The following is a 139,389-nucleotide window of genomic DNA, read 5'->3' on the forward strand; positions in this document are numbered from 1 at the left end:
ATATACCCTTAGGTGGGGGGTGATGGTCAAAAAATCCACATTCTCATATCACCACCAAACCTATACCAAGGTTTTGTGCTGAATAGGAGTGAGTGAGTATGTTGCCACTGGTACACTCTTCACTTCCATATTTAATTAACAACCTATGATAGCTCCATTTGTAGATTGTTAGTGTGACGTCCAAACCCAGACACTCTGGATTCTTTATGACTTAAACAACCCAGAATTAATCCAACAACTCTTGAGTTGTTCAACACCTAAAACAACCCAAAGTATTTGGGTTTGGACGTCACGCCATCAACCTACAAATGGAGAGGTCATAGGTTGTTCATTGAAAGCAGTAGTGAGGAGTGTGTGTTGAAGACAGTGCACTTGAACTGGCTCACTGAAATCACTCAATGGGACTTAAGTTGATCACAATTAACTTCTGCATGTCTGCTCAGAAGAACTGGACCTATTCTGAAGAATTGAGTTAAATAGGACTTGCCCCCAGGTAAGTATGTATAGGATTTCAGCCTAAGCATAACTAATTCTATCTGTATTGGGACTTATCTGTCCAGAGGACTCATGTCTTGATTTATTTTAATTTTTGTCCTATCATAATTGACATACCTAATCCAGATATTCCCACCCACTGATTTGTATTGAAAGTTAAGCCAATGAATTTGTCTAGGCATATTAATATTATCATTTATATGAACACACACACACATTTCAACTTTTGTTTTTGACTTATTGTTTAAAATTCCCTGATGCCTATTTAAAGGGAATTTAGAAGTACTATATACTTCCAGGTCAGACTAATGAAGCAACAAGGCAGTAGTGACTATTTAAAAATCCCTTTGTTTTTTCATTTTTCTTTTTTTCCCTTTGATCAGTTGTAGATAAAATAACTACCTAAATAATATGACACTCCATCTTGTCATTTCAACTGATAAAATTATAAAGATATTCAAATAAGATATTAATTTCTTATCCCAATGTAGTCACAGGTTGCTTGAGAAACTCAAACTGCTACTCTGAAACAGCAAAGAAAACCTCCAATTTTGACTTAGTTTTGATTTGAAATTTTCCAGCCATCTCGCAAGACAAAATCCTTGAACTATTTACTTAAATGAATGGATATATTCCTTTTTGAAACAGTGGATATGGAAGATTGAGCCATTAAAGTGTTGGGGTAAAATTAAAATCCCCTCCAGTAATAACTAAAGATAGAGAAAATCTTTCAAGAAAATTAAACACTTCATCAAAAAGAGAGGAGGGTTATTGTCAAGATTACAAAGATTATATTGGAGGGTTTTCTCTGACAATAAGCCACCAGCTATAAATAGAAGACCCCTAGTATTATCTACTCAGGGAATCTTCTTTTACTTACAAAATTATTTATTTCTTTAACACAAATATACAATTATATTTCCTTCATTTGAAGTATGAAATAGCTCTGGCTACATCGACAGGAGAAATAAACCTGGAAAAATTAAATTATTGTATTCTAATGTGAAAGGAAGGGCTGATACAATAAAAAGAGCAAACAAAAAATGATGTGGTATGGGGGAAAACCTCATTCATATATAAATATATAGATCTCCTATTCCCTGTTTTATATGCCCATCTTTTTTGACTTTTCATTTCTATAGGTAGGGTTAAATGGATGATACTCTGAAGAGTGTTTAAACAGAAAAAAAGTCCTACAACTCCCTGCATTCTCCAGACAGCTTGGCTAGCTGGGGCATGCTGAGTTGTAGGATTCCCCCCCACCCCCCGTCTTAATATGCATAGGATTGCACACTTAATCACTAATGCTGCCATTTGTAGTTGTTATAGTTTGATGCTCAAAGGAGTTGAAGCAAAATTGTCACTGGAGGTTAGTAAAGACATTCTGTAGGCATGCCCACTAATGTTTGGGAACCACAGTGAATATTCCAGAGCAAAAGATGTTCACACATTAGGACTGGGCACTATAGTGTGTGTGCACAAATTATCATTTATTTATTTATTTAAAACATTTATATCACGCCCTATATCAATAAGATCTCGGGGCGGCGTACAGATAAAAGCATACAGTATAAAACAGTAAATATACACAGCTAAAAACAAATTAAACCATAAACTAAGTTAAATTGATATATAATTTAAAAGCAGTAAAACTATTAAAGCAGTTAAAACAATGTGCCTAGTGAATTTAACCATTAAAAGCTTTGTTAAAAAGGCATGTTTTCACTTGGCGCAGGAATAAAATGAGCGTTGGCGCCAGTTGGGCCTCCAAGGGGAGGGCATTCCACAGTCGGGGTGCCACAACAGAGAAAGCCCTCTCCCTTGTCCCAACATAGCGAATGCGTTGTGCTGGTGGGATGCGGAGAAGGGCTCCTCCAACAGACCTCAAGTCTCGGGCAGGCATATATAAGGAGAGGCACTCCCTCAAGTGGTTCTCTCATGGTGGTGTGGGCTGCCCTTGTGGGACACATCTTTAGAAGGGCACATTTATTTCTATGGAATGATGGGGTCCTGAGATAAATGTAGCCTTCATTCCTCCATCAACCAAGATCTGGGTGAGTTGAATGTTCCCTGTTAACAGACTCTCACAGATTCACACTGGATTTGTGTAACTGTACACTCATTGCCCCATCATCCCAAAGAGATTTAGGAAGAAAGGAGCTTCAGAGGTCCACCAACCAGAACCAAGTGCAAAATAGTGCTTCAGATGAATGCACATAAACTAGGAATTAAGGAACAGGGTGGCTCTAAGTGTATACACTTGCAGAATGCTTTGTTCTACATTCTTGGGTCTAGGGCTGTTGGAGAAATCCACAACAAATTCAAATGACTTCAGATTTCTATGAATCTGAGTTGTGGATTCTGCAGTGGATTTTGAGTTGTGGATTTTGGTGTTTTTATATCCGCGTAAGCTGTATGGATTTTTATCTGCCATCTCTGCTTTTCATTATCAGCTGCTTTAATGGTTTTATTGCCTTGTTTTGTGATGAATTGTTTTATTGATCTGTTGCAAGCTGCCTTGAGTGCCTCTTATGAGACAAGGGATGTAGGATAAAAATTGGCTAAATAAATACATAACGATACTTGCAGAAACTCAGTGTCTGAATTAGCCTTGGTTCCAGTCAGCTGAAGAAGGTGTCCAGGTAATTAAGGCTGGAATTCACTCGCATGACACTCCTTCTCATGCCTCTGTGGTAACATGAATAGCCCAGGACCACTGTGAGGAGCCCACTCTGTGGTTCCTGCTCATACCAGTGTCATCCCAGTTTTTTTGAGGGTTGATGGCATGGGGAGAAGCCATGGCCCATTAACTTGAGTTATGCCATTATCTAGGAGGTATGGGAAGAAGCAATGCTGCTATATTCATACTTAGAAATTTTGGTTGTTTACAAGAGTACATTTCCAACAATAGGTTCTTCACCCCCTGCATGACATCAGTAGAACATCATTATCAGAACTGTACAGAATTATGCATGATGTGGAGAACGTGGACAGAGAAGCATTCTCAGTATTGAATCTGGGGTTATCCATGAAACTGATTGGTTGGTGATTCAGGACAGATAAAAGAAAGTACTTCTTTAGGCAAAACACAGTTAAATTATGGAATTCACTACCATAAGATGTAGTGATGGCCACTAATTTAATTTAATTTAGATGGGTTGGATAAATTCTTGGAGATGGCTATCAATGGCTACTAGTTCCATTCTCTGTTATCTTCACCACACCATTCCTATGCCAAACACCTATTTGCACAAACATGCACATTACATCTCTTTGTGAAGGAAAATTGTGTACTTTCTAAAAACACACAAATAGACTCATTCACACAATGGTTGCCACACTCCTTATAACCCAACAACCATACCAAGAGAGGATTGATTAGTTGCTTAATTAGATTTAAACCAATGCATATTTTACCAATACCTCATAGGTATTTTGAATGGATATGGAAGGAAGTATGAGATAATTCAATAAGCTAAAACTACCTCTCATTGATAGGTCATACTTACTTTCTTTTCCATTCATTGTTAGAGCAGCACACCAGAATCAAAATAGGTTCCAAACAAGTGACCTTCAATTTCAGCATCCATCAATCAAAATTCTCCCTGCTGTTTAATGTATTAATTCACAGCACAACCCTATATATCAGGGGAAGGCAGACAGTTGTTCTCCAGATGTTTTAGACTTCAACTCTCAGCATTCCTGATCATTGGCAATGCAGGAAGTGGCTTTATTACAATTAAATGTACCAAATAAATAAATAAATAAATAAAAATACCTTCTGCCCTCTCTGCTGTACATGTCTACTCAGAACCAGGTCCCATGGGCCATACTCCTAGGTAAGTAGGTTGCAGCCTAAAACAGTTAAAACTTACACTCCATCCTAATATAATGTGCACATATAGATCCAGTGAAGGGGAAAACAAACTTTTATAAGGAAAAATTAAAATATACAAGAAGAAATCTCATATCCTAATAAATAATAGTCAAGGAAACATCTTGATTCACACCCTTTAAGGTATGTGCTACATGAGTCTGTGGGTTATCTTCTGTTCTTCTATTATTAATTTCTATAAGAGTTTGATTTACATACACAATTATTTATCACTGCAACCCTGGGAGTTAAGATAGGCCACAATCCTAGACAGACTTACCTAGGAGTATGTCCCATTGAACTCCATGGGACCTTCCCAGTAGTTGTTCATAGGCTTGCACTGTTGAGATGCAGTCTGTAAAAGGAAATAAGTCCCATGGAACTCAATGAATTGCCTGTAACATATTGAGGACCATGATGCATGGCTAAAAGAGATAGTGACTAGCCCAAAGCAAACTTCACAATTGATACACTGCCTGATATTGATTCATCACTTATCTGTTGTAACAATTTCAAGAGGATAGCTGTGTTAAAGCTCCATCACACCAGGGGTTAACACACTCCCCACCGCACTTCTCCACCCGTGTTTTCCATCCTCAAGTTACTTCCTCTTTCAAGAAGAGGAAGTACACAACGAGCATGAGGCCCATTGAATCTGCTGTGGCACACAGCAGGAGAGAGCAGCAATTCAGAGTTTAAAAAAACATCGGACTTAATGAGGCTTTTTTTGTTGCGTAAAGAAGGCCAAGAGGGACCTAAGCAAACTTTGTGAGTGCCCAGTAATGATTGTGCAATAAAACGTTCGTCGGATGGAGCTTTCAGTCTAAAACAATAGAGTGTTGTGGCACCTTACAGTATATATGAAAGATTGTTGTTGTTGTTGTTATTGTTGTTGTTATTATTATTATTTATTTATTTATATAGCACCATCAATGTACATGGTGCTGTACAGATTACACAGTAAATAGCAAGACCCTGCCGCATAGGCTTACAATCTAATAAAGTTGTAGTAAACAATAAGGAGGGAAAGAGAATGCAAACAGGCACAGGGTAGGGTAAACAGGCACTGGGTAGGGTGAAGCTAACAGTATAGAGTCAGAACAAACTCAATATTTAAAAGCTATAGGGAAAAGAAAAGTTTTTAGCTGAGTTTTAAAAGCTGTGATTGAGTTTGTAGTTCTCAAGTGTTCTGGAAGAGCGTTCCAGACATAAGGGGCAGCAGAAGAAAAAGGACGAAGCCAAGTAAGGGAAGTGGAGGTCCTGGGGCAGGCGAGAAGCATGGCATCAGAGGAGCGGAGAGCACGAGCGGGGCAATAGTGTGAGATGAGAGAGGAGAGATAGGCAGGAACTAGACCGTGAAAAGCTTTGAAGGTCAACAGGAGAAGTTTATATTGGATTCTGGAGTGAATTGGAAGCCAATGAAGAGATTTCAGAAGTGGAGTGACATGGTCAGAGTGGCGGGCCAAGATGATCTTTGCGGCAGAGTGGTGGACAGAGACCAGCGGACTGATGTGAGACGAAGGAAGGCCAGAGAGAAGAAGGTTGCAGTAGTCCAACCGAGAGATAACCAGTGCGTGAACGAGAGTCTTGGCAGAAGAGACAGACAAAAATGGTCGAATCCTGGCAATATTATACAGGAAGAAACGACAGGATTTAGCTACTGCCTCGATATGAGGAATAAAGGAGAGCGAGGAATCAAATATAAAACCAAGACTACGAGCTTCGTTGTTGTTGTTGTTGTTGTTGTTGTTGTTGTTGTTATTATTATTATTATTATTATTTATATTTATATACCACCCCATAGCTGAAGTTCTCTGGGCAGTTTACAAAGATTAAAAACATTGAACGTTAAAAACAGATATACAAAAATTAAAACCATAAAAAGCATAAAAACAGATTACATACCAACTCAATGCCTGGGAGAAGAGAAGAGTCTTAACCTGGTGCCGAAAAGATAACAATGTTGGCGTTGGGGAGATTGTTCCATAATTGGGGTGCCACCACTCTTGTTGCCATCGTCCAAGCTTCGCTCAGAGTAGGTACCTGGAGGAGGACCTTCGATGCTGAGTGTAGTGTATGGGTAGATTCATGCCAAGAGAGGTGTTCCGTCAGGTAATGTGGTCCCAATCCATGTAAGGCTTTATAGGTTAAAACCAGCACCTTGAATTGGGCTCGGAAACGTACAAGCAGCCAATGCAATTGGGCCAGAGTTTGTCTTATATGTTCGAACCTTCTGGTTCCAGTTATCAATCTGGCTGCTGTGTTTTGCACAAGCTGCAGCTTCTGAACCATCTTCAAAGGCAGCCCCACATTGCAGTAAACCCCCCCCCCATTGCAGTAATCTAACTTGGAGATTACCAGAGCATAGACAACTGAAGCCAGGTTATCCCTGTCCAGATAGGGGCATAGCTGGGCCATCAACCAAAGTTGGTAAAAGGCACCCCATGCCACTGAGGCCACCTGAGTGTCAAGTGACAGAGATGGTTCTAGGAGACCCCCCAAGCTATGAACCTGCTCCTTCAGGGGGAGTGCAGCCCCATCCAGAACATGTTGAACACCCCCTATCCAGTCAAAAGAACCACCCACTAACAGCATCTCAGTCTTGTCTGGATTGAGTTTCAGTTTATTAGCCCTCGTCCAGTCCATTCTCACAGCCAGGCACCAGTTCAACACATCCACAGCCTCACCTGATGAATATGAAAAGGAGAAATAGAGTTGAATGTCATCAGCATACTGACAACACCACACTCCAAAACTCAGGATGACCGCACCCAGTGGTTTCATGTAGATGTTGAACAGCACAGGAGACAAGACTGACCCATGCAAACCCCCATAGTGGAGATTCCATGGGGCCGAGCAAAGTTCCTAGAGCAACACCTTCTGGAGCTGACAAGCCAAGTAGGAGCGGAACCACTGCAATGTAGTACCTCCCACTCCCAACTCAGCCAGTCGTCCCAGAAGGATACCATGGTTGATGGTATCAAAAGCTGCTGAGAGATCAAGGAGAATCAACAGAGTCATACTCCCCCTGTCTTTCTCCCGACATAGATCATCTTACAGGGCGACCAAGGCTGTTTCTGTGCCAAAAGCAGGCTTGAAACCTGGATCTGGATAATCAGTCTCATCCAAGAGTGTCTAGAGCTGCCCCACAACCACTCACTCAAGAACCTTGCCCAGGAATGGAACATTTGCCACCAGCCTATAGTTATTAAGATTTTCTGGGTCCAGGGACTACCACCACTTGCAGACGGCCCAGGACCACTTTCTCTGACAGAGAGGAATTAATCACTTCCCTGGCCCAGTGCACTGGGTCACTTTTTGCTGTTAATGTCCTTGTAATGTCACTGTTCACAGTTCTCTCCCCACACCTCTACATACAATCTAGAAACCTCAAACTCTCCACAATGCTTCATGCATCTGATGAAGAGGGCCATATAGTCGGCAAAAGTTTATGCCAGAATAGTTGTTAGTCTTTCAGGTGCCACAGGACTCTTCTATCATTGATCCAATGAAGTGAGGGGTATAAGGATTGCATGTGTGTTTTGGGATGGGGGTTGCATGACATCTACTTGAACTGAAAGGAGGGGGGAGGAATTTGGCAGCCAAGAAAGGAGAGCAAAGGCAGATTAGAAGGCTACGCACATGCGTCTTAGGCGCCGAACTGGGCGGAGGGTGTGTTTGTGTGTGAGAGTGGGGATCCGAGCGAGAGGTGGCGTGATGTCGTCATGACGCCTCACGCAGCCCCCTCGGTATGACGCACGCCCTGCCGAGCCCGTGAGTTTTCCGTTATGGTTATTATTATTATTTGGGGGCGCGCGCGCGCGACTGACAGTGGGGGAGGGGAAGGAGAATCCCGCGCGGCCTCGAGCGCGAGGACGGCCGAAAAGAGGCTGGGACGGAGCGCGCGCGCGAAAGGGAGGAGGCAGAGCAGGGAGGGGGGGGTCTTTGCTCCATCCTGTCGCATCAGGGAACATGGCGGCTGCCGCTGGTGCGGCAAAGGGGCTCGACCAGGCCGGGCCGCGTCCGCCGGGGGTGAGTGGCGAAGCCGGGGCTGCGCGGGGGAAAAGATGGGCTTCGCAGCCGGGCAGAGCTCGTTTTCCTCAGGCTTCGGCTCGGGGGAGCCACCGGCCTCGTTGTCCTCCTTCTCCAAACCGACCGCAGGTCCGACTGGGCCGGGCACAAAGAGCTGCTGCGCTGAGGAGGGTTTTGTTCGGTCACATGAATCGGCCTAGCCAGTGAACGCGGAGCGGGGAGACGCCGCTAAGGAGGAACTTCGGGTGGAGGACGAGGGGGAAGCCCGGAGGAGGAATAGTCGGGGCGACCCCGGCAAGGCCGCGGAGTGAATGAGGTCACCCTGGCAGCGGGTGGGGGGACGGACGGGACCACTACTCCTGTGAAGTAGCGCAGGGAGCGAAGTACGGGCTAGTTTGCGAGGTCTGTCCTCTCCTTTATTTTTAAAGCCCCGGTGAAAGTATTTGGGTTTTGTTCGCTTGTGTATCGTTGTGTACCCATCCTTCGCAAACCACCCCGAATATTGCCATCAAGGCTCTAGTTCTCTGTACGCTTTAGGATCGCGCTGCACGATTGTCAGTTCTGTGGCATCTTGTGGAGTCCCAAGTACTTCTTAGATAATGTAGCTCAACTTCTTCGATAATGTGATGGAATACTCGTCTCTGTCTGCCTCTCTTTTGCAGTTCCTAAACTTTCCATTCTGGTCACTGTTGATCAGCAAGCCAGGCCTTGTGTATCTTCTGTTAGCCTTTCCAACTTTCAAAAATGTGGCAGTGAGGTTCTTTCTAGTGCATGCAAAATGCAAGAAGAAAAACAAAATATGGTAATTGGTGGCAGGAATAAGTAGTAGTAGGGGTTACTTTGCCTCCAGATTGCCTAGGGAAGCATGTTGTGTTGTTAGGTACTGAAGTGTTTTTAAGCTCTTACATATACACACCTGTTGCCATTCTCTTTGTCCAGTACTTTACTTTCACAGTAAGAGGAGAATTAAAATACTTTGGCACACACATCTTATACAGGCTTTTGTAGGAATTTAACTACGTACATTACATTTGAATGGGTGAACTAATGTTTGGCATTCCTTTATGTTTTTCCTAGATAGATGAATGATTCAAGATGTGAAAAAATTGGGACAGAAGAATTTTGCTGCTATAAGCATAGGTAAGACTTCAGGAGACTATATAAGTTCATTGTATTGTTTGTTACAGAAATAAAGAGCATTTGAACAAACTTGACATAGCAAAATATTATTGAATATAAGAAATAATCTGTCAGCTCACCAAAACAATGCAGTATTTTTCTTATAGAATAACAGCACAAAGAAAAGTTGTGACAACCCTTTTATACCAGCAGAGATGGTATTAGTGGCTCAGTAAAGAATTTTGGAATCAATAGTTCATGTCCAGATCTCTTCATGAACTTGGGGGTGTAGTGCAAGTCACTATCCTCTTCAGATGTTACTTCTGTGTGTGTGTGTGTAAGGTGCAGGCTGAAAAGTATAGAGGAAAAAGAGTGCTGAGAATGTGAGCCTGCATCATGTCGTAATAGTCAGATGTGACTTTGATACCTGAAATTTGCCTGTCTTTTGAAGCTTGGAAAAGGAAAAAAATAAGTTTCTGGTCTTCAGTTCTCTGTTGGTAAAAAGTAATGATTATTTCTCCTAATTGTATTTGAAGGACAAATCTAATTATTAATGTAAGGCAACTAAGAGCAGTCCTGTGGCTTCTAGATAGTGTCGTAGACAGAGCTACGAGCATGGAAGAGGATATCCGATTAGATTTCGTTGTGACCATACTACGAGGTTACAGTCTGAGAGAGAGAAAAAGGGGTATGCTAGTGGGTGGCCTGCAATAAGCAATATCCTATGGACTTTCCAGTCCCCTCCCCATCCATCGAAAGGTCAGTCACCTAGACAGGCTCAGATTTTAAACAGAGGAGTGGATGTTGGATTTAAACTAGTCCAACATAGTGAGGCCTGGATTTGAAACCCCACTTGGCCACTTAGCTCAGTGGATCAGTCATTCTCTCAGCTTAAACTACCTCAAATGGTTGTTTGAGAATGAACTGGGATAAGCCTTGTATGCCCTGGGCTCCTTGATGAAGCAAATTGGAAGAAGTAAATACCTTTAAAATGTGATAGATTCAGAAAAAAATCAAACTAGTGAAGGCAATGGTCAGATGGGACTTGTTACTGACAACATTAATGTTGTCTCTGGAAGGTAACTGAAGCTGTTTAAAAATTGTAGAGGTATGGCACAAATTCTCAGACATGTGGTTTATTATTATGAATAATAATAATAATATAATTATTTCTTATCTGCCTCTTCCTTTGGTTCAAGGCGGGGAACAATATTAGTACTACTAAAACGTAAATCAAATACATAAAATTAATTAAAAGAGCATATAAAACCAATACAATATCAAAATAACAAGGCATCTTAAAATTCTTGGTTTAAAATTCATCTGGGTAGGCCTGCCAGAAGAGGCTAGTCTTTATAGCTATATTTTATTTTTATAGTAGTGCATATTTGAAGTACTAAATAATTCAGTTGATGAGTAAAACTTTTCTCCTGTAGCATACTGCTTGCTAACTAGAACGGCCTTTAAAGGACCCCAAATTCCATGTAATGGCAGTAGAAAAGTAACTATTATGCCTTGAGATGTAAGGGCAAATCATTTAAGGTTTAGCACTATTTAAGTATTTTTACACTTATGTGCCCTATGTGATGCTCAAAATACAAAACATAAATGCTTGCTTTTGTCATACAGAAATTATCAATATTTATCAATAATATTTAGGAACACTGAAACAGTTTATACATTTACATTATTTACATTTAAGAAACTTGAATCAAGAGCTTCTATATCAATAATTTAGGTTTTGGTTAAATTCATATATGGTGGTTTCCAAAGATCAGTTGTTTAGGATACACTTTCATATTATTAGCATGTCTTTTTAAAAAGAAAATCTAAATTTTTAACACAAGAATTATTGTGGTTTTGGTATAACACTGGTGCATATGTGCTTCACTTGAAAACTGATAGTACACAAGTTTAAATATTCCATTACTTTGAAATACAAATATAATTGCTTTTGTTGACTATTTGATTTTAGAGAAGGGTTATTAAAAAATACTTTTAAGTCGTGGTATATACGTTTTGACCATGTTAAATTGTGGCAGTGCAGTTAAATTTTCCTTTGATGAAATTAAGATAGTACTTTACAAGTTTATTTATTTATTATTTATTTACAAGTTGACATAGCTAGAAAATCAGTGGGAGCTCTTCTGAGCTCCATTCAAAAACTCTATCTAGAAATCGTTGTCACAGATATTTATTGCATATTATTGGATGACTAGTTTTGTTCAATATGGTCAGGTTGGGTAAACAGTGGGGCTAGAAGACAAAGTTGTGGAGGAGAGTAGCAAGAACTGTTTTTCCAGGGAAGTGCTGCAGCAGCTTGGCCCCTCTGCAGCCATCTGAATTCCTTGTTGTGCAGTCTATAGCTAGCCTTTTCCTTTATCTATTGACGGGGAAAGTTGGGCTGTGTAGGTTGGGAAAGGATGGCTCTGAAGTTCACTCCAGACATTTGCACTCGCCATATTTTCATGTTAAGGTTAGAAGGCATAGAGAGGCGAAAATGTTAGCTGTAGAACATATACAGCAGGGCATCTACCACCAAGTTTCTCTACCAGAAGGATATAGAGAGGAAGAGGTGCCAGGAAGATGCCCAAGCACCTTTCATGTTTTCTAGCTCAGAATCTGTATATGATGCTGCTTTTTACTTCCAGGCTTACATTTGTAGTTTTAAGTCTGGAAGGAAGAGTGAAGGTCTGTAAAAGGCTCCAGAATGTATTTACCTTTAGTACAAGGGTGCATTCTGGAGGAGGGGCCCAAGTTAATTTCTCTTTTCCAGGAAGAGAGAATGCAGTCTTATGGTGTTGGAGAATCATTGGCTCTTCAGAGGTAGAGGGAAGAATGAGGACTCAGCTGATTGCCTGGGGGGAATTCTTACTCACCATTGGTAAGTGGTTATTTGCAAAGCTGTGATAAGGTAGTGGCATCCAGAGTATCTTTGACAAATCTGCAAAGTATCCATGTAATCAGAGCAGATCAGAGTTTGATAAAGAAAGGTCCATTCACTTTTGGGTATGGGGATTCATCAGCTTTCCCCTTCCAACAGCAACTCCCTGCACTTTCTGACAAGTGCTCTCTAATGAAGGTCACTCTGGAGGATGCCCCCTGAAGGGCTATTATCAGAAGGGAAAATAGGTAACCTGACTCTGTGCACTTGGAAGTTTGTATCTTTTGTACACAAGCTTCTAAATCTGTGCTACAGACTTTAAAGTGCAATGTTGGTTCAGCTGCTGAGCATTTAACTAGTTCATCAAAAAACTTAGTATTAAAGCTTGTTTGTTTTAAAAGGTTTGGCTGTTTATATTAAATTAATTGTTCAGGAACATCCACTGTCAGTGGTAAACTTCTTTACATTGCTAGGATTTCCTTCTAGGAAATGGGAAGCTTTATTAGATTGAAGAGCTGGTCTCCAAACTTACTTTGTTTCTGCTGTAGAGTTGTTGAAGCTTCAATTTTTTTCTGTCTGGGGACTGGGAGAAACTTCTTTAATCCTTTTTTTGTTTCCCAGCTGCTGCTAATGGATAGCAAGTGAATTTACATAAATCTCTCAATTTGCAGATGACTGGTGGAAGGAGATTGAATCTTTCTTATCCCACTTTCTGTCTTGTTTTATGTAAATATCTGTCCTCTGAATAGCTCTTATGTCAGCGGATGTTTCTCATAGTACTTGTAGTGGTTGTCTGACTGTGTCTAGATTCTTGAAAGTTTCAGACTGTGGTTGTGTGTAACAAAAATAAGGCCTAACAGGTGCTTCCAGGCTAGAGGAAGGCTTGGGAAAAAAATTGGGAAAACTTTTTCCTCCAGTTTCCCCCAAATTTTCTGTATTCCAGACAAAGCTTGGTAACCATGGATTATTCACAGAATTTTACAGGTGGTCCTGATGTTGCCTTCAGTTTGTAACCCTCCTGTGTTTTCCCACTGGGTCTCCCAACTTTTTTCTTACCAGAAAAAAATCAGTTAAGGAAAAGACAGAATAGCTGCACAGTACCTTTTGATAGGTAGTGCTAGGAACCCTCCATCTGGAAGCATGCATACAAAGTCCATCTTTGTGTACTACTACAACCAGTTGTAGTGATGCCTGATTTATTTATTTATTACAATTATATATATCCTGCCTTTCATGATAAAATCCTATCAAGTCAGTTTACAAGTAAAACAACAATACATTAATAAAAGCAATTTAAATCAATATGAAAAATAATTCATAAAGGCCTGTCCTACAGAGCAGTTGGTTGTAGAAAGCCCTGTGGGTAAAGGCAGGGACAGTCTAGTTGGAGCAGGGGTCTGAGATGGTCTTTACCTGTCTGCCTTCCTTTCTTTCTGCGATTGCAGTAATCCAGTTTTGAGATTAGCACTCCATGGGCCACAGTGGTCAAGCTAGGAATGACCCTAACAGTCTTATCTGCTGGAAAAAGGCACTCCTGGCCATTGAAGATACTCTGCCTCCAGTGGCAATGCTTGATCAATTGAGCACTTCCAGACTATGCACCTGCTCCTTCAGGGGAAGTTAACCCCATCCAGAGCATGCAACCACTCACTCACAGTGCCTCTGTCTTGCCAGAATCTAAGCTCTGTTTATTGGCCCTCATCCAGGCACCAGTCCTAAGTTTGCATAGACTCCCCTTGATCCAGATGTTACAGATAAATAGAGCATGGTATCCCCTGATGTCCACTTCCAATAGCTTCATAGCGATATTAAGTAGTATTGGAACAAACAGTGCCCTGCAGCATGCCATGGAGCCAAGAAGCACCCCTGCCAAAAATATTTTCTGAGACTGATCCTGCAGATAGGAAACACCTGAGAATAGTGCCTCTGGTATTCATCTCACAGAGTCGGTCCAGGAGGACACTATGATCAATGGTATCAAAAGCTGCTGAAAGTAAGAGCAGCATTCCCCCTCTTTTTCTCCTGTTAAGCATCATCCATCAGGGAGACCAAAGTTGATTCATTCTCAAACCAGGCCTGAACCCAGACTGGAATGGGTCAAGTTAATTGTTACCTTCCAACAATGTCTGCAGTTGCCCCACGATGAGTCTTTCTTGAACCAAAAAGGGGTATTTGTAACAGGCTGGTAGTAGTCAAGTACCATAGGGTCAAGTACACTTAATGCGTAGTAACAGTGCCTCTTCCAAGGCAACAGATACCAATCCCTCTCTTAAGGATATGTTCACCTTATGCAGGATCCACCCGGTCAAACCTGTGTCTCCAGTGACAATGTTGGATCAATGAGCATCCAGCATAATCAGCTAGTTTTGATCAGCCACCATTATAATGATTTCTGGAAGAAAGGAGGGAGCTTCCTTTCAGTTGTGGCCAATATAGGTGGCAATGGCTTACCCATCATCTTTTTCTGTGTGAGGTTCTCCCATTTTTGCCACTGCATACACAGCCTGCCCCTAGCCTTTAGCAGCAGGAGTTCTGTACCTGATCTGATGGAAATGGCTCTTCCTGAATGGATGAGTGAATTCCATTATTCCCCTGCTTTTCTGAAGCTTCTCTCACTCCATTGGGAGAAGAGGCATCTACTTGAAGGAGAGCTGCTACTGCCAGAGTAAGCATGGGACACAGCTGGTGTAGAATGGGTATATGGCAGAAGCAGAGTTGAAGTATTTGTCTTTGCCAGGAGTGCTGGAGATGGTGATGGATAGGTGAGTGCTGGATGTGTATCCATTTTTGGCCACTAATGGGAGGGAGCTTTCTTTCTTCCAAAGGCCAAACTATACATACTCTCAGTTGGGTAGTGAGTGAACCTTTCATAAGCTGCAGTTGAGTTTATTCTTTTACCATAGACAGCTCTGGGTAATTCTTTATATTGAAAGTCAATATGAAAAATCTGATGGATAAATAATTGTACTTCAGTGATTCAGTAAATTTGAGCGCTGTTGAATTTGCATTAGCAGTATGGATGACTAAATATGCTTCCTCCACCCCAATTCATTTTCTGTTGATTGTTAGCAGCCAGAGATAAATGACACTTTAAAAAGGAATTATTAATTTCAGAATTTAGATTATGATTGCAAAATTTCAGCATCAGAATGAGTGAAATGTTAATGTGCTCAACTTGGGGTAAAGGTGAAATCAATCCCTTTCTAATATGTTTCAGAAGATATTTATTTAACACAGAAACTAGTACTTGGCTTCATGATGTATTAATTATGACACAATACTTGAAGTCTGGTTCTTTGAAGTGGGTTGATTTATTTTACCTTTTCCACTCATAGAAGTTACTCATATGGATTGATGAAACTTATACACGGTTTTCTCTGAGTTAAATGTTGGGTTTTGGAAATAACAGAAATTACTGTAGTGGATATCAGAGTATCATATGAGGGATTACAGTGCTTCAGAGTAATGTAATTGTAAACTGATTAACTACACTTTAATGTTACATTCAGCATGGTCATACTAAAATGCAAGTGAAATATTACAAACTCTTTGCAGCTATGGTAGAGGAGGTGGGAGGTGCATCCGAGTCCAAGCTTTGAGTCCAGTTCCTTTCTTATGGACTTTCCTGCCTCTGGAGGCCAGGCAGGTGTCAACATTGTATTGTTTTTGGCACCTCCTGAAAACAGCTCTTTTCCTTCCTTGGTTGACCAGCCTCGATTTTATTCGCACTCTGTTTTTTAAAGAATAATTTTTCTTTTTCTTTTTTTCTTTTAATGTTTGGTTCATTTTATCTCTTGTTGTTCACCACTCCGTAATTTGTCTAGATGTGGAGTGGTATAATAATAATAATAATAATAATAATAATAATAATAATAATAATAATAATATTTTTTATTTCTTACCCGCCTCGCTGATTGGATCGAGGCGGGGAACAACAATAAGCATAAAATACATAAAATACTGATTAAAACATGATATACACTGTTTAAAAACATCCTAAAAGCATGAATGCTAAAAGACTGTCAAGCTGACGAGTCTTCTCCAGCAGGCTATTCCACAGTCTGGGAGTAGCAGAAGAGAAGGTCCTCTGAGTTATGGTTGTCAGCCTAGTTTTTGCTGACTGAAGTAGATTCTTCCCAGAGGACCTAAGTGTGCAGGGCAGATTGTACGGGAGAAGGCGATCCTGCAGGTAGCCTGGACCCAACTCATGTAGGGCTTTACAGGTGATAACCAACACTTCGCCTGGAAACTAATTAGCAGCCAGTGAAGAGATTTTAGGACTGGTGTGATGTGGTCACCCCTAGATGTTCCAGTGACCAACTTGGCTGCCATATTTTGAACTACCGTAGTTGAAGTTTCCAGACTAGGCACAAAGCTATGTAGAGCGCATTGCAGAAGTCAAACTTCAAAGTTACCAGCGTGTGCACTACCATCTTTAGGTCTTCTAACTCTAGGAAGGGGCACAGCTGACGTATCAGCCAAAGCTGATAGTAGGCACTCCTGGCCATCACATCTAACTGGGCTGTCATACAAATGTTGTAAATAAAATAATAAATAAGCTCATTCTCATCGTATTATATTATGGTTTAGCAGGACATCAGAATGTGACCACTGAATGGTATTTGTTTCGTGGATGAATATCTAGTTTTGGATCCTTCAGTCTTGTATCATAGCCTCCAGCCAATATAATAAGTGCTTGAGAAGTACGGAATTTCCTTTTGCATTGATAATATGGCTCAGTTTATGTTAAACTAACAGTGTTGTAGTCCTGTGGCGTGATGGGGGTCATTAAAAGGAAGTGCCTGTTTGTTTTGGCTGCACAAAAAAGCACAACATGTGTACATGCACATGTGTGTGGCACTGTGGCACACATGTTTTTCTTTTTTTCAAGTAGCTATCACAAAACTAGTGTAATGTATCAGTCCTTTTGGGTTTTTTTTTCATTGGGAGAGAGTGCAATAGGCAAGATTTGAACTAGATCAACAGAGCTGTAGCTCTGCTCAGACTGTCATGTAACCTACATGTGATTTTTAGCTAAAGTAGACAAACCTGCCTTCCCACTTCAGGTAGCAAGAAGCACCAGGAACCTTGATACCTCTTATCTTTCCATGTGGTTTTAGTTTTATGGCAGAAATGGATGAAGCTATGGGTTGTATTCAGTTTTTAAGTCCCGTTTATTTCAGTGGGTCTGTTCAAAGTAGGAGTAATATTGGATACAACCCTATGGCCTTGGCTAGACCAGGCCTATATCCCAGGATCGTCCCTGTACATCCAAATGACACACAGGGGATACTGGGAGCAGGCACGGACGACTGCTCCATTAGCCTGGGATAATCCTTAGGTCTAGCTAAGGCCAAAATGTACAAACGTAGCTCTGTGGAGTTGTGGCAGAAAATGCCACCTGCATTATGTGATTGCCATTCTACAACCATGGGGTTGTTCCCAATATATATTATATAAGTCATGTTTTTATAAGTCATGTTCTGCCTTGAGCTTTGGTAAGATGATGGGAGAATGTTTTAAATAAATATTGTGTGTTTCTTCCTATGGCCCTAGTTTCTCCTTTCAAAATGCCTAACTTTATAGAAGTAGCAAGGTACACTTCCTCTCTTTAGCTCTAGTTATAAAGAAATGATTATTTGTTATGAAAATTCCAAGATTATTTGTTTTCTGACTGAAATTGTTTGTAAGAGGAATTTTGGGTATTTTACTAAAGTGGTAAGACCAAGCCATTGAGCAGCTCACTGATGTGATATTTTTTTCTAAACATGAGAGTTAATATGAAAATATTGAACATTCAGACATAAGGTGAGCCATGCTGGATCAGAATGGAGGCCTTTCTAGTCCAATATTATGTTCATACAGTGGCCAACAAGATACCTATGGGAAGCCCACAAGTCCAAAAGCACCCTCCTGCTTGTATTCCCCAGCAATTGGTATTCAGAGGTATACTGCCTTCCATACTGGAGTTATCATATAGCCAACATGATTAGTAGCCATTGATAGCCTTATCTTTCATGAGTTTGTCTAATCTGCTTTTAAAGTTGGGGAGATGTAGGCCATTGCTACATCTTGCAAAGCAAATTCCATAGTTTTAACTTTTTGCTGTGTGAGGAAGTACATCCTCTTTTTTGCCCCCAATCTCTCCCCATACAGCTTCATTGACTGACTCTCAGTTTTAGCTTTATGAAAGAGGTCTTCAACCTGTACATTTTCCCATCATGCATAATTTAAAATACCCCTGCATTTTATTTAAGCTAAAAAGCCTCAAACATAACCTTTAATCACAGGGAAATGTTTGCAATATGTGTAAGTTACAATAGTTATATACCTGGCAGAAAATACATTTTTCTCCAGCCTAGCATTTTTCCTAATTTAAAATGTGGTATTATATTCATAAAGCTAATTGGCTTAGTCTGAGAATTACTAAATTTATGGGCAAAATATACTCCCCCTTCCCCGATCAAGTATCATTTTTTTTAATGACTGGGTCTGCACGTCACCATAAACCACAATGGTTTATTTTTCTGAATACACCATGATGGTTTATTGTGCATCTGTAGGTGGTTTTCCCCAACCACGGTAGCTTATTTATTCATTATTTATTTATTTATTGCATTTATATCCTGCCCTTTTCCTCCCAAGGAACCCAAGGTGGTATACATAATCCTCCTCCTCTCCATTTTATCCTCACAACAACAACCTTGTGAGGTAGGTTGGGTTGAGACTGGCCCAAAGCCACCCAGTGGGTTTTCATGGCCAAGTGGGGACTAGAACCCAGATCTCCTGACTCCCAGTCCGACACTGTCAGTGCTCAATTGAAGAAGCCGACGGACCGCGGACGGAGGCAGGTAAGGCCCCTCTCCCCCTTGGTCCCTTACCAGGCTCTGCCGCCGTCGCCGCACGGGCACGACGGCGGCAGGGCCCGGTAACCCCCCCCCCGCCCTCCTCTCCCAGCCTTACCTGGCACCACTCCCCTCCACTGCGGAGCTCCGATTTGGAGCCGGAGCTCCGCGGCAAAGAGGAGCGGAGTATGGGCGGAGCGGAGCGGGCCGATCCGAAATTTTCGGATCGGCCCGCGGGGCGGAGCGGGGGGTCCGTGCACACCCCAACTAATTTCCAAAGGTTTAGTTCCGCACTCCACCCACCCTCCCCTTTGGAGCAAAGCTCTTTTTGTGCACACATCTCTGTGATCATGCAGGGTTTTGGTGGTGCACCGGTTGCCTTCCTATTGGGGAAAGTTGTGTATGAAGTTTTGTCTCCTTACTGCAACCTTCCAAAGATTTAGAGCTGCTGCCCCTTTTTTTGGTGCGGAGGCATAGCAGTGCAGGGTTTTCGTTGTGCATTAGGTGCATCCCCATGAAAGGCACCTGTTTATGAAATTTGGCTCCAGTTCTGCAAACTTTCAAGTGTTTAGAGTCCCAGCTTCTTTTTGGTTCAGGCAGGCAGGGGGAAAGTATGGATTCCTAACTTAAATGGAAAACAGCCTGGCCTACTCTTATCCTCCAAAGAGCAGCATGGCATGAGCTCCCATCCAGAATTGCTGGATGCTGAGAGAAAATTGTAGTTCTACAGACTCTAGTGACCCCCAAGGCAGTTTGAGGAGAGCTGTGGATGCATGCAGGCAGGATGAAGGGGAGAAGTCTGGAAATCCAGATGGGGACTGGGGCACTGAGGAGTGGTGTTGTGTGGTTTGTGTGAGGTGCTGGCGGTGGGGGTGCTGGGAAGCGGGTAAGGGTTGACTCTGGGGTGCCAAGGCAGAGACAGAAAAGGAGCCCCCTAGTGCGCAGTTGGCATTCAGACAGAGGAACGTGATGTAGTTGCATCTCAAAGGTTGGTGTCTTCTTCTGTCTCTGCCTTGTTACTGCTGATCTCACCCCTTCCTTGGTGGTGCACTTTACAAACTCCCTAAGTGTCAAACACCTTTTTGAGCATGAGGTGGCAGCTCATCAGGGTTTTTGCCATGCAACAGGTGCATCCCTATGAGGGACACCTTTTATTATTATTTTTTAGCGCTTTTATCCCACCCTTTAGCCATAGAAGGCTCTCAAGGCAGCTTACAAAAATAATTCGTAAGACAGTCCCAGCCGATGGCTTCATAATTCTTAAGATAGTCCCTGCTTATGGCTTCAGCAGTGACAGCAGGAGGGAGGGAGGCTCTCAGCTGGAGCTGGATCCAGGCATTATTATTATTATTATTATTTATTTATATAGCACCATCAATGTACATGGTGCTGTACAGAGTAAAACAGTAAATAGCAAGACTCTGCCGCATAGGCTTACAATCTAATAAAATCATAGTAAAACAATAAGGAGGGGAAGAGAATGCCAACAGGTACAGGGAAGGGTAAGCAGGCACAGGGTAGGGAAAAACTAACAGTAGAAAGTAACAGTAGAAGTCTGCACAACATCAAGTTTTAAAAGCTTTAGGAAAAAGAAAAGTTTTTAGTTGAGCTTTAAAAGCTGTGGTTGAACTTGTAGTTCTCAAATGTTCTGGAAGAGCATTCCAGGCGTAAGGGGCAGCAGACGAAAATGGACGAAGCCGAGCAAGGGAAGTAGAGGCCCTTGGGCAGGCGAGAAACATGGCATCAGAGGAGCGAAGAGCACGAGCGGGGCAATAGTGTGAGATGAGAGAGGAGAGATAGGAAGGAGCTAGACCGTGAAAAGCTTTGAAGGTTAACAGGAGAAGTTTATATTGGATTCTGAAGTGAATTGGAAGCCAATGAAGAGATTTCAGAAGCGGAGTAACATGGTCGGAGCGGCGTGCTAAGAAGATGATCTTTGCGGCAGAGTGGTGAACAGAAACCAACGGGCTGATGTGAGAAGAAGGAAGGCCAGAGAGAAGAAGGTTGCAGTAGTCCAACCGTGAAATAACCAGTGCATGAACAAGCGTCTTGGCAGAAGAGACAGACAAAAATGATCGAATCCTGGCAATATTATACAGGAAAAATCGACAAGATTTAGCTACTGCCTCAATATGAGGAATAAAGGAGAGCGAGGAGTCGAAGATAAAGCCAAGGCTACGAGCTTCCTTGACCGGAGTAAGCGTAACATCATTGACAGTAAGAGAGAATGAGAGATGAGGAGAAGGTTTAGGAGGAAAAACAAGCAATTCAGTCTTTGCCATGTTAAGCTTCAAGCGACGATGAAGCAGCCAAGCTGAGATATCTGAAAGACATGCCGAGATACGATCGTGAACATCAGGAGAAAGTTCCGGAGATGACAGATATAGTTGTGTATCATCGGCGTACAGATGATATTGGAGACCATGAGATTGAATAAGCTTGCCCAAGGGCAACATGTATAAGGAAAACAACAACGGGCCAAGCACCGAGCCTTGCGGAACCCCTACTGAAAGGGGAAAGGAGGAAGACGAGCTGCCATTAGTCAACACGCTGAAAGAGCGACCCGCTAGATAGGAGGCAAACCAGTTATAGACAGAGCCACAAAATCCAAGGTCATGAAGGGAATCTAAGAGAAGATCATGATCAACCGTGTCAAAGGCTGCAGTTAGATCAAGGAGAATAAGAACGGAATAATGGCCTTTAGACTTGGCAGTAAGGAGATCATTGGTGATCTTAGTAAGGGCTGTTTCGGTGGAATGCAGAGGACGGAATCCAGATTGAAATGGATCCAAAGCAGAGTTACTAGAGAGAAAGTCAAGACAGCGAGAGTAGACCGCACGCTCCAGGATCTTTGAAACAAACGGCAACAAAGAGACAGGTCGGTAGTTAGACAGAGATAGCCTATCAAGAGTAGGTTTCTTGAGAATGGGAGAGACTGTAGCATGTTTAAAAGCAGAAGGAAATGAACCAGAGGACAGAGAAAGATTAATAATATGTAGCAAGGAAGGGAGGATAGCAGGAATAAGATTAATAAAGACGCGAGAAGGAATCGGATCACGAGAACAAGTGGAAGGCTTCGAAGAGCGCATGATAGAGAGGTGTCTGGCTGCTGCTTCCTTTCCCTCTGATGGCCTCAGTGGTTACAGTTGGTAGCAGGAGGGAGAGGGGGCTCTCTAGTCCTGCAAAGTTCTGTTGAGTTACAGCCCACATCCTTTTTTTTCTTCTTTTCTGATCATTTTTCTGTGAAAAAAAGCCACACAGTTAACCAGTACAGCATTTGAATGCTCCCCATGAGGAGACCCCATGAATATTTTTCTTCCCCATTCCAGCAAACGGACAAGGAGTTAGAGTCCCCACCCCCCTTTGGGTGCACACGGGCATAGCTAAGGGAATGACTTTCAAAGCCATATAGATTATGGTATCGGAAGGGACTTAAGATGTCAGAACACTCTGTAGTATGGCATTTTTCTTAGGATAGTTGAATTGTTTGGGATAGTTATTCTGCTTCCTTCTCTTCATCCTAGTTTGTAGCATCTTTTATGGGTTTTGTATTATGTACACTATACATATGCTAGGAAAACTTTTCTCTTGCATAATGTAGTTTAATACCTCATTGATTAGGATTAGGTATTTACCTCAAGAATACAAACTGATAGTTTGGGCGAAAGGAGCAATCATAACCCTTATTGAAAGAGGTGCAGAATCTATTTTTTTGAGATGTAATGTCATTTAGTAACTGACCGTGATTACATTTTGGGAGTGCAGAATGGCTTCTACTACTGCAGGATAGTATTTTGCATTGCAAAATTTGGAACTACTTTTGCAATGTCTTCTGGACAGTGAACTCTCAGTGATTGTGATATAAGATGATATAATTATTGAAAAATAAATGAGTATTTCTTTAATTAGATATTGCATGCAAGGTAAATAAGTTTAAAAGACTGTTAAAATAGTACACATTTGGGAAGGGATAAACATCAAAGTGGGGCAAGATTTAATAGAACACAAATACTAGAGATTTATTTATTTAAAACATTCCTTGGCTGCCTTTCAGGGCAGAATTCCTCACAAGGCGGCTTACAACAATAAAATACATAAAACAGTTAAAATATTAAAAGCAATAAAACATGATCACAATAAAATTGCAAAAAACAATAAAACCAACAATAAAACCAGCAAGAACAATAGTAGCAATAACTGGACTTATCATGGGAAAACCACAGTAAAATAAAATGTTTTTAAGACTTTCTTAAAAGCCTGCAAAGATAGCGCATGGCAGACCCCCAATGGGAGTTTCTTCCAGAGGTTTGGGGCCACTGAAGAGAAGACCCTGTCCCATGTGGACACCCAACCTAATTGCTCTCATAGGTGGGCAAATGAGAAGGCCCTCTTTTCCTGATCATAAGTGTGGGCATGTTGATATGGGTGAAGGAGATCCTTCAAATAACTAGGTCTCAAACTGTTTAGAGCTTTAAAGGTCAAAACTAGCACTTTGAATTGGCTCAGAAGCACATCAGTAACCAGGGCAGCTGTCACAGTATAGGTATTATATGATCAAATCGCCTCGCCCCATTGGGCAGCCGCATTCTGCACCAGTTGAAGTTTCCGAACTGTCTTCAAAGGCAGCCCCACATACAGCGCATTACAGTAGTCTAGCCCGGACGTGCCATGGATAACTAAGGCAAGGTCTGTCCTCTCCAGATAGGGTTGCAGCTAGCATACTAGCCTAAGTTGGTAGAATGCACTCCTGGACACGGCAGCCACCTGAACTTTCCCAATTAGCTCAGAATCCAGGAGAACTCCCAAACTGTGTACTTGGTCTTTTAGGGGGAGTGCAACCCCATATAAGACCACTTGTAAACCTCCATCTGAAGTAGCTGGTTTCCCAATCCACAGTACTTCCGTCTTGTCTGGATTAAGTTTCAGCTTGTTTACCCTCATCAATCTCAAAACAGCCTCCAGACACTGGTTCAAGAGTTTCACAGCCTCCCTGGGATGTGCAGATGGAAACTGTTTTTAAATGGCTCGAGTCCATAATTTAAGTCAGAGAAGCTGGACTTTTAATTTTGTGATGATACTACTTAATATTTTGAACAAAATAAATTATATAGGTATAAATGCTTTTTCTTATTATAATTAGTACATTAGTTATTTTCAGGCTTTTCCTTCCCAGTCATCTCCTCCTCTAGTCTACTTCCCTTTCCTAATTTCTGTTTGTTTTAGATTTTGAGTCTACAGGCAAGATCTGCCTGGCTTTTGTTTTGTTTTCTCCCTGAAGTACTATCCAAATAATAACATTATTAATAATTTTATTATTTATTATTGCTGTACTTTATAGAGTACTTAAAGCACTCCAGATACATTACTTTGAAATTTGGGCAGATTTCTATATTGTGTTAATTATCTGATAATACAAAATTCAGGATTTTTGTGCTCTTTTAGGGCACATTGTAACATGTATTATGGATGTAAGGCAATGACTGAGCTAACAAAAAAGATTGTATTGACTTTCAAAAAACTGCTTGTTCCTGTCCACATTATTGTGCTGAAATTTCCTCCCCAGCTTAGAACTAGGAAGGAGGAGTCTGGACCTGGATCTTGCAGTTATGCTGGGACACATAGGCACTTTAAGCCCAGTGTAATTTCTGATATAAGATCCCTCCTGAAAGAGGAGAGGGAGAGGCAGGGTTTTCCGTGAATATAACATATAAGTGGCTTCTGAGGTTAGATGAAATTTGTATATCCTTGTTTTTAATGATTTCCTTAAAGCCAAAGAAACATGAAAAAATATAGTACTTGAGGTAAATCCCTCAGTTTGTCAGGCCTTTTTAGCAATTGGCTAAACTGAAATGATCTCACGGTAGCCTGGAAGAGGAGGGAAATGAAGGTGTAGGTTGGAGGGTTGTGGGGACTGGATGGCAGAAAGAGACTGACTGTAACTCTTACGAGGGTCAAGAGAAAGATAAACACAGGAAATAGGATGTTGTGAGAAGTAGGGAGGGCAGGATGAGACTCAAGGTAGTATGGGTACTGGAGATGTCTAGAAAATGTCTGACTGTAGAACCCTCCCCCTACCTTCAAGACATTGGTTAAACTGAACATTTGGAGGTGACCTCCCAAACTTGTTAGAGATTGGTGGGGCAGTTTGTTGCTGGTGGAAAGGTATTTAGAAAAGCAAGGAGGCCTGAACTTAGAAGAAAATGTCCAGGCTTTCTCTTGAAACATGTTAAGACTTTTTTTTTTTGTACTATGTATTTGTGGGGACATACTGTAGCCTGCCCTAATATGTGGAGATGGATAAGGTAAATGGTTACCACCATTTTTTTTTCATTTGCTAGGAGGAAGAAAGCTGATTTAATTTAAAAGCTCGAATAATCTCTTTCTGTGTAGTAGTGTGTAATTGAAATGCGGATGGAAGTTACACTAGACAGCAATCTTTTTCAGTGTAAGCTATAGAAAAATGGGAAAGAGCATAAGTTAATCATTGCCACCTTCAGGTTTAAAGAGAGAGTGCAGTAAGAAATGCAGAATTGTCAGCGTTTGATACAAAAAAGAAAATGGCTACCAGAAATCAGTGCTAGTACGGCAACAATGCTTGCTGCAGTGTTTTTTTGTGCTACATTTCCATCTTTCTTATGGTTCTGTTGTAAATATTGAAAGAATTCAAAATGCATCACATATTCTTATTTCAGTGATATATTGTAATAAAAATACTTTGATTCTCTTGGTCTAGAAATATTTATGATGATGACAGAATCTCTGATTCAAATCTATTAATATATATGAAGTGTAGGGAATCTGTCCCAGCTCTAAAAGAAGATGGATATCTGTGCTTAATCCATCATTCGACAGTAAGGGCTAGATTCTAATCTGTTGGTCAAATGTAAACTTTCTTAAGCATATTAGAAACACTAAAGGTTTTGTGGCATTATGTTAAGGCATTTCAAATATATTGTTAAGCTTAAGAAATGGGGATGGTAAAAAATGAAGCATATGGATGTAGCCCAGCTATTAGTACCGGTAAGAGTAGGGCCTGTGTAATAGAACTCCTTATCCTGAGTTAATCTGTTTCTTGGAATTATTTATTTATTTTTTTACTCATTCAAACAAACCCTTTTAATCTGTTCCTACCCCCTTCAAAAACAACTGTGTTCTAAGATAATGTACTTCACGGTCATTATTAGGAAAGTAATTGGATCATCTGAAGTTATTTGCAATTTGAGTTTTTCCATTATTGAGACATATATTAAGAAGGAAGGAGACACTGAGAACCAATGTGTCAGTTTTACATGGGGTTTTAAGCACAAATATACACAGAGCTGCATTCTGTACAGCTGTTGCTCTTTTCAGGTCAGCTGAGTTTGGGCAAATGCAACAGTGTCTATGGCTGAGTTAACTAAATTGACCTGTGGTGGAAATAGTCAGGAGGAAGCAGTGCTAATTTAATGAGCATTCTGAGATGATAGACAAATTACACTAAATGTTCTTTCCCCATGTGCATCTAGAACTTCAGTCTATATTCTCTTTTTGCAAAAGTTCTGTGCCAAGCAGGATTATTTCTGATTCATAGGATAATGCTTTGAAAGGATTTTAATTCTGTTATGGCTACTGGTATATTGACTGTTTTGTTACATTCTGAAATGTTTCACTGGGCGAGTGTGCATGTCCTGACAAGCACTGTGTGTTAATTAACCCTTGGGGCACTACAGTGCGTCCTGGCCACCGTTTTGAATATGCACGCCCTGGCAGATGGTTGCCATGGCTTGTTGTGTAAACCTGGGTTGTGTGGGTTGTATGAGGGTTAAACAACTGTCATAACTCTAGAACACACCATGGATTATGCAAGGATTTAATCTTTGCACAACCCCCGCCACTCAGCTGGGGTTTGCATATTAAAAATGGTGGCTAGCATGTTCTATAGCCCCAAGGGTAGGGTGACCATATGAAAAGGAGGACAGGGCTCCTGTATCTTTAACAGTTGCATAGAAAAGGGAATTTCAGCAGGGGTCATTTGTATATATGGAGAACCTGGTGAAATTCCCTCTTCATCACAACAGTTAAAGCTGCAGAAGCTATACTAGAGTGACCAGATTGAAAAGAGGGCAGGACACCTGCAGCTTTAATTGTTGTGATGAAGAGGAAATTTCACTAGGTTTTCCATATATACAAATGACACCTGCTGAAATTCCCTTTTCAATACAACTGTTAAAGGTACAGGAGCCCTGTCCTCCTTTTCCTATGGACAACCCACAGTTGCTTTTCATGGCATGCAGACCAGATTGCTGTGTTTTGTTCATGCCTAGAATTTGAATGACTACAATCCTCTTTATAGTAATGGATTTCATTTTCAGAAAAACTGTTGAAAAGTAGTACTTCTATTTGTAAAGAAACTTGTGCTCCAGTGAAGCAGAAGATAGGCAGGTATTCAGGATATTTGAACACCCTCTTAATTACCACATTTCTCTTTAAAATCTAGCCATTGGAGATCTTGGAAGCAAAAATATCTATATGGGGTTCGTCATTAATAGGTTAAATAAGTGCCTAGGTATAAACATGAACAAAACACATTATATGGTGGTTTGTTAATAAGAACAAATTGGTCTCTTACCTCCTTGTACAGCCTGGCTAATAATCAAGAGTATAATAAGATGGCTTTAAGACAACTTTATAGAAGTCTTTTATTTACTGTTTGTAGGTTTGACTTGGTATTGGATCCAAACTTGCAGCTTGAAGGGGTGGGTGGGGAGCAGGCTGAGGTAAGTAATAAAAAAATCTGTAGATTTCGATGTTAGTTGTAGTAATAACCAGTAAAATTATTCACAATGAAAATTGTCATGCGGGACTGCAATTGCTCTTCTCCCTTATGAAAACCTGAAGGAGCACCTTTTCCCATACATACTAGTCTTCCCATGTCTTAAGATCTTCTGCTGAGGCCCCTCTCCAAGTATCTTCTTATTAGAAGTGTTTTATGCAATTAGGAAGGAGAGGGCTTTTTAATAGTGGCAAACCAGCTTTGGAATGTCCTCCTTAAAGAGGTGTGCCTGGCACTCACATTACAGTCTTTTCAGTGCTAGCTTAAAACTTTTTTATTTGCCAGGGATTCAGATCTGTAATGTCCTCTACTTCATGTTTTTTTAGTAGCTGTTCTTAATGTTATTGTATTCAGCCTTCCCCAATCTGGTTCCACAGTTTTTTCTTGGAATTCCCATCATCCCTGACATTGGTTATGTTGGCTGGGACGGATAGGGGCTGTAGTCCAAACATCTGAAGGGTACCAGTCCAGATTGGGAATGTTGTGTTACTGTACTATGGTATAATTAAGTTACTTATACTGTGGTGTACATCACTTTGAAATCCAAATTGGATGAAAGATGGTATATAAATATTTTGAGCATGTACATAACATTCTAGTGTATACATTTCCCCCCATAACTAATCCTCAATGGAGAAATTAATCTACACAATTAAAAAGTCAATATATGAAGTTTTCATTATAATGAATGCCCTTGCATATATTTTATTTATATAAAAAGTTTTGTAATATAAATTGCTCCACTTTCAGTTATTTATGTAAGTTTTTATTTCTTCAAAAGCAACTTTACATTACACGAACTTTACAGATAAGTGCAAAACACGTCACTAGCCTACAGTGCACCTGTGTGTCATTGTGGGTTTGGTTAGCCACTTAGTTGGAAGATATTGTAGATTTTTCTGTGTTGAGTGGTAAACTTTAAGGACTTGATAGTGCTGGAGTTTCTAGGAAAAGCTATGTTTTTGTATGGTATTTCATTGCTGGATGCCAAGCAAGCTGAAAAAGGCTATTCTGTTTTAAGAAATAGCTCCAGTTGAACATGATGTGGAGCTAACAATTTTACCATTGTTGCTATGCAGCAAAAGTATCCTGGGTGATGCTGTTATATTATGAGAATAAGGACAGAAAAGGGATGGTAGCAGCAGTTTCCTTAGTAAGAGATTCTGGGCAGACAGGAAGAAAGGAAGTTTAGGGAATAAAGGATGGTGGAGCAGAGATAAAAGAAGTGTGCAGAGTTGGGTCACATACGTATAGTAATGTGCGTTATGTGAGGCAGGTCTGGGTGTTGGATTTGGGGCCAAATGAAATGCTTACAGGAATCAAGTTAGGAAAGAGCCCTTTAGGGAGGGAGTTCATGAGCGTGGAGCAGATCCTGTGAGGCTAGCTTCATCATAGAGCTCTTTATAGTTTCTGAGATAGGGACAGGCAAAAAGAAGATAAAACTCATATCCCTGTTTTAACTGTGCCATGTGTGCCTGCATATTTATTTAAAGTATTTCTACCCTAACTTTTGACCTGAAGGTACCCAAGGTGGTTTTCTATTTGAGAACAATATTATCATAAGATAATAAAACAAGCAAACAAAGCAGACAGCCCAACATATATAGTAGAGAGAAACACAAGCACTATGATCAAACACCATTAGAAACCAAGGGTAAAAAATAAGAGTTTTCACAGGGTGCCTAATGGTAAGTAGACATAATAAACAGATTATCTTTCCATATACTAGGCCCTTATCACTTTCTTTGCAGGTACTTTGTGTGTATTGGGTACATTTGGGAGTACTTGATTGAAACTTAAGATATGTGAGGGACTTCTGGGATCAGGGGAGTAGAATGTGTGTGGTGTGTTGGGCTTCCCCTGTAATTGAATCTCACCCAATCCTGTAAGCTTGGTACCTTTGAATCAGTACATAGCATATGTGATTTGAATGAGATTAATACTGTAGAACATAGATACATTCAGATGCTTATATGAATGGTACAAAATATACTTAGGAACTAGTAAATTGTGAAGTATTAGAACATAATCACGTTGCTAGATGAAACCATAGTTAGATCAAGAATTCATCTAGTCCAATATCCTGCTTCCAGGAATGGCCAGTCAGAAATACTTTATTTAGTAATTTAAAGTAGTTCTATGTTAGTTTTCCAAAGTTCAAAAGAGACATACAGTATTAAAACAGAAGGTAAAATCATAAACAAAGCAGCAAACAATAATTATATAACAGCTTGGAAACCACTAAATGAACAAAAAACTGCATTTTTTAATTATAGGCAGCCAACAGCTCTCCATCATATTATATTTCCAGTATCTGTTCTTTAGGGAAATGCTGCCTATGAACATGGACATTTAGGTGTTTATGGACCATCCTCCATGAATTTGTTTAACCCTTTTCTGAAGTTACCTACGCTAATGCCCATCACCCCTTCCTGTGGCAATGATTTCTCTTATTTATTGCATTTCTATACTGCCCAATAGCCGAAGCTCTCTGGGTGGTTCACAATAAATAAAACCATGAAGTACAATTCAAAGTATAAGACAATCAACAGTATAAAAACACAGGATAAAAGTACAACCAGGATAAAACCAAGCAGCAATGCAGAGATTTATATAGATTTAAAATACGGATTTAAAACAGCAAAGTTAAAAGACCTAAGATGATAAACTGTTAAAATACTAGGAAAATAAAAAGGTCTTCACCTGGCATCAAAAAGAGTATAACGTAGGTGCCAGGTGAACCTCGCTGGGAAGTTAATTTCTCAGCCGGGGTGCCATAGCAGGGAAGGCCCTCCTCCTGGTAATTACCTGCCTCACTTCCTTTGGCAGGGGCTCATGGAGAAGGACCCTGAAGATGATCTTAGGGTCCAGGCAGGTACATGTGGGATGAGGCGTTCCTTTAGATAACCTGGCTCCAAGCTGTTTAGGGCTTTGAATCGGGTTTGGACCTGGACTGTTATCCAATGAAGCTGGAAAAGGACTAGCATGATGTGATCTCATTGGCCAGTCACTGTTAACAAACATGCTGCTCTGTTTTGTACCAGCTGAAGTTTCCGGACCGTTTTCAACAGAGCTGTGGAGTCGGCACATAAAACCTCCGATTCCTTTATTCATGACACCTCCGACTCCGACTCCTTTAATTATATATCGATATATGAAATAAATTTTCTATATATTTCCTACATCGACTGCAAGCACGCAACTTTTTAGAACCCTAACCTGTTAAAGCACTGGTCTAAAGGCTATAGCTAAGACATTCTGGTTTTTTTAATTATTTATTAAAGAAGCCCAAAAATGAAAACAGTGAGGTTATATTTTCTAAAATCCAAATAAAAATCTCCTTTACTGTGTTACGTGATATGCTCTCATTAGACTTGTGTACAACTTGCATACGTTCTAATGAGACTCTCTCTCTCTCTCTCTCTCTCTCTCTCTCTCTCTCTCTCTCTCACACACACACACACACACACACACACACTTGTAAGGAATCTTTAGACATTGGTCATAGAGCGTCTGTGGCTAAGTAAGGTGATTCTTATCTAAATGAATTGCTTGACCTAGCCTTGTGATTGCTCTCAGCCCAATTCCTGTGTTTTTTTCCTCATCTCTGTTGGAGATGGAGAGGTGAAGACACCTTGACTGTTGGCTGCCTCAAAATGGAGTCTGTACTGCTCACTCACAGGAGAGCTACTTCGTAACAACTGTATTTTATTCAGTTAAAAGTGAAAGTTTGTTTTTGTGCTTCCTTTCCTTCCTCCCCCCACTTCCTCCCTCATACACCCCAAAAAACTTTTTCTTCCGCCACAAACAACCCAGCGGGGCCCAGCACTTACCGCAACCAGCCAAGATGACCAAACTCCTTCTTGTGCTTGGAACTCACATGCTTGGAGCACCTGAGTCATGGTGACTCATCTGAACCTGCCTGTGAAGGAGCAGCGGCACTCTGGAAAAGGAGGCACATTGATCCGTCTTTTTCTCTGCTGCTGCCGATCCGCTGAGGGGGTCTGAATTTCTCTGGCCATCTGGACTGCAAATCCGGGATTTTTGTCCAACCAGCCAGAATATTTTGGAATTGGCTGGAATCCAGGACAGTCTTGGTTTTCAGGGACATATCGCAACTTTATATACAATTTAAATTTATTAGGAGTTGGAATCGGTACATTTTTACTGACTCTGACTCCAGTAACCCAAGAATTGCTTCTGACTCCGATTCCGACTCCATGACTCCGACTCCACAGCCCTGGTTTTCAAAGGCAGGCCCATGTATTGCAGTAATCTAGATGAGAGGTTATCTGTGAAATAGCTCTCTGTCTCTTCTGTTCTGAACCTACTGCCAATTTTTATTGGGTGCCCTTGAATTCTAGTGTTAAGAGAAAGAAAAATATCCAATTTCTTCATATCATTCATCATTTTATAAACCTTTCACCATGGAAGTTTAAGTCATCTGCTAGCCTTGACAGCTTTGTTTGTTTTTGCAAGAAATGCCTTTCTGTGTGCTGTCTTCTACTCAGAGCTCTCAAAGCCAATAAAAGACAGACTCAAATGCCTGTACTCTCTAGAGATGCCATGCAGATAGAAGCAAGAAACTTAAATCTCCAACTGGTAGCAGCACAGTATATAGTATCACTACAGCATAGATTTTTGCTCCAAGGCTAACCTTACCTCAGTTCCTTTCTTGGGCCAGAAGTGGTTTGGAGTTCTCCTCAAAACAGTTCTAATTTTCAAAACAGTTCTAATTTAGACAGAGGGCAAGAAAAAAACTGTTGTAGTCCCAAGGAGGACTAAAAGGTTTCTGAGCCAGATGATTTCTTCTGTTCCTTCCTAGAGTTTTCATAGCAAAAGGGACAGCAAGCTACAATGGTAAATGCCTTCTAGATTGAAAGGGGACTCTTGCAATGAGCACGCCTGCAAGAAATCTGTCTCTTTGGGCTGGTTTGATTGAACAGCCCACCATAACTTATTTAAGCCAGGGTGGGCTGCAGCATGTACTGGTGGCCATTTTGAATAGTCAATGCCCAACACTTGTCGTGTCATGTGAACGTGGGCAGCAGGAGTTGTGTAAGGCTTGCATAACCCAACAACAGGCTATGAGTTATGTCAGGTCTGTTTAAGCCTCATGCGATCCCCGCCACCTAGGTTTGCACAATACAACAAGCTGAAGCTGGGTGTTGAATATTCAAGCTGCCTGGCAAGTGCTGCAGCCCATTGTGGTTTAAATTAACCACAGTGGGCTGTTTTAGTTTTGCAAATCGTGTCTCTGTCACATCCTGACAGCTTTTTCTGGGATTCTCATTTTTGGTAGAGGGTTGGCTTTTAAGTATGCTCATATAAGTGGTCACGATTTCTGACAAATGGGTGCTGGAAGCAACATAAATTCCCAGCAAGCATTTTACTCCTTCATCTCCCTCTAACTGTCCAGAGAAGCAGTGGTGCAACTGGGTAATTTAGACTCTGGCTTAATGCTATTCTGTCTCACGCTCTTTAGACGGCAGTGTGCATTACTTCATTTACTTCAAAATGAAGTAAGCCAACCCTGCTCATTCTGCTAAGACATGCCTTGACAGTACCATTGGAATTATATCCCAAACAGTATGGTTTCCAACAGCAGATAAGGGAGTTGAGCTGCATGGGGGTCAAACATAAGATAAGCAGCAGAGTCTGGACAAAACACCCCATGTCCCAATTTACTTCCCAAAGACTTAAGTTCTGCAACTGAAAATAAATATTAATATTAAGACATCAATTATATTAGGCATTGTATTTCCTTTTTTCAGAAGTTTTTCAAACCAATCACCTAGATGGCAGAGACATTTACAGACAGTCTGACCAGCTGTTTAAATGAGTATAGCCTTCACTCCACCCAAGCAAAATAAAATTAAAATGTCTAGCAGCTCATTTTTATACATATACAGTATTATGCAAAGTTCTTAGGCCACTCTGAAAAATGCGTATTAAAGCCATTTATCTGAGCAGTAAGTTGTTTGTTTGAAAAAACACTATGCAATGTTGAAGTAAACACGAAGAAACAGTGCAATGAAAAGTAACAAAAACTTCTTGTGCTTTTAAAACAATTCAGTATTTTCTGTGGCTTCCATTAGAATGCAAAACGGATGCAATTCGCTTTGGTAGACTGTTGTGTAATTTTTTCAATAGTCCTGTGGTAAATTCTTCCAAGCTTCTTGCAGGACTTGTCATAACTCTTCTTTTACTGTGGCTGATTTTTGTTCTTTTCCTTGTCCAAGTGATCCCACACAGCTTCAGTTACGTTGAGATTGGGGCTCTGAGGAGGCCAATCTAATACTGGGAGTGTTTCATCTTCAGACTTCTGTTCTAAGTAGGTCTTAATTGTGTTTGCTGAGTGTTTGGGGTCATTATCATGCTGAAAGATAAAGGGTTTTTTCCAATCAATTGTTCTCCTGAAGGTGCAGCATGATGAATCAAGATCTGTTTATATTTCTCAACATTCATAATTCCACAAGATCTACAGCTTGTGTCAAATCACCTCGTAAGACACACAATGACATTTGTTGTAATATTTTGGATAATGTGGATTAAAAAGCAGGAAATAAACTATGAAAATGGTATATGGAATGTGAAATATGTCCCAACATTTATCAGTGCAGTTCAATACCACTGTAGAGCAGTAGTGTAGATTTCCTTCAGATCCCGTACACTGTCGGCTGAAATGTACCCTCAGACCATGACAGAGCTGCCACCATGTTTCACAGAAGGCTGCAGACAAGCATCAGTGTACTTCTCGCCAACTCTTTATCTGACATACTGGCGTCTTTGTAAACCAAATAAACACTTAATGCCCAGATAAATAACTATAAACATAATTTTCTTGGGTGGCCTAAGACTTTTGCACAGTACTGTATATTCATACTTATTTGCGGTATGCATGAGGACTCAAACAGGAATTATTTGCTAAGCAGTACCAAAGAGCCAAGCTGAATTTCATAGCTGAGTGGGAATTTGAGTCTGGGTTCTAGCCTTATCCTCTAACCCAAGGGTAGGCAACCTTTTTGGGTCATGGGCAGATCTGGTAATTTTAAAAACTTTCCTGGACACGCCACCTACTTAGAAGACTGAATACAAGATAGAGGTGGGAGTCTGAGACCCAACCCACTAAACAGCAGCACCAATAAACTTATTTCACAGCAATGCCAGCTGCCAGTAAGAAAGTGTTTTTTAATTTTTTTTAAAAAAATACCGGTAGGACACCAAGAAAGGTGTTCGGTGGTACTCTGGTGCTTATCCCATTCTGATTATTTCATACTGCCTCCCCCAATGTTACTGGGGTAACGATTGGTGGGAAACATTTGCCTGAAAGTTTAACTGAGAAAAATGAAATGTGGCTGGCTTTTAAATGTGATAAAACAAGGGCGCAAATCCTTTTGGGGTTTAGCCTTCTCCTTCAAGTGCCATGATGCTTTCACACTGCCATTAGTGCTATGGAAGCAGTGATGCCAGTTGCTTCTGGGTTCCTGGTGGAAGAGGTCTCCTTCCTCTCCCAGTGACCCTGGCCACTATTGCTGCTTTTGGTGACACAAGCAGTGATGCTGATGAGCAGTGGTGGTGGGGGAACTGCATGCGGGCCTCAGGTTGTGCAGTGCTGTAATAAAACATCCCAGCAGCATTGTGAAGCTCACCAATTTTCTGCTGGGGAATTGTTTAATACCAATGGGTTGCTACAGCTTGGCTCCTGCATCTGGCAGTGGGGACAGCTGCAGGGTGTGTGTGTGTGTTATCTGTATGTTTGTGTTTCTTAAATTTTAGGTTCTTGGCAAAGATTTTGGAGATGACCTACCTTATCTCCCTCTTCCCTCAACCCCTCTGTCTTGCCTAGTGCTTGAGACTCTCATCTTTCAAAAGAATGCAGAGGGAGAGAGGCAAAGGAAGCAATGGAGCTTTTTCTATTTCCCCCCCCAACCTGTCTCCTACCTTGTGCCTTCTTTTGACTGGAATGAGTCAAAGTGGCTGGATTAATACTTGACTTGTGAATCAGCTTGTCTGGTTCAGATTGGAATCCTCCAAATCTTACCTTTTTTATAACTCCCTTTCCAAAAGTTCACTTTTCCTTCACCCCAACCCCTAGTCCCCATAAAAAAGAAAGAAGTTGCAATCCTAACATCTCATTCTTGGGCTATTTCTGCACTCAACTCTGCAGGGGATATGCGCTACTCAGCTTCCTTGCTCTTACAAATCAATATTGTTATTGGCTGGTACCAACCATGTGCTTTAAGAATATAGAGAACCCTGCTAAGATGTTTGCCTTTTATTTCTACTGCATGTGTTTGGTTGCAGTTGGCTGCAACAGACAGATCAAGCCTAGTTCATCTGTGATGGCAACAGGTGGCTTTGCTATTCCAATTCTTGACTATTCATGGTAGGGTCAGGCAAGCAGGCACTCAGCCAATAGCAATCACTCAGCTGTCAGCACAATCACCTTGCTACCAACAGCTATTCAAATGTGGCAGAAGCAGAGCACTGCATCTGTGTGCACATGCACTGTATTGATAGCTGCTGTCTCCGTCTCCTCATCAGCCCAAGTTCAAAGCAAGAGCAACAATAATAATGTTGAACAAGATTATGGACCGAGAAGGGCATGTGTGGCTGTTATAAAAAAAGGTAAATTCCATGTTAGCCATAATTAGGAAACAAAATGAAAATAAAACTGTCAGGATCATGCTCCCCTTATGCTGGGGTCTCCAACTTCCAGCTACAGTTGGAATAGTGTGTACAGTTCTGATCACCGCACTTAAAAAAGGATATTGTAGCATTGGAAAAAGTGCAGAAAAGGGCAACTAAAATGATCGAGGGACTGGAGCAATTCCCCTATGAGGAAAGATTACAACATCTGGGACTGTTTAGCTTAGGGAAAAAAGTGAATAAGGGGAGACATGGCAAGAGGTGTACAGAATTCTGCATGGTGTGGAGAAAGTGGATAGGGAGACATTTTTCTTCCTCATAATACTAGGACCTAGGTCATTCCATGAAGCTGATTGGTGGGAGATTCAGGGCAGATAAAAGGAAATATACATAAGTTCTAGGAGCTACAGGTTGGGAAGTCCTGCTTGAAGATGACTTATCAAATTCACACTGTTGCTTTTTTCCAGAAACCATTTTAGGTGGGTGTTAAAAATTAGTTTACTCACTTTCTAGTGGGTTTATTTCTGAAATGTTGTTAGTTTAATTTAGGACATGCTTGTCTCCAAGAAGTAGGGGTGGGTGGGTGAATCTGCCTGTTTGGTTTCTGTAACTGTTGAGCTATTTGAAGCACGGGTTTGTTCCATCTCAAATCAGTTTGTGATTCTTTTAGCAAAAGGTCAGCATGAACATACGTGAACATTTTTTAAATTAATTTCTTGCATTGTGGAAAATGTTTACAAAAATGCATATAGTGGGAGATACGCATCTTTGTACACATATCTCCGATTGTACTTTTTTTGTGCACAAATTTCCCTAATGTACTAATGAACTCCCTCCCTGCCTGTTGATGTTACACAGGTGCTGATGTTAATCGAATCATAGAATAGCAGAGTTGGAAGGGGCCTACAAGGCCATCGAGTCCAACCCCCTGCTCAATGCAGGAATACACCCTAAAGCATCCCTGTTGTTTTGCTTTTGATGCCTGCTGAAGACATTTTTTATTTAAATAAGCATTTCCTACTGACCAGCCACAGTTTTATTGACATAATTTGATTTTAAATATTTTAATCCTGTATTTTTTTATTGTTGATCTCTCAGGAATCTTTTTAGATATAAAACAATACATATATTCTGTAAGTAAGTAAAAAAAAGTATACATTTTATATGCATTTTTGGTCAGAGAACTGCATTGCAAAATTTGGAAAAGTTCGAAACAAGGATAATTGCATTCCAGTTCAACTATTAGTTCAGAAAATATGAATTAGGTCATTTCGTATTAAAATACGGACCAAATTAATTTCTTCCCCATCCCTACAAAGAAGCATAATAACATCTTAGCAGTCAGATCAATGATCCACCTAGTTCATTATCCTGCTATTTACAGCAACACCTTGGAGACACGTTGAAGGCATTTATCACAGTATAGAGCTATTGCTATGCTCTATTTTGTTTGCTGATATAATAAAGGTACTAGTGTTGATCCTGTCCCCATTCATCATTTTCAGATTTCCATGCTATAGTATTACAGGGCATATTATCACAGAAGTGCTATATGTCTGCTATGTTCATGCAGCTACTATAGAAATTATATAAATAATAATTTAAAATCTAGCTGACAACATTTTACTAAAGATAGCTGTTCACAAGAGTCCTTGGTATTGAACTAGTTGCCAACACAATTACTATATGTCACTATATCTGAAAACTGAAAAGCAGTTTAGGGAAAAATCCTATGGCCACTAGCCAATATCTAGGGGATCATAGGATTCTTCCGTTTCTGAGAACCAAGGTCAGAATCCGGGTTTCGATCTCGGAGCCCAGAAACTGCTTTCCCTGCCCCTCCCCCTTGTTGCCATTGTGGTTCTCACTTCGCCAGCTATGTCTCTGTACTCAGAAATGGAACACAGAGAGGGAGGTCCTGGGAGAGGGGAGGAGACCATGGAAGCTGATTTACACAGCTTCCTATTGGATCTCCAGGCTCCTTCCCTCCCCGTCCCTAGAGCTGCACCTAGTCAGACAAAATCGCCTATCTAGGCAAAAATGCATTGCAGGTAGAGTGGAGAGGATGCTGTCGGTGTTTCAACCACCCTGCATAGGATAGTCGACAACCTCCAATTTCAGAGGCTGGTAATGAATGGTCAACTAGCAATATACATAGTTGTTGAAGCAGTGAACTATACAGTACCCATTCATTATATAGGAGTAGTGCTTTGTCTAAGGCAATATGTCTTGTTCTTGCAACTGTCTGCATGTTGTAAGACATTCTGGCTGGGATCCAAGGATTCACATAAATAGTTCTGTGTATGTTGGGACTTTGGGTCTGTACCTCTCAAATAGCAGACCCTACCAATGCCACAATGTAAATCACTTTTGAAACTGAGGGGACTTTCAGAAGCAGTTTGATATATTTTTGTTCAAAAAACAAAATCAGATATCACATTGGACATGCCTGATTTCTTGGACTTGCTTAATGTAGTTCTCTGGACCCTGTCCAATGTATTCAGATTGAACTTACTGTACACCTAATGCCAAATTAGCATATTATGAGACAATGGCATAGTTTAATGGCAGTAGTGTAGAACATATAGCAATACACCATTGCAGTATTTTATGTTTTTCTGAAGTAACTTGTCAGAGATTTTGAACAGTTAGTGTTGGAGTGGAGATAGGACAAAAATGTATATTTACAAAAAATTCATTTCATGCTTGTCACTTGAGCTAGAGAAAATGAACAGAGTCTGCAGTAGTGGAATATGTCAGATGGGTGAAACCGATATTAGAAGTACGATTCTGTTGGTAAGTTAGAATAGAAAATAGTCTCATCACAGCTTGTAATTCTATACTGAGATGAAATTAGTATCTGTTGGCCAGGTAAATTTCCATCATTCTGGGTACTCAATGATATGGAGCAAGAATTTGAAATTTTTAACAGTGAAATCATATCAAAAATGTATATATGGAATGCAGGGTACAAATTTGTCTCATTCTTATTATACATATGTCTTGGTATATTTTTATATACTAAAATATTTTTATATACTGCCTCTTGCTATAAACTGTTATTGGACACATCTTAAAATTCTTGTCAGCATTGGATAATCAGTTTTGGTGAATTACTAGCTCATTTTGGAATTAAGTCATGTTATGAAAATTTCAGTTTGGACCTCATAGCATTCATTAGTACTTTTAATTTATATGGGACTTTCCAGATGTTCTTTTATTTTAGCATCAGAAAATAGTAGTTGGGACTAGTCGCAATAATACCTGAATGAAAGTTGGCATTTTGTAATTAATTTTGTAATGAGTTTAATATTAAATTAGTTTTGGGATGAGTTCAGTATGAAGTTCTTTTAACAGTTTTTAAATTTTATCTTCTTGTTTTAACTATTGGCATTACCATTAATGTTTTCATTAGTCATAGACCTTCTGAATGAACTTTTCAACACAATGTATCTAGTGTGGTGCTGTGTGTGTGATGGCTGACTAGTAATACTTAGTTCATTATACTTTCATGACTGATGAAGCATTTTCATTCTTTGAATTCTGCTTTGTGGGGTGGATTGAATTGGTTATCCGATACAAAACGTGACTACCACTTGGTGGCAGTACCATGCTTCAAGACATATTAAAATCTTAATTCTGGAAACTTGAATAGTAATTCGTGCAAGGGGGAGTTGCATTCAAACAAAATCAAAAGATTTGTAAATTGCAGGATTATGTGAATTTAAAGCTGAAGTTTTATGCTTTTCCCATATACTACCCTGGGTATATACATGCCAGCTCTAGTCACACAACAAGAGTGGAATTCTGTTGGAGCCTTTGCCTTGTCTGACTTGATGGTCTATCTTTAAGTTTTCCATGTGTGGTTTCTGATTCAATTGAACTAGTTTCTTCTCTCTATGTGAAGCTGTCATGACAGTGAATTGGTTTCTTTTTCCAAAGGACTTGACAATAATGTATGATCAGCATAGTCAATTCTGGTAATACTTATCATATGGGGTGGGAGGGGGAACAAGTGGCACAACCTTACCCCATCATGACTAGCTAATAAGCTCCAAATGCAGCACATAGCATGTAGTTTCCTGTTCATTTTTTTGGATTGGGGTGACTGTTTGAGCATGGATGCAAATGGAGAATTAAAAGTAAGTGTTATTACCTTGGCTGGAATATTCATATCTCATCTGCTCCTTTCCTCCCAAAACTCCAGAGATCTGATGAAATCGGTTTGGGTTTGTTTATCTAATTTTGGTCATTACTGTAGTTCAGCACTAATTTACAAACTGAAAATATTGTATCTGCTAGCTGTATTAGCTTGCAGTGCCAGTTCTCAAAATCTATTTATCTTGGAAGTGGTATGTTTACTGAGCAATAGATAAAATAAGATTAAGTCATTAAATATGACTTAGATATTGCTTGTAGTTTTTATAGGGGTGGGAAGTCTGAGTATGCATTAGTAACTGCAGTGTGCCACACACACACAAAAAGCTAAGGTAGCAATAAGAAAAAATCATATGGCTGTAATACCTTTATTGGGCCAACCAAATAATCACACAAATATTGTGCAAATTTTTAAGATCTTCAAATCTTGTCTTCAGGCAAGTTTTTATAAAAAGGTGTGTGTGTGTGTGGTTAGAGGAATGGAGGAGGGAAGAAAGCAACTCGATGGTGAAGTCACATTATCAGCAAGTCCAGACTAGTTAGTCCTAGGTCTGAGGAGGGGACAGCAGGTCATATGATTGTTATACGAAGATTGCTGCTGCTAGTAATACTGGGAAGAAATGGAGTTGAACTTTGCATCCTTTTGCTGTAATCCTGCATTAGAATGACTCAAGTTTTTCAGTGACTACAACATCAGTTGATGACTTGCACGTATGATATTATAGTTCAACATCACAAGATAGAACTTCCGTATTGCCTAAAACATAATGCTTCTCAGTAAAAGAATTTGTGCGTTCAACTGAGAGTCATTAAGTGCTAAGTTACCAATTGTGTATAAATGTGTGACTATGGATGGAAAAGAAAATGGAACCACAGCTATATATATTATATATATATAAAGAACGTTGGGCAACAGATCAGATTACTTACACATTTGAAAGAGTTACCCATTTTTAATTTTTTTTACCAACCATGGTGTGGACAGTACTAAATAGTTTTTCCTTGTTCTGATCTTATTAGCTGTTGACACTGAAAATGCTGCTACCGTTTCGGGTGTTTTTGAAATTAACATAAAATTAGAGCAACATCTATGGATATTACCTTAAATTATTGAAATTTATACTAAACGGATCTCTCAGCAATAGTAAATGAAACAAAAATTGAGTATGTAATAAGCAAAAACTTGTTAGCAGCTTTAATGAGTGTTGAATCGCAGCTAGAGGAAGCTGCTGGTTATCTGCCACTGAAAAGATATTCAGTTTAAAGATAGTCATGTGACAAAAGGTGCATACTAAGTAAGTTCTTAGTTCAGGAAACAAATTTTCTAGTTCTTGACATTTCACTACTTTAAATGGAAAACTCTTAAAGTGTTAATTTAGCTTGGGGCACTTTTACCTTTTACAAATAAGGTTTTTTTCTTTAATGGAACATACATAATATATGCTATTTAAGTTCAAGGAAAAGAGCTCATCTTTTTATATTTAAATTTTAAAGGCTCTGGTTTTGTTGGGATATCAGGAAATTGTAGTTGTTAAAGAATGCTTAACTTTGTTTTATTTTTCAGATTGCAGCATCATATGGTTTTTTCGTGTGTAGCAGCTCTGGCAATTACAAGTGTATAGTCTCAATTTTGGAGGACAAGGGAATTTGTTATGTTTCTCAAAGGAAGAAAATTAATTTTACAAATACTCCAGGGATTCTTAAGTGAACTATATATTTTCCATGCTGAAGTGAAAATGAATACTTCTGAAAATGAATACGACTTTATGTTCAAAATCTTTCTTACATATTAATAATCACATACTTAATTGGGACTGTTCCCTATATGTATTGGTTCACATTTTCAGTAGTTTCCAGACATATTTCCAGAACAGTTAAAGGCCATTTTGACTTATATCTGCATGAAATACATTACAACACTATAGATCAGCCTTCTTCGACCTAATGCATATTCTCATACATCAGTCTTTCTCAACTTGGTGCCTTCCATAACTCTTATCATTTCCAGCCAGCATGGCCATGATGGCTGGGTTGTAGTCCAGCACATCTGGAGGACACCAGGTTGAAGAAGGTTGTCATACAGTCATGCTATTAACAACATTTTAGCCCTTTCTGTCCTGATACCTTGGAATGAAACCTTTGAGCTAATCTATTACTGGGAGCTAAATTCACATACAAACATTATTCTTTATCATGTAATTTTAATCCAAGTGGCTTTGGTCCATTACCAGGAATTGGCTTCAGTGCCATGAGTGAACATCTAGATAACTGACCTTACTGAAAAATTATTCTGTCTATGCTGTGTATAGCCAAAGGCACTAAAGCCAACTACACCACAGCCTCAATTTTTTTTCAACCACAGTATAATTTAGAGCTAGAACATTTTCTGGGCCCTGTGGATTAAATGGTTTTGGCATTATAGTTTCTGTATCTCTAAACAGATGATTGGGCTCACTGTGGGTTGCTCTCTGCCTCCTTCCCCCTCAGACCTCAAGACAGTATTCCAGTATCCTTCATGGCAGAACCTATCCTTTCTGCCCATCCAATCCCCCTCCCTGCTATGATCACAATCCCTTTTCATTCTCTGACTCAGAAATTTGCGCAAATGGGGCTGTAATTTTAAAATTATTATTATTGTTTTGTTGGTCTTATGGTAATGTGCAAAGGTGCACTTACGGTTGTCCAATATGTATAGCCTTGTTTTGTCAATGCTCTTTTTTTTTAACTTAACGTCAATTTTGATTGACGCCTTGTGTGGTGCAGAGTGGTAAGTGGCAGTTACTGTAGCTGAAACTCTCCCCACGGCCTGAGTTCGATCCCAGCGGAAGCTGGTTCTCAGGCAGCCAGCTCAGGTCGACTCAGCCTTCCATCCTTCTGAGGTCAGTAAAATGAGTACCTAGCTAGCTGGGGGAAAGGTAGCCACAGCTGGGGAAGGCAATGGCAAACCACCCTGCTACGAAGTCTGCCAAGAAAACATCAGCAAAAGCAGGCGTCCCGCTAGGAGTCAGCAATGACTCAAGTGCTTGCATGAGAGGTTCCTTTCCTTCCTCTTCCCCCCCCCCCCCAATTATGATTAAGTCTTGATTAACCCTTACCCTTGCTCACGTATTTGACTTTTGGTCCTCATAAAGATATTGTCCTGTTGGTGCTTTTAGATTTCATTCTAATAGAGCAATATGTCTACCTGTGATTTTAGTCATTTGAAGACCACCAGGACTTAAAATACTTAATTCATTGCTGTTCCTATGTTTGTTAATTAAAATTGTGTTAGCACTTTTTTTTTATGGAAATCAATTTCAGGCCCAGTATGGGCTGCATTCAGAAATATTGCTAATCCGTAATTTAACATTTCAAGAGCAAGATACAGTAGGCCTTGGGCTTGCATCTCCCCCATCCCCTCCAGCACAAATAAAGGAAGAAATTGGAAGCTTCTACTTCCATTTTAGACTAGTAGAAGCTTGTCATGACATTTGAATCTTAAACATAACTAATAGTTTGTTGAAATAAGCCAGCTTCCTAAACTATGGTTTGAAGTTGGCTTGTTTCAACTAACCATAGTTAAGATTAACTGCAGTTAATCTTAACGGTTAAAATATTAATTTATTACAGTTAGTCTAAAACAAAAGTGAAAAATCCCAAGCTCTTTGCAGCATTGCCTGGGGTGAGGAGAGTTGGGTGTGTGAGCTCAAGGTTCACTGTGGCATCGTTCTCAAAATGTTTAGCAATATGTACAAATAAGGCCATGGTTTAATTATACCATTCTGGTATCAGTTCCACTTGGTAGTTTCTGTAGTCTTACTTATTTTAAACTTTTAAACATAGAGTTGCGTTCAAAGACACCTTTCCACATGCAAAAGGTACTTTCTACTAATGGAGTGGTCATTTTACCCTTCATGGTAGAGCATTATGTGAGAAAAGTCAAACTAAATCAATGGTGATTTCTTTATTTAGGGATTTTTTTTAAAAAAGGAAGCATGAAAACAACTATGAAACCTACCTATTAGAGCACTATACATACTCCTTTATCAGCACTTGCACAAACATTAGCAGAACAGCGCTACTGGCTATTTTCCCTCTGTTCATGGTTCTTTGGATCAAACCCATGGTGCTTTCTAATTGAATTTGACAAACCTTTAACTGTAACTGTGCTAGTGGGCACTAGCATAACATTTAATTTGGTTATGTGGTTAAATGAGCTAGCATTTGAATGGGAACACTATTATAATTTGTATAACTATACTGCTTAGAAAAGGTTGCCATAATGAAATAAGTATTCAATGAATATTAACCTACTTGTAATAGATACAATTAATAATGTACATAAAGGGGGAAAAATAAGTTCATCTAGTTTCAAAGAATTCTTAATGAACAGAAAGTGGGCAGCATAGATATGACAGGAAGGTTGAATCTAATCTGAATTACGGAGTGACCTAGGAAGTTTGCTCAGAGGGGATTACAGAATAATTATGTTAATATGCAATTATCACCTCATTTCTTCTGTAGTAACCTCAAGATGTAGTGTAGTAAGGGTGTTATAGCAAGTGCTGATAGTTTGCAAAAATACTGATGTTTGAGATTTCTGAGACAATAAGACTAGCCTGAGGCATTTAAGTGATGATCTGTCATTTTGAAGACAGATCTGACCTTTGTGCTTCATTTCTTAAAGCTAACATTATATGGCTACAGGCATCTATAGCTGCAGAACTCATTAAGATTTTTCTAGAAAATGAAATCTTTATGCAAAAATAAAAAGAGCTAAGATGTTTTAGAGCAGGTTTGTGGGGTTTTTTTTAGTTTTTAAAAGGGAGAAACGAGAGTAAACTGATTAACTCAGGCACTGCTTCATAGAGACATGGGCCTTAGCTAGACCTACCTGTTAGTACGCGACGGAGGAGGGAAGATCTCATGATGTGTTTATCACGAGATCCCTCCTCTGTTTACCTGCGGCGCATAATGACCTCAGAAGGAGAGGCGTTGCACCCGCCATTTTTCTTTTTGATTAAAGGGCCAGTAGCGCATGAATGCTCGTGCGCAAAAGGTAAGTATTTTTTTTAATTTAAATTATTTTCCCCACTCCCACTCCCCCTACCTTACCCCAATGGGGGCAGCTCCTGGCTCATGAGGAATTGCCCAGCCCAAGACCACAGCAAAAGCAGGGCTAAAGGGGAGGGCGAGATCCCGGGGCAAAGGAGGGATCATCCCTCCCTGATCCCGGGATCCCCTGTGCACAGGGACGATCCCAGGGATCACCCCGGGATTTCTCCCCGTCTAGCTATGGCCTTGGTATATTTATTTATATAGCACCATGTACATTGATGGTGCTATATAAATAAATAATAATAATAATTGGTACACATGTCCCGCTAAGCCACAGTAGGTTGTTATTGTGGATGGTTGCAAGGTGGCTTAGTGTGATGTTCAAACCTGGAGTGTTTTTTCCTTCATGGGTTGTTTTTCACAAAAAACCCATGGCTTATAGGATTGCTTAGGGTGGCTTGTTGTGATGTCCAAACCCTGCAGTACTTTTTATTGTGGGTTTTCTGGAGATCCACCTGGCAAGAGGAGTGAAAACTCCTGCCACTCCTTGCAATCTTGCTGTTGTTGCCCCCATTCTCCCTCATCCCATCTCAGTACCTTCCACCTCAAGATGGATTTTTAAAATTTCATAGAAATCTTGAAGAAAGGACTCTGGAGAGTGTCCTGAATGAGTTTGCATTAAAAAAAAGAAACCAGTTCTCCGCGAGTCTGCATGAGTGAATCTCCGTTGCTACGAATTTTGGATAATATCCTCCTCCATTTTACTGCTTTGCCTTAACTTTTGTGCAATTTCCCCTTCTGTTTTTCTGCTCTGTCATGAAATTTCTGCAATTTCCCTCTTCATTTTACTGCTTTCTTGAAATTTTAACTATCTGCCTTCAAATTAGTCCCCACTCTGCCTTGAAATTTGTGTACATTTACTAATCCCATTCATTTGTCTGTAACCGTTGTGCACGTTTATTCATTTACTTTTTTATTTCATTTTATTTGTGGCATTTTATATACTGCTGACTATAATAAAATCTTTCAGTGTTTCATCTGACAGCTAACAAGACCATTGGAGGGAAATGAGAAGTACAATGGGTGTGTGTGGGGGGCGGGAGGGTAGGTGAAAGTGGCTGGCCCTTTCAGGAGACAAGAAGCTTTAGGAGTGTTGTTGTTGTTGTTGTTGTTGTTGTTGTTGTTGTTGTTGTTGTTATTATTATTATTATTATTATTATTATTATTATTATTTATTTATATAGCACCATCAATGTACATGGTGCTGTACAGAGTAAAACAGTAAATAGCAAGACCCTGCCGCATAGGCTTACAATCTAATAAAATCATAGTAAAACAATAAGGAGGGGAAGAGAATGCAAACAGGTACAGGGTAGGGTAAGCAGGCACAGGGTAGGGTAAAACTAACAGTAGAAAGTAACAGTAGAAGTCTGCACAACATCAAGTTTTAAAAGCTTTAGGAAAAAGAAAAGTTTTTAGTTGAGCTTTAAAAGCTGTGGTTGAACTTGTAGTTCTCAAATGTTCTGGAAGAGTGTTCCAGGCGTAAGGGGCAGCAGACGAAAATGGACGAAGCCGAGCAAGGGAAGTAGAGGCCCTTGGGCAGGCGAGAAACATGGCATCAGAGGAGCGAAGAGCACGAGCAGGGCAATAGTGTGAGATGAGAGAGGAGAGATAGGAAGGAGCTAGACCGTGAAAAGCTTTGAAGGTTAACAGGAGAAGTTTATATTGGATTCTGAAGTGAATTGGAAGCCAATGAAGAGATTTCAAGTGAGTGTTATTACTTCAGTAGAACATGAAACAACAGCCTTTAAAGAAGTCTTTGCTAGCAAAGGAAGCACTAAGTGGATGATGAAATTGACAAGAGGGGGATATTGGTAGGCTTGGTTAAATAGCGGACAGGCGGTCTCATGACCTGATTTTTTTTTTAAAAAAAAAAAAGTTGTGACAGTGATCATAAGGGCTCATAAAAATTATTTCCTTTTTTTGTGATCTGATTGGGAAGGGAATTTTGCTGGGTAAGCACCAAACTGGAAAATGAAATTCACAAGGACATTGACAAGAGAACAGACATTCTTGCAGTCCTCTGCACTTGCACAAGACCCTAAAATAAAAATGTGGGAGTGGGGAAGCTGTGGAGATGATCCTGTGTTCATTAGGGCTCAGAAACTTAAATCCATTTGGCGATCTGATGCGAGGGTGGGGGTAGTTTTCCTTGTGAGACAGCAACCCCAGCAGACTAATTGCAAAAAGGGTGTTAACATAGGGAACAAGGAAACAAGGCTTTTCTGCCTTAAAGACCCCTGGGATATGTGCCAGTAGTGGCCAGAAGGATTTGAGAATGACTGATGGAGAAACAAATCATGGCAAGCTGCCAAGCAGACTTTCAGGAGTAATGGACAAGTCGCCCACCGTGTCTTATTCTCAGGATGGCTTAGTGTGATGTGTGAACTCGGCCACTGAAAACAATGCAACTTACTTTTGAGTAGATGTGTATAGGATTGCAGTGGAAATAAGTAACCCCAAGTAAATACATATTAATACTTGGTACAAATATGCCTTGCATATCTTTATGATTTGTAGGGAGAGACTGTACACTTCCAATACACTTCCTATATTTGGTTCTCATAGGCCACAGCTAGACCTAAGGTTTATCCTGGGATTATCCAGGGTTCACCCCTGCCTGAGCACTGGATCCCCTGTGTGTCACCTAGATGAACAGGTTTGACCCCTGGACGATCCAGGGATAAACCTTAGGTCTAGCTATGGCCATAGTCTTAAATTTGTAGGTCTTCTGATTTCTAAAGAACAAAATACACTGGTTTAAATGAGTTTTAAATTATAGTAGTGTGTTCTTAATTTGAAAGTATATTTTACACCGATAAATGTTTGGTAAGTTAGTATATCTCCCAAGGCTTTAAATATCTTCAGTTGTAGTGTAGTAATTTGTCACATGGAGTTTTAGTCTATGTGTGTTGTGAATTTAAAATTGATTAAGGTGTTTATCTTTATTAACCCAGATGGAAAAACTTACTAGGGATTGATAAAGCATATGTCAGTTCTTGCAGTGTTATACCTTTGTAAAACTTTTGGAGGTTTTTTATTTATTTATTTTACTTAAATTGCACACAGCCCCATTGAACACAATGGAACTTACTTCCAAATAAATGTGTAAATGTTTGGCTGCACACCATCTTATTCCTGGCTTTTGTGATTTCTCTATCTGTCTTTACTTCCCTATTGTTCATCCTGTTTTGATGGCATCTTATGTCTTGTTTTCTTAAACACAGCAGTTATTCCACAAAACTTTCCAAATCTTGAAACTGCACATTGTAGATATTTGGAAAGTAGGTCTGTATTACATCCTTTAATCTGCATTTGTTATTCTCTTGCTTTACCATTTCAGTTGTCTAATGCATAAGGTTGTATCCAGTGTTAGTCCTATGTAGCGTAGACCCATTGAAATGAACAGGATTTAAATTCATTTCAGTATCTGCATAGGACTAACATTAGATACAACCCATAGCGCTTAATACTTGGGGGATTTAGAATAAATTTTGCTTTTGAATAAATTAAAGAGCTTAATTCATAATTTGTGTGGATTTAAAAGTGTTATATAGCATAGTAACATGTGTCATAGATGTTAAAAACTTTAACCCAAATCCACTACTGAGAAAACAGTATTACTTTTACAAACAGCGGTGTCCCATAATCTATTTGGTGCTTCAGGGCACAATCAGAGGTGTTGGAAATGCCCTGTAGAAGGCACTAACATCATGAGTCCTGCCATTTGGATCTCACAGTCTATGCTTGCCCTCTCGGTCATTTGGACAGGGGGCCTGTGAGTTGAAACTTATTACTCATGTGGACAGGAGGGACTGGATGTGCTACAGGAATGCACCTGATCCTTGGAATAGGTTTTGCACAGACCAGAAACCCCCTACCAATTTATCTTAGCTTCTGACTGCTTGATCTTCAAAACATTCTATGCTACAAGTAGTTCATTTAGATTAAACATCTGAGTCAGTTGTAAGGCTTCATTGCATGTGAAAAAAATTAAATGCAGTATAGACAAAAGTATTACATTGCATAATTATATAAAATATTGTCTATACCTTCAGGCAAACTTATGTAAGGTTTTATTGAAGTCCTTCTGATAATTATAACTGCAGTCTCCAAGTAAATATGATATTCTAGTTTACCACCCTGCTGTTCAGGGGGTACCAACAAAGTTGCTTTAAATGGGAAGCGTCTGTTCTTTTTCTGAACCCCTAACACCAGAACAGATGGGTGGAACATGGAACATGAAAGGTTTTACCTCAGAGGTGGCAACAGTGAAGCCACTCATTAACACTGAATTTACCACTTCGTTAGCAACGTTGCTTCCTGTTGAGAAAAGCTAATATAGGCTCTCAAATTGACTGAGCATACATTTATCTACTTCTGTGACTATGATAAGCTAGAGAAATCTTTTTACTCCATAAACATCTACAACTTAATTTCTTATTAAGTTTTCAAAGGTAGTATGTGAGATACCTTGGACCTTGTTTTTTATTTCACTAACAATTTTGTCTGCTTTTTAATGTGTGTATTGTGCCCATTTTAAAATCTCTGTGCATGTGATGTTCTAGCTCCTACTGGGTGCTGCATTATCGCCATTTTAGAGTGATAACACTGAATAGGATTGATTAGGAGCCTGTTTTATTCTTTTATAATCTATTAATACAAAAAATGCAGTGAATCCTTAAACTGGAAATAGTAGAACTAATTGTAAGGCTTAATGAAGGTCATAACTTAGTTGTTTCATCAGTGTAAAATACTGCATCCTTGAATATTTATGACTTTGTTTTAAGAAGTTCATCAGTATGGAAATACTGGTTATTCAGCATTAACATGACTTACTTGAGCACTGCTCCCACTCCTGAAAGAATGTCTGGTACTTAAAGTATTGTTGTAAACAACTCTTACATGCTTCTGTAATTGTAAAATGAATTAAGATGATTTTGCCAACTATAAACCGCCCAGAGAGCTTCGGCTATTGGGCGGTATAAAAATGTAATAAATAAATAAATGATTTGTCAATTGTGTAATGGAATCTTTTATGTGGAGAGTCTTTAAATACTGTTTTATACAAAGCTTGTGGAATATACTTTTAAACGGCTGGTAAACTGGTTAGGAACAACACAGTTTATTGATTAGACAATTTATATCTATGATGTCAGGCTTAAAATGTGTTGAAAACCCTCGACCTCGGTATTTTGGAAACTTCCACCTGAAATATCTCAAGAATTAATTCACAGACTGCTTTATATAATATTTATATGGACTAGAAATTGAAGAACCATTTTAGGTACAGCTGGCCTTGCCATGCAGTAGGATGAAGCAACCTGCTTCAAGGCAGCACCATGGAGTGTGAGAGTGTGTGTGCGTGTGTGTGTGTGTGTGTGTGTGTGTGTGTGTGTGTGTGTGTGTGTGAATAAGAGAAGGCAGCAAATGGTATCTGAATGGTGCAGCAAGACTTTTTAAAGTATTGGTGACATCCTTGTATTTAACTCATTTCTTCCAGAATGAGCATGGAAATGTGACTGACTAGTAGAGAGGGGATGAATTACGCAGTCCTTCCTCCACTAACTAGTCTTCTTTGTAGACATTTTTGAAGCTAGTAGCCTATGTGCCCATGTTGGCAACAGAGCCTAGAAATGCATCCAGAAAACACAGTCCCAAAATCCTTTGGGTGTATGTAATTAAATACACAATTTGTATCCTGCCCATATTTAGCCTTACTCCATTTGTTGCATCTGTGTAGTGGCCCTGGATAGAAATTTGTATCCATAATGGAGCATTGTGATGCAGTACATTGATCAATAACATCTCCCCTGCTTTTACTGTTCCCCCTACTCCACTGTAAAATGTATACACATAATATCAGCAAATGTTCCTAGATGGTTTTTGCTTCATCAACAAGTTTTATTCTTGTGAAGTTTTCCTATATGTAAGTGCAATGTTCTGTTGATTTATTACTTATTTGAATTATGCCTTGCCTTTTTACCAAAAACTGGCACTCATCACCAGTACAATTGTGGGTTGGATCCAACAGAGATATCCATTCATGCAACTGGATGTCTACTCATGGAACAGCACGTCCGTGTCCTCTCTTTCTGCAGCCCGCTCTGGAGGGTTCTCCAACCCTTGAATGGATTTGGGGGGTGTGCAGGGGGAGGGGAAATCTGTTCTCCCAGCAGTTTCTTTTCCACTGACAGAACGACACTATTGTATGCAACCCTAAAGCAGTAATACAACCTAAAATCTGGACCACTGATGTTGATTTGTGGAATCTAAGGGCTGATTTAAACATATTTAACAAATGCAGCACTGCTGAAAAAATTGTGATGGCATTAAAGAAAGATGGCATTTCTTTAATGTTAAGAAAAGAATTTTGAACTCATGTGTTAGCCTATGCTTTTGCAGCTTTTGCATGCAAATGTGAATGCCACCTGGGCTTTACATTGATGACATTCAGATATTGAATGTGTAAGGGAACTGGCTGGAAGACTGGATCACATGTAAAACAGACTTGATTAAATCATAAAGGGATTTTAATAATGAATTTGGAAATTTGGCATAATTTTCCCTGAAATCAGCTTCTTTCATTAAGATGTGCTTATTATAAATCAGTGGTCTTCCCAGCCATGCAAATGTTTTTAACTGATACAAGTTTAAACTGCCTTTCTCAGGTACATATAGAAATTCTAACATTGGTCTCTTTGTTTTTAATTTTAGCATAAATGTGCTTAATGGACAGAGCAGACCAGCAGTATGGATGAGACAGAGATCAATACTGAGCTTATTGGTGCTAAAGAACTGTTAGATGACAGCAACTTCATCTCTGAGAAGAAGAGTGGCATTCCCAAATCACAAGAGAGTGAAACGTCATTTCAGAAGAATACCTTAACTCTGCCTGAAGAGCTATCAAGGGAAACGTCTGAAAAAGCCTTAAGTGGAGGCCAGACATCTATATTTGTACACACTGGTGCTCCTACTGTTTCTAGTGAAAACTTTCTTCTGCCTACGGGAACTTCTGTTAATGGACCAGTTTTACACTCCACTTTAACTAAAACTTCCATTATGAAAAAAGGCAGTGTTTCATTAACAACTGCACAAACTGTGGGCCATCAAGCAGATTCTTGCTCAACTGTGACAGTGGTACATGATCTCCAGCTTCCCACAAAGACTTCAACCCAAAATTCAAGTCAACCCCAAGTTTTGTTTTTGTTACCCGAGGCAGCACATGCTAAGAACCTGACACATTCCATGAAAAATCTACCTCCCTCTGCTTCAGTTGCTTGTGATATACAGCCGTCTGTAGGAAAAAGCATAAAATCAGACAGCACTTTAGTAAGCCAAGTAGATATATGTGAGGATAGTAAAAGTTCACTAGAAAAAGATGATAGTAACAAATCTTTAACAGGCATTTCCTCAGGTACAGGTGACATTAGAACAGAAAGTGATACAAACTGGGATCCACAAAAAGAGTTCATAGAATTTCTCATGACAAATGAAGAAGCTGTAGAAAAGTCACCAGTTCAACCTAATGTTGGTGTTCAGAAAAGAAGAAAAAGAAAAATGGATGTTAGCAAAATAACACGTTATACTGAGGACTGTTTTAATGAATCAAATTATATTCCTGATAATTCAGAATCACTAGATGTTGAGTTTTTGGAACAGAGTGAGAATTTACATGTAATAGAATCACAGAAATATTCATTAGCAAGAGTGAAGCCTGAATCAATAGATGAGGAATTGGAAGTTGTGGATGCCATCCAACAGTTAATTTATAATCCAAGTAATAAATGTGCAGATGATACTTCTCCTGTTCACACTAGCACTTTTCTTTCTAATACTCTATTAAACAAATGTGAACAAGATGATTTAGAATCACCATCTAATTTCAGTACTGATGAGCCATCGTTTTATCCCTGTACAAAGTGCAATGTGAATTTTAGGGAAAAGAAGCACCTGCACAGGCACATGATGTATCACTTGGATGGTAATAGTCACTTTCGTCATTTAAATGTTCCGAGGCCTTATGCATGTAGGGAATGTGGCCGGACTTTTCGAGACCGCAATTCCCTTCTTAAACATATGATAATTCATCAGGAAAGAAGACAGAAACTGATGGAGGAAATTCGTGAATTGAAAGAACTTCAGGATGAGGGTAGAAGTGCACGGTTACAGTGTCCACAATGTGTATTTGGTACCAATTGTCCCAAAACCTTTGTGCAGCATGCTAAGACCCATGAGAAAGATAAAAGGTACTATTGCTGTGAAGAATGTAACTTTATGGCAGTGACAGAGAGTGAACTTGAATGCCATCGAGGGATTGCTCATGGGGCAGTGGTGAAATGTTCAATGATCACTACAGATATGTCTCAAAGAAAAATACAGAAAAAAGCACTAGTGAAAGATTCCTTTATGGAGTCAGCAAAAAAGTCAGCTGACCACATGTGCAAAATGTGCCCATTTACTACATCAGCCAGGAGCATTCTAAAAAAACACATGGAATATTTGCATCCAACATCATGTGTAGATCCTTTTGGCAGCCGTCTTAGATTAGAAAAAAGAAAAACTCATGTTATAGAAGAACCTTTAGATTTTGGTAGCAGGACTAAGCATTTGATCAAACAAGCATCTGCCTTTCCAAAGTCCTCTGTTTTAAAACAAGATTTAAAACGACCATTTGGCTCTGCATTCCAGTCAAGTAACTTTGCAAAACTTCACAAGAGACCCCCCAGGATACAGAAGGCTCGGAAAAGCGTTGCCCAGTCAGCTGTAAGTGTGTATGGTCAAAGCACTACAGACAAGTCTATTTTGAGTAGAAATAGCACTGGCCAAAAAACTAAATATTTACATCATGCAGGAAAGCAAAAGGCTAGTGTCAAAGCTAGCAGTAATTATTTATATAGCTACAAACATGAAAACCATAGGATTAAAAAATCTAGCAGCCCTTATCTTTTACACTTAAAAAGGGAAGCTACAAGATCTGTCAGGTCCTTACCTTTATTATCTTCAGATAATTCTCATAATAGATTTATTATGGATTCTCTTAACTATGCTGAAAAAAGACCAGGAGTCTATAAAGATAAGCATGTAACTGTAAAAAGATTGGTTAAAAGATCCAAAAGGGAAAGCTCTGTAACGGGAGATGATTTGGACAGTTATCCAGACTTTCTACATAAAATGACTGTTGTTGTTTTGCAGAAACTTGCTGGGAAAAAAGACAGCTATGAAACGGAGGATGAAAGTTCATGGGATAATGTTGAACTGTGTGATTACACTACACGGTCTGTGGAGGATGGCTCTTACAGTGATATTAATCAGGACCATGTAAACCTGTTCCCTTTATTTAAAGGTAAAATGGAAGAAGAAGCTGGTAGTAAATCCTCTCTTAGATATGAGCAAAATGATGGATTTTATTTTGAGTATTATGAAGATGGCGAAGGTAGCAATTACCTGCATGATTTTCAAGATCCTCATAATTTAGAAAACATAGGCACGACATTGCCAAAGCATAACTCAGTTTTCCATTGGACTGACTTATCGCTTGAGAAAAAAACTTGTCCATATTGTCCAGCAACATTTGAAACTGGTGTTGGATTGTCTAATCATGTCCGTGGACATCTTCACAGAGCTGGGTTAAGCTATGAGGCCCGCCATGTTGTCTCACCTGAGCAGATAGCAACAAGTGACAAAATGCAGCATTTCAAAAGAACAGTAACGGGAACACCTGTTAAAAGAGTTAGAAAAGGTAAGATTTTTCTTTAGTATGATGTGCAGGGTGAAGGGGATGTAGAATAATGTGAATATAAAGCTGGTTTTACTACGTCCTCTCATGACAGTTATTATTTGCATTCTTGGTTGAAACTTTAATGAATACATTTTTGGCAAGCTGGGTCCCTAATGTCTGGCAAATTGATAAATCAATCATTTTTCTTTGTAGCTATTGAGAAATCAGAAAGTTCTTCAGAACACACTTGCCAGCTCTGCGGTGGTTGGTTTGACACTAAAATTGGATTATCTAATCATGTACGAGGACACTTAAAAAGGCTTGGTAAAACCAAATGGGATGCACACAAATCTCCAATCTGTGTTCTAAATGAGATGATGCAAAATGAAGAAAAATATGAAAAAATCCTGAAGGCGTTGAACAGTCGGCGTGTTATCCCCAGACCATTTGTCGCTCAGAAACTTTCATCAAATGATGACTTTTTATCTCAAAATGTTATACCTCTTGAAGCATACCGCAATGGCCTAAAGACTGAAGATATATCAGTGTCTGCATCAGAGGAAGAAGGGCTGAGTTTCCTCAATGAATGTGATGAAGCAAAATCAGTACTACATGATGAAAAAAAAAACCAGTCACTTACACTGATAGAACTTTTGAAAAATAAAAGGATAGGAGAAGAAAGAAATCTTGATACCTCCCCTCAAAAGATTCATAATCAAACTGCAAGAAAGAGGTTTGTTCAAAAATGTGTTCTTCCATTAGATGAAGACAGTCCTTTGATGTATCAGCCACAAAAAATGGATTTGACTATGCAGTCAGGTAAGAGGTTTGTTTGTAGCTACTATTCCATTATGATTTCAGTAACTGGAAAATAAGTTATAATATATGATTTTTTAACAGTATTCTAAAAGTATTTCTCATTGAAGCTATGTTTTTTTTTCAAGGTTCTAGCTAGAGAAATAATAGTGAAATGAATCTTTCATATGAAAATGGCCTTAGTTTTGTACATACAAACTGAGCTCTGAATAGAGAGAAGTTTTTGTTCTGTGATGGTCGAGGGTGAATAGGAAGAGGAAACATGAATATCTCTTTAACAAAATTGGTGGCAAAATAAGGCTATGCATGTTTGCATAAGTTAATGCATGCCTGATTGGTTAACTGGATGATGTGTGGTCTGATCTACTATCAATTCTATCAAAGTAACTCTGGTAGCCCTGTTTTAACACAGTTGTTGCTTTTGATACAAAATCCCTGAAGTTTTATGAACGAAGGTTTTGTTAGGAATTATGCCAAGAATTTATTCCTTAGACTACTTTCTCCATAGTCTGCAGTATAGTTTTAGAATGCTATTCTTAAACATGTCTTTCAATCTTGGCTGTCATAGATCAGGGGAGCTCTGCTGGAATTCTTTGACAAGACATCTGTACAAATCTCGTTGTAGCTATCATTTCTCATTCTAGTTCGAATAAATGTTTTATGTAATATGCTCTGCGATGAAAGTGCATGATCTCACTTTATACCTTTATCATTTTGCTGGTTCTTTCAGTATTGCAGTATGATACAGCACTCGTGCTACAGCACAGTTTTTGGTCACTGAGAGATGTTAACATGATCAGCAGATTCATACGATGGCTCTGTTGCTGTCTTGTACCAATACAGATTGCAGGTGGTATATCAAATGGATTTACATGGGTTTCACCATTTACAATCTTCCTGCAATTATAAACATTTATTTTTAATGGGGAAACATTCAGACATTTGATTCTCTGCCTGCAATCTGAAATTATATTGTACCAGGTATAATGCATAACATTGCTGATTGTGCTCCAGCTCTTACTTTTGTCTAGTTAGATACCTTGTCTTTATACCAAATCCTGTCTTAGGTAGCTATGATGAAAAGATCAGTTAAATTGGTATTTATAAAATTATATATGATACATTTTAATGTTCTGGTAGGTTCCTTTAAAATAAGAGACTTCCCAATAAAGCTGGTGTCTTGCATAAGTTTCACATACATATGGAAGATGCTGCTGAATAAATAGCTTGCTAAATATGAAGTATTTTGCTGCTTTGCATTAGTGCTGCTTAATGTTAGGCAGCATAACTTCTAGATTTAACTCAAAAATAGAAAGCCACTAACAGTTATAAACATAGTCCTTAATCTAATTGTGATTAACATAAGATTTGACAATTAACTCATACTGCTACTTTAGTTATTAAAACTTCTTAAACTTGTCTGCAAGCAAAGTTACATTGTTTTTAATATAGGCAATACAGTTTGGTGACTAGTTATTATTGAATTGCAGTATATTTACCCCCTCCCCGGCTGGTTGACAAGATTTTCTTTTTGATAAAAAGGCTTTCAAAACAACAAACAACCCCCTATGCTTTTCGATATGTTATAGGAAACATGAAGTTTGCCTGTGTTGTCCAAGATATTAACCATCTTCATGTGTTCTACTTATCGTTTTGAAAGAATATCTGAATAGAGGAATGCTCCAGCCCTGCCCTCCTTGATCGTTGCATCTTTTGCCCTGTCTGCATGTAAGATGAAAGTTTAAAGAGCAGCACTCCTGTATCCGTGGAGGTGCTCCATAAGATGAAGACCCCTGGAAAATCTGGGTTCTTAATCATGTGTAGAACTTCCACTGTTACAGGAAGTGCTCCTCTTCAGACCATCACCCTACATGCGTACAGGGTGACAAATGGAATGATGGCGAGGGTGGGGCTGGAGTGCTCCTTTGTTCATATGTTCTTTCAACCTGGTAAGTAGAATGCTTGAAGAAGGCTTATATGTGTCTAAGAAAGACAATTGAACACTTTTGTGAGTATGGAAGTAAAGCTGAGAAGAAGCCATTTGTAATGGTTTACTTGTCTAATGTAGTTTGGTATTGTTACAATGTGTGTTCTTTCCTGTGATAACTAAGATGTTTGTTGATCATTTATTTAGCACAAAGATTTTAGCAAAAACTACAAATCATTAACTTTCATTATTGATTGCGCATTCAGAGTAATGAAGATAAAATGCACTGAATAAAATGTTTTGTCTAACAGCTGTGCAGTGGTGTGTTTTACCACCTTTTTCTCCCAGCCTTCATCAGCAACCTAATTTAGTATTGAGCCGTTTACAGTCTTGTGGGTAAAACACTTTAATTACCACTTTGTCAACTAGACTTTCTAATTCTCTTTACTGGGAACATTGCAAGCTTTCAAACTTCTTAACAGAACTGTGCTATTCAAATCGCAGAATTGTATTTTGGGGTTAGGAAATAATCTGTATAATGTGAAGATCAGCAGGAAAGTGATAATAGGTGTTAAATTCAGAGAAGCTTAGGGATTCAAGTCACGCCTTCCATTTTTCTTACCAAAAAGCATGTTTAGTGCTAAATGCCACATATGAAAGTAATAGCCATGAGCTTGGATCTTTCTAGTATATGAAATAATTGCAGTGATACAGTGAACATACTTAAGAGCAACTTTTAATACAGAATTTTTCAAAACGCGTTGAGAGTTTCACTTTTAAAGAGAGAACTGGATTATAGTTTTCTTTTGAATGATAGGTATGCCTGTGAAGCTTAGAACGTGTGTGCATTGCAATACGGCGTTTACAAGTGCTGTTAGCCTGTCCAACCACTTACGCGCTTATGCACGAAAGAAGAGTGCTGGACTTTTGACTGGGACAGGTATGTTTGTTACAGATGTAAAATCAAGTCTGTCTGTATACGTTTTCCTCATCAGACTTGACAAATCCATATGCTAATTCAGTTGACATTTAAAATTCTCTGAAACAAAAGTTGAATTTGAGAGACAGAACTTTAGCAACTTGTAAATTTATGTTGCTATTGTCCATTTTTTTCATGCCTGGTTTTTATTTTCATTTATTTTATTTTTGATCCAGCATTATTTTCATGTATGCAAACAGTTCGGAGCTGAATGCTTTTTGTTTTCTGACTAAATGCAAAAGGAGCTGCTGTTTAAAGAGAGGGGTTTTCCAGCTTGAGCCAAGTGCCTATATTTTTTTCCACCTATCAGTCATTAATTAGGCAAATTAACACCAAAATAGGGTAAACACAGGCAATTATATATGGCTTGTACAATTTTCAGCAATCATGTTCAACAAAACTCAGTTATTTTCTCCAATATTTATTATCAGTTAGGTTTTTTTTCTGTTTGCTGGTCTTTCACAAAATTAGATAGATAGTAACACCAAAGAACAGCTCTATGTTGTGTGTCCATTTGATATTTTATACTGTGACTTGGATTTTGACTGTGTCTGTGACCCCATGTGAAACAGATCAACCCAATTGCAGTAGTCCATAGTAGGAAAACAAGCAAGAGGAACAAAAGATGTTATCAGAATACTTGGAGTTCGTGAAATGGGATACTAAGGTGCTTGAGTAGTCAAGCTTACAGTGCATAAAGAATCCACACACACACACACCCTAGCAGAGCAGAGCAGAGAAGCTGCCCCAGCTGGACTAGAAGCTATACCCAAAGTGGGAATGCTTAAGATCACAGTGTTGCCATCTAGAAAGCTATTATGTCTCCTCTTAAACTTAAGTTCAAGCATGTTGTTTAAATGGCTTATAGAAACCTCTAACACTAAGCCAAGCCATTAAAATCATTAGCAGTTGAGTGGCTTGATGACTACTTTGTCTATTTTACGGATGACTAAGATAGGTTGTTATCCTGTCTCTTAGTTTTAAATCCTACACTCTGGGTTTATTATTAATTATTCTTGAATCGCTTAAGATTTTCCTGCTGATTACAATGGGAAGTTTAAATAGACTTGTGTTACTGTTCTATGCATAAAGGGTAATACTGGCCTTTTTAAAGCTGCTGTAACTTTTTGTCTGATGCCCATGGAATTTTCCAATATGCACAAAGTCTAGAAAAGTCTAGAAAATGTTTTTAAATTGTTAATTGGCACCAACTGCTCTTAAGTATAAATTTAAGAGTTTGTGCAGCCATAAGCGTATGATCTTTAATCACAGTAAAGTGACTGGACTATGATTGTGTGCTCGCCTATCCCAGCCATAATATGGTGACGGGTTATATTGGCCATTTACCATGGTTAATGCAAATCAGAGTTCACTTTTTAAGTAGGATTTGAAACCAGCACTTGAAGTTAGCTTTAAATAAATACTTGGTTAAAACAAACCCTGGTTAACGTTTACCATGCTTAATGGGAGGGTTTGCAAGTCGTGATAGGTGTGCTTGTAAACGCTGTCCAATCGGCTTTCACTGCAAGCTTAATGACTACGCCTCAGTTAAGGCTGATGTGGGGAAAAGGATTACTTAAAAGTAGGGTCTGGGTACACATGGTCCCATGACCTGCTCCTGATCACTTTAGGGATTGGGAGTATTATATCTGCATAGGTTCTAATGTGGCTTATGTATAACACTATAATTGAGTGCTAGTTAGTCCTTAGAACTGTGGACACTCCTAATATTAGACTTCTATCAAATCATACTTAATTATCATACTTGCAGTTTGATACACATTCAAAATTAATTGGAATTCTTTTAATTCATTTCTTATTTTGATCGTCTTAATAGTACTTGTAACATTGAGCAGTGGGATATGAATACCTAAAGAAATTTAAATTTGTATTGAAATGTTACAGTCCAGGGGGTGGGGAATCTGTGGCCCTCCAGATGTTGAACTCCAGTTCCCATCAGCCCTAACCAGTATTGACAGTGATCAGGGATAATGGGGATTGTAGTCCAACAGCGTCTGGAGAGGCACAGGTTCCCCAACTCTTTTGTATGCTATTTGCACTTATAATGCAACAGATTTTATGATACACTTTTTTAGATTCTACAAATCATAAGCTGTTTTCCCCCTTAATCTTAACTACATAATATAAATAATACCTTAAGCGCTTCAGTTGTAGTCTGTGCTTGAGCATTCAGTATGAAAGGTGTAAGTGAAGAACACGACTACCAATTTTCCTATGCGGATTTGAAAGCAGGATCCTGGTATATGAGACTACTTTATAAATAATTTCAGTATTCCCCTTCCTTTATCAGTTTCCCTAGAAGAGACACAGCTGCATTTAAGGAAGAAAATGTATTATTAAAATAATCTATTGTGATGAAAATGTAATGCTCCTGGGCTCATAGGTCATGCTGATTAGTGTACTATTTAATTATTTTTCTTCATTTCAGCTTTGTTTTTAAATACCTTGCACTACTATCCTTTTCTTTCTTCACGTATTTTTGAAGGAAATGCCATGCCCATAAATTCCTTCAAGCATTTTGTCAGTTTCTTGCCCTAGTTACATAATTGTATGCTTAAATGACCTTTATTTTTCTATGTGACAATTGCTATGGGATCTTTTGTATTTGAATAGAAGAAAAAATGATCAACCTCATTGAAGCTGAAATATGCTTTCCCAGGACTATGTTAGCTTCTGGGCAAGACATTGGCATCTTTCCACTACTATGTTTTTATTTAGTGGCTTGTTAAAAATATGAATATATCCTTTCTTCTAATGGTCAGTTGAGTACAGGTTTCAGTTTTAGATGCTGCAGATTTTAGGGCAGTGATGGCCACTGTCAGCCTTTGAAGCACTGCACTTAGGGACTGGACTCACACAATAATACAGACATCTCATTGTTTTCTGTTAGGAGGGGTGGACAGGGCTGAATGAGGCCTCTCCATTGGGCAATTTCTGTTCTCAGTAGATTACTCTAACCCTGTCAGTCAGCTCCACTTTTGGGTTTGGTTTGGGACATCCTAATGAAGAGTTGCTATGGGACCTTTTGTATTTTGTGTGAATAGAAGAAAAGCGATCAACTATCAAACTCACTGAAGCTGAAAAATATTTTCCAGGGCTACAATTTTGTTTGCAGGGCTACGTTGATCCTCTTAATAGCCAGTTTTTCTGACTAGGAATTTCGTCATGGATAAAAATTGAGTAGAAGTAAAAATGTTTTTTAAATTTTTCAACTACAACTTTTAGCTATAAATTGCTCTTTTAAAGTGAAAGCTAAACTTCATGTAAGCATGTCTCTTAAAATGGAAGTTCTGATCTTCTTAAAAGCTTATGAAAGATTTTTATTTATAAAGAAAACTTAATTTTTATTTTTCCCACCACGGGGGAAATGATTTGGGATTTCTGCCTCTGACACCAAAGTAATGTGGGTTTTCACTATTCCTCACTCTGTTAGGAAAGCATTATTCATGGGTAGGATGATCAGGTATGTGGTGTAGATCCCCCATACTATATAGGAGTATAGTATTTTTTATTATTGGGCAGTGTCATTTACTGCCTGTTTGCTAGTGGGACTCACCACTAGAGCAATGGGAAGCTAGTGATTCCTCAAGCATCCTGGAAGAGTGGAAATGGTAATTTCCAGAATGGGGCAGGTCAACAGCGCTCACAGAAGGGAGCTCCGCTGACCTGTCTTGATCTGAAAACAAGCATTTCTGGTTGTTTCAGAAGCACTAGTTCCTATTGCACTACTGGTGAGTTCCACCAATGCAGGAGAACTAAGAGAGGCACAATGACAGTAAAGGGCACTGTCCACTGGCTTAATATTTCCCCTAACAATTTCATTGCATTTTTGATGGTGATAATACATTACAGGGATATTGAAAAGAGTTATACATAGTGATTCTGAGAATTATTTTCTCAAGTTGTTAGAACTAATTTAGGATCGAAGGATGCCCTTTATTAATTTCTAGTTAGCATAAGATGTGTAATTTGGTTGGGTGGCAAAATAAAATGAATAATCACAAAAATAAGTCATTAATAATTTAATGAGGATAGAAGGAACATGATTAAAGATACTTGAAAAACCTCTTCAATTTTCACTTTTGACAACTACCAATGAAAAAACTGTTTTGCAACTATATCTCTATAGTTTGTTCAATTATATAGTGTTTTGTATTGGGAACCTTTGTTTGCAACTAAAAAGTTTATTCAAATTCTACACTTACCTTTGAAAGTTTGTGGCAAATCACACAGTTTCGTCAAGGCTTTATATAGCTTACTCCCTGTGGTAGTGTTCTGATAACTGTTAAATCCTTTCACCATTGAAATTAAATTTCTTTCTATATATTTTGCGGGAAGTTTTTTATTAAATGGTGGTTCTCTGGCTCATCAGTCTGGCATATATAGAAATGGCAGGGAGGCTTCCCTTACATCTTCAAATCTTGTATTTCCTGAGATCTTTGCTTTACTTATTGAATTGCACTTTGCTGTGCCTCTTGGAATTACTTCTCAGTGTCTTTAGTTTTCCTTCACCCCTCTTGTTTTGCCCTTGCCTCTTCTGTAGTTTCCATCAACAGCAGATCCTTTCTTTCATTTTTCTTTGCTTCTGTGTATTGTGCTCTTGCTGTTGCTTCCTATGTTGATCTAATGATAGAAATAAAAATTAAAACTAGATGGCAAGCCATAACATAATATTTTCCATGATTGATCAACCTGAAGATCATAAATCAAATGAAAGTATCAGGCTCCTTGTTATATATATTTATTGTGTTCAGATATTGATTTACTTTTTCTTGTCTGAAGTGTCCTACAGGTTAATTTAGCAAGAAGTATGCAAATACATTTAAAACAAAGGGATATGTTCGTTTCCTCTATCTGTAGTTCATTATTTCATAAGGTGCTGATAAATAGTCTATATAGTAGTTGTCCTGTCCTTGCAAGGAATCACTTGACTTTAGAGTCCTTAAACAAGTGAGGAAGCTTAATTTCTGAGGTAAACATGTTCTAGATGGCCATAGATTTGGATCTTTCTACTGCTTTACCTACATAGTTACAATCTGTTTGTTAGAATACTCAGACATGTCTAATGCCATGGTTTGGATCCTAAGAGTCATGTAAGGAGAGTTTCCTGCGCTCTCCTCCCCCCTTGCAGCTACCTGAAAATACAATCCAGAATTTGGGGTACTCTGCTGAAGAACATGGGATGGGACAGAAAGGGCTGCTTGGGGAAGGTGGAATTGCCCAAAATTGGGTGTAATTTGGGAGTAATTCCATCCTTCTGCAGGAGGTCCCTGCATTCTATCCCACATTCAGCAGTGTTCACTGGCCCTCTGGAGAGGTGTTTTGTGGGTGGGGTAAGAGGGGAGGGGAAACCTTTTTGGGAACGTATTTAAATTAACTTATCTGAGGATCAAAGCCCATGGATTATTCTAGGACAAGGTGCTGGAGTGTATGGTAGCTTCTCAGATCCACAGATTTCTAGATGAGACGGATTATCTAGATCCATTTCAGTCTGGCGTCAGGCCTCATTATGGGACAGAGACTACTACTCTGGTCACCTTGGTGGATGATCTACACTGAGAACTGGAAAGGGGGAAGTGTGTACTGTTAGTTCTGCTGGAACTTTTGGTGGCTTTCTGTACTATCAAATGTATCCTTCTGAGGCGTCTGTCTGATAAGGAATTGGGAGGCACTGTTATACTGTGGCCCTGGTCCTTCTTGGAGCAGGGGCAGGGAGTGATCTCAGAAGGCAGTGCTGGGGAATTCCTGTTTGATGCTATTGCCATTGGCCTATGGGGACCCTCAGCATTGCATTTTATCCCCATGCTATTTAACATATGCACGAAACTGCTGGGAGAGCTTGTGCTTAATTTTGGGGTTCAATGCCACCAGTATGCTGATGGCACTCAACTCTATCTCTTCTTTCCATCTAAATCCAAGGAAGCTGTTCTGGTTCTAAATCGGTGCCTGATGTTGGTAATGGACTGGATTAGGGCAAACAACTTGAAGCTTAATCCAGACAAGACAGAGGTGCTCCTGGTCAGTTGAAAGGCAGATCAGGGAATAGGAATCCAACCTGAGCTGGATGGGGTTACACTTCACCTGAAGACTCAGGCTCACAGTATAGGTGTACTCTTGGACTTCACCCTGAACCTGGATGCCAAGGTCTTGGCCGTTGCCAGGAGTGCTTTGCTTTGTACAGCTGGGGCTTGTGCACCAAATGTGCCTGTTGCTAAAGACGTCTGATCTGGCCACAGTCACACATATCTTGGTTACATCCCATTTGGACTACTGTAGTGTGCTCTAGGTGGGGCTGCCTTTGGAAACTGTTCAGAAACTTCAGCTAGTCCAGAATGCTGCTACTAGGACTGTTGACCAGGGGCGGTTACAGTGAGCACACAACTTCCTTGTTACGCCAGCTTCACTGGCTATAGGTCTGTTTCAGGGCAGAATTCAAAGTGCTGCTTATGACCTATAAAGTCCTATATGGCTTGGGATGAGGCTACCTGAAAGATTAACTTCTCCCATAAGAGCCTGCCTGGTCCTTAAGATCTTCTAGAGGGGCCCTTCTTTTGTGAATGGCACAGTCATGTTTGATGGCAATGCAAGATAGGGCCTTTTCAGTGGCTGCTCCCAGGCTGTGGAAATCCCTCCCAAGGGAGGCTAGATTCGCTCTCTCACTGCTATCCTTCTGACAGCAGGCAAAGACTGTTTTACTCGAGAGGCTTTGGGTCTGTAATGGATCTGTGGGTTGAGCGCTATATTTATTCTGTAATTTTTATATTTTATTGTATTTTAATGTGTTTTGTTTAAATCTTTTTAAAATTGTTATTGTAAGCCAACTTGAGCACCATTTTTAGTAGAAAGGCAGGGTATAAGACAAATGAATAAATAATAGCAGAATTGTTAAGCCTTAAATTGTGCATTCTTAGTTAAAAATGTGAAACTTGGCTAACTTTTACATTGATCCATACTAAACATTTTTTGTGTGGATTCCACTAACCAATGCTTCGGGAAGGGTGGGCAGGAGATCAACAAATGCGTTGTTCTGTCTTTTAGTTCATGAGCCAGGACAAAAAATGCTGAATGTGGTTTTTTTTAAGCAAGGTCTTCGCCAGGGGATGTGGCCCTAAGCCTGATTTCTTGTAGCTCTCAGCACTTCTTGGTTTACCCAGACATTTTATTTATTTTATCTGTCCTGTTGTATTTGCTGTCTTCTCTGTTTTATCACAATTATGTGGTTTTAAGGTTTTTATTGTATTGTGTATTACTTTAATCATATTTGTACTTTACCCTTGTTATTTGCAGGATTGATGCATGTTTAAAATAGTTTTAATGCATAAATAAATTAAATCAAAATATATCCAAATCTGCAGGACAGTGGCCTCTATGAGACACCACCACATCACATCTAATCCAATGCTTCATTGAAGTGCAAGACACTTTCAAGCATGGCATCCCCATGCAAAAGATACCCAGTCTGTATACAAAAATGAATATGGAAGAGGAGTTGTGCATCCTTCAATAAGCTTTGGCCAGCCAAAACAGCCAGAGGTGTGTTCTTTGAGTGGAATATAATTGTGTCCTGCCCAGCTCTTTGTTTGGGCATAGGACACTGTCATGCAGGGGCCTATAATTGCTAAGTTAACTTGGGACACATAAAACATTTTTTCCAGAAGACACTACTGCATTTCTGTCACTGGCAGACACAGACACATATCCTTGACAGTACTAGTTTGCAACTTGAAAGGTTTGTAGTGCTTCTGAATGAGACAACCAGTGAGTTGTGTGAAGTCAGTGAGGTAAAGCAGCATCTGTTTTCAAGGAAGTTATGATCCTGGAGAATATTCTACCAACACCAGATCTCAAACAGCACACACTGCACACCACCTATCAGGAAGGGACATACATGGGGAAAGATATTTCAATGAGGCCCACTTTTCAGTATCTGGTTTTGTATGACAAACATTCCCTAGTGAACCATTTGCATGTGTACTTATTTAAAGATAAGTTCTAGGATTTATATTACATTGTGAACATGTACACTCCTTGTTTTGTGTATGTACATTCAGTTTAAAATTGTCATATGATTCTATTGAGACCTTACAATCACCACTGGAAACATTATTTCAATGTAGAAAATATTTGTTTAGAAGCGAAATGTATAGAAATCAAAACTCATTTATTTCAAAACAGAAGTACATGTGAGGGGAGGATCCATATCAGGAAATGTTTAGGCGTTGTCACTGCATGCCCATAGCAGTGTGATACTTTTAACCCAAGGTGCATAGTTTCATCAGAAATCCTTGCTCAACCACTTTACTATAATCCCTTCTGGCTCCAGCTTGAACTGAGCATACATATTATCCTGCCATTTTCATCTCTTGGTAGATTTTTTTTCAGTTGTAGATGAATTTTTCAAAAGTTTTCCAGTCTTTTTGTTTAAGTGAGAGATCCATTTGTATTTGCCATTATTGGAACTTGTAGATACAAAACTTTCAGTTTTCCCCATTTGAAATGCACTCCTAGCAACTGGATAGGTAACACCAAATGTCATCTATGGGGGTGCAGCATCATTTGGGCAACTGGATAGTCTGAGGTTCCTGGCTGTCTTCGTCTTGTTGAAGGGAAGAGGCATTTTCAGATTTTATAGGACATAAGGGTTCACAAAATGTACAAGATGAATATTCCTAGAGGTTGAATCCATCAAAAAGCTATTTTTTTAGATAGATACTTGTCGTATTAGACAGGTATAATTAGGTAGAGGACTGCAATTAACTGCCACATTTCATTGCATATAGTTGACATAATAATAGGCATACTTGTTTAACATTTGACAGAACCAAACCCATAGTTTTTGGACATGAGCCATTATTCTATTACATAGAAAAACCTCAGTTGACCCTGAAATCAGGAGGGGATAATACAGGATTAGAAGTTATTGGAATTTGGAAGGTGCTTAGGTGGGGGGAGCAATAAATTGGAATGTGTTGCTCCTTGCTTTCTGATTAAAAGCTCACCGTGAGAAATGTCTAGAAACTTTTAAAATAAAGTTTGAGCCTCAGAGAACTATGATATTACTCACTTTTGATAAGGTTATTAAAATGTACTAACTGTTGTATAAAGATTTTAAAATAAGATAGTCCCTATACATAGGCTTATGGTCTAATACAATTCAAAAGGAATGGATAAGGAAAAGAAAAGCCAGCATATCCAGGTACCACTACATAAAGTTACATATAGTTCTTATACTGGCCAGCTAGAATGGTACCAAGAAGAGAGTTCTGGGAGAAGAGAAGTCAAAATAGCAGTTGGTCTCAGATGACACTATCAAATTGCCTTTACTATCTTGTCCTGTCCTTCAGACATACTGTCCACTTTTGACATAGATCGTTTCAGGACAATCTGAGCATTTGCTCATGCTTCAGAGCCTAATTTAAGTTTGGAGAAGAAAACTTTCCCCTTCCCTCTGCAGCTATCTGTGCCCCATGAAAATTCTCTCTAGAGGATCCAGGCCTCCTCCTAAAATGGCATATGGTGGGGGGGTTGTTGGGGGAGGGGGAATTTCCCAAATTCATATGAAGCTTTGTCCTTCCTCCAGCAGCCCCCATGAACCTATCCCTTACTGCTCAGGATGGCCATAATTCTCTGGAGGCTTTTTTTTGGTGTAAAGACTGGTGCAGTGGAATAATGAGAAACATGCCTTCTGTGAATTTCCTTAAGTTGTATGAATAATATGATTGTCTGAAGAATGGTGAATTTGATCAGGAGAGATTTAAACTGAAACCAATGGGGGATGAAGATGAGGTAAGGACTACAGATAAGAGCTGAGGCACTGTGGCAAGAACTTGGAGAGCAGTTGTAGTGGGGGCTGTTAAATCTCTTAATAAAAATGCTGGGAGCTCACTAGAGTATAAAGTTCACGGCTTTCAGTTTCTTTATACTAATGCTCACAGTATGGGAAATGAACAGGATGAGCTTGAACTCTTGATTCAAGAAGGTAAATATGACTTCACAGGTATAACAGATTTCGTTGGTTGATTCCCATGAATAGAATGTAACAATTGATAGATATAAATTGTTCAAAAAGAAAAAAAATGGGTAGGAGTGGCACTATATGTTAGAAATGTACATGCCTACACAGAAATTCAAAAGAATGAACATGGTAGCCCAGTTGAAAGCACTTGGGTTAAAATAAATGGAGGAAGGAATAAAAATACTGTGGTTGGAGTCTGCTACTGACTACCAGACTAAGGAGAAGGTGTTGATACTTGCCAAAAGCAAACCAAAGATATTTCAAGTAAGCATAAAGTTATAGTAATGGGGGACTTTAATTACCCTGTTATCTGTTGGGAGATAAACTTGGTCAAGCATGGTCACTCCAGGAACTTCCTAACTCGCCTTGCTGATAACTTTCTCCTTCAGGAGCAAGGAGATCATCCATCAACTTGATTCTGACCAGTAGGGAAGAGTTAGTTGATGAATTCAAAGTAGTTGGAACCTTGGGGGAAAGTTTACATGTAACACTCAAGTTCTTGATTTTCAGGAAAACTAAAGCTGAGTGTAGTCAAACATGTACCTTGGATTTTGGGAAATCTGATTTTAATAAACTCAGAACAATGATGAATAGGATTCTGTGGCAGGAAAACCTACCAGGAAGAGAAGTTCAAGACAGATTGGAGTTCCTTAAAAAGGAGATACTAAAGGCACAACCTGAAACAATCCCATTGAGGGAAAAGTAGAAGTCTACAGAAGAAGACAATGTGGCTACACAAAAGCATGGTAATGATCTGAAAATAAAAAAGACATATACAAGAGATGGAAGAAGGGTCAGGTCACTAAGGAAATGTACATTTAGATAGCCTCGAATTGCAAAGATGGTGTCAAGAAGGGTAAAACTCAGAATGAAGTAAGGTTAGTGAGGGATGTTATGAATAACAAAAAGGGATTTTCCAAGCATGTTCAAAGTAAAAGAAGGATAAAAGTAATGGTACACCAGCTATTCAGCAAAATTGCAAAATCCTGATAAATGACAAAAAGTGGAACTGCTCAACTCCTATTTTGGCTCTGTCTTCTCCCAAAAGAGGATCTGTATCCCATCTGGCAAAAATGACTAACAGGCTGAAGGGGTAGGAGTGCAGTTTGAGGTTCAGAGAGAAATGGTCAGGGAATATCTGAACACCTTAAATTAGTTCAAGTCCCCAGGTCTAGATGAATTGCACACTAGGGTATTGAAGAAGCTAAAGACTGGACTTTTGGAACCTCTATTATCTTTGAGAAATCATGGAGAAGGGGTGAAATACTGGAGGAAACCCAATGTTCTACCTATTTTCAGAAGAGGCAAAATGAAGATCCAGGGAATTACAGACCAATCAGTGTCAAAAACACATCCTGCTAGACTAATCTTATTTCATTTTTCCATCAAGTAACTTCCTTAATAGATCATGAAAATGCTGTAGACATCATATAGCTTGACTTCAGGAAGGCATTTGATAAAAAGCCCCATGATATTCTGATAAACAAGGTAGTTGAGTATGGGCTGGATGGCAGTACTACTAGGTGGATCTACAGCTGGATAAAGAATCATAATAAAAGATTGCACATCAGTAGTTCCTCATCAAACTGGAGGGAGGTGTTAAGTGGACTGTTACAGGGCTTAGTCCTGGGCTTTGCACTCTTCAATATTTGTATTACTATCTTGGAGGAAGAGGGAGGGAGAGGCTTATCAAATTGACTACAAGTTGTAATCAATCACAAGCTGATATGAGTCAGCAGAGTGATATGGCTGCAAAAAAAGTAAATGCAATTTTTAATTGCATAAATAGAAATAAGTTTCAAAAACATGGAATATAATAGTTCCCACTTTACAGTGCGCTGGTCAGTCTTCACTTCATACACTGGCATGGTTCGCATGTTACGAGAAACCACCATGGGTGAATTTCCCAATGGGGCTTCTCATTGTGGTGGTGGCCATTTTGAATATTTGAGCCATAGCAATAAAATGGTAAAATACTGTAAATTTTCAATTTGTCCAGAAGGAGCGATTCTTGAGGGCATGCAGTGTCCCAGTTAAGATTATACTGTCCTGAAAGAAAACTACAGAGTTATCCTGAATGCAAGGCTCATACTTCATCCCTAGAACTCCCTAAACTGAAACAAAGCCCCTAAAAGTCTCTAAAAATGGGTATATTAATTTTTTAAAAATAATTTATGTAATTTTTTATGATTTTCAGTATAATTTTTTAGGCAAGTTGCAGCAATTCAGGCCCGATGTCTTTAAGAATGGGTAAGTTTCAACCTTTTATTCCGGGTACGACGTTTTATTTCACTGTTTTTTTTAATGCTTTCTTGTGGCAACATGTTGACTAATTTTTTCAAAACCTTTGGTAACATTTATTTTGGAGTCACAAACAATACATAACACTTCAGTGTCACTTATAATTTTTGTCCATGTCCCGATTTGATATCCAAGTGAATCCTTTTGTAGCAACCAATCTTTAGTAGGACGGAACTTCCCCATTTAACAAAGTTAAACTTTTGACCTTATTTTTTTCTTTATCTTCTCCAAGCACCTATAACAAAAACCCCCAAACAGTCTTAGCCCTTCAATAACTTAACAGCCTTGGGATGGAAAAAACAAGAAGTGGCCACGGGAGACCTACAAGAAAGAAGAAAGGTACAGCTACCACAAGAAATGGAAGAAATGCCAACCAAAGAGGAAAGACTCAAGGGCAAAAAAATAATTTAAAAAACTTAACAAAGGGAAAGGGCCCTGAAGGTTGAAACTTACTAATTTTTAAAGACTTCGGGCCTGAATTGCTGCAACTTGCCTAAAATATTACACTGAAAATCATAAAAATGTACATAAATTATTCAAAAAAACTTATTTTGGGTTTTTTAATATGGCTAAAATAATCGATGAACTTAAAAGTTGAGTTAAAGTTAAAAAAACAAGCTAAAAATTGAAAAGAGTTTAAAAAAAGTTTTTTTGGTTTGACCTTAACCGGCTTAGGGGTAGTTTAAAAAAAAAAAAAAAAAAAAAACACATTCTTTTGAGTGTTGTTTTTGTTGTTTCCATAGTTTTTATGAGGTCCCTATTTTGGTCCCTTTTTTTGATCTGAAAGTACCCTGAAGTCCCTAAAATAGACCTGAATATGGAGTATTAGCCCTGTGAATGCCTGTCCTAGCTATAAGACTGAGAAATGTAGCCAGAATGGTATCGCAATCTTATCAGTGTCCAAGGAAAAGTATAATGGAGAGTGGAAAGCTAGGTAGAAATTGTACCTCCTTGAGCAAGGTACACCACAGATTACTGGTTGTTAAAAACCATAATTCAAGGATGTATTCAGAGTTTTATGAATGGAAGTCTACTCAAGAAATGGTGTTTCTGCCCCTGCACTTCCAAACCTCTTCTGAGAGTTGGGAGACACTCAGTGAAAGACCTGAGATGGATGTGGCATAGGGGAGAAATGGGAGAAAATTGGGCAGAGGGAGGTATTTGAGTGGTGCTAAATGCTGCACTAAGGAGGAAGGTTTAGGATAATCCTAAATTGGCCTACGCAACTCTGGATGTAACTATCTGTTAATTTCTAGTGATAACGTAAAGTATCACTAGAAATTATGTAAAAGTAAAAGTATAATGTATAAATGAAAACATCTTTACATATATAAATTGCCAGTTAAAGCAACTACTGTAATGATTGTATCATTTTATGTGCTTCTCAATAGCCATTGGATAGAAACATCTTCTGTTATGGCACAGAGATCTCTGTATAATCTTCTCTTTTATTTATTTATTTATTTATTTATTTAGAATATTTATATACCGCTCCTCATTGAAAAAAATTCGGAGCGGTGTACAAGGTAAAATGAAAATAAAAACAGAATAAAACAGTTAAAACAAAATTTAAAAAGAAGCAAAAACAACAACACAGAAATCCAAGGCTGCATGTTAAAAAAAGGCTTCTTGGAATAAAGATGTTTTCAGGAGGCGCCGAAAAGAGTACAAGGTTAGAGCCTGTCTGACCTCCAGAGGCGGGGAATTCCACAGGGGGGGCGCCACCACGCTGAAGGCTCTTCCCCTGGTGGATTCCAATCGGAGGATGGATCTAGGTGGAACCACCAGGAGCAGGCCCTCGGATGACCTCAGTGACCGGGCAGGTTGGTAAGGGAGAAGGCGCTCTCTCAGGTATCCTGGTCCCAAGTTGTTTAGGGCTTTGTACACAAGTACAAGAACCTTAAACCTGGCCCGGTAGCGAATAGGCAGCCAGTGCAGTTCCCTCAGCAGAGAAGTTACATGCTGGAAAGGGGCAGCTCCAGACAACAGCCGAGCTGCAGCATTCTGCACTAGTTCCAGCTTCCGGAGCAGCTTCAAGGGCAGCCCCACATAGAGCACATTGCAGTAATCCAATCTTGAGGTTACCAATGCCTGTACCACCGTGGTCAAGCTATCCCTGTCCAGGAGAGGCCGTAGTTGGCGAACCAACCGAAGATGGTAAAAGGCACTCCGAGCCGTGGCGGCTACTTGAGCCTCCAACGACAGAAACGGGTCAAAGAGTACCCCCAAACTACAAACCTGTTCTTTCAGAGGCAGAGCAACCCCATCCAGAACAGGCAATGAGCCTGTCTCCCGGACTCGGGAGCCACTCACCTACAGGGCTTCCGTCTTGCCAGGATTTAGTCTCAGTTTATTGGCCCTCATCCAGCCCATTACTGAGTCTAGGCACTGGTCCAGGACTTGCACAGCCTCACCTGATTCAGTTGTCACAGGGAGATAGAGCTGCGTGTCATCAGCGTATTGATGGCATTTAGCTCCAAATCCCCTAATGACCGCTCCCAACGGCTTCATATAGATGTTAAATAACATTGGGGACAAGATGGTGCCCTGCGGCACTCCATAGCTCAATTGCCAGGAGGCCGAGGACTGGTCACCCAATGCTACTCTCTGAAAACGACCCCGTAGGTAGGACCGGAACCACTGTAAAACAGTGCCTCCGATGCCCATCCCACGGAGTCGATCCAGGAGGATACCATGGTTGATGGTATCAAAAGCCGCCGAGAGATCGAGCAGGATTAACAGGGTTGCATTCCCCCTGTCCCTCTCTCGATAAAGGTCATCCATTAGGGCGACCAAGGCTGATTCAGTCCCGTAACCAGATCGGAACCCAGACTGGAATGGATCTAGATAATCAGTATCCTCCAAGAGTGCCTGCAGTTGCTCCGCCACAACCCTCTCAAGTACCTTCTCTAAAAAAGGAGTGTTAGCAACTGGGCAGTAGTTGCCTAATACCATCGGGTCCAGGGTGGGCTTCTTCAGGAGTGGTTGCACTACTGCCTCCTTAAAGACAGCAGGGACCACCCCTTCCTGGAGGGAAGCATTTATCACCCCCTGCACCCACCCAGTCAGACCCCCTCGGCTTGCTTTTATAAGCCAGGAGGGACAGGGATCGAGAGGGCAAGTGGTCGGCCGCACTGCTGCAAGCACCTTGTCTACATCATCAGGCCACAATAACTGGAACTGATCCCACAAAATTGGGCAGATGGTGGCATCAGACACCTCAACTGGAGCTGCGCTAAAAACAACATCAAGCTCACTGTGGAGAGAAGCGATCTTGTCCTCAAAGTGTGATGCAAAAAGGTCACAGCGGGTCCTTGACGGAGCCAGGGCCCCATTTGCTGGGGAGGATGTTAGCAGCCCCCCAGACCACCCAGAAGAACTCCGCTAGACGGCTATTCGAGGATGTAATGGAGGTAGCAAAATAAGCCTTCTTTGCAGCCAGCACTGCCACGCAATAGGCACGATTATGCGCTCTACAGCGTGCTCGGTCATCTTCGCTTTGAGTCTTGCGCCATTTGCGCTCCAGCTGACGTCCAGTCTGTTTCATTGACCGCAACTCCTTAGTATACCAAGGAGCAGAGTGGGCTCTACAAGACCGGAGAGGACACTCAGGTGCGATCAAGTCGATGGCCCTCCGCATCTCACCATTCCACAGTGAGGCTAGGGCCTCAGCTGGATCACCAGCTCTCTCCACTGGAAAATCCCCAAGAGCATTCAGAAATCCATTGGATTCCATCAGTCTCCTGGGGCGGACCATCCGAATGGGTCCCTCACCCTTGCAGGAGGGTAGTAACGCCGTGAGTTCAAATCTCACCAAGAAATGGTCTGACCATGACAATGGGGTTATTTGGACCCCCCCAATCTTCAGATTACCCATCTCACAGCTTGGAGCAAAAACCAAATCAAGGGTATGCCCTGCTTTATGTGTTGGGCCAATGACAAACTGAGACAGTCCAATGGTTGTCATGGAGGCCATAAAGTCCCGAGCCGGAGCCCCAGAGACAGCCTCAGCATGAAAGTTGAAGTCGCCCAGAACCACCATCCTGGGTTCCTCCAACACCACGCTCGAGACTGCCTCCGACAGCTCAGTCAGGGAGAATGCTGGGCAGCAGGGTGGGCGGTATACAAGCAGCATCCCCAATCTGTCTCTCTGGCCCAACACCAGATGCAAACCTTCAAGGCCTGCTCCAAGATGAAGTGGTTTCCTGGTGATAGAGATGGAAGTTCTATGAATCATGGCGACCCCCCCCCACCCTGTCCCTCCAATCTATGTTGGTGCTGCACTGAGTACCCAGATGGGCAGAGCTGAGTCAGATCAACCCCACCCAGCTCACCCACCCAAGTCTCAGTAATGCACGCCAGGTCAGCCCTCTCATCCAGGATTAAATCATGAATAAGAGAGGTCTTATTGCGGACCGACCTGGCATTAAAGAGTAGCACCACAAGGAAGGAGGGCTCAGTGGATGAGCTACCAGGTACATGAGAACTAGAGGAGGAGGGTAGAAGGGGAACAATGTGAAGACACCTGAAACCCGTTCTACGCTGATGTTGCAACCCCTTCCTCCTGCCATATCTCCTTCTGCCCCAAATCACTGGAATAGTGGCTCCCCCTCCATGTGTCCCTGCATCACGGCTTCCCAAAAACACCTTTACCTACACCACCTATGCACTCACCATTCAAACCCACACTCAGTCATACAAACAACACAGTCACATTTGTCACTTGTGGTACCCAGCCACTGGTCACAGATGGACATCAGGCTACTACCAACTAAGCGATAAAGTGCTTTCCCCCGCCCCCACAATCTCCCTCTCTTAGTAACTGCTAATTCTACTACTACCTGATGTGTGGCCACACTCCTCCCCCTGGCTCTCACACAGGGGAGCCTCCTGCTTCAAGTACCACAGCCTCTCACTCTGGGCAGATGAAGCAGCTATAATTGGTGAAGCCCCCAACCTCTGCCTCAGGGTGGGGAGGACACAAGAAGTAATTATATCACTTCCCATGAGATCCCTGCTCTCACTCAGGGAAACTCTTCTCACACAACTGAGGTAATGGTTCAAAGAAGCAGCGAGTTGACAGCCCAGGGGAAGAGAGAGAAATAGAGAATCACCCTCACCCTCATGGCATCCCGAAGGGGCAAACCAAAGGGGCGCACCCCCTTTGATGGTGCACCCCCTTTGGTGTCGCCCCCTTCGGGGACGGCCTGACCAGGGCGGCCCGCCGCCTCGTGGCAGGGCAGTTCTTATGGTCTTCAAGCCTCAAGGTCTCAACAGGCTTGGAGACAGCACTCTTCTGCCAATTGGCTGGAGAGAACCTTGGCAGTTGGCTCCACTCAGCAATCAACGGAACTAATTCTTTTAAACTGCACATCATCCAAGTATTTAATGGAAATATATCACTCCCATGATGCTCTGTATCTTAAAAACAACATCAACCATGTAAGATTCAGAAATAGAGGCTATGCTTGTCCTATATAGTGAAGCTATTTTTTAAAAACAACAACACTTGCATTTACTCTTTGGGAATACCTAATACTGTTTTCCTGGTTTCCCCTTATTCTTATATATCCATCCACAGAGTTTATTCTCTATAAAAGCTTGTTCAGAATTTCCAGCGCACTAATCTAGGGAAACCCAGTATCTATAGTCTGTGGTACACAAGAGAATGATGTGTCCAGCATATTGACCAATTATAAACCCAGTTGATCCGGTCCCAATTTACAGACAGCTGGATTGTAGGGGATCATCGGATGCAGAATATGAGCTTGTCTGATAACTTGGCAATACCACTTGGCATTGTGTGTTTGACATCAGGTTCTAGTTCTTTTATCTTTGAGCCTTGTGCAAACCTGATATCGGGAATCATTGTTCATGGCCACCTTTCTTTTATAGTGTATAGAAGTCTACAGAGTAATTTGATATAGTTAGTGTGCTATGGTACCTAAAGTTTTTGCCTCCAGGAGAATATTTCATATTAGAGTATCAGAATTATTTTACTTTCAGTAATCGGTGTAGGAGATGCTAGCATTAGACAGATATCTGGTATAATCTCAGCCCCTGAGAGCATTTGCTCGTGGCAGAGGTCTAGTCATTTAATAAGAATTGGGAAGAAGGGTGGAAATTTTGTTTTCTAGGCTGGCTATCTTGGGAAATTAAGTCAAAGAAAAGATTACGACTGAATCAGTTTTCGATAGTTAGATTTCCCTCTATTCCTGTCTCTGTTGTCCAGAAACCTAGTTTTGCCATTTTTATCCTTGAGACAAATCCATGAATATAGGTGCTGTTTAGAACTGTGCATCTTTAACTTTTGCCAAAGTCTGTCCTTCAGAAAGTGGCCAGAAATTACTGTTTATTTGAATGGTGTGGTCTCTCTTGATTCCAATGTAATTCACAGTTGTTTCATTCTAAAGTAGAAACTTGCTTGCCGATGCTCTGTATTTTGAGTTTACACAAACAATACATTTCTGTTTTCCTGTATCTTATTCTTTCCTATCATCTAGAAGAATGATCCTGTATCTTATTCTTTCCTATCATCTATAGAAGATGATAGGAAACACCTTGTTATGGACCTTTCAGGCAATATCCTCAGTCTAAGGATTTCTGTTTCTCTCAAAGTTTTACTTTTTGAAAAAGTAAGGTACAGAAAAAGGCTTGTCATAAATGTCTTTAAAATTATCTTGACCCACTGGATTCCACCAAATTTGTTCAGCTAAAGAGCTCCTTTGAAAATTAGGGTTTAGTAGCAATCAGTTATAAACTTAGCCTGTTCTGCCTCATATTTTCCTCATGTTGTAAGTGCCTTGTCTGAAGAATATAGTTCTATTGTGTTGAGAACATTTTACCATATCATGAGACTCCTTTAGCATACAGAACAGAAAACGTTTCAAAGTAATATATTCAAAAGTTCTAGTTATGAAGTTTGTCAAAGCATACTTTACATTTAATCATTGATCCTTTTGAGTTATGGCTGCATGATAAGAACAAATGATCTTGACATTTCAAATTCAATAAAGAGCCTCTCTATTGATAGAATTCATAAGCAAAGCATGATGCTTGTGTGATCAGTTAGGTAGAATGGCTGAATAGTATGAGTATATGGTTTGGTCATCAAAATATACATACTGTAAAATGAAGCTTGCACAGTAGCCGTTAAGCATGCAAGTTTATTTGTGCATGGAACTTGCATATTTTCAAGTTTTGAAATTTAATATTAAAAAATGAGAACAAAAGGATCTTCTGCATATTTCAAGTGGGGGGAGATGTGTCAAGAAAAGTGCTCAGTACTTATATCTATATACACATATATGAACTTTTTTCTCTTAATAGCCATAGATTGTAAGCAAAAAAAATCAAGATCAAGATCTGGGAGCAAGAAAAAAATTCTGCCATTACCTCATGGTGCTGATGAAGTTTACATACTCCGGTGCAGGTATATGTGGGATTATAATGGGTATACTGAAATAGCAAGCCTTTTTGTTCTGTGGATAGTTAGATCTGTATTCTGTGGGTGTACTTGAGAAGAACTGTGTTTAAATGAAAATCTGTGTTTCTTTATATCACAGAATTTACAGAAGTAGACCTACAACACAATCCTCCCATAATATTGTATTCTGTTACCTGCATAATGTCCCCAAATGTCAGCCACGTAGAGTGCAAAATCTTACAGCATGGCCGCCTGGGAAATTCAGTGAATTGCAAGACTTCTGTCTAAACGTGTATAGGATTTCACCCTAAGAGAAGGGCTGCAGTGCTTTGCACTAGCACATAACAGTTGTCAGTCCTTCAAATTACAGTTGCCATGTTCTTGCTCTCGAAGCTCTTTGTGTAGTTGCTAGAAAGCATCCTTTGGCACTATTCATTACTGACATTCCACTGTGAAATCTCGAATCAGCCTTGGGTTCTTGCATGCTCCTTTCTCACATAGCAGGGTGAAAGTATGTAGTATTACCCTGAACAAATGATCTTTCACCATTTAAGGGTGCTGCTAGGTGGGAGTGGCTCGATTAGGTGGTCAGGGAGATACCATCTTCATATAAATGTGGTATGGTTTTTTTTTTTATACTTGTTGCCTTGTCCCTAGATGGGAGAAGGACATGAGTGTGCCCAAGCTCATGCTGAGTGAGATTTCTTCACAGATTGTAAGGAGAAATAGGCCCATAGATATAGCTGCAATTTAGCATTCTAATGCAGGGTCTGATTCCAGGACTATCCCCAGTCTCCAAGAAACCCTGCCCTGCAAGCAGCCCCACTCATGAACAATTCCACCTTTTCTGGATTAAATGTCAGTTCAGCTGTCATGTTTTGGATATGACTAAAGGAGGAAAGTTTTAGAGAAGAAAGCTTCTTAACTATCACTGCCAATGATTCATTAACCATAGTATTAAATGTATGATGGTATAATTTATGATGTAAAATCGTAGCCTTCTGTTTTATATGTCTAGAGCTATTTGAAGCTATCATAAAAGATCATTGGATTTACACTCAGGAAATCTGTTAAAATTTATCTACAATATGTACACAAAGGCAAGCTTTTCTATAGTTACTTTGTGAACTTACTACACTAAACATAATGTTGTTTAATAGTGCTAATGTGCCTTGTTTGGATAATTTCAAAAACTGCACAGGTTTTGTGGTCTGGTATTTCGAGGACCCTTGTCGGTTCAAGAAGACTGGATAAAGCATCTGCAGCGCCACATAGTCAACGCAAATCTTCCTCGGACTGGGGCTGGCATGGTGGAAGTAACATCGCTGCTTAAAAAACCTGCCTCAATTTCTGAAACTTCATTTTCTTTCCTGATGGCCGAAGCAGCTTCATAGAACATGGAAACACGTCACATTACATTGGATGTACATTTGAAATACTTTTGTTAGTTTTTTTAAAGTTAAAATAAATTATCTGTTTATAAAATTTGAAGCCAGAAAATGGGGAGGGGGGGAATGACAGTTAACATCCAAACAGTTGAATACTTAAAACAGTTACGTAAGTAGTCTTTATATTTTATATAGGGTGGAAGATGTGTTTTTAAAGTTTACTATGTTTTTTTGTCAATTACTGTGTTCACTATTGATACAAGCCCATCACACGTAAGCAGCTGTTTTTAAATTGTTGCACATGGGTACTTAAGACAGGTTTTATGAAATGAAAACATTATTTACAGTGTTACCAGAATCAATGCTCTGTTTATTAAAACAAAAACACTTGCTTAGTAAAATATTATATTTTGTTTGTATGTATGTAGTGTTTTGTACAATACCAAGAAATGCTAATGCAATTTACTCAATTTAGGGCATTAAATATCATGTACTTCATAGTTAAAGAGACTGTTCCATTCAAATAGGGCAATTAGTACTATCTAGCTGTGTAAGTGTTTTTTAATCACACAAGACTTTTGTACTAAAAGTGGAGGGAAACTTGTTAAACGAATTTCTAAAAACTATGTACATAGTACTGGAAACTTTGTGGTAAGGAAATATTCTTTACTTCACTTGCATTTCTCACTGACAATAAAATGGTGCATCCATGCTACCTCCAATTTTGTCAGCAGTAATGGTATTTACCCTTTCCATTTGTTGCATTACACACACACACAGACAATTTTCTTTATTGTAAAACATTCTTTTGTTAAGAAGTCTGTCTCTTTATGCTTTGCTTAAAGGTATGAGTTGCTTCCAAGACATTTTTCCTCTTCTTTTATTTAATGCTATAGAAATGGACTAAGAAGCGTTGCTCACTACATGGCTTAGCCTAGATTTTTCATTTTACAGTTTTAAAAAGTCATAACACCATTTGGACACAAATAGAAAAGTTTCTACATATGAAGAGAATGTTTACAATTTGAATTTTAGAACTTGTTTTGGATGTAATTATATGTATGAAAACTGTAACACTATGCTCATGCTAAGGACCTATTTACAGAATTATTGAAATAAATGTGCTGTGGGGATGAAAAAATATGGTGCAGGTGTCTTGGTCACAATAAATATTGGCTGTTGACAAAAATGAAACGTCACTTTTCAACAAATAAGCAAATTCCTCTTTGAAAACTGGTTCTGTAATGCGAGTAATGTTTCATTTTATTCATGTAGGGTGACTAATACTGTAGTTAAGCCAAGGAAATGCATTGATATTGTTTTGCGTGTAAATAAAGTTATAAAAGCAGTTGAGATGTGAGGAGTATTTTGGTGGAGAATATACATACCTCACAACCTGTGAAATTGCTTTCCTCATGGTATATCTCCTTACCAAGAATATATCTCTCTAAATAAAAAGGTTAAAAGAAAACATCAAAATGTCTGCAATGTGAAGTATTTCTTATTTTGCATTATCTGCAAAATGCAAACTTGAGTTTGTATTGTCTGTTTTGAGTTACAAACCTTCCAAAGGATATCATGCAAACTATTTTTGATCAAAAAGTAATAATTAGTTCACAAGTGAAATATATCTGACTATTGTGTGTAATTCAGCTGTTTGCACAACACAACAGCTTACTGTGGGTTATAAACTGGTTTTAAAACCACTGCCAAACTGTAAAAGATTGTGTTGGATCCACAAGAACCCTTAATCAGTGGGGCATGTTAGCCATGACTAAATTAAATCCCATTGATTTCAATGTGTTTACACTAAGCATAACTAAGTCTGTATCCAACTCATTGACTGGGTTGGTGTGTGGCTTCTATCATGTTGTGCAAAACTGGTGAGTGTGGGTTATGCAAGGGTTCTTAACCCTCACATAACCAACAGTCTGTTTTAGGGTTATGTGAGTTTTTTTCTTTTTCTTTAACCCCAAAGGATAGTGATTGGAGTGCCGCTGGTAAAACGTGTCCAATGATTAGAAGGTGGACCTTTCAATCACTGAACTCCACACTCTCCCTTACCCTGTTAAGCATTTATAGAGAAACGAAAACCAAATACATTATTTATAGAGACATGCTCCCTGCCTTTCTGAAGCCAAATTGCAAATGAAGCCTCATGCAGGGTCCACTTTCGGTTCTGGTCACTTCAGAGGGAAGACCGCTTTGCCTCGTGAAGCTCTAGAAATGGTCCCAAAGAGCCTGATTTGGCTTGAGCTAATGTACATTTGTAGTCATGGCTATGCACAAGCACACAGTTGAATTGGGACCAATATTGTCACAATCTTAACCTGAACAGAAACTCAGCTCTGGCTCTTTTCAGCAACTGTCCTAGGGCCTTATTCCTTGAGCCACCACTTCTCACTACCAGACTTCGTATCTCCTTGATCCAGTTTTGTTTTAAATGATTTTGATTAGAGGAACAAACACAGTTTGTCAAGTTCATATATAACATAAAACTACAGTTTCTGCTAAAGTGAATGTTGAAGAATTTACTCTTTTGTGCAAGTGGGAGGAGAGGGGGAGCGTAAGAGCCAAAGACTTGCCATGGGTTGTTTCTGATCATGTAAACTGGTAATTATATGACCCTATGATGCAGTAAGTATGTGTGTGTTACGTAGGTCCCAAAATGTTTACCCACTTCCACATATGGTACTGCCTTAATGCTGTTCACCCAGACAAGTCTTTGTGTACATGGATCAGGAAAAATCTAACAACATGAATTTGAGGGGTTTAAGTAGTTTTAAAGAATTTAATAAAAACTTAGGTTTACATCTATAACTCCCAGCATGCCTTGGGTGGAACTTCCAGCATGCCTTGGGTAGGAGGCCAGACTTACTGGCCTTTGGCGGCCATTGTGATTCCTAAAGTTAGATTGTAAGCCTGTGGGCAGGGGCTGTCTTAAAAAACATTTTGTAAGCCGCCTTGAGAGCCTTTTTGGCTAAATGGTGGGATAAAACTGCTAAATAAATAAAGTCAACGCAATTCAACATAAAAGGAAACAACTCGCATAAATGGACTGCATCCATTTGCAGTGCTTCCTCCCATCTGCCGTGTGTAGTTTTAAAATCATAACTAGATACAACAGTGTGTCTTTGAGAGGCCAAACTCGACATGCTCAAAGGCACGCCATCCTGATACGCTGTTTTCTCAGAAACTGAGGGAAGCACACACACTCTGTGCATGCCCAGAAACAAGCTTGACGAAGGGGGCAAGTGCCTGGCCCAGTCTCAGCCCTTCAGTACAGGCTCCTGATGGAGCACTTCATGGGTGAGAAGTGTGGGCAGAGGCAGTCCCAGCACGACTTGGCCAGAGTTGTGGGCATCCACTAAGAGCTGAGGACATAGGCACCTGAGGGTTGCTAAAGGCATGCTGGGAGGTGTAGTACTGGCATCACTATCTCTCAGTCCTAACTTGGCCCCCACTAACTGACTTTCCCCAACTGCCTCTCACCCCGCTCACCATTCCATTCTAGCCTCCGGTCATTCTTCCATTCACTCTCATGTTTCAATAGCATAGTCAGGCTTCTACATAAAAATCATAAACTTCATTCAGTAATTCTTGCATCTGTCTTGGAATGTTGTGGTTTAGTTATAACGGGGGGAAGCTGCAGCATAAAAAAAAATCTTATCAAGTTAAAAGGCCTTGGAAAATAAAAGTTGGCACTGGAAAGCCATTAATGAAATCACTAGGCAAGCCTGCCTGTGAAAAACAAATCCTTAAGCAAGGGCCTAAGAAGTTCCACTCTCCAACCACACCTCAGATGGGTTCAACAATTAACACGTTATTCAGGGAGCTGGGCTTGCATCTACAACTCCCAGCATGCCTTCAGCATGAGGGAAGGCTTACCAGGCTTTGGTGGCCATCATCTGGAAGTAACCTGCCAGCCTGGCCCTGAAAGGAGAGCGCCTGGGCCGGCTGGAGCAGAAGGGAAGGAGGTCCAGCTCTGGGCCCATCACTGACGGCAACGACCAAGCTACCCGTGAGTCAGTCAGCCAGCTCCCTCAAAGAGGGAGGGGTGCGGGTGGCAGGGGGTTTGGAAGAAATTAATTTGTTTTAAAGTTACCTCACAGGCCTAGGACTGGCCTAGCTTGCAGGGTTGTTGTGAGGGTGAGAGAGGAGGGAAATGAATTTAATTTGGTTAAAGGTTAACTCACTGGCCTAGCACTAGCTGACTACTTTAAGATGATTGCCTCACAGACATATATCTTAGGCAGCCCAAGTAGACACTTCAAATTTGGCATGCTGATAGATCTGGCTGCACAATGTTCCAGAAAAATCTAAAAACATTAAATTTTGGGTTTTAAGTATTTTTATGGATTTTTTTCTTTAAAAAACCCTACAACTCCCAGCATCCCTGGGGTGGAACTCCCATGAGTCTTATCTTGCCACCAAACTATGACTCATGGTCATGACCAGTACAAATTGCTATTATTCCTTCAGGACATTCCATAAATAAAATTTCAGCAGGAGATATTGAAAATTGCTTTATGTTATAAACGCTATTCATGGACCCGAGCAACGCCGGGCATATCAGCTGGTTCTAATATAAAATGAACAGTCTTATTTTCCCCTCACAGTTGAGCTGGTAGAGTATGTGTGTTTCTTTGGTGGATGTTGTTTAATGAAAATGGATGTGTCTAGCATTTTGAGACACTCCTTGTCAAAATTACCAGTGTTGGGCAATAAATTTATTAAACAATTAGCCCTTATCCAAATAATTAAATATCACAATCAATACATCAGGCCTCAGGCTGACTTCAGCTATTGGACAAAGCACCTCTAGAATTTGATGAGATGTTTAAATTTGGTATGATTACACCCCCACTAGAAAAGTAAAAAACATTTGCATGGGCTACAATTGGGAGTGTCTTTGAAATGTTTAGATTGCTACATTTGTTCTGTACACATGCATAATGACTAACAAAAATATATACGTTACTTGAAGAGTTGCCCAAAGAGTTGAATGAAAACACTAGAGTAGAGATGAACTGCTTTAAAGGCATGATAGTGGACCCTTTTTCTAAGATGTTAAATCTTATGGATAGGTTATAGAAATAATTGCCTTTCTGATAATTGGGAGACCTAGAATAGATATTTACATTATGAACATCTCTGAATTGTGGTAGGAAAGAATTCAGAAAGACTGAAGCACCCATAGTTACATAGAAGCTCTACTCCTGGAATATCATCTCAGATCATAGAGCATGCATTGTAGAGTATGTCTACATCACTTTAGATATGCTATTTTCAGGCCCTGAATTCATTCCTCAACACTCAAACGCTTTAAGATGTTTAAAGGGCAACTAATGTTTAATTATATCTTTGCTTGGCTGGTGCAAAATGTGCTGAAGATATGTAAAAAAAGCATACATTTTGGGAGAAACATTTTATACTGATTTTTTTCCCTGGAATCTTGTTACAGGTGTGATTGTTCCGTAGATGTTTAAGGTAACCACACTTACTATCTGTTAACCAGGTAGAGACACAAATCATGTATGTCTAAAATGCAGCCCAATGCAACTACTTAGTATCTTACACTTGTGCTACAGTAGCAAATTCCACAGTCTTAATTTCTATTTCTCATTCTGACAAGCATAAAAGGAATGACTGACAAAGCAGAGTGCGACTGGGTTAAGACAACATGATAACCAATGGTGTTTTAAATAGTCAACTGTTATTTACCCCCTGTGGGTTATCGTGTTGTGTGGAGGGAGTTTTTTAAACCAACGGTTAGTTATTTGGCCAAAATAACCAACACAAATAACCAACGCTGTGCATAGTTGGCTATTTGAACCACGATTGGTTATCATGTTGTGTGGAGGGCACCATTGGTTATTTCATCAGCCATAGAGTCACAAGGCAAGAGCAGTCAAAGCTCTGGCTGCCGCTCTACTCCAGTTAGCAGGATAAGATTTTTGGTAGCAATGGCTGATAGGATACTAGCGGGAGGACTAAGGAGAGAAAGTGGTGGATGAGTGAGTCAACTCAGCATGGGCTAATAGTCAACGCGGTTTCTAATCCACACCTCAGTTGATTATTATATTGTGTGGGGAGTACCCCCTAGATAAACAACTGTTGAGTTGATTATTGCCCCACCGTTGACTATCGTATTGTCTGAACAGAACCTATGAGTTAATAAGCTGTTTTTAGGATGTTTAAATGATGTATACTATGTTTTAAATTCAGTTTTTTATACTTACTGTTGTTCCCCGCCTTGATCCAAACAGAGAGGCGGGTAAGAAATAATAATAATAATAATAATAATAATAATATAATCTGTAATTTACCTGCATAAAGAACTGCATGTCAATGTTGCACAATGTAGCGTAGTGCAAATACTGCTCACTAGCAAGGCCTTTAATCTGCCATTTTCTATGAAGAAGCCAATCATATCATGTAAAATAATGAATGAAATAGCACTTGCTTGGATGTAGAATCTGCAGGGAACAAAACTCAGAATTTAGTAGGGAACCAAATAAACAACAGAAAATAAGGTACAGTATACACATTGCTACTTTGATTTGTCTTCATTCGTTGCTCTTTGTTGAATCCCAGTTGAATACAGTTCATATCCTCCTTGAATTTGATTCAGGAAGATGTTGGCTATGAGAAGAGTTAGCAATGAAAATGCTAAAAATTGTAATATTGAATGGCCAGAATTTCTTGCTTACTGATTTATTTTGTGTGAAGTGAGCAGGGTCTTTGTGAGTGGACATTCCTTTTCATCCTTGTGTAGCTTCAGAATTGTTGGCTACCATGATTAATCAAGGAAGAAGTGAGATAATAAGCCTTTGAGCATCTGCCTTCCCATGGACAAGCATCAGACTGGAGTGTTTCTACAAGCGCACAGCTGGTTTGGTTCCTTAACTAAGGTAAGGGTCCCCCCCCCCCGTGAAGAAAATCTAAGTGAAAACAACTCCCATACAAGCATACTAAAGGCCAAATGCAGGGAGTTCTGGTTAATAATGAATGCAGTAGATGTCACAAAACTTTTCATACAAAATTAAAAGGCAGTTTCTGATTTTACCTGGAAACATGCCAGATAAGCTCAAACTACCAGCACTAGAAGCAAACAAATTAAACAATCTGCAGGCTAACATAATTTCTTTGCACTGCAGAGCAGATGGCAAATGATTTAATTAGGGGTGAAAAAAGTGCTGGCTTTACATTTCAACTTGCTTAAGGTGCTATGCTATGGAATAGACTGGTGTGATGTCAAGCTAATGCAGTTTTAGATCTTGGTAGTTAGTAAAATAAAATGATAAGTCATGTTGCAAACATTTTCTACCCAAAGAACACAGAATATAGCTCATACATTGTCATAAGTTTCACAGGTATCACTTCAACAATTGTACTACAACAAAGCTTTTGAAATTGTCTAGAAGATATAATCTAGTTTATCATTTAACCAAAAGTCATAATGAAATGAGGGCCTTTTCTAGCATCAGTTTTGCATTCCAGACCACTATCAAATGGGTTCTCCCACTGCTCAAATATATATCATCTTTGAAATGCCAGAACAGTGCCTAAGAAAACCATCACTATCATCCCCCCCTTTCTCTCTCTCTCTCTCTCTGTGTGAATAGGTAACACTAGATATTGTAGGGAGCATCAATAGGAAAATATGGTGAGTAATTTCATAGTCACATTGGATTCAACCCCCAGTAGCAAATAACCACACTTGTTAGAAATAACAAGCATCTTTGAGGGCAGGGGTGGGCAGCTTGTGGCCCTTCAGATGGTTTGGCCTATAACTCCCATCATCCCTCACCATTGGCTGTGCTGGCTGGAGATGATGGGAGTTGTAGACCAAAACATCCAGAGGGCCACAAGCTGCCCAGCTGTCGTAAATTGCTGATGTTACAGATATAAGAAGGCAAGAAATGTCAATAAACAGTCCATAGTTGAAAGCTGAAGTATCTGTTTGAAACTGGGTCAATAATATTGAAATCAGGAAAGCGTCAAGGCATAGTCAAAGTCCAGCCCAAGGTCCAGGCAAGGTTCAGGAGCTGGTAGGCAAGGAACAAGGGCGGGCAAAGGCAGGGAAGAACAACAATTGCTTTCAGCACCACTCAGAGGCCCTTAAATAGGGATGGTGGTGATTAGGGAAAGCAGTCAGCTTCATTTGCTTGCAGCTGGCTTCTGCCTGTTGCTGGAGAAAAGCCACTCCTCAAACGCTCCCAGGCTCAGCTGCTCCTCCTTCCTGCTGGATCTAAAACTGAGGCACAACACTACTCCTCTTGGGGCAGGCATGTGCTGTAGATCCACGCCAGGTATGCAATGGATGAGGAATATTTTATACTGTAATTTAGAGTGAATCATCTCTAAAATATTGCACAGTTCATCCTTGTTGAATGGGGGGAAAATGCCAAGGTAGTTTTCTGATACAATTTATTTTGTGGAATATAAAGAAGTGATAAAAGACCCTAACCACAAGCCTCATTTTGCACTGGATTTTTGGAGTTATGGTGACTTAGACATCTGATGTTTGTTAAGTTAATGCAACATTCCAAGGTTGAAAAAGCAGTAAGTGCATGGATTTGCTGTTTCACCTTGACATTTCTAAAATAAAGTTGGATAAATAAAAAGTGATAGTGCAATTTAGGTGCCCTTGGGTGACCTTTTGTTCCATATGGAAATGAAATCAAATAGGTAGCTGACAAACTTGGGCTGAATCTTTAGGGCATTAAAGGTGCAATCCTGTGCATGTTTAGACAGGGGAAAAAAATGTCCTGCAACGCCCCAGCCATGTATCTAAACATGCACAAGGCTGCGCTCTTGTTCCTCAAAGACTAGAAACAACAGCTCACCAACTACAGCTCATTTACTGTTTGTTGTAGTAGGACTTACAAAAAATATCTGGAGCAGATTGTCGAGGAACATTCACGGACTTGTGGGTCTGAATTGTTCTAAAAAACAGGAGCCTAGTTATCCTAAGGATCCTTTGCCATATCCCTTGGATAGTGGTAAAATATAATGTTAGGTCCATGGTATAGTGTCCTTACTTAATCTCCTCTCCCCAAGCTGCAGATAATGCAAACACTTTCCTAGTGTTTTGTACCCCGCCCCCAATTTGGCTTGCCTTAATCTATTTTATATAAAATGAGGATGATGCATCTGATAATCTCAAGCGAGGCTAAATTACATGTGCCCCATCTGAGGAAGCAAGCAGACTTCTTAGGCAAGGATTCTTGCTAACGGATCAACCAAAGATGTAGAATTTTTAGAAAAGTAATTTCAACAGGTCTGCCACTGGCTTATCATAGAACAATATAACACTTACTCTGTTGGGCCCCTTTCCTTCAGCAAGAGTTGGAAATGCAAATGTAGCATGAAGGCAGGAATTAAAGCAAACATCTTTAAAAAACAACAACACCTTCTTTCATCTATACTCAGCCATGCAGAAAGCATATCTATGTATATGAGAGAACACCTGAAAACTTGGAAAAATGCAGTTATTCACTTTCATTCAGTAATCGTATCAGTAACTTATCTGGTCAAATAAGGTAAGCGGTATGTAGCTATATGGAAAACTGTTAAGAAGAAAGGTGTTTCAAGATATGAGATGCTCAGATATGACAGCAGCATATACGGTATGTGACCCATGGCTGACACAGTGGTCGTGTGTGCCCGACAAAGTAAGGGCAACAATTGATTTAACCTATTGTCAAGTCATAATGGTCGGCCTGTCTTCTGGGTAGTGATGAGAATGATCCATTCTGTTTTGTGTGTTGCTTTTAAATACTACTCCAGGACTTGGGTTTTGTAGAAAAGTGGATTGAGAAGATGAAAGCATAGTAGTCTTAAAAGAAGAAAGCTTTTGCCCTTCAGCTGCTGGGAATGTCTTTTATCCATTAGCCTGCCTGTGGACTGAGATGATCATCTTGAGGGCTCTTTCAGTGGTGAGGCTCTCCTGATGGAATTCCCTCTCACCAGCAAGGCTCTCCTGATGCCTAACATCACCTTTGGACTTCAACTCCCATCAGCCCCAGCCAGCATGGCCAATGGTGATGGGTTTTGCAGTCCTTACTTACTTTGCTATCTCTTCAATGCTAGGCGAAGACCTTTTTATTTCCTCTGGATTTAATTTGCTATGTGGATGCTGCCAGTGTTTATTCTCTATTTTATGTTTTTAGATTTTCTTATTTTGTTAGGCTACTTTATTTGTATTATGTAAGCCATTCTGAGAATATTTATATTAAAGGGCAGCATGATTTAAAATAATAAAAGAATGATATTTATCACTGAAGTACTAGTAGCCACAGTTCTCAAAGTCTACACTGGATTTCTGTCACCCCTCTCCACATATCACAATTTTCTGAAGCCTATTTTTGTCTGTTACTTGGAACGGATTAGTTGCTTAGTACGGACTGGTATAACATGGCCTCCAAGAATAATGAGTGTGTGTTCAGTTTCTTTCATATAGCCCATTAGTGTGGGGTACAGCATAGGATAAGGATTACCCCTACTGGAGGGGATCCGCACGTCGCTCCCAGAGCGCTTCTATGTGACCCCAGTGCACCCCGAAAACGATAGTCTGACTTCCCTGAAAAAGAAACGAGGAAGAGCCATCCATGCCACCGCCGCTGCCGCCAAGGAGAGCTCTCCGCCGGCAAGGAGAGTTCAGCAAAAGAAGGTGGAGTAGAGAGCTTCTTCCGCTCTTCACCCCGCCTTCTTTTGCCGAGCTCTCCTCGTCGGCGGAGAGCTCTCCTCAGCGGCGGCGGAATGGACGGCTCTTCCTTGTTTCTTTTACAGGGAAGTCAGACTAACGTTTTCGGGGTGCACTGGAGTCGCATAGAAGCGCTCTGGGAGCGACGTGCGGATCCCCCCTGGTATGTTTTTGCAGATTCTTCTTGAGAAGGCCCGAGAAAGAAACCATTGTTGCTACTTCTTTCAGAAAAAACACATTGTTTATTCTGTCTTGTTTGTTAATTTCTGTGGTATGTGCTCCAGTATCCTGACCTTACATAAGTGCAACAAGGGGTCAACAAGTCTTTAAGAGCTTTCTAGGCAGTAGCAAAGCAGAATCTAGTGGGGCAGACATGCCAAGGCTTGGCTCTGGGCATGGTGAAATGCAGCAAGGAGAGGAGCTGCATCAGTAAATGGGCTGTTCAGTATACAAAAGAAGGTAAGGAATAGCCCTGACATAGTAGAGTTAGCTCTTCTACTTGCCAGAGGGAAGAGCCTGTTAAGAGATCCCCAACTCCTGAATCACAGTTGAATGAGATCCACAAAGTAGACGTGGCCCAACGTGAATAAATACACTCATTCTTTGGCTAGCAATGTAGCATTTTGTTTTTAAATGTATATAGTTTTCACTGAGGAAGCACAGTAAGCCAGTTTTTTTTATACGTTTGGGGCTCATTATTAAGTTCAGCATAACTGTAAAGTATCCAACACAAGGGCCACATTTTGACAGCAGCGCATTGGCGCTGTGAGCCCTCAAACCCCTGCGTTTGTGCTCCTTTGTGTTGTCCCCATGGCAAGGAGTGCAAATGTGGGATTTGAAACACTGGGAGGAGGAGGAGGAGGAGGAGGGGCCGCTGCCACCCCATGCACCCTGTTCCTGTCCACCAGTTTTCCCCCTCCGCCTCCCTGGGCAGGTTCTGGGATGGAATGAGTCCAGTGGTTGTTGCATTGAGGGGGATATCCCACCTGCTGCTGAAGTGGAGGGGGGGAGATAGGTGTCCTCTCTCTCTCTTTACTGCAGTGGTGCCACTACTCTTTGGGCAGAGGGGCACAGGGCATCCACCGTGTTGCTGCTAGTGCCATTAACTTTTGTGAGGTTTGTGGCATGGCGGGCGTAAAGAGCAGGCGCCAACAGAGGATGCATGGAGACATTCCAACCCCCTCCTCCCTGTCCAGAGATGGCGACCAATCAGGGGTCATCATTGGCTGGGACACGCCTCTGGCGTAAAGCCAGAGGATGGCGACAGATGGCAGATGTGCGTCTGCGCTTTGCTCGCATGAAGAGGTCAGGGTAAGTCCCTGACATTTTTAAACCAGAGCTTCGGGAGAATGCCCTGAGACAGCTCTGCAATGGCTGCTGCGTCATATAAATGGCCTAGCGCCACTGCGAATCCATCCCGGGGCTTTCCCCTCGTCAAGGCAAGCCCAAGAGCTTCTGACAGTGATTCTTAATATAATCAAGAGTAACGAGGCTCTTTCCATTGCAAAGCACTTGAATATCAAGTATTGTAATCTAAGAAATAACAAACATTTCTATGGGCAGAATCCAACCGGAAGCTTACCCCTCTGTTGATTCATTTATGTCCAGCCAATTTCCTTCTGCAAAAAGTGGGACCCACTGTTTCCATTGTGCAAGCAGACTACACCGATCATGTGAGCTCTGCTGACCTCCCTCCCCCCAGAAGCATCAAGTCACTGTTGCGCAAGCAAATGGGGCTGCTTGCCTGACGGAATTGGCAGATCATAAGAGAATCAGTGGGGGCGTAAGCACCTGATTAGATTCTGCCCTCAATATCATCATTTCTAGGAATGAAGTAGTATTAAACAAATGAACAGCTTCAGAAAATAAAGATCCCTTACTTGCTGATATAATAAATTATATAATAAATCATAATATAATATAATATAATATTATAATATATTGGGTTGCATCCACATTTAAGTTGAATGAAGTGGACTGCTCTGCCCCCTCCTTCCCATAGTGATCCCTCCAGCCCGCTAAAAATACTACAGAGAGAGTAAGGAGGACCTGCTAAATGGGGAGCTGTGGGGGGGGGGATGGGGTTCTCCAAAAACTGGACAGAGGCACTGCCCATAATTGGAATTCTTCGCCTTTTAGAAGGCAGATCCTGGATCCAACCCAATAAATTGCATGATATAAAAATATATTGTACATATGTACACAATATAATACATTATAACAAAGAACAAAGTCAATTGGGTAACAAGCTGGACTGCTAATAAACTTTGATTTGATTTGAAGATTTTCATAATGATGATCTCAGTGTAGATTACAATAATGAAAATAAATTCATAAGATTTTTTTTTACAAAGAGGCTATGCATGCAGTAATGACCAAGTCCCACAAAGTATGGTTGCAGTTAGCGAAAACTAGTGTAGAATCACACAAAGAAACTTTAAGAGTAATGTACAATTTAAATTACTGTGTGTAGGATCCAAACCTCCATTACTTTCTCCAACGGGCTTCTGTATTTTGGCGATCTCCAATGGGCCATGTGTTCTATTTAAAAAGAACTTCACACAGCTTGTATCAGTGGTCTCTAAATGCTGTGTCCTCAAATGCTCCAGTTTAAATTAATCCAGTTTATCATGTCTAGTCGGTATGAACTACATGCTATGGTAGACTGATTGTTTCAAAGACTTATCTTTGTGTCTGCTGCACTAAGCAATCGTGTTTCTGCTTGCCAAATGTTACAGGGGAAACCCTCAGCTATTTGATTGCTTGTCCTTTGCAAAAAGTAATGTGTGACTTCACCCTTATTGTTTAATGAGAGACTGATTGTTCTTGGTTTATGTCTGGAACAAGCTGATAAAGTCTGGTTTGTGTTTTTCACCGGCAAACTGTCAGGCCAGGCAGAAGATCTTTGGTCCTCTGTCTATCAGACTCCAAGGCAATTGATGACATTACATTGGTCGTTCATTTCAGATCTGCTGAGCCCCATGAAAATCAATAGTTTTCCATTATCAGGTCTGGCTGGGTCACTGGTCTGTCAATGAGCTGTTACAATTGCCGTACAAGGGTGAACCTGACCAGTCAATTGCTGCTGACAAGAGGAAAACATGCTGACAGCCAATAGAACAAGTCAGAACACAGATTTGCACTTCATCGAAAGAGGCTCAGAGCAAGGCCATTGACAAGATGTAGGGCATGCACAGTTTCTGCTCCATGGTACACAATGGCGTAACCTTTTCAGGCAACTAAGTCCTGGCCTGACACAAGCTAGGCACAAGCAGGCAATTGGAATTTGGGGGGGGGGGGGAATGGTGATTCAAAGGGAGAGGAGGGTAAGAAATTATTATTATTATTATTATTATTATTATTATTATTATTATTATTGGCTTTTCATAGGGGACATGGACTCCTGCTTCTTCATCTCTAGGACATGTTTGTCATCGCATCTGGGAAATGATGCCCTTCTGGGACGTTCTGGCCTGGGGTGAGCCCTGGTGGAAGTCTCGCTACGCCAGTTAACTCACGGGCCATAAACCCAAGTGGTTTGACATCTCATTCTGCCCAACGCTGACTTCCATGTTTCTCATCCGCCATCAAAGTTAAATGTATAGAAATTATCCCAATATTATGATATTCAATTTTCAGCCTTTTATTAGCTTTTTTCAAATATTAAATCCCAGACTTTTCACATGTTTATGCCTTTGGTCCTGTTTGATTCTTCCTGGTTTCAATATTCACTTGTGTTCCCTCAGCAAACCACAGCAAAAAAGAAAATGGTGTGTGTGTGTGTGTGTGTGTTGGGGGGACGGGGACAGTCATAACTGGAAGCCAAATTAGATAGGGTGGGGCGACATATTTCCAAAAAGAAACTTTGTGTGTCCTCCCTCTTCTCTTTAAAGAAGAAAACGGTCCTTTAAAAGCAGAGCCGAGTAAAGCTGCCTTGCTTAGGAATAATCGTAATGAGATGAAAAGAAGCCATATGACTTACAGCGTTAGGTAGTTCAAAACCTGCATCACATCCCTTATAGCAATAATTAAAAAGAACTTTTTTTTTTAATAAAGTGCTGTGTGGTTTAGACCCCCTCTCCTCTTCCTCCTCCTCCTCCTCCTCCACCTCTCCCATGTGAGTCTGTGGGCTGAAGGGAATTCAGGTTAATATGTTGACACACTTAACAATGTAGGGTCATGTCGCACCGTATGCTTGACTGCTTTGCTTGAGCGCCGCCTCTGACAGGTTCCTAATCAGCCACTGCCCTTAAGGCAGAGGCAAAAGAGAGGGATTTTAATTACTGCTCCAGCCCAGGCTTTGCCAGCATTAAATTGAGACATAATTAGGCCTCCGAATTTTAATAATTGTCCTAGCTAATTGGGCAGACAAGTGCGTTTCGGCAGCATGGCATGATTAGATAATTAGTATTTCCAAATGACAAAATTGGGCTCTTGATTACAGAGTTGAGAGAAATGAGTTAGGGGCAGGGTGCTGGTGCAATGGGAGGGAGAGAGAGAGAGAAAAAAGAGAGGCCAAGGTAGTGACTCTTTGCGAGTCTATAAGGGAAGAGTTTAACACCACGGGTGATTGGGTGGCCATACAAAGATGCCAAGGATGATGTTGCAGGGATGCATTTCAAATGCAGAGGGCAACGGCACTTCAGAACTCTCTACTTCATTCGAGGCAACGATATTATTATTTGGGGCCTTCCCATTGTTCACTGAGCATCCGTGAATATGTTAGCTAGTGATCGTTTGACAGGTTCTCACCTGGAGATGGTGGTTATACCTTAAGATGCTTTGAGAGACCAAGAGAGGGTCCTGCTGCTGCATCTCCTGCCCTTTTTCTCACTCAACTTCTTGCGCTGCCTTTTGTGGCCAAAGAGCCTATAAAACGTCATTGCACAGCAGGTAGAAGAAAGGTAGACAAGGATAAGTGGATGGGAGGCACAGCAGCAGCATTCTGCCCTGGAACACCTAAAGGTCTAGATGCTGAGTTGTGGTCAATGACCACAAGAAGTCATTAACAAATGAGACCTGCAGCTAAATGTTGCTGTGCAGTAGCCCCATTGGGAAGGAAAGCAGCGGGCAGATTGGGGATAACCAGGAGATTCCTTTCCCCAAGCCCCTGGTAGCTCTTTAGTAGCGTCTCTTTAATAAGGGTTTGTCTAAACCAGCTAATTGCTGGAGGTGTAACACAGCTAATGCTTCTTTTAACCATATGTTTGGCAATACCCAATAATTGCTCTTTTGGGGAGGAGGTTATTATATAGATAAACTTTGTATTGGAACACTCTTATTTACTGATGTACATGTCCTCTTAAATTATCTACCTGCTTCCAGGATGTTAACACACAGTCAGCGCAAATAGCAGCTAAAAGGTTGCTATTACAACATTGGAAGGATGAACGTCCACCTCCTATAATGAAAAGGATTGAGGATCTCACAACACTTTCAATATTGAATGGATATTATAAAGGTACCATTTGTGAATGGGTACTTACATGGATATTTAGTTTGCTTTTGCTGAATTTGTATGTATAATCCTTACACACACACACACACACACACACACACACTACATCTGCATGTATTAAAATTAATATATTTAAATTTATCTAGCTACATTTTTTTCTTTTCCTCTTTTTTAAAGTTCAGTTTAGTTCTGTATTGTTGAAAATTTACAATAAAATTAATAATAAAAAATGTTGAGTGGCAAGGTGTGCAGGGAAGTTCTATTTTTTTTTCACTTGACCCTCAGGTTCCCTGACCACACAGAGTTCTACTGTGCTCAAACATGAAAAGAACTCCCCTGCACACTTTGCCTGCTCAATATAGGGTGACCTATATGGTTGTATTGAAAGGAGAATTTCAGCAGGTGTCATTCGCATGCAGGCAGCACCTGGTGAAATTCCCTCTTCATCACAACAGTTAAAGCTGCAGGAGCCCTGCCCTCTTTTGTATCTGGTTAAGAGGGCAGGGCTCGTGCCCTCTTTAGCTGTTGTGATGAAGAGGGAATTTCACCAGGTGCTGCATGCATACAAATGACACCTGCTGAAATTCCTTTTTCTATACAGCTCTTAAAGATGGCTCGTGTTCTCCTTTCCATATGGTCACCCTAACTCAATGTGGCAAGGTCAGGGATCTGAATAGAGGGGGCCAGCATTCATGGGGACATCAAGGGTGGGGTCAGCATGCGCATTCCTCATGCATTCAAGAAAGCACATGAAGCGGGCTGGAGTCTACTGTAACTTTCTATATATTTTTGCTCAGGCAGGCAGGCAGGCAGGCTGGCTGGCTGGCTTGGTAGACCTGTTATCATGAATGAATAAGATGTCTGCAGGCTCATCATGAATATGGCTTATCCACACATGCAGGTCCAGTGCAAACATAATCTTATATAAACTAACAGTAAACTCGTTCTCTGAGTTTCTCATTTACTGAGTTTACATTCAACCTTTTCTAGCCAAACCAGCACCGCCCAAGTATAAGAGTTATGTATCAGCAGGCTTGGGGGAATGCCAAGTTTTGGGAGCAAAAGTGTTCATGCAAGGAGGTGAAGCCATGGGAATAGCTCAGTGAGGCCTTGGCATGCTCAATGGGCATAGGATGCTAACGGTTGGGGAGGATGGAAAAAGGAGGAGGGGAATGGAATGGAGTTTTCTCCATTCCATGGCTGGCTGGCATTCTGAAAAAGAGCACTCTACAAAGCAGGGATGGGGAACTTCTGAACCCACTGAGGTTCCTCATCCAGCCCATGGAGCTTTGTGTTCCCTCCGTGGGTCCCAACCTCTGCCTCTGCCTGCTCTGTTTTGTTGGTGCATCCCAGACCTTTCTTCTACACAGCTTTGGGGCCCTAGCCAATAGGATTCCATTCCTACAATGGTGTTCATTAAGGAACCGCATTATAGACACATTTTCAATATTCTATTCTCTGGTTCCTTTGTTCATTTCTCCTAGACTGGTTCACATGTGCATGTTATTATTACGTCATCTGCTAAATGAACACTATCTGATTCAGCTGAATGTGTGAACCCCCTTCTTTGAGAAGCGATGTTTGAGTTGATACAATATGGAGGTGTTTACTCTGTAAGCTCCATCACACCTGGGGTTAACACACTCCCTACAGTCGCTTCTTTGCCCATGTTTTCCTTCCTCACGTTACTTCCTCTTTCAAAAGAGGAAGTACACAACAAGCACAAGGTCCATTGAGTCTGCTGTTCTAATGGCACTGCTTTTCCCGCACACAGCAGGAGAGAGCAGCAATTCTGTGTTTAAAAATACATCGGACTTAACCAGGCTTTTTTTTTTTTGTCGCGAAAGGAAAGTCAGAAGGGGCGGAAGGTGCATGAGAGGCAGATAATTCATGTGAGGGACCTGAGCAAACTCTGTGAGTGCCCAGTAATGAACCTGCAATAAAATGCTCGTCGGATGGAGCTTTGTGATGGCTCATTCGCCCATGCAAGTAGCCACGATGCGATGTCATGGGTTACATGTGCACGTATTAACTGGACCGCTAGAGACTTGGGCCAGATTAACACCTTGAGTCAAATCATTACGATCCTATCATGGTAAAGCTGAATTCCTCTTGTGCGCTTTTACCTCGTAGGACCCACAATGACATTTGTTGTGGTATTTTGGATAATGTGGAATGAAAAGCAGGGTATAGCACTATGAAAACGATATATGGAATGTGTCATGTGCCCCAACAGTTATCAGTGCACTTCAATACCAGTAGTGTAGATCTAGCCCTGGTTTGTGGTTGTTGGCTCTAACATATATGGTATGTTCTGAGATTATAGTAGGTGAGCTATCGTGTAGCAGCAGCTCCTGAAAAAGAATGTGTGCAAAGGGGGAGCAGGTGGGAGCCTGAGAGAGGCACAAGGATTAGGGGAAATCATTGCTTTCTGCAACACCCCTTGTTGAAATTATATGGATTGGACACAGTGACATTATATAAATACAGGAGAATGGGGGCAAGTCATTAGTGGCTGGACAGAATATATTACAGTCTATGAGCTTCATCCCACGTACCTGCTTCCCTCGGATTATCCCTGTAGCGCTAAGCTTTCGCCGTTGTTGTTGTTTTTGCTACTGGGTGACAGCAATCCTTTGCATACCAGGAAGTGAGTTTAAAGGGGGAAATGTAAAAAAAATCATAAAAAATCAATGAACGACCCAATTCAATTCAAATTTGGTATGCTTAAAGCTCTCTCTAATATCTATTACTGTGCCAATTTTGCTGTCTTTATCTTTAAAGCTTATGCAGATGTCAGCATTTCTTTAAAATCCTGCTCCTGCACCCCAGCGGCAGCTTAGAAGATACGCTCAAAAAGTAGGGGTAAATACAGCGAATCTTTTGGCTTTATAGCACAGTTAAGGCAGGCTGCATGGGAGTACTTCACAATCAAAGCTGATTATAAGGTGGAAAACGTCTGAGTCCTTTGCATGCAATTTGCAGTGATTGCACAGTATAACGCTGGTGTGATAAAGCTCTATGGCTCCCAGCCCCATGGCATGATGGGAACAAAACTTCTGAAGAGGGGCATGGCAAAGCACACTTGAAGATCCACTCTCTAAAGAAACCATCTCATCTAGTGTAAAAATAAAATAAAATGCCAGTCTCAAATGGTTTACTTCAGAGCTGACATTCTCTCCCAAGTCTTCAAGATTTAGGTCTGTGATCTTCAGGAACCAAGCATCACACCCAAATAGCCTCTGCTACTCCATGATGCCAGCCCCTTTTGTTCCAGCTGGAACAGTGTCCTGTTGCTGATGGTGGTGGTGGGGTGTGTGTTCCATTTCCCTGTTGCGTCTTTAGGTGTTTCTGCTGTTATCAAGCCAAACCACATGTACAACTGGATTAAATGTGTTCTGAAAAGATGCTTGTTGGAGCCCCAGATTACTAATTTGGGAAGGGGAAATGGCGGGCTTCGGGTGCCAGTTAATTCTATAGCTAACTGGCAGTCTATTTTTTGACATTGTAAAATATTTTCAATGCTCTTGCATGTGGCTGCCTGCCTTTCTATTATATCATGGTGTCCTGTGAGAGGAAAGGCACGGGTAAGAACTCCTTGCTCTGCAACCCTGAAGGATTCACACAGGCCTTGTTTTAGGAGGAGATGCCCTCTGCTATCTCTGTTCCCAATTAAGCCACATTACCTAGAGCTAATCCAGGTGCACACAAAGGCAATATCCATTGCTGGCAGTCCACCAGCACTAAACACGTTGTGCAAGTGGAAATGAATGCTAGCACAACGGGGAGCAAGCGCTGGCTAGTGCAACCCTGGGAACAAGTCAAATAATAATAATAATAATAATTAATTTTATTTGTTACCTGCCTCTCCCTCTGTATTGAGGCAGGGTACAACACAAATGCAAACACCATAAAATACATATAACTAATTAAAATATTTAAAATGAATGCATTTTTAAAAGCAGCACATTATTAAAAGGCATCTTAAAATGCAACTGGGTTCTTCCAGAATGAGATAAATCAGTGGAGCACTAAATTGGGCTAGTTTCTGGTTGTGTTAGTGTTCTGCTAGGGCTGTGGCAGCATTGAATGCTGCCCACAAGGGGGTTGGGTCTACTAGTGGGAGTTATGACTTTTCTGCACATGCACTTACACCACCATGATGCCTCATTGCAGACCCCTTTTGCCAATTTCAAAAAACGGTTTCCATGTGAGAGCAGAAGATGTATGTTTGCTGTTCGAGAAACAACCCCCCTCTTGGGTGTTTCTCAAACTGCTTGTTGTGTAGTTCTTTGGATCACAATCCATGTGCACTAACTGCAGGAGGAGGGACTATGAGGTTCATCAGATGAGCGTTTTATTGCACGCTCGCTACTGCCCACTTACGGACGTATGTGCGTCCTTTAGATGCCTGCTCCCGGGATCACATGTGTGTCATTTGGATGCACATGGACGATCCTGGGGAAAAAGGCAGGTGTAGAAATGGCCAACATCTGCCTCTTGGTCCTTCCGCTCATTTTTCCGTAGCAAAATAGTATGCAGGCAAAGTGACGCAATAAAATCGCCCCCTGAATAGGTGACGTGGTTTTTGTTTACTTCCTCTTTCCCCTCTGGGAAGAAAGAGGAAGTAATGAGGAACAAAAGTGGGGGCGGAGAAATGATGGTAAAGAAACACAGTTTTCTACAAGTGGTGAGGGAAAAGAAGCAAAGCCACAAACAGTTATCTTCATAGCACAGATCATGGATGACCTGGGCCAGATCTACAGCTTTTATCAAAACATTATGATCCCATCATGGTAATGCTATATCCCTCTTGCACATTTATACCTCATAGGGCACACAAAGACATTTGTTGCCGTATTTTGGATAATGTGGAATAAAAAGCAGGAAATAATGCTATGAAAATGGTATATAGAATGTGTAATGTGCCCCAACAATTACCAGCACACTTTAATATCACTATAAAGCAGTGCTGAAGGGTAGATCTAGCCCTGGAGGAATCAAGATGACCACCTAGTTAATAATTTTTTGAAAAAATGTATTTTGGCCTGTTGCTCTGTAATGCTTTTGGGAGGAACCGGACTCTGGAGTCTTAAAAGCAAAAGAAGAGCCAAGCTGGTGAGTCAGACCAAGGGTCCATCTAGTCCAGCACTCAGTTCACACAGTGGCCAACCAGCTTTTGACCGGGAACTCACAAGCAGAACGCAGGTGCAACAGCATCCTACTGGCCATGTTTCCAGCAACTGCTGTATATAGGCTTACTGCTTCTAGAAAACAGTTGTATTTCTAATTAGCACAATTATCTCTGTGCTTCGTTATTGTTCTAATAAATACAAACTTGACTATTTGATGAATATTTGACCAGTTGATTGATTGAGTTTGTGTTTTTATTTAATTTTAGACCGTATGAATCCCAACCCTAGAAAAATAGGGTTAGTCTGGCCTTCCCTGACCTGGCTGGGGTTGATGGAATCTGTAGTCCAACACATTTGAAGGTCCCCAGCTTCGGGGTCTGGATTAGTCTCTCAAGAGACATCTGCTTTTCCAGTGGTATCTGTCTTCATGAAGAAGAGATGGTTCAACTCAACCAAATCTCTTCAAAAACAAGTTTTGCTGCTGCCTTGACTTGAAATGTCTGAAAATCTCTGTTTGGCAGAGCTGGGTTCCCATTTTGATTTCACTTTTGCATTCCACAGATAAAAATCTAACACCCACTGAAGGAAGGTGTAATATCAGATTGTCACAAAGATTTCGCCTTTGTGTACACAATGCTAAAGCTTTTTTTTTTCCTTTCCCCCCCCTCCCCCCTTTTTTTTGAAGAATTGCTTTTTATGACTGATCACTCAACACCTTGTTGGCTCTGATTGCAGAAAATGCACCTTATAAATATATGATAACCACCCTGTAATAGGGAGTGTGACAATTTACTTCACAGTGCGTTTCAGGCTGCTAATTGATCGTTTCAGTCCAGGGACTATGCAGAATAAATTACAGCCATCAAAAGGATATCACAGTTCATTTTTTTGTTGTTGAATGCTGCGGTGTCGCTTCATGTTCATCTTTTGTCGAATAAGCCGCTTTAACCCGATGTGCGGTGGATCCGCTGTTATTATTAGCTGTAGAAACACTTCTATTCAGACAGATCTGCAAGTGGCCACAAGGGGGTGCTCAATTTGCATCCTTCAGCAAAAGCAGGCGCTCGTTTGCCTATTAGCCGAATCGGGTGACTCTGGATCTTTTGTAGAAGGGCAGGATTATACAAGACAGTGACTACTACTGACTGCGCGTTACTATTTTTCCAAATTAGCAGGAGAAAAAATAATATTTTTTTTAATGAGATTTTCCCCCCTCTTCAATTTTTAATTCCTTCTTTATTGAGTGATCAAAGAGCAGGCAAGTGGGTAAGAACTTAATCCTGGGCTGGTAAGCCCTTTAAACTCTTAGAGAGAAACTGTTTTTTGTTTCCTTCCAGGGTTCGTAGTTATTTCTGCATAAATGGTAATTAAAAAAACACACCAGTAAGATATGACCTAAGGATGCTGGTTCAAACTGAATATATATATATATATATATATATATATATATATATTCATATTCACGAAGTGTGTGAATCTGATCTAATACCTAAATAAAATGCCACAAGATGTGCTTCATTTATAGATATTTCCCTCCCCACTTTAAAAATAAAAGGTAAACTATTATTTGCACAAAATAATTAGTTTCTCCCCTTTAAAGTAAAAAAACCAACCCACGCACCCTGAAGTATTTATCTCTTAAAAGTGATAAATGAGGAAATTATTCCTTCCTTAAATCACTGAATGGATGTATATGAAGTATTGTTTCAAACGCTGTTTAAGTTTATTGGGTTTCTGTTTTGTTTTGTTTTGCCTTTAGTCTATCATCCATGTCTGTATGATTCATATACTGGCTCAGAGCTGGGTTTAGACAAACTATTCTGTCAAAGGATGAAATGGAGATTTTTTGAACAACTAGAGATGATGAGGTCTACCAATAAACATGTAAGACATTTGTTTGGACAACATTGCAAGGACCCGAAAAGACAGAAGTCTTTCATCAATTAACAACAACAAAAAAAAGGATAGGTGTGCACTTTCAGCAGAAATCATAGAGGATTTCTCTCTATAGCATGGGCTAAATTAATCTGCTGTTAAAACATAAATTAAGCCAGGTTTTCTCTACCACCAAATCCACCTGCTTCTGTTGTGTTCCAGCTCCTACTCCCTGTCTCATAATCACATCTAGGCAAACTTGTTGTAAAGGTTATTGTAGCTGATCCTGTACACTTTGGGCTGAGAAGTTGTCCTTGAATTATAGGGGACCATGTGTGTATTGATCCCCAATTCTGTTAGCATGAAAGGAAGATCCCCTTCGCAGCAGGTTGGGGCACATACACTGTATTTTGAATACTATTTCCTGGGCAGCAGGATAGGTCCTCTCTCTCTCTCTCTCTCTCTCTCTCTCTCTCTCTCTCTCTCTCTCTCTCTCTCTCTCTCTCTGTGTGTGTGTGTGTGTGTGTGTGTAAAGAATTTCAACATGTTGGGTTGCATCAAGACTTAATTATGCTTAAAGTTGCCCCACTGAAATCAATGGGATAAGTTAGGCATGGGCAACTTAAATCCCACTGATATCAGTGGGGCTTCTATATATATATCTGCATCTGGATCTAGCCCAGATATAAGAATGTCTGAGCTGACAGAGTTAATCCATAATGCACCGACACGTCTTCATGTTTTACTCACACAACACTCTCATTGACTTAGTGTTAACATTTACTTCAGTGAAAAGACCGCTGTTATCTGTATGTATTGCCAAGATACATAATTCCATCTCTGATTATTCATGCTGTGCTAATGAGAAATTATCCTTCTCTGGAATGCAAGAACCTCCGGGGCAGTGGTTTCAGGTTTTTTGTCAGTAAAATGCCCTGAAGATTAAAGAGACTATATACATATAATTTTGCACTCATCAAATCTGCAACTACACTTTGTGTACAAGTGTAATGAGACTGGTTTGGAGAAGGGGGAAATGTAGAAAAATGACTGGTGATTGTACTTTTCCTCCACTGAACAGAGGTATTTTGATGCCTTGTCATGGAAATTCTATATATGCCTGGATGTTTTGCATCTTGCTGTCATTTTCATGATATCTATGTATGTATAAATATTGGTGTAATATAGTTTTCAATCCAGTATCTTTTGTCTGGGAATAGATTTATATTAGCTGAATGGTAAATTACATCTAGGTACAGATCACATATTAGGTATTTGTAATTCTTACTATTAAGGATTGGTGAGGGCATTGGTATAATTGAAGAGGCAAAGAGATGCACTCACATCCCCTTGTTTAATTAATTAATTGGTGAACCTGCATTGTTGCTGGGCAAAAATGGCCTTCTGAAATTCTCCACCCTATTTGCAGGCAGCCAAATTGGAGGGCACCACTAAACAAATATTTGTATTGTACCCTGCCTCGATCCAGAGGCAGAGGCGGGTAACAAATAAATATATTACTATTATTATATTATTATTCTCCATAGAGAGGAACTTCTCTATGAGTTTCTTGGTGGGCGGGGCTCAGGGCTGGTGCCAGACTATTTTGCGCCCTAGGCAAGGTGAGCTACTTTCACCCCCACCCCCCAAAAAAAGCCAACTTTGATTTTTAAGAACATATGTTTCGTGGAAAAAATAAGAAGCACAAAACTTGAAACTGCTAAATTTATTTTAAAGTGCAAGAAATACGTCATACCAATTATAGCAAACAAATTGGAAAGGAACGTCTATGGGTCTAAAATGCATTATTTAATAGGAATATCACCTTCAAATCACCCCTGCAACTCACGCGCGTGCACGCACACACACTCAGCATCACTCACTCCAAACAAACACACGCATGAACACATGTATTCACTCAAAGACCCCATGCACCCCATTCACCCATACATTCTCTCTCTCTTCTGGGCGCGTTCAGGAAATCCAAACGTGGAGCCACCACACCCCCACCCCATCGTCCCTGGCTTTGCTTTGGCTGGGCGGGTGCGGGGTGCCATCTCGCCCGCCCAGGCCCAGCTGAATCCTCAGGCCAGGCCGGCTCACAGCCAACGCGCGTGAGTGCTGCGCTGTGCCCAGCGCCCCTCTTAGCTTGGTGCTCTAGGCAGCCGCCTGAGTGGCCTCTATGGTAGCACCGGCCCTGGCGTGGCTCACCATCAGCTATCCTCCCCCCCTACTTTTTTTTTTTTACAGCAGCAGCAACTGTAAAGCCTGGCAGCCATTTTGAATTCCTCACAATACCCCAAACTTAACTTTGTTCTGGGGAATTATGGGGGAAGTGTTGGCTGCCACCCACAGGAAGGGAGAAAATATTCAGAGAATGTTTGGCAAAATGGACCTCTTTTTGTGGAGGGGTCCAAAGAGAAAAAGTTCAGACATTTTCTCAGAAAAATCCCTCATGAACAAATTTGGCTTAGCAAGAAAATTTGCACAGCTCAATCATTTCCGGAAATGTGTACTACAGAGAACAAACAAATAAAAAACATAGACTCCTAATCATCATCCAGTCCTACTTTTCCTACGCATATCCTAAACCTAAAACGGGCACATCATGAAATTGTTTTCTTTCACTTTCTTTATTTCACCTCTCCTGATCGAGTAAAGCAGAGTTTACGGTGTCTATAGTTTTATTCCAGTAAAGGTCTTGCTAATGTTTATCTTAGTCTTACTTCCTGGAGTTTAAAACCTTAGTTTTCAGGTCTTAAGCTTCTTTTCTTGTAAAGAAAGTTGGAACTGGAATTTTCTATAGGATTGGAAGTAGACTCTCCTGCCCCGCCTGCATTTTTCTATTCCCTCATTTTGGGCCTGAATATTACATGCAGTCTTAGGAACATCTGAAACATTTTAATAATCAGTAATTCTGAAAAATAGGTGTGTCATATTTACAAAAGGTCACAATGACATAGCATTGTTTATGACACACAAGGGCATGTCTACTCTACTACCTTGGGAGGTATAGTTTCATGTATATGCTAGTGATCTCTAACAAAATGTTCTCAGCACTCTTGCAAAACAACAATTCCACGTTTCCCCTGCGGGAAGCCGTAGCAATGAAAACGGTTCTCAACCTTTTTAAAATTGGTAGTACAGATATTCAGAATATTCCCTTCCTCCAGAATTTGCTAAAATCCTGATCAACCAAGTTTATCTTTTACAGGGTATATTCAACCTTTATAGATAGATGGATGACAGACAGACAGACATTTAGTAGCTGGGCATGAATGCAGTTATGTATTAACATTGTATTAATTAAAAACATCTAAAATATATTGGAAGCACAATTTTATAAATGCTTTTTAATTCTATGGCTACTTGCCCTGTGAATCAAATGTAAAATAAATACATAACATTTGTATAGTTTTGGAAAATGGATGCATTATCTGTACTCCTGTAACAAGGGCAGCTGTATCAAGAGACAATAATAAATGTACAAATAAATACCAACAACTTTCTTCTTCTACTTTCTCTCTGATGTTCAGAAATTTTGGAAAACTATTAAATGAGTAATTTTAATTCCCCCATATACATATTAAATGCAATCCTATATTCATTTACCTGGGAGTAACTCCCATAGACCTCAATGGAGCTTAATTCTGAGTAAATATGGATAGGGTTGTACTGTAAGTTGCTTTACTAGGAACTCCAAAGATTCAAGGAATGACACCCCCTTTTTTTCTTTTCTCTTTTTTGAGCACTGAAAATAAAACCCATCGGATTGGATTCAAGATCTGCCTTCTGTGAGAGGAAGGGCTCCTTTTTCAGAAGGTCACTCCACCAAATTTTTGGAGTCCCCCCTTCCCCCAGCACCACAGCTTACCCATTCAACAAGCTCTCCTGATTCTCTGAGAAGCATTTTCATGAGGCTGGAGAAGCTGTTGTGGGATGGAGAAGAGGGAGTCCACTTCTACCAGCGCTATTGATCCAGCACAAATCTGGATTTAACCCTTTCAGTTCCAGAGGGTGGACGAAGGGGATGTTATTTCCTGAAAAGCAGAACTAAACCTGATTGATCACATTCACAATGGTTCCAAAGGTCTAGTAACTAGTTAGTCTGCATGGGACTGGATGACATTCCATGTAAAACAAACAAACAAACAAAACCCCTATACACAGAAAAGGAGTTCTGGCAGAGAAGAGTTCTGGCTTAGGCTTCTCTCCAACATGCTAGCTTTCTATGTGAAGTGGTTATTTAATTATGTATTTATTTAGGGTATGGGGGAGCATTCAATAACGTAAGCCTCACACTTGTAGAAATGCAGTTGTAAAATTTCTTCCGCATTCAAAGGGACTACACAAGACATTTTATTTTCTAACTACTCAATACACATCTTCTAGACCACCCTTTCGTTAGCTCAAAATATAGCAGTAAGTTCTACTTGGTTGCTTTCAATAGTTCCCAAGAATTTCTTATTTTGTATTAGTTTTTTTTTCATTTTGAAAGCCTTCCCTCCCTCCCTCACAGATTGGTCATTCTGTATAAGCATGAAAATTGGAACTGGGTTCCAAAGTGTATCCGGAATATTATTATTATTGAGTTTCTAGTCCTTAAATTGGGGGTGGGTGGGTAAGTTTCTAGACATCGTCGTCATCGTCATCATCATCATCATGTCCTTAAGGCTATGAAGCTAGGCTTGAAAGTAGTATAGACAAATGTCTGTTGAAATCTCAGCAGGACTGGCAGTATCTCAGTGCTTTTTGCAGCTCTTCTCCCTCCCTCCCCCTCCACACGAATAGCAGAAGCAGACTAATTTATGTAAAATAAGCAAAGATATGCAAATGTGCATAATGTACACAGGTTGTAGAATTTAGCTTTTCTTGACCTATCACACAACATACAGAGCTTAGGCTACAGGGACATTCTATCAGCCTGAGAAGAACACACAGAGTGTGCTTAGCCTTCTAGAAAGTCCTAGAGAAGGTGTCGTTGACAGCCAGATTTCGCTGCTGACCTTTCTGTCCCACAAATTGGCTGCCCTGTTGTCCATTGTGGGGTGCCTCATGCTGGCAAGGGAAGCCAGTAGGGTGAGTTGTTCTCCGAGTTTCCTAAGGAACATGGACGTACAGTGAGACGCCTGATAGGAGCTAATTGCTTTAATTGGCCGCTGCGCCATTAAAATTTCTTTTTGTAATTACAGGATTTTTTTTTTTTTTTTAAATCTCTTACGTGAGGAGGCAATTTCATTCCTCCTCCCCCTGGAGCAAAGATTTGGAGATGTTTCCAGCCCTTCCAAATAAATTATTCAGGCATCTTTCTCCTCACCCATGCCTAATGGCTCATGTATGTAAATTCCCCTCCAGCCCCCAGCCCCATTCAGCCATGGAGAGACCCCCGGCCTGTGTCTCCTCTTCCATCCTGAGGCAGAGTGCAGTCTCTGGGGTCTAGCTGGGGAAATGTTGCTGACAGCATTCCTGTCCTAATACCACCAGCGAGGCCTGTATCATGCTACAGCTCCTTCCAATGGCAATGGTTCGCTGACCTATTACTGAAGAGCTCCTAGTGCCTCAAAGTTGAAGGCCTGTCTGCTTCCCCACAGTTGCCCCAGAGGCGGATGCTTTGCTCTCCGCTTTGCGTGGGGAGGCTTTCTCAGCTATGGCTGCTCTCCTGCCAAATAGTTCTGTTTTAGAGCCTTCGGTATGCACATCTCGGTGTTCACACATGCATTCCCACTTCTTCTATTAGCTTTTTTAGTGAGTGAATTCAGCCCAACTCATAATGGCGAGTTGGATCAGCAGCCATGCCTGTTGTTTTCTAGCATTTATACCAAAGCCATTTAAAAAGGGTTTCCCTGTAGGACAACGTCTCTTCTGCTCCCCTCTCTTAACTGGTCAGTGTGTGTGTGTGTGTGTGTGTGTGTGTGTGTGTGTGTGTGTTAACAATAACAAAAGGCTAGGGGAGCTGAGGTTGAACAGCGTCTGTCAGGAAAGGGAGAATTTTGGGATACATCTAATGTGGGGGAGCGCATAAAGCATGATGTTGCAGGATGGTTGGAAGTGAAATGAGCCTGTGAGCATCATCACACAGGGGGAAATCACGTTTGCTTACTGTTGCTTCTCCGCCCGTGCGTTTGTCCCTCATTACTTCTTCTTTCGAAAGAGGAAGTAAACAACATGCACGTGGCCCATTCAGTGGCCCATTTTGATCACGCTGCTTCTCCTGCACATAGCAGGAGATAGACTATGGCAAGTTCCATCGCAAAAATAATTAGGATTTACTGGGGTCTTTTTTTGTCGCATGAAGGCTAGAAGGGGCAGAAGGCACACGGGACGCAGACGACGTTGTGATTAGGACCCGCATGAGACCTGCCAAGGCCTGTATAAGAAGGCTAGGAAAAGAGGGCTTTGCAAAATGGGAACCATCTTGATGAAGTCCTGTGTGAGGAGGAATACGTCTGTCCCTTCACCCCTCATTTCAGTTTGTGGCATTCTCTCATTGGAATGCTACATCTCACGCATCCTATTCCACTCTCAGGGTGTGGTGCGCTGGGCAATTTGGTAAGCATTCCGGTCTTCATTACCAGTTTTTGGCTCTCTGGACAAATTTTGGATATGCAAAGAATCCACAGAGGTTTGCATATCTTGGTTCCTGACACCCTGATTAAAAACAAACATGAAACAAAATCCAGGACTACACATGAATCCTAGCATCCACTCCACAACCCCGCTTGTGCCGATTCTGATGAGAAAAAACAGTTTCCTTATTGCAAAGGAGGAAGTAAGAGCAGCTGGAAGGAAATATTGCTTTGGAAGCTCTGCGACTTATTTTTATTTGTAAAGATTTATGAACAGAAGAAGAAGGTAAAGTTTAATACTTCATAGAAAATGACGGTGGCAAAAGGGACGCTAACAAAAGGAAGCGACTGAATAGCAAATACGCTTTATGTGAGGGGAATTATCCTTTAAGCATAAAGAAGAAGAGAGCTGGCAATCAGACGTCCAACTCAGTTGCTTTCTGATTGGGACGCAAGGGTGAGAGCTTGCTAACAACACACAGATCTGTATATTTAATTGCGACCCGGTTGTATGTTCCTGTTGAGGGAGGATGCAGATGACAAGTGATATATATATATTTGACAAAACCAGGAAGGAAATAACTGACAGATGAAAAGACAGCCAATGCTGAGCTAACAGGCAAACACATCAGTACAAAGTCACCTGCTTTCTGTGGGGAGCAGGAGTTTGTTTTTATTCCGCATCTCCAGAGTTTTATCGACTGTCTCTGTGATGGGCGCAGGAGAGAGAAAAAGGGTAGAGCTAATGCGCCCAGTTTAGGATATAAACATGCAGATGAGATCAGAGTTCTGACACCATGTTTTACGCAGGACTTGAAACAGAGGAATAAAAGAGGCGTTCTCCTGCTACGGAAAAGGAAAACAAAAAAGGAAAAGATGGTGTCATTAAAGCAAAACAAAATAACAATTGCATCCTCATCCTATGCATGTTTACTCAGAGGACCCACTCAGTTCCGTGAGATTTTCTGCCAAGCGCATGAACACAGGATTGTAGCCTGAAAGCCTTTTGCATATAAAATGTATGATTCTCTAGCTTCAAAAATAAAAGGCTTATACACGTACCTTATGGCATGGCTACTTTAACTATGTGTTGCACAACCTATCGCCATATGTGCCTTTCTGTATGTTAAGAGCATTGGTGGAGGACCTTTTGCAGGGGCCCTCACCATCTGAAATGAGGCAGGTGGCTATGAGGGACGGGGACTTCTCAGTGATGTCACCCCAGTTATGGCCTTTCTCCCCGGAGAGGCCTGCCAGGCATAGGGTGGACACTTGCACATTGCCAAAAAAGAGGACATGATAGATTTGTATAAAATTTACATATTTGATTTATATATAGATGCAAATTGGGGGCACTTGCCATAATTTAAATCAAAATACAATACATCTCATCATAGTTACCTGTGGGCCTGCATGCTTAGACTGCTATACAGGTGCTAACAACTGTTGGTGGGCATCTTCAGGGCCCCAGTTGGCTCTCCCTTAAGTGCCCCCATTCAGAAGACACCTTAAGCCATGGCTTTAACCATGGTGGTTTAGCCAGAAAGCTGGGCCCTGTTCAAAAGACACTTTAAACCACAGCTTTAACCACAGTGAATAAGGCCTTTTGCCTTATTCACCATGATTAAAGCCGCGGTTTAAGGTGTCCTTTGAACACGGTCCTGCTTTCTAGCTTAACCAACATAGTTAAAGCTGTGGTTTAAGGTGTCTTCTGAATAGGGCCATAGAGTTCTTTATAATTAAACTGGACTTTGGACAGCCTATCAAGCAGGGGACCCCTTCAAAATAGGGGACTGTCATCTGATAGCCCTTCGAATAGAGAACTGTCTTCTGTGGAGTAAGACATATGGCCACCCTAGCCTAAACACCTAATTTGGCACAAATCAAAGGGCCTTTTTTATTTCCCCAGGTCTTTTAGACTTCATTTTAGATCTGCTGATTCTTTTTCTTTGGCTTTTAATATCTTGTTGACTTTGAGTCTTTGTGTTTTACGATTGTTTCGATTTGTATCCTCTGTATTTTAATTGTTTTTGTATTTTGCTTTTATGTAAACTGCCCTGGGAATTCCTATTCAAGGGCAGTATAGACGTCTCTATAATAAATAATAGCCAAGATTAGTAGAGTTATAGTACTTCTTTTATTTTATAGCAGACTCCATCCTGAAGGCATAGAGCCATGAACAATAATTAAAAGCGTAAAATATTGCATTCAAAGCCAATAAAACCCATCTTAAAGCTAAAAACATAACATAATATATTGTAATGTTAAAACCTCCACTTACTGTCTTTAATCCCTGTGCCCCAAAGCTAGCCCAAACAGACAGGTATCCCAATCCTTCCAAAATATCTTAACTCCCAAGATACACTAACACAAGAGACATATTGGTCCTGTTCAGACAACACGCTAAGCCATGGTTAGGCCGCTAACCCTTTTGCAGCAAATGGATAGTGAGTATGTTAAATTGTGGTTATGTAGCCACCATGGTTAGGAATGGTTCACACGACATGCTAAGTCATGGTTCACACGACATGCTAAGCCATAATGTTTCTATCAAAATGCTTAACCATCATGGCTTAGCATGTCGTCTGAACAGGGTCATTCACTTTGTAGGAGTCCTGTTTGTGTTAGAGAGTATCATCATCAATAATAATAATAATAATAATAATAATAATAATAATAATAATATCATTTCTATACTTCCCCATAGCTGAAGCTCTCTGGGCAGTTTACAACAATTCATAAAAATACAAAATACAACATTATAAAAGTAGTCTAAAAATGTTAACATAGAAAAATTAAAGCACTGTAAACAACTAAAACAATTTAAATAAACAATACATACTCATGCATCAATAGCATATACAAACACATGCATCAATAGCAAGGACAGTTTGAGTTTTATCTGTACCATAGAGAGAGGGCTACACATGTGCAGGTATGTGTGTACATGAATGCACGCACTTCACCAATATGTGTGAGCCATATCATTATTCCCAGCATTCAGTGCCACTGCTTGTGGAGTCAAAAGGGCACCACTCACACACACAAGGAAGGAATCCCAGATTAGCAGAAGTACAAAATACCATTGGTGGCGTGGGGTGGGGAAACCTTAAACAGTGCAATTCAGACGGGCCGTGGGATGCTGACTGTTGGCAATGGAGAATGGGGAACCAGGGGGAGGAGCAGGGCTGGGCAAAGCTGGTAATAGGCCTGGGCACGTTGGGAAATGGAGGCCCCATTTCAAACTGCTCATTAAGTATTTTTTAATCAGTTCTAAATAAATATGAACTAGAACGATTTATTAAAAAAGGTAATGGCAAGCACTTTTATTCAAGGTGTATATAAGACATCACTTCTTCACATTCAGAAATGCTTTACGTGCTTTTCTTTGGGCAAATTCATCATCATCAACAACAGAAAAATCAAGCATCTTTGCCTTGTCAATGTTAATGTCCAAAACTGCTAATCCATTCAAACATTCTTGCACCATTGAGTAGGACCCCTCAAAATCGTAGGCCCATCCATGCCAACTGGCCCCGCTGTCCCCCCTCTGCCCAGCCCTGGGGAGGAGTGGGAGAAGAATGGAATGGAGTGGCTGGAATCCTGCAAAGGCAGGATTCCACACTACATCTATTGTCGCAGGCCCCAGCTTGTACTCATATATACAAAATTAGGGTGACCTCTTATGAATAGCCCATAGAGGATGTGTATCACCAAAAGGGAGGACAAAAGAGGACACCGATTTGTATAAAATTTGCCTATGCTAGTCTATATGTGTAGATGAAAATGTAGAAATAAGTCTTGCAATTTGAATAGAAATACAGTGCATCTCACCATAGTGTGGCAGACAGTGAGTGACTTGGTGACTCAATCAGCTGTCCAGATGCTGTTGATGGGCAGCTTCAAGGTCCAGCTTGTCCTTCAGATGGCCCAGTTCTTTCAACCAGCCGTAGACTGGCCTGCCCTTCAAATAGGGGACACCTTCAAAATAGAGGACAGTCCTCTGTCAGCCCTTCAAAGAGAGGACTGTCTTATGTAAAAGAGCAGTTGCCTTGGACAGGATTTTATGTGTCTACACCAAGCAGGATATAACACTTTGAAAACAGTATATTCAGTGGGGATCATCAGATGAGCGTCTTATTGCATGTTCGATACTGCCCACTCACAGTGTTTCATGTGTCCTTTAGACGACGGCATCTGCCTCCCACACGCCTCCCACTCCATCTGCTTGCTTTTTTGTTGCAAAAAAAGACCTGGAAAATCCGAGTTATTTTTTTAAAAACAAAACTTGTCGCCATTTCCTGCCATGTGCAGGAAAAGCAGCGCAATAAAAACACCCGCTGAATGGGCCATGTGGTCGTTGCTGCTTCCTCTTTCTCTCCCCGTGTAATGAGACTGTGGGACAGCAGCAGGAGGCCACAGCAACGGTAGAGAAACACAAAACTCCCTCCTCACTGTCTGATGACACTCAATGTGTCCTGGGCCCCAACAGTTGTCAATATTGTTATAAACCATTATAAAGCAGTAGTGTAAATCCTGCCTCCGTGTAGCCAACGTGATCGGAGCTCATCTGCACTGAAGGAGACTTGTGATTTCTGCACGAGCATTCTGCAATCCATTTGAACCCAGACTGGGTTCTAGTGGAGAGCCTTTGCACTTTCTGTTCTCACAGAGGCTGAGGCCTTATTCCAGCTCCAGTTGTGGCTTGGTTTAAAAAACAAAAACAAAAACCCAATCACGTTGGCTTCTTTGCCCGTTTGCAAGGCGATGAGTGGAATCAGGAGGCGTTTAACTTTTTGCCAGGAGCTTTCAGTGCGGCTTTGCTGTTTGTCCCTTTGCTTTTAAGGAAACTAATAACGTTCTCAGTGAGGGGCAAATCCTGTTAATGAACAAATTAAACTTCAACCTGTTATTCAAGTTCACAGCGATGGGCCCCTCTCGCTGCTCTTTTAATAATAAGAGTAATACATGTTACCTTCTCCCCCCCGCCCCACCTTGATTAACTCTGTCAAGCTTTTCAGATCCGTTCCCGTGGCTAGAGCAATGGCTTCCACCAAAGCCTAGATGGAAGGGGCCCTTAATCCGACCTTCATTTGGCAACTTTTGTAAAACACATAAAAGCCTGGGCGCAACTTTTGTGCACTCAAATGACTCCATCAGAGCCAGGCAGACCCACGGGGAGTTTCTCGCCCTCCCAGCAAGTTCTTGTTGCAGTCTAGCCAGCTAACTCTCTTTGGGTTTGGGGATGAGAGAATCCGGTTTACAATATAGAGATGTCGCCAAAGGATGTTGAGGGGAGGGTGGGTTGGGGGGGGGTTAGGAATGTCATCTCCATGAGAGGGCTGTGCTGCAAAGGAATTCAGGACTGAGCTTGGCAAAGAGGGAAAGAATGCTGCCCTCTGCACAAGGTTATTTCCTCCCTTTCCCCACCTTTTTCTTTTAACCTTTTGTTCTGATTTGCTTTCGAGGCCCATCATCACAAGTCATCTGCACCCGGCCCTGTAATGTCTACACTTACCGGATGGAGTCTCCACATCTCTTCCAGTGGCCACTGAAAAGTAAAGTGGCGGCATGAAGCTTCTGAATATGACGGCAGGGCATCTCATGGTAAGTGCTTGGCCAGGTTCGGATCACTTGGCCAAAGGAGGTCATTTTTGGTGGCATCTTATGAACATATGCAGCTGCCTTAGGCAGCCCACACATAGGGTAACCAGGGTCAGATCTACACCCTGAGTCAAAGCATTACCGTGCCATCAAGGTAATACTATGTTCCTCTTCTTCATTTATACCTCGTAGGACACACAATGACATTTGTTGCAGTATTTTGGATAATGTGGAATAAAAAGTAGAAAATAACACAATGAAAGCGGTATATGGAATGTGCAATGGGCCCTAATAGTAATCAGTGCACTTCAATACCACTATAAAGCAGTAGAGTAGATCCAGCCCAGGTGTCCTCTTTGACAGAGGATGATCCTCTATTTGAAGGCAAACTCTATGGGAAGGCTTGTCAAGTCCAATTCCAGTTTAACGATAATGAACTATAAGAATTGTTGGCCGTCAACAGCTACCAGCTGGGCAGGAGGCTGAACAGGCAGACACAAAGGTCACTTGGGGCCTTGCTAGACCCGGCCGGATAAGCCGGCAGGGAGGCGGGCCGACAGTGCACTAACTTTAGCGCGCGCCGCCCAGCCTCCTAGATGGCCGACATGCAGGGACTATGGAAGCCCTGCAGCGTCGGCCATTTTTTTTTTTTTAAGGGGCCACGTGCGGCCCGAACACTCTGGAGAAGGTAAGTTTTTTTAAAAAAAATTAGCCCCCCCTTTTTTAAAGTAAGCCCCCTGCCCCCTCTTTCCCCGCCCTCCTTCCCCATCCAGTCCCCTGTGTTGCCCTCTGCCCTCCCTCCCCGTCCCGTCTCGCCCTCCCTCGTCGTCCCGTGCCACCCTCCCTCGTCGTCCCGTGCCACCCTCCCTCGTCGTCCCGTCTCGCCCTCCCTCGTCGTCCCGTCTCACCATACCTCATCGTCCCGTCTCACCATACCTCGTTGTCCCGTGTCGCCCTCCCTCGTCGTCCCGTGTTGCCCTGCGCCCTCCCCCTCTCCTGCCGGTCCGGCCTTCCCCCCCTATCTCCCCCCACGGGATCCCCCCGGCCCGATGGGCACCGCGCTGAGCGCTGTGCCCAGTCCGTGGCTTTTTGCGGCTACTCGCTTACCCTGCTAGACGTTCCGAAGCCCCGGCCTCAGGCCGGGGCTGTGGAAAAGGCGCACCATAAGCGAATTCGCTTATGGCGCGTTAAGGCAGGCTTCAGTGCGGCCTGGGCCCGGATTCCCCTGTGCGTCATCTGGACGCACAGCAGGGAAACCAGGTCTCGAAGTGCGCTAAGGCCTCGTCTAGCAATGCCCTTGGTTGCAGTCTTCCACAGTGAGATGAGATATACTGTATTTCTTTTTAAATTATAATAATTCCTAAATTTGCATCTATCTGTCTATCAGACTTTTTCTGTCTAAATATGCATAGGATTGTGCCCTAAATTATTATATGCAGATACTATGCCAATGGCTGCTATCTTTTATCCTCTTTTTGGTGATTCATAAGTGCTCTACGGATACTGGAGGCTCTACGTTTCAGACACCCCCCAAACATGACAAGGAGGCAGGGCTGGAGCACACCTTCTCCTGAGTTAGTTTTACTCCCTTTCTGAGATCCTGAACATGGCTTAAGGCTTTTTCCTTTCTGCAGAAAGAGACGAATAGCACTAGTTTCGTAAGAATATTACTGTCTCTGGTCTGACCTGCTGATTGAAAGTAACATATTTTCATCATATTCCTTCAAGGAGTTCAGGATGGCACGGTCTCCTCCCCGCCCCAGTTTTATCCTCAGTAGCCTTGCTAGTGTAGCTGAGACCAGCGTAGATCTACACTACTACTTTATGGCAATATTGAAGTGCACTGATAACTGTTGGGGCACAATCCACATTACATAGTGTTATTTCCTGCTTTTTATTCCACATTATCCAAAATACCACAAGAAATCTCATTGTGTGGCCTACAAGGTGTAAATGCACAAGAGACATATAACTTACCATGATGGGATTATAATGATTTGACACAAGGTATAGATCTGACCTGGGAGAAATGAGCAGCCCAAGGTGACCCAGGAAGCTTTATGGCTGAACAAACATTTGCATCCAGGCCTCCCTGGTTTGAGTCCAGTGCTGTAGAGGCATTACTTCAACACCAGATCTCAGTAGTGCTGACTAGTAGTGTGAACCGCCCAGAGAGCTCCGGCTATTGGGCGGTATAGAAATGTAATAAATAAATAAAATAAATAAATAAATAAATAAATAATCTTGTAAGGTAGAGCAGTAATATTGCAGAAGGTTGCCTAATGGCATCTAATGATAATCAGTTGGATCCAGACTTGTACTCAGTGGCCTTCTGTGCATATTGAAGTTGTGAAGAGAGGCAGTTTTCTCTGATTCCCCTTGTGTCCCTCCCAAAATCTGCTCTGGTCAGTCAGTGGCCCCTCCCCATATCAGCATGAGAGGTGGCACACTGGGGCTGCAGAGAGATGTGGGAGCTGGTCAGGATCATCTCCTTCACCCTTCCTTTAGTGGGGAAGATTGCGCAGGGTTCCTGAGCATGTGGAGGACTTTAAACACATTCAGCTGAACACTTTTATAGTCTCTCTTCAGACCTTCCTAGACAATTCAGAGAGGTCAGGGTCTGAGGGGGCAGGGAATGTGTCCCCCCCCATGCCCCCCTCATGCTTGGCAGTTTCATAAAACCTCTATGGATTCAACACCTGAGCACATCAGCACATCTGTCAGACTAGCTGCCAGCAACTGGTGCCCTAGGCAAACCATACAATCAGACCCACTACCCCGCAAACCCAAGCACAGACCCTAGGCTGAGGTTTTTGGTAAACTGGGAAACATTTCCCCCCCATTTTCCATTGAATGTGTTTAAAGCATATTTATTTGAACAGAGACATATTCGGTTTTTTCCATCCATCTGTTTGACCATTCAACCAATGTTTCTGAGATCAGATAAAATAGAGACATGAAATTTAATTGTTATATAATTTTCAGTCAAGATATACGTTGATGCAAATATTTTTTATGCTTAAATTCCTACGGATGCCCATGATATTTGTTATATTATAAACATAACATGAAATAATGACATCTTCATTATTGTATCTGTATTTTTAAAAATTTGTATTATTTGCTTTGAATTTGGTGCCTCACTTATCTTGGTGCCCTAGGTGATCGCCTAGTTCACCTGTATAGACGAGCCACCATTGTTTCAGATCAGATGATTGTCTGAGGGCAAAACCGGCATTACTTTAACTGTGTGTCTAGCATCTACATCTCCTCCACTCATTTTTCCTCTAGAGTAGGTGCAGGGCACCTGCTCTGGATTGGGACCTGTGTGCATGTAGGGGATAGGTGGCTTTGGATCAGCGCCCTACACCTACTCAAGAGTAAAAATGAAAAACTGCTAGCTAAATACCCATGTAATGTATATTTTGGCCCTTAATGTCACCAACAGGAGTAGATATCTGTTATAAGTATTGTCACCTCCTTTTGAAAGAAATAACAGCAAAAGAGGAAAGACTCTTCTTTCTACAGAAAGAGATTGACTGTTTCCGAAGCGTTGCTCAGACAGTGGTGCAGAAAAGCCCTTCTTTTGGCACAAGGCTCTGGCTAGGAATAGAGGCTTTGAGGCTTTTTCATGGACCCACCTGAAAGTTTTCAGCTCGAGTTCCTCCCTGCTCTGACCTGCTCTTCCCAAGGACTCCTCTTTCTCTTCTGCCAATGGCCAATTTCACCCATAAACGACATCTAGGCAAACATGAGACATCTGGTGGAGAGACCACTTGCTCTTTCCCAGCCATGGCAGTCTTGAAAATCAGCAGTGTTTGTGATATACTGGTTTGAAAGTCATGTTAATTCCACCTCAATTGAATTCTTATCCGTAATGCCCAATAATAACAGCAAATGATCCTAAGATGATGATGATGATGATGATGATGATGATGATGATGATTTCTATACTGACCAATAGCCCAAGCTTTACAACTATTCATCAGATATCTAAATACAGCATGAAAACACAGCATAAAAATATAAATACACAAAATTTAAAACAATTTAGACAGCTAAAAACAATTTCAATAGAATACTAGACCTGTTTAGTTGGCTGGCATAAATGCCCCATCATATGCCATTAAATACCTGAGAGTAGAGGACAGTCTTAACCTGGCGCCATAAAGATGACCGTGTTTGTGCCAGGCATGCCTGAATGGGTAGCTCATTCCATGTAGATTGGCTTTTCATAAATTAATCTTAAACTGGCTATTTGGTCCCTCAACTACTTTAAAATATCACTCAGGGCCAGCCCACAATGTTTTGCTGTCTGAGGTGGAGCTGTAAATTGCTCCCCACACCAAGTCAAGGTACACAGTAGTCAAACCTAGCCAAGTTTTTTGGCACTTGGGACAGAAAATGTCACAAGGTCCCTTTCCCCTCCTTTGCAATAAAAATACAATAAAAATAAATCACACCACTAACAATTTGCTACTATTTCATGACACTTAAATCAGTTGCCTAAGGGTGGTGGCCTCAATCTGCCTCATGATAGGGCCGGCCCTGAATCTCTACGCAATGTTATTCTAGCTCACAAGATGCAGCTTTCCCCCCTTCCCCCTTCCGAAACTTCAGAATTCAGAAGAGGGGCTGGGGCTGAGAACCTGTCACTCACCACTTGAACACCCCCTCCTCAATCCTGGTTTAGCTAGCTGGACCATTAAGTCAAAGGGCAAGCACCAGTACTCATTATCTTTAGAAACCAGCTGTTTCCTGGGCCAGTGTGTCATAAACCCTGTCAAAAATGGAGGAAGAGAAGCCCTTTAAAGGAGCTGTGGCTTGGTTGGAGGGGTGGGGTTGGAAGCAAGCAATACCCTGCTTGGGGCAACATGGTGGTCTTGGGGGAGTATAGGGAGCTATTGTGGTGATTGGAGAACACCCCCCTCACACACACACACACACACACACACACACCTCCGCTGATCTTGAGGGATTGTCCAGATGGCCCTCCTCCCTTGTCCCAGCTCGTGCGCTGGTTGCATTTTTTAGGCCCCCCGACTGCAGAGTAGCTTGATATAATCACCATGACAACTTGCCATCTATGAGCATACAAATCATGGAGATGAAATAGACAAAAGATTAGGCTGCCCTGAAAAGTACAATAAGTTTCTTATTTAGCATTTAGATAACTGCCTTGCCTTTCGGAGCAGGCTTCAAAGTTGAACCCAGTTTAGACCAAGAGGATTAATTCTTTCTCTCGCATGCTTCATTGAATCTCTCATTACCAAACTTTGTCTGTATTGATGTAAGATTTGATTGAAGATTAGAGCATTTAGCAAATCTTGCTTTTCTGCATGTATCAGGCCTTTTCAAGCACAGCCCGGCGTTGCCCCAGTGGTCAATACCCTTACTTTTATCCAGTGTCTGCTTCATTTAAACTTAATCAACTCCATCAATGAACTGGAACAGGGAAACGTCCCTGTGGTAAGAATGCTGCTCTCTTCTTAGATAATTCTTTGCTCCCTTTCCCCAATCTGTTGGTGTTAAACCCAAAATTGCACTCTGATGAACTTCATCAATATGATAATGACAGTTGGGCCTTGATAGCTGTCCTGGGTGCGAATGTCTGTGTGTGTTTGCATGCTTGTGTATGCATAGAAGACGGCAGCTCAAAGTGAAATAGGTACAGTGACTCGGACCTATTCTTCCTACTAACTTCTCTGTGGTGTGTGTGCATGTAAGGTTATGGGATGTAGTTTTCTTTTCCTCTCACCAAAACTTCTTCAGTGACCTTGGATCGTACTCAAGCTGGAAAGAATCATTTTGGTAGGCCTTAATTTGAGGGCTGGAACATGGCATGTAGTAATAATGTTTAAAAACAAACAGTACTCTTGAGTATTTCGATCCAGATAAAATAGCACTCACATGGGTGTAAGGGACTGTGATGGCCATGTTAGTCAGCAGCCCAGAAACTAGAACAATGTCTTAAATTAGAACAATGTTGTTCTTTTGTTTGATTATTCATTCATTTAATTTATGAGTCGCCCCAAAGCCAAAGCACTCAGGGCAATATACATAATAAAAGCAAATACAAATAATAATAATGATGATAAAACACATGGATTTTTTTTTTAAAGCAGCAACAATTCGGAATAATTTAAAAGAGACAATCGAGGAGCAAGCAGTATATTTTTAATGACCACTCTAATCCGTGGTAAGAATGAGCTTCATAGAGATATACAAAGTGCTTTGCCCTCACTACTAACCACATCCAGTTTCTGTTATGAACAAATGCATCCTACGTTTGTTTCCTTTTATAAATTAACCACTGACTAATATCACATTTACTGAGAAAAAATAACCACTGTCTCTGGTAGGGAAGAGAATTTGTAGCCAGGAGCCCAACTGGGCAGGTGAATGAGGTGGCTTGTTGCCTTGAATTATTTGGCGACTTTCTTCCCCCTGTCAACAAGTCTCTCCGTGGTAGAGGACAGATCAATCAATGCTGACAGGGTGCATGTGAAGCTTTTACTGTGTAAATCTGGACCTCTTGTCCGGACCCCGTTGCTGCCGCATCTGTATATCATTTTTATACGGCTACCAGTAGAGCAATTTCCAAAGTATTTGCAAGGAAAATGGATGTCCCCATCTGTTCGCAGCATCATAAATGTGCCACTTTTGGAGGCTTTTCCCTGGTAATCATATCTTTAATGATGAACAAACTTGTGATATATACCTTTCCATAAAATGGGGTTTTCTTTCACTTTATTGTGATTGGCTGGAATAAATAGCTTTTCCATATGTTAGGGAGATAAAATATAAGGATTAGCAAAGCTCGTTTGCAAGATCGTAAACAAAAGACACAATTCATGCCAAAGACTCCTTAAACAGAAACAAATACAGAATTGAGAGGCGTTAATGAGGGAGATCGGGTGGCCGCAGCAGTAAAGGAGGAAAGGCATAAGAAGAATGACATTTGAAAGGGTGAGCCTGAAGATGGGTACATTGTTCTGTAGCTTTCTGATACCGTCAGACCTTTTAAACACTGAGTCATTATACTTGAAAAGTTCTTAATATAGTTCTGACCATCATCATATATTTGGCCTTTGGAATCTAGAAATCAGGTGGCCACTTCCACATGGCCAACCAAGAGGAAATGCATCACCAAGAAAGAGGGCAAAGGAGGACACTGATCTGCATAAAATGTGCATATGCTAAAATTAGAAATAATTACTATTATTTATTAGAAATACAATACATCTCATCAAGGTGAAGAAGACCAAGGGGCTGTCTTCACGGTGCCGAGTTGGCGTAGCCTCTCTCTGAAACGCCACAGTTTTGCCTTTCCCAGGGTGCCATTGGGTAATCCCAATGCTCAGGAGGGAACGCGGGGTTTCTGGGTGGCCATCTGGGTATGGGATCCACCTCTGCTCTCTCATGGAAGGCAGCCAATCGCCAGTTGCCTTCTACCAGTCACCACCCCTGGATCAGCCCTGGAGTGACGTCATATGGCGGAAGAGCTGTACTGACATCGCTCTGATTGAAAACGTCAGGGTAAATCATGGGCTTTTTCAGTCTGCAGTTTTGCGGGGGAAACCCACATTGCCTGTGGAGCTGTGCCTGCATCATCTAACTGATGCAGCGCAGAGCAGCCGCTGCCATGGGACTTTCCCTGCACATGGACAGCCCCCAAGTGACCTGTGCACTCGCTCCACCTGCTGTCCAAGTGCTTTTGTAAACCACCCAGAGATTTTGTAAACCGCCCAGAGAGCTTCAGCTATGGGGCGGTATATAAATGTAATAAATAAATAAATATAAATAAATTAACTCTTGATGGGAAACTTCAAGGCCCCTACTCTCTCTCTCTTCATCTGGTTCTTTAATTTTAAACCAGACTTGGACTAGGCAGTCCATCAAGTAGAGGTCATTTCCAAATATGCAGTACAAATGGTTGTGGTGTAAGAGTGTTGGACTGAGACCAGAGAGACTTGGGTCTATATACCCCGCAAACTATGAAGCTCACTAGATGGTCATGTGCCAGTTATGTCTACCTATAAAACAGAAAGTATGGGTTACGTATATCTGGAAATGTTTGCCCACTTCCACATATGGTACTGCCTTAATACTGTGCACCAGACAGGTCTTCATGTACATGGATCAGAAAAAAAATCTAAAAACATGAATTTTGGGTGTTTAAGTATTTTTAAAGAATTTAATAAAAGCCTAGGTTTACGCCTACAACTCCCAGCATGCCTTGGGCAGAACCCCCAGCAGACGTTGAGGGTGAGAGAGAGAAAAGAAACTAATTTAATTTGTTTTAAAGTTACCTCACAGGCCTAGGACTGGCCTACCTTGCAGGGTTGTCGTGAGGGCAAGAGAGGAAAAAAAGAAATGAATTTAATTTGTTTAAAGGTTAACTCACAAGCGTAGCACTGGTCTGCTACTTTAAGATGATTATTTCACAGACATATATCTTAGGACCCCCGAGCAATGCCAGGTAGAAACTTGAAATTTGGCATGCTGGTAGGTCTGGCTGTACAATGTACCAGAAAAATCTAAAAACATGAAATTTTGGATTTAAAATATTTTTAAAGAATTTAATAAAAATCCGAGGCTTATGCCTACAGCTCCCAGCATGCCTTGGGTGGAATTTCCAAGAGACTTCTCTTGCCACCAAACTATGACTCATTGTCATGACCAGTGCAAATTGCTATTATTCCTTTACGACATTCCATAAATAGAATTTCTTCAGCAGGAGGTATTGAAAATTGCTTTATCTTCTATGTGGCTCTGTAGCAGTGGCATAATGCCACCAGCATCATAAGGTGATCGGTTGACCATTTAACTAAAAATAAAATAAAATAAAATAAAATAAAATAGTGCCATGGTGTATCTTCAGAGCACAAGTATGTCAGATAAAAGGCCCAAGTCACCAGTGGCCTTGACCATCTTGGCACTCTGCCAAAACCTGTTAAATGTAGATATTATATACATAGTAAATTATGCCAATGAAGTATTCTGTGTTCCGGCTGCTTTCCTTTTTTCATAATAACTTCAGAGCCCATGCATACAACAGTTACCCGCATCCACTGAGATCCGCTTCCCTACTATGTATTCAGATATCTGGGTAATGCTGGGTATATTTTGAAAACATATTCTTAGGTTTGCATCTTTTTTAGCTGGTAGAAAGGGTGTTGTGTATCCTGATCATTTTTGAAGTTTAGACGGCTGCTCCGGCCAAGGCATGATGGGAAGTGTAGGCAATTCAGGTGAAACAAAAAATGTGGTTTATCACAAAACTCTAATCCAAATCAGAGATGATTTTGTTTAATTATACTAAAAAGGAAGAAAAGGAATGGGAACGGAAGGGAATAGAAATGAGAGTTAAGGAACAGATTAGATATTTGGGAATCAAAATTACAAAAAATTTAGATAATTTAGAGAAGGAAAATTTAATTACGTTAAAAAAAGAGGTTTTAGTAAAATTGGAAAAATATAAAAGATTAAATTTATCCTGGTTTGGAAGAATAGCATTAATAAAAATGAAGATTTTAGCAAAGATTAATTTTGTGTTTAGGATGTTACCAATAAAAATTTCAGAATTAGAGATAAAAAATTGGCAAAATATTATAAACAATTATTGTAATGGAGATAAGAAAGCGAGGGTAAATAAGAATAATTGGTATTTAAGTCAAAAGAAGGGTGGAATGGGTCTCCCAAATATAAAATTATATTATGTAGCAAACAGGTTAAGGCATATTGTAGAAGCAATTATAGGAGTAGGAGATCTAAATTGGATGGAGGACAAAACCACAAGTAATGTAGAGATGAGATTGGAAAATGTTTTTTTTAGGGAAGGAGGGAGAAAATGGGTTGAAAGTATAGGTAATCCGCTCCTGAGGTCTCACTGGGAAATCTGGAGTAAATTTAAAGGGGAGCTGCTTCCGAGCAGCTCCCATTTGTCACCGGTAATAATGTTAAAGAATTTCCCAGAGGAACTGAAGGGCAGATTAAGTAAAATATTAATAGAGAAAAATAAAATGAAATTAAAGGATTGGTTGAGAGAAATAAATACAAGAGAAGATATGGAAGAGGTTTTAAAAGAGAAAAAATTAACCTGGTTAGATTATAGGCAATTAGAACAGTGGAATAAAAAGTGGATTAGAGAAAATAGAGATTGTAGAGAAATGACGAAGTTTGAGGAATTAATAGTTAAAAGGGAAAAATGTAAGGGAGGAAGTTCAGCATTAAAAGGGTTAATGAGTGAAATATATAAAATATTGCTGGAGAAAGGGCTGGTGGATAGTTCAGGAAAATTGGTATGGGAGACAGATTTGAAGGTACAAATAGGACGACAGAGCTGGGAGGGACTCTGGAAACAAAGAGTGTTGAGAAGTATGTCAGTGAGAATAAAAGAGAACTATTTTAAAATTTTGTGGAGGTGGTACCTAACCCCGATTAGATTGAATAAGATTAATAGTCTGCATTCAGCAAACTGTTGGAGAGGTTGTGGGGAAAAAGGAACGTATTTACATATGTGGTGGGAATGCAAATATGTACAAAGGTTATGGAAGATGGTGTTTTTGGAAATTGAAGAAATAGTGGGACTGAAGATAGAACGAACACCAAAAATTGCATTACTGTCACTATTTGAAGATTTAAAATGTGGAAAAGAAATTAAAGAATTGATATCGAGTTTGCTGACTGCAGCACGATTGATGGTAGCTAGGAACTGGAAGATTCAAGGGGAATACTCTATTGAAGAATGGTATAAAGAAGTTTGGGATATAGCTATTAATTATAAATTGGCTTGTAATATTAAGTGGAGGAAAGGTATAACTAAAATAAATGAGTTTGAAGGAATTTGGAAACAGTTCCTAATATCTGTGTTTTCTAAGGGAAGTGGGAAACCACCAGCAGAAGAGAGTATGAGATTTTGGAATCAGCAATAGATCCCGAGGTGGGGGGTGCACTTATATGTTAAGAATGATTATGATTATGTTATGATATGATATTTTATAGTTACTATCTATTCAATATATATGTATTCAACATTTATTCAACATGTATGTAGTAGGTTGTTGTTGTTGTTTTCTTTTACTGTAATGATGTATGTTTAATTAATGTGGAAAAGCAATAAAAATTATTAAAAAAACAAAACAAAAAACCTCTAATTTAAAATACAGCTCTTAGTAACACAATTTGCCATTGATTCTACCAAAATAATTTACTAACTCAACCAAACTAAAAAAACCCAACCAACCTAAAGATGAATAAGTTGCAGAGAAATTTATTATTTATCAAATAAATGTTATAAACATTATTTATGGACCCGAGCAACATTGGGCATATCAGCTAGTCATGGTTGTGATGATCAGAGATGGCCCAAGACATTTCTCTGCCTGAGGTGGAGCAGCAAATGGCAGCCCTCCCCCACCCAAGCAAGGTTCACAGCAGGGGTGCAGACTTCTCAATTTTGGAGGGGGGGACACATGGGGCTAAACTTGGAAAAGGAGGTCTAGGCTTATTTGTTTATGTTTATGTATATATTTCTATTTCTGGAAACCATCCTTCATCAACAATGGATCCCAGAATGTTTAAAGCCAGATATTAATAAGTACTGAACAAAAATATTACATTTTAATGATAATATTAAGATAGTTTACACACTACCCCACCACCCATAGCCCTATACAATATACCAGTGTTCTTCAAACTTTTCCCCCATGACCCAGTGTAATAATATCACATACCCTCAAGACCCTCTTCCTGTGCTTAGTCTGAAAATGTCTGACATGTAATATGCTTTTGACTCATTATTCAAGTTGTACTGTATTAATTTCAGTAGGTTCTTTATAATTAAGTCCCAGTGAGCTCTCTGGAAATTACTTCTAAGTAAACATGCATAAGTTTAGGTAGCAAAAAGTGTATAATAGTAGCTGGATCATGCCATTATGTGTAGATGATGATGATGATGATGATGCCATCAATGCACATGGTGCTGTACATGGCAAAATAATACAATATATATATTGTGTATATTGTTCAGACATATTTAAAAGGCAACCCCTCCACACACTACAATTCCTAAATGGGCAATCTTTTGCCCTATAAGGCCTGAGGGGGTAGGAGGAAATGAATCTGGGGAAGGCTGAACCTGACACAAAAGGAGAGCGTCTTTTGTTTTTTGAAGAGATCTGCTGGGCAGCTGAGGAGGAAGCAGGGTTTGCTTGGAGGTGATTTAGACTGACCCCCAAACACATAACAATACAGACAAGTGGAGATTGACTGAGGAATCTGTCTGCCAGGCTGTGAGCTTACTGATGTTACCTGGTTGGGCATTGCCCCCTTCTGAGAAATCCAGGTGGGGACTTGAGCCCCACCCCACCCCCTGTAGATTATGCCCCTGGTGCACCCTATCCAAGACAGACAATTTATTTTGGCACATGAGGCAGAAAATCCCACAAGTGTCTCTTGCCATCCTTGAAAATAAAAATACAAGAATGGTCAGAATAAATTAAATAACTAACAATGTATTGCCCTTTTATGATACCAATGCTGGTATCATAAAAGGGCAATGCCCTTCTCCTTATCTCCTGCTGCTCTTGGGGTGATGGTGGTGTTAGCTGCTTCCCACAGGGCTGTGGGGCCCTAGACTTCAGTCCCATGACCCAACCCTAGCTGCACCATTGCCTGCTCTCTCCAGTTTTCAAAGCGTAACAAACTTTTCAAAGCACAACCTTTGATTCATAGCAAGAGTGACTAGCTTGGTATGGAGCTTATTTAGAAATTTAAGTGTACATGCCATAAAGCATGGACATGCCATGTGCACACTCCAGAACTCGTGCAAACTAGTGGCTGAACTAGGCACTGCTTTAATACATCTGGCTTAAACCCTGCATGAGACAATAGAGATCATAACTTCAACTCATTTTAACTTATTAATAAAGGCATGATGTACACTGTTGAAAGAGAGATCCTGATGTGCTGGGAGCATGCGCCCCCCCCCCCAATTTCCATGTTTTAGTCTCTTTTGAAAGATTCATCAAATTTCAACAGTGGAGATTTCCAGCTCTTCCTTCTTCTTGTAATTAATTATTGCAAGGACAATTTATTTATTAATTACACTTATATACCGCTCCCATAGCCAGGGCTCTCTGGGAGTTTACAGAAATTCTAAAATTGAGATAAAAACAAGTATACAAAATTTTAAACTCTAAAACACAGTACACACATAAAGCATTAAGATTTCATTTTATTTGTCTGGTCCCAGTTGTTTGATTCGTAGGCAAAGAACATGATTATTATCTTTCAGGAAAATGTTGCAGAGTGCTACGTAGGGAGACTTTCTTAGCATTGGACCAAGTACCGCTCTTTGCGAGGGCCTTTCTTGGAAAGAAGATCTTGCCAAAGTATTTATATTTATTTATTATTTATTAATTTACAATATTTATATACCACTCTCCATTGAAAATTTGGAGTGGTGTACAAGATAAAATAAAAACAGAATAAAACACTTTAAAATAGATTTTAAAAGAAGCAAAATGTACAGTGAACTGTGGCTGGTTATTAAGGAAAGGCTTCCTGGAATAATGACGTTTTCAGGAGGTGCTGAAAGGAATACAAAGTTGGCACCTGCCTGACCTCCAGAGGCAGGGAATTCCATAGGGGGGGCACCATGCTGAAGGCTCTTCCCCTGGTGGACTCCAATCGGAGGATGGATTATGTGGAACCACCAGGAGCATGCCCTCGGATGACCTCAGTGACCAGGCAGGTTGTTAGGGGAGAAGGCCCTCTCTCAGGTATCCTGGTACCAAGTTGTTTAGGGCTTTGTACACAAGTGCAAGAAACTTAAACCTGGCCCGGTAGCGAATAGGCAGCCAGTTAACAATTTAAACCATTAACAATTTAAGGTGCAATCCTATTCACCAGCCTGTCCCAACTGGTGTCCTGTAGATGTGTTGGACTCCCATCAACCCCCAGCCAGCATAGGCAGTCAATGGAAGTTGAAATCCAGCACATGTGGAGGGCCCCAGATCGGGAAAGGCTGTTACACTGACTTGGCTGGGAGCAGGGCTGGCCCTATTTTTAGGCAGAGTGAGGCAACAGCCTTAGGCGGGAGATGCTGAGAGGCAACAGTGATACTCCCCTAGCCATTCTAGTCTCTTAGAAGGAGAAAGCCGAGTGTGCTTCAAAGCCTGTCCTACACCCCCTTAAACTAGCCTCCTTCCTTCCATTGTGAGGGAGGACTCTGTCCTGTTGCCAATGTTGAAATAAGGGTCAAATGGCAGTCCAGTTGGTTTTTGTACCTGGCATGGAAGGGGGCGCCAGCCCATCCTTTGCCCCAGGTAATAAAATGTCTTGGACCAGCCCTGGTCAATGGGGCATACCTCTGAGAAGACATATACAGGATTGTGCTGTTAAGTGCCTCAACTCACCAAAACTTTATTTATTTATTACATTTCTATGCCACCCTGAAGCGCTCTGAGCGGTTCACAACAATTTAGTTGTTGTATGCCATGGCCTGCATCTCCTGTTACTGGAAAAACTAAAACAGTAGGTGGCAATATAAAATTCAGTCCTCATTGTTCATACCCGTCTAGAAATGTAGGACACTGCCTTATGGCAGGTCAGACTATATGCCGCTCCAATGCCATATTGTCTCTCCAGAGTCTCAGAGACTTTCACATCACCTGTTACCGGATCTTTTTTTATCTGGAGAGGTCAAGGATCAAACTTGGGACCTCTTGCAAGGCAAATGTGTGCCCTACCACTGAATTATGGTCGCTCCCCAAATGTAGGACATCCATACAGCCTGTTCCCATGCATGTTTATGATGGGATTATGCAGTAATGGTGCCTCCTGTTAGAAAGGCAATTAACACAGAAAAACAAAACAAAAGGAAAAACAGAATGAGTATTTACCAGTCACACATGCACACCGGCTATCTTAAAACAATAAAATGACACCACACTTTTCTAGCACTATAATATACCCCTCATTGTGAGGGAGGAACTAGTTGAACAAAACATGCATGGCAACCTCTTCTGCATTTATCTCATAGATGCCAAATATCAGAACTGACCATTTGAAACAGATAGGGTGAACTTGTATGTATAGCATATTTATTCTAATAGTGTAACTTTTACTTGGCTCACTCAGCATTAAAGAGAATTGTCCTGATTCATCCCTACTTAAGCCTCACTGAACTCAGTGGGACCTTCCCCTGAATACACATGCATAGGATTACTCTGTTAAACTTTTAGAAGTCCAGGCAGGGCTTAGTTCTAAAACTGTTTCTCTTATGGAGCTAGTAAGTATCCATCCTGAAAATGTGGCTTAATTTATTCTCATACAGCAGAGGGCTGGTTCACACATGCATATTTGTCACTTGATGACTGTAATGTCAACTGCCGATTTCCACGTGTGAATGAGCCATCACAGATAAAACTGTTATATTACACCACTGCACAAACAGAATGCTTTTCAGTGGAGTCAATTCACACACTCAACTGCCAATCATGACGTATGTAGAGAAAGCAAGTGATATACATGCTTGTGTGAACCAGGCTCAAGAGAGACTTCTTGTTCCAATTGGATTCATAAAGTAGGATCTAGTAGAAATATGGGCAGTAGTTCTTGCTAAAGCAATAATTCCTGCAGTAGTGGCTTTGATATATTGTTTCCTTGAGTGCAGGATTAGACCCTAAATCTATTGCAAGAATGACATGTTAAAAATAAATCTGCTATAGCTCTTTGAATGTAAAGAAAGCAAGAGGAAATGTGTGAATGTGTGAAAATGCCTTGTTTTTCACTTCCTTGGGCCCAAACGGATCATTGCCAAGCTCCCCCTCGCTTCAATAGCACATCTGAAGAAACCCTCCCTTTTAAAAAAAGAGAAAAATAGAATATTTATTTCTGTCTGTGCCAACAACTATAAAAGAACACCTTTCAGCTGAGAAGACGTCTGGGAAATATTAGTCCACAGAGCTTTTTTTTCTCTTTCCCTGTAAGAATCTGCTGTAATTAAGCTTTCCTAATGAAAACCTGCCACCTATTTATCACCCAGAACTTAAAACCTTGTCCACAATCAACGCACAATTCGGCTTTATTAAGAGTTTGGTTTGCAAGGATCTGGAGGGAGAAGAGGCAAGGAATTGCTAATTGTAGGCAAGTCTTAAATTTCTGGGTGTTAAATAGAGTAAAAGGGATAAATAGGGTGATAAATAAACACTTCCTGCATGGTATATATAAAAAAGAGGGAGTTCAGGCTTTGTTTTTAAATTAGATGTGCTTACCTCGAATACGCCCCTGGTCAGATGAGAACGTACACACACACACGTATATGAATAACTGAAACATGCCTTATAAGACGTATTACATTTCATATGAAAAATCATGCATCCTGATTCTCTGGATCAGGATGCACCTGCATGGTTGCTGACTCAGATGTACGTCCATCAAACTGGATGGATGCATCTGGAAGCAGGCGTCCCCATCTGGAGCTGCTATTTGTTTGCAACAGAGCTCAAGTAGAGATGAATCGGGACAATTATCTTTAATGCTGAGTGAGCCAAGTAAAAGTTACACTATTAGAATAAATATGCTATACATACAAGTTCACCCTATCTGTTTCGAAAGGTCAGTTCTGATACTTGGCATCTATGGGAAAAATGCAGAAGAGGTTGCCATGCATGTTTTGTTCAACTAGAACCTCCCTCACCATTAGGGTTATTATTATAGTGCAAAACTAGCATGTCTACTCAGAAGTAAACCCTATTAAATTCAGTCATAGTACTTACTCCCAGGTATGGGTGTATAGGATTGCAGGCTTAAAATCTAATCATTGCAGGTCAGAGTGAGCTAGCACATAAATGGGAATGTGTCTGAGATCCACACATCAAAGACTGCCTGAACAGAATATGGACCATATTATACCTGGGAAAATGTATGCATTTAGTATGGTTTAGAGAAGACAGGGAAGGGGCAATTATTCCATTTATTTTAAGTTGTAATTTATTTGTTAATTTATTTGAACCTGAATTTTCAACAAAATATAATTATGAATGTATTTCATGGGGGATCATAGAATCATAGAATAGTAGCGTTGGAAGGGGCCTACAAGGCCATCGAGTCCAACCCCCTGCTCAATGCAGGAATCCACCTTAAAGCATACCTGACAGATGGTTGTCCAGCTACCTCTTGAATGCATCTAGTGTGGGAGACCCCACAAAATGTTACCAAAGCACCCCTTATTTTTCTCCAAAATTAACCTGGACTGAAGGGCCATTGTAATAATCCCCAGATATGTGAATGCAGTGGTTTTAAAGCATTCTACCTTCAAAGAAGCCTTTACAAATTCATGTATATTCTGAGAGTTTGCTGCAGAATACATGGACATTGCAGAGGGGTCTGGGTCATGCTGAGTCCCCCTACTGCTTGTCCCCAGTGTGCCTCCATCCATTCGACCAAGGGTGCAGAATCTTAGGCTTGGGGGCTAAACCTGGTCCTCCTGAGGTCTCAAAGCAGCCTTCCAGGACTCCTCAGATGGCCACAGCCCTTCCCCTGACCCATCCCCTTTCTCCTGACCTCCAATCCTTTGGTGGTTTCCTGGCTTTTGTGCAATCTTTCCCCCCATTCTAAAAGACTGAAATGCTCTCCCAAGCTTAGTTACTGTCAGTAAGAGCCTTAAGCCAGAATATGCCTATACTTTGGCTCCACACACCACTGGAATGCAGCCTAAGAGAGCTTCTCCAAAATTGAATTCAGCCCTTGGGCTGAAAGAAGTTCTGCACCCTTGAGTTAGACTTCTTCTTCTTCTTCTTCTTCTTCTTCTTCTTCTTCTTCTTCTTCTTCTTCTTCTTCTTCTTCTTCTTCTTCTTCTTCTTCTTCTTCTCTCTGAAACCCATGAGGTTTAGGGGCCAATCTGTGGCTCTGTTACCACAGTTACCACAGACAACTGGTTTTGCAGTTTGCTTGGTCAGGAGCAGGAAGTCTCATAGGATTGGTTAAGGCATAGCCAGGCCTGCATCCTTACCTGTTTCTCTATCAGCTGTCCTGCTGCATACATCCTTGCTCAGTAGACTAGAGGCAAAGCTACACGCTAGACTAGAGGCAAAGTTAGAAAGGGCCACAAAAAGCATCACCATCTTATACTTTGTACTTGTCTTGGGGCATGCTTGCCAAAAAGGTTAGCAGCAACTGCTCTAGAGACTCCAGACAAGACTCAATAGCACCACTATGCCTCTTCCTTTTGTTAAAAACAATGGAAGGGAACATGTGGTTTTCCAGATATTATTGGACTTCAATTCTCATTAGCCCTAGCCAGCATAGCCAATGGTGAGGGATCTGGAGGGCCACACATCCTCCACCTCTGGGAACTCTGCTTCCCTGGTTCTCTCTCTACCCCATTTCTTCATATAGACAGGCAGACAGACAGGGATTAAGACCCAAGCAAGTAGAGTTGTATGATCACCATGTTTTTAAACTAGAGATGGGTAATGAGTAGCACTCCAGTTGTTGTTGGACTGCAACACACACACACACACACTTCCTCCCCCCAAAAAGATGAGGGGAGAGCCTTTGATGTAATTAGGCACTACCCAATTATTTGTGTTTTGAGCCTGTCCCTTATGTGTTGAAATTATTTGGCTTGTTGCCCTTGGCTTGAATTCCCCCTTCTCTGCCTTTTCTTTATCACCCTCATTGGTTTGCATGTGCTACATATTATTCTGTTCTATTTCACTATATTGATGTTCTGCCTGGCTGTATTGTGCAGGTGAAACCCTATTTCTGCTAAAGCTGTGTCACTGAGTTCAATGAAGCCGGGATTTATTGCAGCGTTTCTTCCACATGTTTCCACCGCGCCTAGCTTGATCTTGACTAGGATCTTTGGGGAGTTCACATAAATAACAACAATGATCACAATCCCTCAGTAGCAACTCAAGGCTTTGTTCAGCATGGGCTTCAGTGGGAATTGCATGCACTTGAGACCTCTGAGTTAGTGACTAGGCTCAAGATACAAAATAAAAAAAAGTCCCTGAATTTGGTTGCCTGACTGTTTTCGTTCTTATCTTTTAGGATATCCTAGACCTGAACTCAAAGAAGTGATAAACACCTCTCATTGATCTAATCATCTTTGAAATTTCAGGCGTGAGGTCTTAAGCTGTGTTCTTAATTGGTGTTTTTTTTTAAAAAAGTCTTAGCTTAGTAACTTTGCACAGATCTTTTTTTTCCTGCTGTCCTCAAAGAAAGTGTCAAACCCTCCTAAGCTGTGATTCTAAATACATGTACATGGAAATAAATTCCCTTGAAATACAGAGGTTTTACTTCGAAGTAAGGCTGCAGTTTTAGGCATGCTTACTCAGTAGTGGTACTGAAATAATGAGACTTACTACCAAGTAAACTTTGATAAAATGAGATGCTGTGTCGGGGAGTGACATTCTAGTAGCCAGGACTATCCCTGCAAGACTTTTCCCAGCATGGAGATACAGTGTTAAGGGAAAATTGGAGCATGGAGAAGGAGTGAAATTCAGCTACATTTGCTGGATTTTTGCCAGCCCTACAACTCTTAAGGCATAGCACCCACTTCTGAGCAAAACTGGCTAACTTAGTGCAAGTAAAAACCACATAGCCCCCCAAAATCTTTTTACAGAGGTGTCTAAAAACAACATATTCATTTGCCATTTTCTGTACTTTTTAAAAGTGATGCGTTATTTTTGTATTTTAGTTATCTTTATAGCTGTGCAGCTTCCCAGTTTTATCCCTCAAGCTGGCATGAGAGTGCTACTGTCTTCCTACTTAAGCAATGCACTCAGCATGTCACATATTCTTGCCTTCTTTCTTCATCTCCTCCAAGGCTGCAATCCATCAATTTTTACCTTTTACAAAAAGTAAGAGCCTTGGCAATTTCATCTCTCCACTTTTGATAACAAACCTCTATTTCGTGCACGGTTATGCAACATGGCCATCCTAAAACACGATTTCCCCTTCTGCAGCAAGACAACTCCATTTTTGTCTATATCCTGTGTGACATGAGGGGGGTTGTGGGACAGTTCCACAAAGGAAAAAAATATAGGTCTGGGCAAACATTGCATGATAGTTTGGATAAGACTTAAGATAACAACAACAACAATGACAACAACAACAACTCTTTGCATGTTTTTGGTGATGAAGGAAGCAATTATTCAGAGGAACCATGTAAAGCAAAATTATGGGGTAGAGAACTTTGTGGAGTCTACTAGTTCAGACTACAAGTCTGGGAATTACATATATCTTGCATGTAGAAAAGGAGCACAGAATTAACTTGAGCACAGCATTTTAAAAATGCACCTTGAATGTAGAAAATTAGCACAGGAGAGAATGAAAGAGAGAGAGAGAGAGAGAGGTTCTTACCTTTCTTCCATCTGATATGTTCTATGTAGAAGGATTTTTTTTATTATTATTATTATTATTATTATTTATTTATATAGCACCATCAATGTACATGGTGCTGTACAGATAACACAGTAAATAACAAGACCCTGCCGCATAGGCTTACAATCTAATAAGTTGTAGTAAACAATAAAGAGGGAAGGAGAATGCAAACAGGCACAGGGAAGTGTAAACAGGCACAGGGTAGGGCAAAACCAACAGTGTAAAGTCAGAACAAACTCAATATTTGAAGGCTATAGGGAAAAGAAAAGTTTTGAGCTGAGTCTTAAAAGCAGTGATTGAGTTTGTAGTTCTCAAGTGTTCTGGAAGAGCGTTCCAGGCGTAAGGGGCAGCAGAAGAAAAAGGACGAAGCCGAGTAAGGGAAGTGGAGGTCCTTGGGCAGGCGAGAAGCATGGCATCAGAGGAGCGGAGAGCCCGAGCGGGGCGATAGTGTGAGATGAGAGAGGAGAGATAGGCAGGAGCTAGGCAGTGAAGAGCTTTGAAGGTCAGTAGGAGAAGTTTATATTGGATTCTGAAGTGAATTGGAAGCCAATGAAGAGACTTCAGAAGTGGAGTGACATGGTCAGAGCGGCGGGCCAAGAAGATGATCTTAGCGGCAGAGTGGTGGACAGAGACCAGCGGACTGATGTGAGACGAAGGAAGGCCAGAGAGAAGAAGGTTGCAGTAGTCCAACCGAGAGATAACCAGTGCGTGAACGAGAGTCTTGGCAGAAGAGACAGACAAAAATGGTCGAATCCTGGCAATATTATACAGGAAGAAACGACAGGATTTAGCTACTGCCTCGATGTGAGGAGTAAAGGAGAGCGAGGAGTCAAATATAAAGCCAAGACTACGAGCTTCCTTGACTGGAGTAAGCGTGACATCGTTGACAGTAAGGGAGAATGAGAGGTGAGGAGAAGGTTTAGGAGGAAAAACTAGCAGTTCAGTCTTTGCCATGTTAAGTTTCAAACGACGATGAAGCAGCCAGGCTGAGATATCTGAAAGACATGCCGAGATACGATCGTGAACATCTGGAGAAAGTTCCGGAGATGAAAGATATAATTGTGTATCATCGGCATACAGGTGATATTGGAGGCCGTGAGATTGAATGAGCTTGCCCAAGGGCAGCATGTATAGAGAGAACAACAACGGGCCAAGCACCGAGCCTTGCGGAACCCCAACTGAAAGGGGAAAAGAGGAGGACGAGCTGCCGTTAGCCGACACGCTGAAAGAGCGACCCTCTAGATAGGAGGCGAACCAGTTATAGACAGAGCCACAGAGTCCAAGGTCGTGGAGGGAATCTAAGAGAAGATCGTGATCAACCGTGTCAAAGGCTGCGGTTAGATCAAGGAGAATAAGAACAGAATAATGGCCTTTAGACTTGGCAGTAAGAAGATCATTGGTGATCTTGGTAAGGGCTGTTTCAGTGGAATGCAAAGGACGGAAGCCAGATTGAAAGGGATCCAGAGCAGAGTTATTAGAGAGAAAGTCAAGACAACGAGAGTAGACCAGACGTTCCAGGATCTTTGAGACAAAGGGCAAGAGGGAGACAGGTCGGTAGTTAGACAGGGATAGTCGATCAAGAGTGGGTTTTTTGAGAATGGGAGAGACTGTAGCATGTTTAAAAGCAGAAGGAAATGAACCAGAGGACAGAGAAGAATTAATGATGTGAAGCAAGGACGGGAGGATAGTAGTATTCAAAAGCATGATCACCCCTTAAAAACTAAAGCTATATAATTTTAGAAGTATTCTAACACATGATTTTGCTAAACAGCTACCTCCCTACTAAAGATCTGTATTTTAACTTTGTTGCCATCTTAAGTAGTGTATCCACCTAGAGAACCAGGCCTGGCCCTACCATTAGACAAAGTGTCTCAGACTGCAAATGCTGGGAGGTGCCAGAAAGGTGTTGGAGGAAAAAGTTGCATGCAATACAGCATGCCCTGTTACCGCTGAGCTAGCTTTATGAGTGATGGAGGACGCTGTCCCACTGCCAGTGCTGAAAAAAGATTCAATTGCCAGTTCAGTCAGCTTTTGTACATAAAACAAAAGGGGGCACACTTTTGTTTATTCTTTGCTTCAGGGAGCAAAATACCTTGGGCAGGTCCTGAACAGGACAATATGGATTTCCAAGCAGACTTGGCAGACCTTAGTCTTGAAGGGTGATTTTAGGTTGTTGCTTTTCCTGACAGAGATCCTGTGCCATTAACTATATCAGGACAAAAATTCAACACGTGTGTGAAGTTTTCCCCATCACTCCATCTGTACGTCAGGGACAACTGCCAACCACGCAACTGTAAATGGTACAGGAACCATCCCATTTGAACAGCAGCAACTCTTACAGGGAGATCACTAGCTTTTTCATTATACAGACAAAGGACTAATAACTCCTGCAAGGCTGCACAGTAAGGGCATAGCTGAACAAGTATGAGCAGGTATGAGCTCCACATTTTTGCCATTGTGCAATACTGGTTCTCATAAAAATCCACTGTTGTCTGCAATTGAAATATACATTAGTGTACCCATCAAGATAATACTCATTCAGGGAAATTCCAATTATGATATATTTGCTGCTCAAAAACCCATACAAACTATATATTATTTGGGGGAAAATATTTACCAGACTCTTCCATCAACGTATTACAGAATTCTTCCAGCAGCAGATCCCAAGAGGGAAACGATTAATTTGGCATGGATTAGGTCTTGGCAGATTGTAGGCCTGGTTTTTAAAACGGGGGAATGTCTTCGTCCAGTGGTTTTATGTCACATTTACAGAGCGCCCCCTGCCTGTGCCCTTCACCAATCAATGGAGTGCAGGGCGCTTATGAAAGGAAGATTGGTCATCAATTTATTTTAATTACTGTACTGCTTTTCTTGCTTCATTGGCCCTCTATGGTGAATGGAGGGGGCATGTCCTGTCCTGATTGACACTTGGCCTTTCTCACCTCTCTCTCTCACGCTCTGGCTCTCGGTCTTATTCTCGACACACAATCCCTGATTTTATATTATTGTCACTTTGTCTTAAGAAGCTACAATCCTTGGCTGGTCTCTTGCTCTCGTTTCATTATCCAAAATCCCCGT

At 40.6% G+C, this 139,389-nt stretch overlaps 1 protein-coding gene across 1 annotated transcript; it reads left to right on the forward strand.

Annotated features, from left to right (window-relative positions):
* The first annotated feature begins 8,087 nt into the window (after positions 1-8,087).
* ZNF644 (zinc finger protein 644) lies at positions 8,088-82,031 on the forward strand. The gene is made up of 10 exons (XM_063136448.1): positions 8,088-8,143; positions 9,479-9,541; positions 12,297-12,404; positions 27,945-28,005; positions 52,686-54,734; positions 55,164-55,710; positions 55,903-56,508; positions 59,250-59,372; positions 79,078-79,180; positions 80,376-82,031. The coding sequence occupies exons 5-10, from the start codon at positions 52,722-52,724 to the stop codon at positions 80,566-80,568; spliced, it is 3,585 nt and encodes a 1,194-aa protein (XP_062992518.1). The 5' UTR covers positions 8,088-8,143; positions 9,479-9,541; positions 12,297-12,404; positions 27,945-28,005; positions 52,686-52,721; the 3' UTR covers positions 80,569-82,031.
* Positions 82,032-139,389: the final 57,358 nt, after the last annotated feature.

The sequence above is a fragment of the Elgaria multicarinata genome, chromosome 1, assembly GCF_023053635.1.
Source record: "Elgaria multicarinata webbii isolate HBS135686 ecotype San Diego chromosome 1, rElgMul1.1.pri, whole genome shotgun sequence".
Lineage (NCBI taxonomy): Eukaryota > Metazoa > Chordata > Lepidosauria > Squamata > Anguidae > Elgaria > Elgaria multicarinata.

Bases quoted from the DNA above. Each gene is read 5' to 3' on its own strand.
- ZNF644 (XM_063136448.1), top strand. From the start codon at position 52,722: ATGGATGAGACAGAGATCAATACTGAGCTTATTGGTGCTAAAGAACTG. The intron at 56,509-59,249 runs GTAAGAGGTTTG...TTTGAATGATAG, and splicing joins GGATTTGACTATGCAGTCAG to GTATGCCTGTGAAGCTTAGA. The intron at 79,181-80,375 runs GTATATGTGGGA...AAAACTGCACAG, and splicing joins GTTTACATACTCCGGTGCAG to GTTTTGTGGTCTGGTATTTC.